Source organism: Mustela lutreola, chromosome 1, assembly GCF_030435805.1.
Source record: "Mustela lutreola isolate mMusLut2 chromosome 1, mMusLut2.pri, whole genome shotgun sequence".
In the NCBI taxonomy this organism is placed as follows: Eukaryota; Metazoa; Chordata; class Mammalia; order Carnivora; family Mustelidae; genus Mustela; species Mustela lutreola.
Window position 1 is genome coordinate 218,112,457 of NC_081290.1, and position 144,179 is coordinate 218,256,635.

Consider the following 144,179-nt stretch of genomic DNA (forward strand, 5'->3'; position numbering starts at 1 on the left):
TTGGCACTCATGGGAGAGACAGACAGACTTGCTGCCCACTACTCACTGTAGATGTCCTTGGTGATGGTAGAGATTCAGAGCGAGCCCCCAGCAAATGTTAGAGGATTTGTGTCCCCTTAGCACCTGTGATTTTTGGTTGTATTGCTTTGAAGAATGAAGAGATAGACCAGACGAAGAGTGGTGGGCAGCAGCAAAGCAAAATTTACTGAGCAAGAGTACAAGGCTCCCAGAGAGGGAGGAGGGCTCCAGTGGGTTGCCCCCAGAGTTTCTAAGTTTGGGGGGTTTTATGAGCTCTTGGCAGAACTTTCTTAAGCAATCAGGGAGTGCACAGTAGTGCCAATCAGGGCTTTGGTCATGTAACTGTCTATCCATTGGGTTAATGTCCATGTTCTGATGGTCTTTTCTTGTTGACATCTGGAGGCTTAGGTCTTGCCTGCCCCTTACCCGTGATAGTAACAAATGCTTTTGTGGTTAATTGTCTTATTTTAGGAGGTTTTTACAGAAGTCATTTCTGCAAAGGCTGCAAAGCAGAATGTCATTGCGGTCCTGTCTCAGTGGCAAAGCAGGATGTCAGTGCTGTTTTGGCTCAGTTGTCCTGACTCCGTATTTCCTTGTTGGAGTCCCTGACTCTCTACCTATCCAACCAACTCCTAACACTACTGTCTCCTGTCTTGCCTCCATTTCTCAGATCCCTGTGTTTGTTTGCCACGTCCCCTCTCTAGGACAGCTGCATGGCAGAATAGGGACCCTGGGAGAAGGGACTGGATAGAATTGAAGGGCTGGAGAAGCTGCCAGTGATAACTGTAAGGGCCTATTTAGCCAGAGCGGCCCCACCTCAGTTGAACAGCCATTTTGTTTTTTATGCAGTAAAACTTAAATTGACTCTGCCCCTGTTGTGCCCAAGTTTTTGCGTCCGAGAGACCACCAAGGAGCCAAGCACCGATGCGATCACAAGAGGGTTTATTCGACAAGCTTAAGCTTGGGCTCAAGTATACTTGATGCAGTGGAGTAGGGACTTGGACCCCGAGCTTAGTTAAGGCAGGGGTATTTATGGGTTCCTGTTACTAAAGCAGAGTGGGGATTCCTGGAACCAAAACAGGGTGGGGGTCACTAAAGCAGGGTGGGGGAAAGTTCAGCCCTTGGGCACAGGGATCTGAGATGGCTGCCGGAACTAAGATGGCTGTACTTACGCTAAGGCTAAACCTGAGGTGGGATGGCCTTGATTTTATCGGCCTCCACATTTCCGCCTGAACAATTTTGACTCTTAAATCTTTAAGGTTGTTGAAGGTGGAAGGTCTCATCTTCTGTAACTTCTTCCTGCTGAGCAGGGGCGTAGAGTTGTCCCCCTACTTGGGTCAACATTGATCCATTGGGGAATGTATAGGGGAGTTATGAAAGACAGAGGCAGCTGAGTCCAGGGGTTTAAATCAATCACTAAAGGAGAGAGGGACTGTTTAAAGTGCTAACCTGACTAGGTCAGAAGCCAAGAAATATTTTGTGATAATCTGGAACATCAAGATGGCTGCACTTGTGTCTGAGCTAGACTCGAGATGGGTACAGCCTTGTTTTTCTTGGCCTCCACGGCCCCCACCCAGGGGAACTTACTTAAAAGCAAGTCCAGGAAACCAGTCCCAGGTAACAAAGCCCAAATACAAGGGTGGGTCAGGTCAGGTGGAAACATTCAATCAGTGGAGGCGCATACTGTCTCCTAGCTACCAAGGAGTATGGGCCCCACCCTTGGGGTGACTTTTGGGTGCTCATTCTGATTAAGGTGATAGGCTAATTCAAATAGCTACTATGGAGTGAATTGTAGTTCAACTGGCCACCCGTGTGTGACCTAGCATGACTGTGCAGCTTCCTCTGTGTGTTGCGATCTCATTGGCCACCTGTGTGTGGCCAGGCCGAAACCACATGGCCTTTGCGCTATAAAAGTTAGTCTGTGAAGCAGGGAGGGGGGTCTCGCTTTCTGTAAGAGGCGCAGCCCGGGCCGGTCGGTTTGATTCTCGATGCTTGGAGCGAAGCATTGAACTTCGTTTTGTATCAGTCTTGCTCTTTTAATCACGGACCCGTTATTGGGGGACCCAACATTAACCTGTCTCCATCAGTTTTGTCCCGTAATCCTCTGATTCCAAAGTCCAGTAACTCCCTTGCTCCGACTGAGCCCCTTAGGCAAGGCAGACTGCACTGAGTTACCCCTTAGATACAGTGGGCAAGAAATTTGCCTCTGGGACTACACGGTTTGTCAGTGGAAAAACTAATGATAGTCCTTTCCACTCAGTCTGCACAACCCCTTCCTATAGTTGAAATAGACCCATAACATAAGGTCTCTGATTCTGCAGTAGGAAGTCTAGCTCCTTTCATTCTAATGTGCGGTTACAGACAGACCTGAAGCCCACTTCCTCTAGCTCAAGATGGTTAACACTGTAATGCAACTAGCGAGTTCTCTTCTTAATGAGTCACCAGGGAGAGAGACTACACCAGGTGGAGTTGTCCCACAAAGGAAACTCTATTTGCATCAGATAAAGAGGTCTTGGGGCATGACTTTCAAAGTCCAGACTCCTGGAGCAGGGGTGAGTGAGTTCCCTTTATTTAGGATTAGGATGCATATTCAGAAAGGGGAGCTTTAAGCATTGTATATAAAGGCAGGCAGGAGGTTGCACAGGCACTTAGAATACAAGCCTACACCTGAATCCCGTGTTATGTTAATGAAGCCTGTGCTTCTCCTCTGGTGGGGCCTTTAACATTATAAGGAAGCAGAGGTGACTGTCAGACTAGGAAAAGGGGTTCTGGGCATGCTCCCAGAGAGGGTGTAAACCGATGTGGCCCTGGGGTCCTGGGCTCCTGATATCAGATAAGGAAGGCAGGGTCTTACTTATTTTTTTGCCACTGATTTTTTTTTTTTTTTAAGATTTTATTTATTTATTTGACAGACTAAGATCACAAGTAGGCAGAGAGGCAGGCAGAGGCCCTGGGGTCCTGGGCTCCTGATATCAGGTAAGGAAGGCAGGGTCTTACTTATTTTTTTGCCACTGATTTTTTTTTTTTTTAAGATTTTATTTATTTATTTGATAGAGGCAGGCAGAGAGAAAGGAGGAAGCAGGCTCTCTGCGGAGCATAGAGCCCGATGTGGGGCTCGATCCCAGGACCCTGGGACCATGACCCGAGCTGAAGGCAGAGGCTTTAACCCACTGAGCCACCCAGGCGCCCCGCCACTGATTTATTGTCTCTGATCTAATGTGGCTGTTTCCAGGCCTGCTAGAGACCGTTTTTTGCATTCCCTTTGTTCCCTTAGAATCTGTAACTACTAAGGTTTTTGCATTTCTTTGTAATTCTAACATCTTCTAGGAGGTTCTACAAAAAGTGTGCTTGGGGGTCGCCTGGGTGGCTCAGTGGCCAGGCTCAGTACGTTAAGCCTCTGCCTTTGGCTTAGGTCATGATACAGGGTCCTGGAATTGAGCCCCGCATCAGGCTCTCTGCTCAGCGGGAGCCTGCCCCCGCCCGCCCCCCCCCCCCCCGCTTCTGCCTGCCCGCCTCTCTGCCTACTTGCGATCTCTATCTCTCTGTCCAAAAAAAAAAAAAAAAAAAAAAAAAAAAAAAAAAAAAAAAAAAATCGTATGCTTGGGCAAATAGGACTGGGAGATCAGCAAACGTAGCTGGGGCGTAAAATGACTTGTCCTCCATCCAGAAAGCTGTATGTATCCTGGCTTCCTTTTTCTGGAGATCCCAAACTGTTCCAGAACACAGCACAATGTTGTGCTAATACCGCTTTGTCTGGCCATAGAGAGATTGGTCAGCCCTGTTAGCTGGTTTTATTTAAGCTGTAGGCCTTTCCTCTTGGTAGCCCTGGGGCAAAATAATCACAGTGGCAAACCCAAAGACCTATAGCAATGCTGCTGACTTGGAGTCGACCACTACTAATTCAGCGGGTGGCCCAAGGCTCGTCCTTTCCTTGACTGGCCCTCACATTCCTTCTCTAAGAAAATGAAAGAATTGGTTTGTGGCTTTCCTTGGTCCTTTTCAGCCTCAGCATTCCAGGGGCTGAAGTGATTAATAACAGGCCAGAGGCAGACATAGATTTTATGAGGTTCCACCTAGTGGCCATGCCCTGTATTGCAGCTTTAAGTTCTATCAGGTTTTCCTAGGCCTTCTTTGAGGGGCGCCCTGGACGGGTTGTGGTCTGTGCATCACAAGGTACATTCATAATTCGTAAACAAGGGAGAATAGAGTGGGATGGGGAGAAGAAAGGTAACAGGACAAATATTTATTCTGAGCCTCACAGTTAGTGAAACCTTCAAATTTAGATCAAATTTAGACTTTGATGTCGCTCATTGAGATAATACAATTAATTCTGCGGGGAGGGGGGAGGGTGTGTTTAATTATTAATCACTTACAGGTAAGCATTTGAAAGATGCTTCAGTTTTTGTAGCTAGGTATCAGCATTTCTTCATTTAAAATAATTCTATTTGGAGTTTCGAATGATGAAAGTATTTGAGACCATTTTTACTTTGGAGAAAGTCCATAGGTAGGCAGCGCGCTTTGTATATGCCAAGCAGTGTTTTGTTCTAGTAGATTCCTTGAGGGAAAAGATCTGGGGGGTAGGTCAGAAGACTGTGTAAAAATAATTGGCCCTATAAAATAGCGAGCATGTTTTCACTGTGCACCTCCTTTATGGTTATGCTTAACACTGGGGATAGCAAAATGCAGGAGACGGTGTGCCTATTACCCCCCAGAAACGGGTAAGTCAGTGGGAGAGCAGGTGTTTATAAACATCGTCAAATGAAGTATATCAATATAGCAGCTATAAGAGAGGTTTGTAAAAGAATAACTAAAGTGGTAATGTAACAGATCTATTTTGTTGGGAGAGTTAAGGAATTCTTGGGATCGAAGACCCAGAATGGAAGAACAGAATAGAAGGAAGGCTTCACGGAACAGAAGCTGGTAGTTAAATGAGAATTTAAAGTTTTCTAACAGGATGAGGAGGCGCACTTCAGAGAAAGTGAGTAGCCTGTAAAGGCACATGTCAAATGGAAAATGAGTCAAACAGGACTGATGTCAAGTGTGTAAGTGTTTAGAGCCCAAGGAAAGTTCATTTATCTTTTTCCTAGTCTGTTTGTTCTTTTTCTTGGACAAAAGCCCTGCTCCCTTATGTTCCCCCAACGCCCAAAAGGACTAAAATCAGTGTATAGTCATGACTACCATGTATGGTTGAAGTAAGTAGGAGGTGGTTGTAAAAAATACAAGCTTTTGAGGCAACAGAACTTGCTTTGAGTCCTGGCTCTGTGCTGACTGACTATGTGAATTTGGACGGCTTCTTAACTCTTGGAGATAAATTACCTTCTCCATAAAAGTGAGAAAATTATAATACCTACTTCATAGGGTTGTTACGAAGAGTAAATGTGAGCACAAATAATATCAGGAATGAAAGTGAGGGGATTATTGTTAGGGTCTAAAGAAATTAAAATAGAGATAATGAAAAACATTAGCCATCAAATTACACAATTTTGACAAAACCAGTAAATTACTTTAAAATGCAATTTATTAAAAATATACGCAGGGCATATTATGAAAAGTGCATGGTCCTTTATCTAGTAAAGAAAGGTGACAAAAAGGGGGCGCTTGGGTGGCTTAGTCCTTAAGTCTCTGCCTTGGGCTCAGGTCAAGATTCCAGGGTCCTAGGGTCAGCAGCAAGTCGGCTTCTCCCTCTTCCACTCCCCCTGCTTGTGTTCCCTCTCTCACTGTGTCTCTCTGTCAAATAAATGAATAAAATTAAAAAAAATTTTTTCACAAGAAATGTGACAGAAAATAAAAACCTTCCCACAGAGGAAACTCCAAGCACAGAGAATTATTCCAAACATTAAAGGAAAAAAATAATACCAGTCTTATCTAAACTTGGTCAGAAAATAGAAAATGTGGGAGCACTTCTAATTTTGTTAAGCCAGTATAATGTTGATAACAAAACCTGATAGGGACACATTAAGAAAGAAATATTACAGGTTAATATTTGTCATAAACATAGACACAAAAATCCCAAATTACATTGGCTGATAATGGAATCAGGTGAGATCAGGGTGGGTTTATTTCAGATTGTTCCAGTATTCAAAATTAATATAATCTATATTAAGAAAATGAAGTATTAAATCATGTGATTATGTTAGTTGTTGCAGAAAAAGGCATTTGATAACAGCATGAATTCACATGATAAAAATCCTAGCATATTAGAAATTTCTTTAATCTTATGAAAAAATTTATAAACACCTCACTGGTTAATGGTAAAATCTTTGAAGTGTGCACCATGAGATCAGGAATGAAAGTAAGAAGCTCATTTACACCCCCCCCCCTTTTTTTTTTGAAGATTTTATTTGAGAGAGCGAGTGGGAGAGAGATCATGAGCAGGGGGCAAGAGTAGAAGGAGAAGCAGACTCCTGGACGCAGCACTGGATCCCAGGACCCTGGGGTCCTGACCTGAGCTGGAGGCGGGCACTTAATCACTCAGCCACCCAGGCAATCCGACCCCTCATACCTTTTTTGTGTAACGTTATACTCGAGCTCTTAGAAGAAAATGGCCCGAGTTTTGGAAAGGAAGAAAAAAATAAACTGCCATTATCTGTGGCTAACATGATTATAGATGTGGGAAATCCCAAAGAATCTCCAGATAAACTGTAAGAATTAGCAAATGAATTTAATAAGTTCAGCATACAAATGTCAATTTGCCTTTTACAGACCAGCAAAAAGTAATTAGAAAAAATTTAAAAACTACATAGCTAATGAATGATGTGGAAGGTCTCCCTCTGCACAGAACACTATACAATTTTATTGAGAGATTGGAAAACTTTCAGTCAGATAGGATCCAGACCAAAAGCAAAATTATTCAGAGATACCCCATAAACCCTTAGCATTAACTGCACACAAGCCCCTGTAAGAAAGGAGACACCCTATTAATTGCTCATCATAGAACAGCTGTCAAATAACTTCCATGAAATGTGTCATTGGCTTCAAAGCTTTGATCACGTCTGGCAGGAAAGGTTGTGGTAGGTCTTACGAATGTCTGAAACTAAAGAAGACAATGTTAATAGTGATCTTCAAACTACAGATGAAAAAAAGGCAGGGAAATGAATAGGGCTTCTAGAGTAAATTAATTTATGTGTATAAAGTTATCAGGATCTGAAGACAAAGAGTAAGTCATCTGACTTGAATTTTCAGCTATAACCAAGGCATTGGTATTAATAAGAGTCAACATTAGTGTGTACCCAAATGTAGCTTTCTGGGTACCAAAATTCATTTATAGTTACTCCTTTGCCTAATTGGATTTACTGGTGAGACACTAAGGCCATGTGGCCAGAAACACCAGGAGAATGTTATTAAAAGTGTGGGCAAATTTTTTGTGACTACCATTAGGCTTGTGAATATATTGAGTACCTATTGTATATCAAGTGCTATAGAAGAAGTTTTACATATATAATATTTGTTAGATATTGTTGTCCCTTTCTTATAGATAAGGGAATGAGATTCAAAAAGGATAGGCAGGGGCACCTGGGTGGCTCAGTGGGTTAAGCCATTGCCTTCGGCTCAGGGTCCTGGGATTGAGCCCTGCATGGGGCTCCCTGCTCAGCAGGGAGCCTGCTTCCCCCTCCCCTCTCTCTGCCTGCCTCTCTGCCTACTTCTGATTATCTGTCAAATAAATAAATAAAATCTTAAAAAAAAAAAAAGGATATGCAACTTGTTCAAGGTACCCAGATAGTTAAGGTTAGTTTTGAGCTCCAACCTATCTGACTCTCGAACATTGACTCTTTCATTATACCACGATGCCTACAGACTTGAGATTTGTAATAAACCATTTAGCTCAGTATCTGATAGATCACAAGTTCTGTTATTACTATTTAAATATGACTGAACTTCAAGGGGTGGTTACTTTTTTTTCAGTGATAGGAAGCCTGCCTCTCTTATCCAATAAATGATTGCTTCTTGTTCACAACACGTATTATGAAAATCTATAGGAATGATAATTCAAGACATGGTAGAGAGAAATTTCTATAAACTTTTCTCATAAGAAGTGACAGTTATGGTAGTGAGCTGATACTTTATGAAGGAAGTTGCAGCTAGAATTTAGCAAACTCTGGATGGCGGGCTATTTTCCCCTCTACTGCATGCCCTTCCCAATAAACTTAAAAATCCATGATGGTTTTCAAACAGAAGGATATTTTGCTCCAAAATTCTGAGGACTGTTCTGTCCTTGAATTGTATTGGTCATTTGATGAAACCTTGATTTATTTAATAGAGAGCAATTGGGAAAGTGCCATACATATATTACTAGGAACTAAGTTAGTTCTTCTATCTTAATTGGGTTAGATTAAGGTGGTCAACAGATTTGCAGTAAAGGGCTATTTTCCTGCCTTCTGAGTGGGTGGCAGATTGGGCAAATCAAAAGATAATTTCCTTCTCCTATTTGTGTGAACGTTAGAATTATACCTGAGTAGGTATATTCCAAACAGTAGGATGATTATGGAAAATTGCTAGTTTTTTAAAAAATTTTTATATAAGCTAGTGTGCTCAGTATGGCTAAATAAAAATTGTTTCAAATCAAAAGGAAGAGGAAATATATAAGTTTGATATTTGTTAATGGAACACATCAGTATGGCATGGTAGCTTTGTGTAAGCAAGAAAAATAAAAATTTGAAATTTAATTCTTTATAATTACTCAAATTTTCTGGAAGTGTTCCCTTTCCTCACATTTCACTTCCAACTACCCCGGTCCTGTATCTCTACAGGGCCTCTCCTGAACCCCTACGAAGTTTTTACCTCCCCATGGCATGAACATTAACCCCTGTTTTGTGGTGATTTTTACACACAGTTTCCCTATAAATATCTTTTTTTTTTCCTCTCTGAAATATACAATCCTTAAAGATAGTTGACTATTTTTACATTTTTTTTAATCCCCAGGAAGCCTAGCTCAGTGCATTGCATGTGGTAGGGACTCCCAAATGTTTAGTTGTGGAATAAAGAACAGAAAGATTACTTTGAAAAAAGTGCACTAGAGATTAGGAATTGAAGAGATTAGAAGGATTTAAACTCTCCGTGGGAAAGGACTATTTTCCTTTTTGTTATTTTGAAAAAGTCCAGTGGAAATGGAAGAAGCTGTTTAAGATGCAGTCATGATAGCATGTAAGAATGAATATGAACACTTCTAAATTATCAGTTATTTACAGGGAAATCGGCATTTTTTTAAATTTAAAAATGTAATTAAAAATGCTATCCATGGGCACCTGGGTGGCTCAGTGGGTTAAGGCCGCTGCCTTCGGCTCGGGTCATGGTCTCAGGGTCCTGGGATCGAGTCCCACATCGGGCTCTCTGCTCAACAGGGAGCCTGCTCCCCGCCACCTCGCTCTCTCTCTGCCTGCCTCTCCATCTACTTGTGATCTCTCTCTGTCAAATAAATAAATAAAATCTTTAAAAAAAAATGCTATCCATATGTGAATACACATGGTGACAAATACTTCATCTTCAGCAATCTTTTCATCCATGACACTTAGATATTCCAAGTAAGAGATAATTCTGTTATCCCCCTTTATCTTTAAGACGTGCGAGCTCTTTTCTAATTAAACTTAACTAAAGTTACAATTTCCCTCATCATTCCTTCCTGGATTCATTTCATCTCCCACCACGTAATAGCCACTGTTCCCACTTTACACTTCTTTCTCACAAATCTCATTCACTGCCAGGAACTCAATTAGCACATTATACACGTGGCTATTGTTTCAAAGCTCACATTTACCCCAAGCTCCAGTCCTGGGTCTGGCAATGTTGCCAGGCGGTGCCACTTGAGTGCCAACTATCTCCTGGGCATTTTCTAGCCAGGCCCACCTCTATCATCTAGATGCAAAATCAAAATATCTAAAATGTAAATGCATAATCTTCTCCCCACAGCATACTATGTTGCACTATTTTAAGAAGAACTAGGTACTGAGCCACTTCATTGTGGGCTGGGTACTGGGCAAGTTACCGCTTAACCCTGGAGAGTTCTTTAATTAAAAATGAAGGAATGGATGAATGAATGTAGGTAGGTGGTGTTACCTTCGTTAAAAAAAAAAAAAAGAATATATATTTAGACTCAGAAAGTTTCAAGTGCCCAGTATTTCATATGACAGAGAGAGAATTCAAGTCAAGTTAATTATGATTTCGAAGTTAGAGGTCGTTCCATTTCTCACTGCCTCCAACCTTCATCTTCTTATACAATATAGTGGTTAAGAGCATTTTACTAGAGTCAGACTCCTCGAGTCTGAATTCTGATGTTACACTTACTGTGCTACTGACCTGAGATAGGTTCTTTCTGTATGCTTCTGCATTCTCATCTATAAAATGGGATTGTAGAATACATATCTCTCCGGATTGTAAGAATTAAATGAGATATAAAGCACCTAGTACAATAACTGGCATATGGTAAGCTCTTAATACGTTATCCCTGGGAATCATCTAATAGTTATGCTATGTTACCAAACCATTATTTAAAATTCTCCTCTATCCCTTTTCATCTTTTCAGTCCTTAAAAAAAAAAAAAAAAAAAAAAATTATTTGTTTTTAGAGAGAAAGGACATGGAGAAGGGTAGAGGGGGAGGAGGAAAGAATTTCAAGCAGACTCTCCATTGAGCACAGAGCCCAATGTTAGGCTTGATCCACAACCCTGAGATCATGACCTGAGCTCTTATCAAGAGTCAGACGCCTGACTGACTGCCCCACCCAAGCGCCCCTGTACCCTTTGTTGTGCTTCCTTCCACAGACACCCTCTCTCTTCTTTTCTGTCTAATTATACCCCACCTACCTCTCCAGGCCAGGCTCAGATTTGTAACAAAATGTTTCTCTGGCTAATCCAACCAAAAGTCATAATTTCATCTTCCCACTAAGAAACCAGGAGTTGACCTTGGTTTAAATTTGAATAGGGTTTTGGGACGCCTGGGTGGCTCAGTTGGTTAAGCAGCTGCCTTCGGCTCAGGTCATGATCCCAGCGTCCTGGGATCGAGTCCCACATCGGGCTCCTTGCTCGGCAGGGAGCCTGCTTCTCCCTCTGCCTCTGCCTGCCATTCTGTCTGCCTGTGCTCGCTCTCTTTCCCTCTCTCTGACAAATAAATAAAATCTTTAAAAAAAAAAAAAAAATTTGAATAGGGTTTAAATACCCAACTGGGGCCTTCACCATTCCTGTGGACCTCAGATAGATATATCCTACTCATCTCTCCACACCACAGCTTTGTGATGCTGTCCTGGTAGCCTGTCCTCTAAAGGGCAGATTTCTGTGATTCTGTGTTCTCTTCAGGTTTTAGAAGCAGACCTCTGGTTCTCCAAGGAAATCACTCTCTACTTCATCTTACCACTCACTGATTAATCACCATCAGTTGTGGGTATGATGCATATAATTGCTAATATTGTCAGAAAGAGAGTTAGGCTGTGTGTTCATCAGGGTAATTAACTCTAGCTGCTGAGGAAAACAAATTACAGCAGATTAAAACAATAAAGGTTTATTTATTTTTTTAAAAAGATTTATTTATTTATTTATTTGACAGAGAGAGATCACAGTAGACAGAGAGGCAGGCAGAGAGAGAGAGAGGGAAGCAGGCTCCCTGCTGAGCAGAGAGCCTGATGCGGTACTCCATCCCAGAACCCTGAGATCATGACCTGAGCCGAAGGCAGCGGCCCAACCCACTGAGCCACCCAGGCGCCCTAAAGGTTTATTTTTTGCTCATGTAACAGTCCGCATAGGGTCAGGTGATTTGCTGGGGATTGGGGGGTAGTACTACCTTCCGAGTAGTGACTTGGGGATATTGACTTCCCATCATGCAGCATGATTTCCATCGTCTGTGGTCGTAAGGTCAGAGAAAATTAGGTAAGAATCTTTGGGGTGGTTGATAGCCAGAGCTATGTAATGGGAATCTCCAGTCCCTTTTTTATTGGGCAGTTACTGCCCGGATTTCAGTCACACGACCCCATCCCAGATACAGTAAAAGCTGGGAAATTACTTTTCCTGTGTTTCCCTGGAAGAGGAAATGGAATTGATCTGCATCTAGCAATTCTGTGACAGAAACAACCATCTCCTCACAACCAATACCAATTCATGTAACTACCTTGAAGCTGTTCCTTTGTTTGGTGTCTGTGAAAAACAGATCAGGTACTAAGACAATGCCAGGCACTCCCAGATATTTAAACATCACTTTAATTGCAAGAAAAATCTCAGTCTCATAATTAAAATGTTCAGTCTGAGAAACTAAAACTATGAAATCCCTTGGAAACTAAAGTTTTCCTTTTCTCCAACTTGCATGAATATCGTGCTGGGAAACCAGTTTTGGGGTAGGAAATGATGATAAGCTTCTTTTTACTAGATGAGATTCTGAATTCTCTAGGATTGGTATAAGGAAAGAACAGAGAGGTCAGATTCAGGAAATGTCATGCTTCACTTGTATGCTTGTGATCCGGAGCTAGTGGTCTCTGGGTGTGGTGGATGGTCAGTGATTTTCCTTTTTCCCCTGTCATGAGGCACATTTGTGGCTTCTTTGGAGATTCCTAGATGGAAACATCTGATTTTCATACCCTTGATTTTGGCAGTGTCTCCCTTTTGGCTGTCTACTCATGACTTCTACCCTTTTCTTTATGAATCTAATAAACACATTTATAATGAGGCTGATTTTTGGACACAGTCTATTTCAAAGCGCTCTCCAGGCTGGCTCCCTACTATGCAATCCTCCTTGAGCCCTTGACAAATACACATCTCCCCTGTCATCACTGGAAACTTGGCTGCTTCCTGCCCTGGATACCACTTTTCACTCTGACCCTAGGACAGTAGTCACTGGCCTGCCCAGTTCAGATTTCTTTGACATTAGTTCCCACATCCCAAGGGTTGTATATCAAGTTGCCTAAGTGGTCTTCTCGCAACCTTTCTCAATAGACCTGAAAGAGGGAGAACACACCTCTTTTGTCTGGGAGTAGTGGGTATCTTAACCACCTCGGCTGTTTTCCTTCCAAATTTCTGTCATCCTTTAATCTCACCTCAGGAGGTGACTTGTTAGTCACGTTCTTTGAAGAATCTGCCTAGATGGGCTAGCATCTCTGTGGAATTTTGGGAGAGTGGGGACTGGCCTACGTTTTTGGTCTTAGTGACAAGTGTGCCGTCAACCAATACCAAGAACATTACCAATTTGGCATGCATTTAGGTTAACAATAAGTAAAATTTCCAAGGACTGATGTACTTTAGAAAATAAATGAGAACGGATCGACTAAATGTCACATCACACTCAATTGCATTCTGACTGGGAAAGAAACAGAATTAGAACGTAGCACACTGAGAATTTCCAGGCATCCTCCTGAGTGTTCTTGAGATACTGCTGTGAGTGTGGGAAGCTCAGTGCTCGTATCGGTCTCTGCAAAGAGCATGTTGAGACCGTATGTGGAAGGCACAGGAGAGTCACACCTTACTTCATGCCTTTCATGGCGTGGCCGGCTCATATAGCTGTGCTGGATATTCAGCACACAATGTGAAGGCTTTTTGATCACTTCATAAACTGAAGGTACCCTACCATATTATCAAAATGTGAGAGGAACTGCTGTGGGAAAAGGAGATGTGTAATTTTGTGCCTAAAACTAATTAAAAGAACTCATGTGACTATAGTAATTCACACAAAGTGAACTTTAGAAGGTGGAATATTACCAATGGGAGAGAATGCCATCTTGTAGTAATAAAGAGGACAATTCACCAAGGACATGTAGCAATCCTAAATGCTAGGGTTTACACTGAGAGATTGGCAAGCATTTGTCTCTTTGGTACTGAAAAACCATGGGAGAACCAACTATGTTCTTCAGAGGTTTCTGCATAGCTTTGGGGCCTCCTACCTCATCCAGCTTCATAATCTGGTAAAATGTCTCTGAGGAGAGGTTGGCTGTGTGCTTGAGGCTGGTCTTATCTCACCAGTCTATATTCTTATCACCCTGAGACTAAGGGCATTTTAACATCCCCTTCTAGAGTCTTTTGATAACTCCCAGCCTCTGTGCAGCCCCAGTTTAGGAACTATTTTATGAGGGCTTTTGTGACATTGTGATTGATAATAAGAGATATATATTTGGTTTTTGTCCCAGTTTCAGGCATAAGGGCTCCTAGAATCCTTAGAATTTTCTAAATGCCTAGAGAGAGAAAGATATCTTTTGTTATGTTCAAAAAGTTACTTAGAAAGCACCTAAAGATGCAGATGGGAGAGGGGCTGGTTACGTGTGATTTGAGGGTTGAAACTTGCAGTTCTAACCCAACCTCTTGCTGAGGGGAGAGGGGTTGAAGATTGAGTTAAGTTACCAATGGCCAATGATGTAATCTTGCCTATGTATTGTAACCCCCATAAGAACCTGAAAGCATGGGGTTTGGAGAGGTTCCTCTGGGAGACATGTGGAGATGTGGGAGGGAGTGGTGTGCTTGGAGGGGGCATAGAAGCTGTGTCCTTTCCCTATACCTTGCCCTGTGTGTCTATACTATCTGGCTATTGCTGAGTTACATCCTTTTATAATAAACTAACAATCTGACAAATAAAATGTTTCTCTGAGTTCTGTGTGCCATTCTAGAAAATTAATTGAACCCATGGAGGGAATGGTGGGAACCTCTACTCTTTATATAGCCTGTTGGTCAAAGGCATAGGTGACAACTGGGGCTTTCAACTGGCATCTGAAGTAGGGTGGAGAATCTTGTAGAACTGTACCCTTATCCTGTGGAATCTAATGCTTTCTCCCAGTAAATAGTAGATAATGTCAGAATTGAGTTGAATTGTAGGACACCCAGCTAGGGCTAAAGAATTGGTGGTGGTGTGGAAATCCACTACCTATCTCCCACACCCTGCCCGTGCTGCCAGCACATTGGAGATTAGGAGCAGAATCATAGTAGACTTTGAGGTCCCTCAAGTTTCCATCTTGTTTTACACCAGCATGGCATGGTTGTTAACAGCTTTGGATTTCTCCTTCCCCAGAAGAGGTTGTAGACCTGGACCACTCCCAGCCCTAAGCCTGGGGTCAAGAATGGGCAATGCTGGGATGCCTGGGTGGCTCAGTTGGTTAAGTGTCTGCCTTTGGCTCAGGTCACGATCCCAGTGTGCTGGGATCCAGTCCCACATCGGGCTCCTTGCTCAGCAGGGAGCCTACTTCTCCCTCTGTCTCTGCCTGCCATTCTGTCTGCCTGTGCTCTCTCTCTCTAACAAATAAATAAATAAAATCTTTAAAAAAGAAAAAAAAAAAAAAAAAAAAAAAAAAAAAAGAATGGGCAATGCCCTTAGTGGGAAACAATGACTGGAGATCTTAAGCTCACTTACCTAGGACATATCCTTCTCCGAAATTTTAATCTAATCCATGGTCCCACAGCATTTTGATGTCTTCAAAATTAGGATTTGTATCATTTATCTGACTTTTTCTAGGCTTAATGGTTTAAACCCAGTGGGAATATAGGTGTGACCCAGCTTACTACATTTGAAAGTAGAGATCCTTTACTGTATTAATTTTTGGAAGTTAACTACCTTTTGTTTTATTAAATATTCCCCAGTTTTATGAATCATCTCTTGAATTTGGGAATTTCTTATATTTTGAGATAAAATCAGCAAACATAGTTTATCGAAACAGATCATTTTCATTGAGGAGCCATGTAGAAGGGTTTCTTTGAAATTCAGTCTCTATCTAGAAACATGAATTAATATTTGCAGAGTTTTGAATATAATATGTATGAAAAGTCTTTGGATAGGGGCACCTGGGTGGCTCAGTGGGTTAAGCCTCTGCCTTTGGCTCAGGTCATGATCTCAGGAATAAATAAATAAAATCTTTAAAAAAAAGAAGTCTTTCGATAATGAAAAAGAATATACAAATGTGAAGGGTTTTTTTTTGTTTGTTTGTTTTGTTTTGTTTTTTAAAGATTTTATTTATTTATTTGACAGACAGAGATCACAAGTAGGCAGAGAGGCAGGCAGAGAGAGAGGGGGAAGCAGGCTCCCCGCTGAGCAGAGAGCCCGATGTGGGGCTCGATTCCAGGATCCTGGGATCATGACCTGAGCCGAAGGCAGAGGCTTTAACCCACTGAGTCACCCAGGCGCCCCTGTGAAGGGTTTTTTAATTATAATGTGAAGAATCTGAAAATAGGATGATTTCCCTTTATATTACTTAGTTTTGTAAGAGCTATCGAGATATTATACCCTAAGTTGAAGTTATAGACATCCTTCTCCTAAACAAAGCCTTCTCAGACATAGAAGTCCAAAAGAGAACAAACGTCATTTTTGAGTGCATGTTTTTTTCATGTAAATGAAAAATGCAGTTATTTTTATGTAAATTTTCTCATTGAACTTTCATACTCTCAAAGATATTATCATCTACATTATAAAAATAAGACAATTCAGGCTGTAAAGGATTAAGAATCTTATACAGAGTCACATAAGTAAGAGACTGAAGGGCCACATAAGTCACATAAGTAGGAGACTGAAGTAAGTATAAACCTAGACTCCGGACCACACCAAAGATCCCCTTTCTTAATCACAGAGAATTATACAATGAGATTATAACTCAAAATATTCTCAGTAGTCTATTCTGCTACAGTTGCAGCATAAAATACATAGGAAAGTTAGATAGTGTCTCCTATGATAATTATAGGGTCACCAAAGCTCATTTATCTGGAGGTTGAAGGAAACCCTTCTGGAAGTCTCCCTGTGGACTGATCTTTTCTCTCAACTACTAACCATGTGTTAATATCTAAGATATGGTATGTTAGACACCTATGGGGAAGGCAGGATCCCTAGCAAAAGTCAGTTCCAGAAGTCAGTTTCTAGCAAAAGTCACTGTTGAGGGGCACCTGGGTGGCTCAGTGGGTTAAGCCTCTGTCTTCGGCTCAGGTCACGATCTCAGGGTCCTGGGATCGAGCCCCACATCGGGCTCTCTGCTCAGCGGGGAGCCTGCTTCTAGAACCCTGCATAGGGCTCTCTGTTAAGCAGGAAGCCTGCTTCCTCCTTTCTCTCTGCCTGCATCTCTGCCTACTTGTGATCTCTTTGTCTGTCAAATAAATAAATAAAATCTTAAAAAAAAAAAAAGTCACTGTTGAGAGATACTGGTGTGAGGTAGAGGACTTTGTGGACGTAATGGATGAGTTCCTGAGAACACGGTGGAAGGATTTCAAATGCTAAGGCCTAGATAACAAGCAGGATCACAGTAGGGGATCAGCTGGGAGTCCTGAACTTCAGGAGTTGACTGATGGAAACAGAAATAAAAATACAATGGTGTTCGCTTTAAAGGGCTTCAAGGCTGATGGCAGAAGTGGGGCTGTGAACGTTGGGTTGAGAGAAGATTGAGTAGTAGGTGAAAACTGGAATGGAGATGAACAGACTGGGTTTTCCTATGGGGAAGCCATCAGGGTGAGACACAAATGACACAAGGGTGGGAAGATGACCCCAGTGCGGGCAAGGAGCTCGTGCTGACTCATGGAAGAAGCTGAATGAGCCCTGCCCTGCTCTTCAGCCGCCATCTCTTTTGATTATCGCTTGCAAGTCTTTACACTTGCAAGTTCTCAGGCTCATATTTCCAGTTTTTAGAGCTAAAAGAATATTGCTGACTGTTATTATTAATGAAACCTTGTATTTTCCAGGTATTACTTCTTAGTGGGACTGTTTTTCCTTACTAGGTGTCTATTAAAATATATTCATCTCCATTTCAAAGCAGTCAGTTTAAAGTTTTGCTGAGTAATTTCAAGGACACTTCATCAACGAGTCAGTGATTGGAAGGTTAGTTTGGCTCCACTCTCTCATGGTATGTTTTACACCATCAGTGTCCCTGGTTCTCAGACCTCAGACTCAGACTGAATTATATAACCAGCTTTCCTGGGTCTCCAGCTTGCAGACGGCAGAACCTCCCTAATCACGTGAGCCAGTTCCTATAAGTATCTGTCTGTCTGTCTGCCTGCCTGCCTGCCTGTATGTCCTCTGTCTGTGCATCTCCTACTGGTTCTCTGGAGAACCCCGACTCACATGCCAGATGAAGTATAAAATCTTAATGTCCATAGTTTATAAACATTTTAAAATATAATTTTTCTCGTCTTTGGTTTCAGGAAGAAATCAAGTGTAGGATATTTGACCAAGTAAATTCAAATATGGTTTTCAGTCTGAGTAAACATAATGTATTATTTTTCTAGGAAGTTTATTCTGTCACAGAATTTACCATTTCATACGATTAAATTTTTTTTTTTCATACGATTAAATTTTTTAAAAATCTGCCGCTTGTGTTCCCAGGGCATGTACGCTCCTTCTGCCTAGAAGGAGCTTCATACTCTATACTATTTAAGAAAATCCTTTCAGCTTTTAAAACCGAGTCTAACCATCTCTTCTGTACTTGTTTCCCTGACCCTCCTCTTCCCTCCTGCTCCCTGACCCAGTGCGGCTACCGTTCTGAAGTGAATTATTCCATCTTCTGAACATTTTCTGGATGTATATACATAATTTAACATGTAATACATATTTTATAATAAAATAAATATATAAATTATAATATATGTCTTAATTTTTCCATACTGCTTTACAGTTTCTGTGTCTGTCTCTCAGTGCTTATTCACGAGGATATATTATTTTCATCCATCCACAGCACCTAGCTTAGTAACTGCTCTCAGCTCATAATCAATAAATTTTGTTGACTTGAAATAGGTGTGGTCATGGGCTGACTTGCCACTTTCCTAGTTTTGACCATTTTGGGAGTGTATTTATTTAAATAAACACGTATTAAATAAGTTAGAGTGTAAGATAATGGTGAATCAGGTTTGAAAACTTTCTTAGGCATTTAAAGTCTAGGGTAGAACAAAAGGTATAATGTTTTCACTCGTGGAGGGTTTTAAAAAATTAATTGTCTGGGGTACCTGGGTGGCTCAGTGGGTTAAGCCTCTGCCTTCGGCTCAGGTCATGATCTTGGGGCCCTGGGATGGAGCCCCGCATCAGGCTCTCTGCTCGGAAGGGAGCCTGGTTCCTCCTCTCTCTCTTCCTGCTTCTCTGCCCACTTGTGATCTCTGTCTTTCTCTGTCAAATAAATAAATACAATCTTTAAAAAAAAATTAATTGTCTGAGGTGTGAAGAATTTCTAGGAATTTCTTGTGCCATTTTCGTCTTGATCTCATTTCTTCTGGTACTTTACCTATCAAGCTTGAGAATTTCTGAAATTCAGAGCTTGCCCTCTACATGTTTAATTAAGAAAAAGTGTGATATAAGATTGTTTCTCAAACGAGTAAAATATAGACGTCACTTAAAATGAAAACATTTCCATGGATTTCTAGTGCGAATTTAACTTATTTTTATATGATGTTACTAAAATATGTGTAAGGATAAGAGTGAGTATAAACTTACTAGCTCTTTTAGAACTAAAATCTCAGTATATATACATATATATATATATATTAGATACATAAATCTAGGATTTATTTAATTAGAGTTGAGTATTAATCAAATGTGGTAGATGAGGGTCACCTTGGTGGCTCAGCCAATTAAGCATCTGACTCTTGATATTGGCTCAGGTCATGATCTCACTGTCGTGGGATCCAGTTCGCTTCAGATTCTCTCTCCCTTTCCCTGTGCCTACACTCTGCTCCTCTCCCAACTCTCTTGTGAGCTCACACTCCCTCTAAAAATAAATAAATAAAATCTTTAAAAAAATGTGGTAGATGATATCACTGAAATTTAAATACCATTTTGAATTTAATAGTACAAACATGCATTGGCTTGTTTTATGCTTTACTTTTGTGTGTACTTGATTTGTTCTTTTGAAATGCCCAGACTATTCTTTGGTTATTTTCATGATCACAATCATTTTAATTTCATTTTTAGTAAAAACACTTTTGTTGCTACCAAAATATTATTTTGGTAGGCCACTTTAGTTATTGGTTCATTATAAAATACAATATTGAAAAATTTAAAGGACCATTCATAAAAGTTCCTTCATTGTATATTTACTATCTTACATACTGCCAGTGAACTTGCACAAGTTCATAGGTGCGAACAAGTGACCCACCCAGTGTATTTGCTTGCAACCAGAGGAGTTGCTCAGTAGGAGTTCACCATGACCTACTAACATGACTTTATGATAACTTTCAACCATCACATAGCACCAAACTGACAGAAACACCAAAGTAAACCAGGGGACTTGAATTAGTGGCAGAATTGATGCTTAATTTAGTTCTCTAGGTGATTCATTTACTCCTGTGTTTGATTTTTCAGATGTCATGGGACTTCACTGTTAGATCTTGAAAATATCTGGGGAACTTTCCTCCTTGGAGGAATGTTCAGCAGAACATTTTCTCACTCTTTGTCATTGTTGGATATAACACACTGTATGCTCTAGAATTCATGTTATTTCTTCTCTTGAGAAAAGGAGAAGTGGCATAGTAACATTTGGTACCTAAGTACTTTCCACTCAAAACAGAGATATTCTTGGAACTCATTGTAATGAGACCAAATTTTCCTTTGTTGGCCAAAAAGTTCTATCTCCCTTCAGTCCTCTAGGAGTTTTGATTCACAATCTTCCAGTTCTTGGCTGTCTCTGTAGTTGTATTCTTAGCATATTACATGCATGTGATTGATTATAATTAAAGGTAGAAAGTTGTAATCCCTGTAAGAGATTTTTTAAAAGATGTTATTAATTTATTTAGAGAGAGAGTAAGCATGGGGGGGGCAGCAGGATGGGGAGAGAGAGAATCTTAGTTCTAAAAACTTCCCTCAGCAGTTCATAAATTATGAGGTTTTCCAGCTTAGCTGATAAGAAGACCTTTTTAGCCCTGTGTGATCTCTGGGTACTATTTCCTCTAGAACATTCTTTTTCCAGCCTTAGATAGTTTCCTCACACACATTTGCGATGAGTATTTTGCTGAACACTAAAGGGGGTACCTTCTGCATATCTCTTATGTTCTCTTTCTCTGGAAAGCTGTTTCCTTTATAGTACTCTATCCTGTGAACTCTGGCTGCCTGGGTGTCCTGACTCCCATCTCTGACTTCTCAGTTCAGACAAGTGTGCTGGGTCCTCTCTGGTTTCCCACTCCCTAAGCCATGTCCTGGAAACTCTTGAGGCCATTGTAAAGTTTACCTGTTGGCTGTCTCTCAGGGATCACTGTCCCTCATTGCCAGATATCCAATGCCTTGTAAACCATTGTTTTAAATATATTGTCCAGTTCATTGTTGTTTCAAGAAGGAAGGGAAATCTGATCCCTTTACTCCATTCCAGTTAGAAGCTGAAGTGCTATGGCTCCTCCATTTTCAACATACAGCTTGCAAGACCTCTGTGCTCTTTATCATCAAGCCATGGAAAGAGAAGGAACATGAAGGATTATGTGTAGGTAATTTTATGAGTCAAGTCTAAAAGTTGTTGTTCATGTCTGTGATATTACCTTGGTCAGACGTGGGTCACATGGTTATATCTGACTGAAAGTCCAGTAGAAAATAGTCAAGCTAGGGGCACCTGGGTGGCTCAGTGGGTTGAGCCTCTGCCTTTGGCTCAGGTCATGATCCCAGAGTCCTGGGATTGAGCCCCACATTGGGCTCTCTGCTCAGCGGGGAGCCTGCTTCCCCCTTTCTCTCTGCCTGCCTCTCTGCCTACTTGTGATCTCTCTCTGTGTCAAATAAATAAATCTTAAAAAAAAAAAAAAAAAGAAAATAGTCAAGCTATAATCTCAGAGAAAAACAGGAAATGGTTTTGGTGAATGGCTAGCCAATTTCTGCCACATTGTTCCTTTATGGGCACCAAATGCCTATATTACTTCCTCCTGCATAATAGAAGAGAGTTATCCCATGTCATTTTCTATTTTCTTTCCTACCTTCCAGGCTTCCTAATTTCAAAACTTCCTTTCCAGGTAAACATGCTAATTGTCATTCTCTAAGATTACATTGAAATTCTTACAGATACTCCTTAGCACAAATGCTCCAGATTATATATTCTTTGAACAATCTAATCAAGGGTATAAATAAAAATACTCTATGAGATCTGTATGTTTTTCCCTTCCTAGACCACGGCATAGTTTCTTTTTCCGACACCAGAAGTACCTGTCACTGTCCAACTGGGAGGCTAGCCAGTGCAATTTTTCAGGTGTATCTTACAGATGTTGCTGAGAAAGAGCAATTAGATATCCAAACTAGTAATGACAGAGGGCTGGGAAACTATTTAAAAAAAATGACAGGGGAAAAGATTTATGTATGTATGTATGTATGTATGTATGTATGTATTACTAGGCAAAGAACTTAATTACCTTTGTTTCAGACTTCATTCCCTTGGGGTGCCTGGTGGCTCAGTTGCCTAAGCATCCGCCTTTGGCTCAGGTCATGATCCCAGGGTCCTGGGATTGAGCCCCACGTCAGACTCCCTGCTCAGCAGGGAGCCTGCTTCTCCCTCTCCCACTGCCTGCTGCTCACTCTTCTTGTGCTCTCTGTCAAATAAATAAAACCTTTAAAGCAAAACAAAAAAATAAACCTTTACTCCCAGGCTTCTTCAGTTTAATTACCTGCAAAGAATTAAGTGCATATAAGCCCAAACTAGAAAGAGCTACAGTATTTTTAAATATTAGAGATCTATTATGGACATTGGGGAGGGTATGTGCTATGGTGAGGGCTATGAGATGTGTAAGCCTGAAGATTCACAGACCTGTACCCCTGGGGCAAATAATACATTATATGTTAATAAAGATAATTAATAAAAAATGAAAAATAAAAATTCCCCCCCAAAATATTAGAGATCTAGATTTTATCAGATCCATGAACAATATTTTTAAAAGCAATCATACTATAAAACAGCAGCTCCCGGTAACTTCAAGTTTTATCTTCTTGAGAAGTTGACTCAGTTCAGTTTGCTCCGTTCTTAGAAGCTTCATCAAAATTCTCCACAAGATCTGGAACTTCACCCTCCTCCCCTCTCTGGTAGCAAGTGGTGCTTTTGCAAACAATTCACAGATTGGGCAGAGCTTCCACCAGTCTTCTGAAACTGGCCAGACCGTCTACACCAACCATGGAGACACTGGGTAGCATTTGTTAGCTGCTCTGTTTCAGCATGGTCTGGAAAGCTGAAAGCCTTCCTCTGAGGGACGCCCAAACTTTAGGGTTGTGAAGGGGGATCCTGTCCCTTGGTTTGGGAACCTGTTCACTCCTTCAATACAAAGAAATATCATTTCCCCCTAACTTCTTTGGGAAGAACTGAAGTTTTTATCATCTGCATAGCTGGTCTGTGAACCAACTTCTTTGGGTGAGTGGTTCCCTTCCCACCATCTGTACTTGCAATTTGGCAAGTTTCCCCTGGTTCATGATAGCTCCTTTCATCTTGTTGGAGTGGAAATGGGACCCCACAGGGGAACTAGGGTTGGCACCCAGGGGACTCTGGAGGAGCAGCTGAGAATCGGTGTGTGCGTGCGGTGATGCAAGATTGGCAGTTCAACAGTGGAAAACATTTTCTTTGTATTTATTTATTTATTTATTTATTATTTTTGTATTTATTTTTGTGAAAAGAGACACTTTTAATATACATTTTGCAAAAGAAAAAATATATACCTTTTGTAATTCAAGGCAGATCAAAAGGACAAAAATAGCAAGGCTAAAAAGACCTAAAAGTATAAGCAATAAAGTAGATAATAAAAGTACATATCAAACTTTAAACCATAGTAATAAAAATTATATCTTCTTTCAAATGTACCTGAAATATTGCAAATATTTTTATATGCAAGATGGAAAAGCATGAGGATTTAGTAAAGTTTTTAAAAATCTATTTATTTACCTAATTGACTATACTTGACAAATAGTTACTATTTGAATCTTTTATTTTGGTAGTAATTATTATAGATAAAAAATGAAAATAAGGGGGTTTGATTCAATTTGCTATAGTATTTATTGTGAAATAGAGCCTTTATTTTAGTGCTCTAGAAATTGAATCTAACCATCTATTACATGTAGCATCATATAAAGGATATTTTTATAGATTTTCTTTGTTGCATATCACTCCAGATTAAATCTTTAATTAAAAAAAGCTTTGAGTCTTTATTAAGATGTGTGAAATGCTTTGATGCTCTTAAGATAAGAAGTGCTAAGTGCTAAGTATAATTAGATAGAGCAAATTTGCAAATGCTAAAAATTACGTTCAAAGACCACATTGATTTTTTTGTGAAATTTGCATTTTGGATGAACTCCCAAAATATCTGAAAGATAATTTATATAGCTCGAGAAGACTATTTTTATTACACCCTATTTCACTTTGAGGAAAAAAACCCCAAAACCCACAGATGTTTTATTATCTTTTGAAAACGGAAATGATATTTTCTTAACATTTCCTGTGATATATCACTTCATACATATGGAGTTAAAAATAGGAAAATCTCACTAACTGTAGTGATGTTATAACCAGAAAGCTTTATTTGGGTTCAAAACTGCTAATTTCCTGCTTGTTATCTTAAATACACTTTTAAGGGACAATGGATGATGACTGTTTGGAAAAAATACATTTCATAATGCTTGAAAAGGAAATCCCCATTGTGTAAACAATTAGAATTAAGAAATCAAGATACCTGGGGGCACCTGGGTGGCTCAGTGGGTTGGGCTGCTGCCTTCGGCTCAGGTCATGATCTCAGGGTCCTGGGATCGAGTCCCGCATCGGGCTCTCTGCTCAGCAGGGAGCCTGCTTCCCTCTCTCTCTCTCTCTCTCTCTCTCTCTGCCTGCCTCTCTGCCTGCTTGTGATCTCTGTCAAATAAATAAATAAATAAATAAATAAATAAAAGAAATCAAGATACCTGTATGATATTGTTATAACTGTATTTACATATCTACACATAAGTACATTCTAAAGAAACCAACACAGAAATAAGTAACAAAATTCAATGCAGTAAAATGTTGGCAGTGATTATTAGCTGAAAAAATTGTGAATGATTTTTTTTTACTTTCTGTATTTTCCACACTTCTTGAAAATGTACTTGTATGAATGTATAATTTTTTTTTTTTTAAGATTTTTATTTATTTATTTATTTGACAGGCAGAGATCACAAGTAGGCAGAGAGGCAGGCAGAGAGAGGAAGGGAAGAAGGCTCATCGCTGAGCAGAGGGCCCAACGTGGGACCCAATCCCAGGACCCTGGGATCATGACCTGAGTCAAAGGCAGAGGCTTTAACCCACTGAGCCACCCAGGTGCCCTATGAATGTATAATTTTAAAAAAATTAAAAAAAAAATCCCTATATGTCTCCATGTGGTGAATAAAAAGAAAGAATATAAATTTTTTTAAAAGATTTTATTTATTTATTTGACAGATAGAGATCACAAGTAAGCAGAGAGGAGGAAGCAGGCTCCTTGCTGAGCAGAGAGCCCAATGTAGGGCTCGATCCCAGGACCCTGGGATCATGACCTGAGCCGAAGGCAGAGGCTTGAACCCACTGAGCCACCCAGATGCCCCATAAATTTTCTTTTTAGTGACCACATTTTGCCCCTTCATAAAGTGGAGAATAATACATGTATAGTACAGATTGGTGAGAAGAAGTTCCAAAAATTACTATTAAACAATGATTATATAATTTTTAAAAGATTTATTTGAGAGAGAGTGTGTATGGGTAGAGGAAGGGAGATGGAGGGAGAGAATCCTCAAACAGACTTCCTGCTGAGTGCAGAGGGCCACACAGGGCTTGACACTGGGCTGGGGGTGGGGCTGGTTGGTCGTGGGGCTCAAGGCAGGTCCAGATACGGATCCCACCCAGGTTTGAACCCCAGGACTTGGGTTCATGACCTGAGCCAAGATCAAGAGTCAGAGGTTTAACTGACTGAGTTTTATATGCATTAACTCAGTACTCAGTCTGACGAAGTTATACTACTTTTTTCTTCATTTTACAGGAGAAGAAACTGAGGCAGAGAGATTAAGTATCCTGCTCTTGGTCACACAGCAGATGAATGGCAGGGCCAGAGTGAAGCCAGGCAATCTGGCTCCTGGGCCTACACCCGTAACCAGTACACCATGCCTGCACTTAGCAAATATCTACCATGTGCTCTTTTGATTATGCATCATTGCTTCACGGTAGGCATGAATATGTCAGACCTGGACTGTTCTGGGTTTAAATCCCAATGCAAGTATTAACACCTAATATGGCTTTGGAGGAGGAACTTAGCCTCTCAACCGGAGTTCCCTCAGAAACAAAAGGGGATAATTCAGCCATAAAAAAGAATAGGCTTGCCTTACATAGTGGATACAGACATGAAAGCTCCAAGACCCATTGCCAAGTGACTTCCCCAAGTTCATACAGATAATGAGTAGGAGAGCCACAGTTTGAACTCAGGTTTGCTCGAAGCAACAGCAACATGGGTCACAGACTTTTAGAGGGTCTAGAGGAGTTTTCTAGTTGGCCATGTTCAGGGATGCTTTCTGGAGGCTGAATTCTTTTGGTCTTTTAGTTTAATAGCCTGGGCAATAAAGTTTTCTTACCCTATAATAAATGTCTTAGAGTAGAATATTAATATTTGGTCTTATAGCAGAGTTCCTTCAGTTTTATAGTGTGGGCAACAGGAGTACTGAGAAATCATAACACCTTTTGTATAGTCATCTCTTTAATTTCCTAAATAATTGCTCAGCCATTTATCCAATTTGATTTTTACAACTAGGAAGGGCAGATAATATTCATCACATTTACTGTTAAAGAATCCCAGGCTTGTACTCCTGGGGATAAAAATACATTATATGTTTATAAAAAATAAAAATTAAAAAAGAAAAAAAAAGAATCCCAGGCTCAGAGAGATCCAAGGACAGCCCAAGGTCACACGGCAGGTGAGTTGTAGAGCTGAGAGGAGACCAAATAATTTGTCTTTTTCAGTGGCATCTGAAGAGCCACGAATGCAAAATTAAGAGTTCCCATTGGCCTCCCTGCTTGTGTGTCCCAGGGATTGGCTACATAAATACATTCCTTCTCTCAGCCAGGATGGCTGTCACTTCTCTTGCTGGGACCCATAATTACAGGCTTTTCAGTAATGCCCCTCAGCCCAGTGTCCCAAATCTTGTTTTTCCTAGTTCTGCTAACTTCACTGTATAATACATGCCAGGCAGCACTAGTTAATTAGCAAATAGCAGACAATGCACATTGATACATAACTTGCTCTTCCAAGGCCCCTATTTTGCCAGTGACTTGTGACCTCACCGTGAACCCCAGTGGCAATAAAGCTACCACTGTGATTAGGGTTAGAATACATGTAATCTTCTTAGCCTCAGTTGAAACTGTGAAAATCCCTTTCATCTTCAGTTATTATTTATTTGGCCCTTTTCTCTGGAGGGCAAGGGGCTGTCTAATCCCCCAGGCTGAGCCTCAGGAGTCTGTATCAGTAGGAAAGAATGCCAGCCTTGCATACCAGGAGCTGGAAGACCAGGCCATTCATTGGAGAGGCCGTGACCCTGATGGGGGTGGCCATGGGGCTGCATCAGGAGTTGCTTTCTGATAGTTGTTCTCCAAGGGGACTGCTTTAAAAGGGCTCAAGAAAAGTTCTTGCAATGCAAAGTTTTCCTAGGTGGAAGAGAATTAACAAACTGGAAAACCTTAAATAATAACAATAAATAACCTAGAGTAAACTGAGGTACTGTGGAGTGACTCAGGAGTCATTCAGCTGATCAAACTATTGCCCTCCAGAAAGATCTGTCAGCACAGCCAAGAGGTGCTCATTGGAGATGCACAGATTTTATCCCGGAACAGCTGAGAATATTGGTGGATGTGTTCATCAAGGTCACGTGCTTGGATGGGGTTACCAACTTTAATGAGTTGGTAGTAAAGGCTTGGTTGAAGAATTATTACACCGAATGAAGGAAGCAGCCGCAAAAAGCACTCAGCAGTGGCTCTCACCAGGATCTCTAAACTAAGTGGAGGAGGCCTTCTTCCCTCTGTACAGCTGTTGTAAACACTAGTCCCCTGAGCCCTGGAGTTGTGAATGTCTATAGCCCTGATCTTCCTGAGCCTTCTGGTACCCAACAGCCCAGGAAGCTGGTGCCTTTTTCTTCCCTTCCCTTTCTTTCCTTTCCTTAACCCTCCCCTTCCCTTTTCTCTCTCTTTCTCTCTCTTTTTTTTCTTATCATGGAATTACCAGCCTGAGAAGCCCAACGGACATGTCTTTGAGGCCTCTGGTCCTCCTTGTGGCTCAGTTCCCTGTAACATAGGCCAGTTTGTGGGGCCTAACCTGGGCGAGGTGATCCCCGCTGTCCAGCTAAGAATCTCTTCTCCAGTGGGAACTGGCTAAGGGAGGCTAGTTTCTGATGCAAGTACCCAGCTGCTGACAAAGATCTCAGATCCAAACGCTTGTCAACAGAAACACATTTCCAAACGCCTCTAATGGGTAGACTGGAGTCTGAAGGGACCAGAGCTAAAAGGCTTTTGCTTTTTTTTTTGTTTTAAAGAACAACAAAAGGCACACTTCCATCCTTCCTCTTTGCTCACATTTTCTCTTTCCTTTCAGTTCTTCTTAACCCAAACTTCTGAGATAAAGAGGGCTATTAGGTAACTGGGGGAAAAACAGCAAAAACTATTTGTTTTCCCTACCTCTTAGCTTGCCCCAAAGTGAGCTTAGTTCAAGGAAACGGCCCTCCAGTGTCGATCAAGGCAATTTAAGAATTCCCCCTCTCCAGGGGCCATCATTTACGTCTTTCACAAAACTCCTCGGTTACTGCTGAGGTTAAGGGTTGTTAGAGCTTGCAAATCTACAGGCATCATACATTTCCTGTGCTCAACACTTCCAGTGTGGTGGGGCCAGGGTAGGGAGGACTGGTGAATTTTCCAATAACATTTAGGAAGCTGCTATGAAATTTGTTCACAAAAATCAACAAAGAGAGCTTATTGATTAAGGTGTATATTTATGTTTTCAGAAGCTGTCATATTTTAAAAAAGTAGTGGCTAATGAAAAAAACTTTCAATGGAACACTTGGCAAAGCAAGTTGAGCAAGTCTTCTAGAAAGTAAGATAAACAAAAAGAATTAAACACTTAGGAAAGAAAGTTTTTTTTTTTTTTTTTTTTTAAGATTTTATTTACTTATTTGACAGAGGGAGACATAGCAAGAGAGGGAGCACAAGCAGGGGGAGCGGGAGAGGGAGAAATAGGCTTCCCACTGAGCAGAGAGCCCGATGTGGGGCTCGATCCCGGAATCCTGGGATCATGACCAGAGCCGAAGGCAGAGGCTTAAACAACTGAGCCACCCGGGCGCCCCCTACCCCCACAACGTCTTAATAATGAGTTTAGAATTAGATTAAAAGAAAATTCAAGATACTGCAAAAAGATTAAAAAAAAAATCAAATTATCAAAGAAATACTACAAAAATGCTGCTGCCAAAATGAAGGGCATGAGCTTACTTCGTGACATCAACAAAGGTGCATTACTGTGAAATTTCAAAATGCCAAGGGTAAATAAAAATAAGTATTTCGGTAAGGTTCCTGCCAGCTATACGTATAAGCATGCACATATGTTTGCAAGATTGGGATGATGTTGGGGGAATGTCACTGGCCACTTGGATCCCCCAACCCCCACCCCAGCTTGGGACCAAGTGTTCTGCTTGTTCTTCCTGCTCTCAGAGGCTGCTCCAGGGGCATAGCCTTGACATAGTTATGAGACACTGTTGACAATGACTGCACAGGGTACCTGACTGAACCCGGTTAGGACCTCTTCATATACTCCTAAGATTTGGGGGGCAGGTGTGGGGATCCATTCATCCATACCACCCAAGACCAGCCTTATACATAAGTTCCCTTTGCTTATTTGAATAGCCACCTAACCACCTGGGGTGGCCTGCCTCTGTTCCTCTCTTCCTGACCTCTAAGCATGGGGGCTGGTTTTAGAGTACACCTGGGAAGCTCCCAGGAGGGTTGTGAACAGACAGATGATAGCATCGATGTGTTCCGTGTATAATTTCATAGTTTGCTTCTTTCCATAAAATACCCAAAACATTACATGGCACTAAATATTTTTTACAAATGTATTTATATTTGTATAAATATAAATTTATGTTTATATTTGTATGTATATTTAATAGCTATCAAATATTAAATTTTATAGATATGCTGCTGTCTTTTTAGCCAATTTTCTATTGTTTGGTACTCATGTTACTACTAAAAATCTTGTGCTTAAATCTTTGAAAGCCTGATTATTTTTTAGGATGGAGTCTTAAAAGAGGAACAACAGCTTAAAAGGCATTTACTGTGTGTTGCATAATTATGCCCATGCCTGTTTTCAAGACTTAACATATATGCCTGGATTGTCTTTGAGAAGGTCATCAATTTAGAGAAGGTATTCAGAGAGGGTCTGATGGTGTGGGGTGAATTGACCAGGCTGGCCTGGGAACTAGGGGCAGAGTAAAATATGGAACACAGTTTAAAACTTCTAGTCTAGCAGTCATGGGACTCTCTCCCTTCCCTTGCTTACTGTGGATGCCAGTCGCAACGCTCGAGTAAGTTCCTTATAGAAAAAAAAACAAGCAGCTTATTGCATCCAGGGCTCAAAAGGGTTGGCAGTAAGACAGGATCTCACATGGTTCATATTTTCCATTGTCATGCAAACCCTTACTGTCCACATGAGCCGGACAGCAGCTGGGTCTGAAAGAAGACAGACCTTGCCTAGAGCCCACGGGTGTGACGTGGCAGGTACTGTGCCAAGGTGCTGGTAAGATACGTGATCAGTAGGCTAGATTGGGAAGAAATCTCCAAAAGTAATTCTGGTAGGACTCAGAGCCGGGAACGGTGTACATACATGCTGCTGTTAAATATATGTGCTAGGAAGGAAAGGACCTTGCTGGATGTCAAGAGGTGTGTCATTTGGGATTTGGTTTGGTGGCATGGAACAGAATACCACTCAGGAATGGTTAAATAAGACCGAATTTATTCCTCTCAAACATAAGATGATAAGATGAGTTCAGAGGTTGTGAGTAGAGGTGTGCCCTACTGGAAAAAATTATTTCTGAGGAAGACTGATCTCAGAGTGGTGACAGATGGGTCTAAGAAGGGGACACAGAGCCAGGGAGATTTCCTGAGGAAGCAGCCACTTGATGGGATGCCAAGACGGACTGAAGTGGAAAGCACAGGGTGAATGGGAGGGGTCTGGGGGGCAGAATCAGCAAACTGGTGTCGGAGTGGAAGAGCAGGACATAGGCAGGAAGGAGACAAGGAGGCTCTGAAGGTCTGGGAGGGCCATCTCTTTGGCGGAAAGACGATGCCTCCTTTCAGGCAGGTGGAGCTTGTGGGGACGGCTTCCATCAATGCCCTATGAGCTGAGCCTGGGTTGCTGGGACAGGGGTTCCAGGATAGTGCGGGGACCCCGTCTGACATTCTGGAGCGTGGGCCTGATTATGCCACCCATGAAACGGGGCCGTGGTTCCCTGGGGAGGGCAAACATCTCAGCACTGATAAGATCAGTGGAATCAGGATGAGAAAGGTTGGCTAGATAAAGACTGAAACCTAAAACACTGATGATTCTCAGCACCTGGGGGAGAGGCCTAGAAAACGCTGTTACACAATGACAGCTGAAGCCTGGAATGGGGCTGCTGGCCTAACTGCTCCAAGACCCATGCAGTGTACATGCATTTAAAAAATTGTTCTTCTTCCCTTGAAATCAATAATGTTCCCTGTAAAAACAATACATAGAAAAGTAGGAAAAAATGTGATACAGCAAAGCAGTTATCTCATCATCCAGAGATAATCTTTGATAACAAATAGATAATTTTCCGTACCTTTTTGGTGTGCATATTACATATATATATATATATATATATATATATATATGAAGGGGACACGTATATATATATGTATATACATATATATATATATAATGGAAATTAGATAGATATGCCAAATGGGGTATAATAATAAGTTACCATTTTTTTCCAGTTTTAAAATATTGTGAAAAACATGATGACTACCTTTCCAAATCAATCAGTATTTTTCTTTCACCTCCTTTTTATAAAGGTTATATGATGAGCCATTACATATTTATAGCATTATCATATTTAACCTGATGCGCATTCGAGAAGTTCTAATTTTGTTCCATGATAAGCAACACTATAATATGCATTTGTGAAGTGAAATATATACTATTAAAGATGTATGCTATACCATTAAGGATTCTAGTGAGATTTCTTCCTAGAAATAGAATAAAAAAATAAATAAATATGTACAAACCTCTAATGATTTTGCTATCATAAATTCATACAAATGGCATCATTCAGTCAAAGAGCACTGCATTTTTAAGGTTTTTGATACATATAACCACATTTCCCTCCAACAGCTTTTTCTCAAATTACAGCCCCACTACGATCAAATGATCATGTCTTTCTTTGCATTTGTGTCAGTATTGGGTATTTTTAGTATTAAAACATACTTGTCTGTTTAAAAAGTCGAAAATGGTATCTCATTGTTTAATTTTTCTGCTCCTGTTACCAGTGGCTGTTCATTTTCTTGTGTGGTGGTTGTTTATTTATATCCCATCCCTTTATCTATTTGGATGTTTTAAAATAATTTATAAGAGCTCTTTATATATAAAGTGGATTCCCTTTTTGCCTGTCTTAAAAGTTGCAAATTTTTCCTCCATTTGCACTTACCATTCATCTTGCCTCGGGGAATTTTTAATAGATATACATTTAAAACGTTTTTCCTTTTATGATTTTTGCCTTTTGCATAATGCTTAAAAATCCTTTGTCCTCAATAATTTTGAATAGATATTCACCTCTGTTTTCTGACAGAGTGGAGTGGAAGAAATGCACTCAGGAATTTGTCCAAGATGGAATCAGAGGACTCAGATGATGGGATGTGTGGGTAATGCAGAGGGAGGAGTCAAGCGTGACTGAGTTTTCAGGCTTGGTAGACTTTGGGGAGGGTGGAACCACTGACCAAAACCAGGAATACAGGAAAAGGAACAAGTCTGTTAGGGTAGATAATGTGTTCAGTTTTGCATATGCTGCACTTGAAATGTCCGCCAAAGAGCCTGGTAGAAATGCCCCCAAAGCTGTTGGAACAGGGTATGGAATGCAAGAGTGAGGTTGGAGTCTCAGACACAGATCTAGAAGTCATCAGCAAATTTGATAGTTTAACACTGTTTGCTTTTCAGTGTATATCCTGGGCCAAACACCAGGCAAGGCACTACACAGCCCAATTTCATGCAGGTGTCCTGAAAACTGCAGGAGGGGGAAATTATTATTCTCATTTTACACCTGAAGAGACAGGTTTACAAAGGCGCACAAGGCTACATTTCTTTATGGAAGTCCTACCGCTGCTTGGCGGTGAAGTTCACATGTGAAACCAAGGTAAGTGGGTCTGATTCCAGAGTTGAATCCATAGCCATGTTTGCTCCATTGTCACCAAAGTGGATGGGCTCAGGCGGGAAAAAGCAGAGCCCCACAGAAGGAGGCTAGCACAGTTGAGCAGTGGGCAGCAGAGAAAGGAAGCAGCCAGTGAAGGGATCTGGGAAGGGGGCAGAAAGGGAGGTAGAAGGCCATGTGTGTGCCTGCTGAGCGACACTAACCAGACTGCAAACATGTTGATGGCAGGAGCATTTTTATTTTTAATTCAATTAGCCAACATCTTGTACGTCATTAGTTTCAGATGTTTTGGTCAATAATTTATCAGTTGTGTTTAACACCTGAGGCTCATCACATCATGTGCCCTCCTTAATGCCCATCCCCCAGTTACCCCATCCCCCCACTCCTCACCCCCCAGAAGCCCTCAGTTTCTTTCCCATAGTTAAAAGTCTCTCATGGTTTGTCTCCCTCTCTGATTTCTTCCCATTCTGTTTTCCTCCCCTTCCCCTATGATCCTCTGCACTGTGTATTTTTTTTTTAAAGATTTTTTATTTAGTTAGTTGACAGAGAGAGATCACAAGTAGGCAGAGAGGCAGGCAGAGAGAGAGAGAGAGAGAGGAGGAAGCAGGCTCCCTGCTGGGCAGAGAGCCCGATGCGGGACTCGATCCCAGGACCCTGAGATCATGACCTGAGCCGAAGGCAGCGGCTTAGCCCACTGAGCCACCCAGGCGCCCTGCACTATCTTACAGTCCACATATGAGTGAAACCATATGATAATTGTCTTTCTCTGATTGACGTATTTCACTCAGCATAATTGCTTCCAGTTCCATCCACGTCAATGTAAATGGTGAAATTTTACGGTAGGGACATTCTTGTAGATAAATCTAAGATCCCATTCCTGCCCTTGCCCCTCAAAACAATTCTGTCATGGTATGTTGCACATAAATATTCTTGGATCAGTACTCTTGTCAGTAATTTTCTCGAGTTATCCTCTGAGTGAGACCATACCAGTCCCTATATCCCCACTTGTTATGGGCTGGGCGTTCCACTCCCAGGAGATCCTGAGTGTTATTAGACTACTGTCTTCTCTGAGAGCATCAGACGTAGGCTCCTTGTTTTACGCTCTCTATGTTTGCTAGATCAGGTCACGCCCACAGAGGGCTAGCACGGCATCCAAATGGAGTGCTGTCTATTCGTCTGGCTTGGTGAGAGATGGTGCCATGTATCCTTTCATGGTTAAAGTGTACATTTTTATTTTCCTCCTTTATTGGATGTTTCCCTCCATTCTTAGGACTTTGTAAAACATAAAGAGAATTACCCCTCCCCTTTTTTTTTATGGCTTCGATATCTGGTATAATAGCAGAAACAAAGCTGGAGAAGCCTGGATCTCGATTTTTACCGCATGCCATTGGAGTGTGTAGAGTAGGAAAAGCAGGGATTTAGGAATCATGAGTTACAAATTTCATTCCGTCACTTTGGGCAAATTATTTAAATTCTGGGATCCCCATTTCCCTCGTTACAAAGTGGGGATACCTACCAACAGTTTGGATGTGAAGGTTAAATAAGATAAAGGGCTTGGTGCGTGGTACAAGACAGTTGAAACTCTTGAGTCATATTGAATCATTTTGCTCCCTTTTCCCAGATGCTTGCCTTTTGGCCATTCCGTAGGCCATTTATACTCGTCCATATTGGGTGGGTTAGGAGGAAAATGAATCCCAGCTCAGCCCCCTTCTGTTGAAAGCTAGTCAAATGTGTGTAGCTTTAGCATATAGGTTTAGCTGGTAATAAATCTGCTGAAAATGGTTTAGCACATAATCTGCTTTTCTCGGTCCAAACTGAATGGTGGCTTCAAAAACTCACCTGCAATCAATTTCTGATGATAACCAGTAAATATCCCATTATAGTTTTTCTCTCTGGGTAAAAAGTCCAATTCTCATAGACTGACGTGTATTCATTTCAAGCACTTTCCATACAGAACCCATCTTGGCCTCTCTCCAAATAATGTGAACATGGTTGCCTACTTCCAGGGACCTGCTCAGTCCTGAGTCAATACTGAAATAACTCCCATTGCAAGTAAGTACACGTTTCTGACAAGCTAGTAGATAAAAGGGGGCCTCTTGGAAGAGAACGAGAAATTAGCTCAGCCTTACCTTGGCCCCAACTATTTATTAAAATGATGCTTTAAGAGATTTTTCAAATGTCATTCTTGGTTGTGGGTCTCACGTGAGAGCTCTAGCCCTCTGCTTCAGGAGTAAACATTCTTTTGGACAGCCCTGGCTTGTTTCTGTGGTTTGGTGTAATTATTAATAGGTCCCCCTTTCACTCTCAAGAGTACCTGTTTGGATGATAAATTCTAGGGTAGTCTCTTACAGGCCTTTTTCAGAAGATATATTGCTTGCATTAATCGAAGAAAAATTACCTTAACTTTCCTGCAACAGAGTCTTTGTTACCCTACCTTGAATTTATTTAGGTAATTTTTCAAGAGCAATCATGAAGAGCCATATGAGCTAATGAGTAACTCCCTACCGCTCTCTTACCGGTGAAGGCAGACAAGGTAACTTTTTAGGGACTCACCTCATGCAATAGCCTGGGAGGGAAACATGCAGCCTTCACGTTTATGTTTGCAAAGCAATTTCCAATCGTTTCAATTCGTTTTACCACTGAATATGTGCAAGAATATGCACCCTGTTGGATAGCAGGGGAACGGAGACCTAGAGAAATCTGACTCAGTGCTTTTGGGAAGGCCATTCCATGCCTGAATTCTGAGCACTGCATGGTCTCCTAGAGCTTTTACAGACTTGAGTCATCTCCCTTCCTGTTGTTCAGGAGAGGGCGTGCTGTGGTGTAGCAATTTGAGGGTAGTAAGATTATCAAAGCATCACTAGAGATGCTTTAAGAGCTTCTGTGGAAAATGGGTCTCCATGGTACCGGGTAGCTGCTGGGAGGAGCCACATGGCACAACCCCAGCCATTCACTCTGGAGGGAAGGAGAGCTGACTTGTTGGCATGAAGCCAGGCATCCTCCAGAGAGTCCCAAGATATCCAAGGCAGACGGATTCTTCGGTTGGGGCAGATGGGTTCTTATGGAGTCTCATAATCCGGGGGTAGAGGGAGGATAGAAGGCAAGGATGGTCGACCTGTTGGCTAATGTCCTTTTCACTTAAAGCTACTCTAGCCTGAATCTAGCTGATATTCTGCCTTCAAATTTCTGGCTCCTGGCTTGCAGCCTAGTTCTGAGGGAAGAAAAATTCAAAGCAAAGCAAGGGGGCACAGAAAGGTTTGCCGTCCCAAAAATGTGCTTGGAGAGCCCATACCTCGGGGGCAAATGCGGAGCAGCTGAGGAGAGAATGGAGCCATGAAGCCAGAAGAGAACCACAGTGTTTGTTTTAAAATGGCCCTTCCACAGCCTTGTCCCAAATGTCCTAGTTGGGTAGGGGGAGCAGATGGAGCACAGGAGAGACAACGCCACAGCTCGGGGAATGGTGCCATTGTGGGGGTGATTAGAATCATCTGGGGCGTCACTCCTGCAGGAAGGTGTCCAAAAGGCCCAGGGTCAGCCGTGCGCTCCAGAGATCTTGCAACCCAGTTCCCTCATTTTACTTGGGGTCTTTCGGGATTTCATGGGGCTGCTGGCCTGGCAAGCTCACTGAGCGGCTTTAGTCTAAAAGATTAAAAAAATATAAACCAAGAGTAATTTCTTCCCACTGTGAAGAACTGTCATGAGACCTAAATGAATGACTCTGGAAACAAATTGCCATACTTCCTGTCTAGCCAGGGAGCTTGCTGTCTCTGGCTGCCCACTGCCCCTGATGGAGGGATTGCCTGCCCCCTGGAGAGGCAGGGAGGCTGAAGCTTCAGGAACTGTTCCTTAATTTTTTTTTTTTTTTTTTTTGTCTTAAAGACCACTCTCCTCACCCAATTTTATAGGCTTCCATCTCAAAAAATCTGGGTCTTGGTCTGCTGCCCTACACAGTAAAAATCTCACCATTTGGTGCTCTGACATGCTCCTGATCAGCAGAGAGGAGCAGGTGGGGGGGTGATGACTCAGCGGGGACGAGGCTGGGAAGACAGGCCGGGGCCTGTGAAGCGGTTGGGTCAGGCCCAACAGCGAGGGCTGGGCTCACGTTATGTCTCAAACTTCTACCCCCTCCTTGTTTCCTCCACCAGCTCCGTGCCCGGACCAAACTTGTCTTGAGATCTACAGAGCCAGGATTTTAGATCTGGGGAGGGTCTTTGTAATTATCACTCGTTTTTCAAGCTCGAAGAAGGGCGGAGGCCCCTCAGGTCTGTGAACTCCCGTCCCTGCAAAATGAAGCCACAATGTTGGCCAATACTTGAAGCAGGTAGAACACTTGGCTTACTTGTTAGATATGATCTGCCTGGTGTGTCCCTGCGTGGGTGGAAACTGAAGAAGGATGGCTACCTGTCTGAGCATTCCATAAAACGCAAACCAGGGCAATTCTGCACACCTTTGCTGCATGTCGATTAGGAGCAAAGCTTCTGAGTTACCCCCGGAGGGGACAGAAAGCTGACAAGATAGGGTGCCAGTCCTAGTATTTATATCAGAGAACATGGTGTGAAAAGCTTGTCCCTCACTTGCTATTAATAACTGCCATCAGGGGCACCTGGGTGGCTCAGTGAGTTAAGCCTCTGCCTTCTGGTTTCAGGTCATGATCTCAGGGTCCTCCTCTCTCTCTGCCTGCTGCTCTGCTTATTTGTGATCTATCTCTCTCTGTGTGTCAAATAAATAAATAAAATCTTTAATAAATAAATATTTAAAAAAATAACTGCCATCAGCACATTGGCATTTTATTGACTTGTACCAGCAACTCTAGGAGGCAGATAGTCTTATTTTCATTTTGTGGTTGTGGAAACTGAGCTCCAGAGAGGCTATGTGATTTATCCAGGGCAGGCAGCTGGGGCGACCCTCTGCTTGTGAGGGGCCTGCGGACGCTGACAATAGTGTGCGCAGTGTTGTCGTCTGATGGCAGGCACACAGTAGGCCCGCCAAACTTCCTCTCCTCTTTCTCCCCCAAGCCTGTACTGGAATCCCCGTTTTAACACTTTGTGTGGGTTTGGGAAAGCTGTGCTCTGTCTTGCTTTCCTCATCTATCAACTGGACAAATACGACCCGATACAGTTGGAAAGTTGAAATGAGATAATGGGGTCGTTGCTCAGTTCCTGGCACATTCAGGTACAAAATGACTCACTTTGGTCCAGGATGCTTGTCCCTTAGATCTACATGCCACTTCCTCAGAAACTGATGTTTTTAACTGAATAGTTCCCTTCTCAGAGAGACCTCCTCTGGCCCCCCTCTCTAAAAGGCCAACCCCATTCCAACTCTTCGTGCCTGTTCCCCTACCTTATTTTATCAGTGACTAATACGTTACAAATCGTACTTAGTTATTATTGTCAGTCTCCCGCAAGAAGGTAAAGTTTTGGGGACCAGGAATCTTTGTGTTATTTCTGTATCATTCCAAGCACAAATACAGATTGGTTAAAAGAGTACGTTAAGGGGACGCCTGGGTGGCTCAGTTGGTTAAGCGGCTGCCTTCGGCTCAGGTCATGATCCCAGCGTCCTGGGATCGAGTCCCACATCAGGCTCCTTGCTTGGCGGGGAGCCTGCTTCTCCCTCTGCCTCTGCCTGCCACTCCGTCTGCCTGTGCTTGCTTTCGCTTCTCTCTCTATGACAAATAAATAAATAAAATCTTAAAAAAAAAAAAAAGAGTACGTTAAGAAACAAACAAAAAAGCCCTTTCTGGCTCAGGAAATTGGCTTTTAAGTTGGCTTTTTCCTTATTAGTGGTTGATACTGGGTACATTACTTAAAATGTCTAGGCCTCCTTTTCCTCCTTTGTAAAATGGGAAGAATAATGGTATCGATTTAAGACTGCTAGGGCAATAAAGTGGTAAGTATATAAAAATTGGCACACAGCAAGTGCTGGATAAATACTTGCTATTGTTAGCATTTAAACTAATCTGAATAGTTATTGAAATTGTATTTCAGTGTTGCCCAGAGCTTTTAGGATAGGAGAGAAGTCTAAAAACTAAGGATGCCCTCTGCGTTTTCAGCTCCATGGTCCCTCTTGTTGGGCCACTGACAGTTGAATAGGTGTGAAAGCGCTCAGTGTTTTCTCTCCAAGAGAGGTGACAGGTTCGGATTACCATTATCACGCCACCGCCACCAAGGAAGAAAGCAAACTGAGGCTTGCCCAAGGTCAAATGACTTGCCCAGGGCCACTGACCTCAAAAAACCAGTGCATAAGGAACCCAGACCCCGACCCTTCCTCCTGAAATTGTATTCTCAGCTGCCTCTCTTCCAAGCTCTCCCTACAGTGAGGGCTGGGGGCGGGTCTCTAAGCTCAGGAGCCCTGGGTTCCCCCGGGTTTGTCACTTCCATCTCCTGCAATGCGCTGAACTTTTCCACACGCAGTTTTCCTGCACGGAAAACGTGGAAAACAAAGCCCACACCTCAAAGCTTTGTGTTCAGGATCACAGGCGAGGAAAGTGCTTCGGAGACTGTAAAGTGCTGCACGAATAACCTTTGCAACAGGCATTAAGACGGGAGCCCCCTGGTTGCCAGTCCCCGGAGACGCTCCCTCTTCCACCCCCCTCCAGGGCGGCGCGCGGTCCCGGGAAAGGAAGGAGGATTAACCCCTGGGCGCCTGTCTGGGCGTTTCTCCAGGCGGCGGGGGAGGAGTTCCGCCCCTCGCCCCCGCCCCGCCGCTCCTCTCCCTGACGCCCGCACTCGTGCTCCCGGAGTCGGTCTCCCGCCCAGGCCCCGGCTGCGCTCCTCGGCCCGGCACGGCACGCGGGCGGCCCGCCAGGATGCAGGCCCCGCACAAGGAGCACCTGTACAAGCTGCTGGTGATCGGCGACCTGGGCGTGGGCAAGACCAGCATCATCAAGCGCTACGTGCACCAGAACTTCTCCTCGCACTACCGGGCCACTATCGGCGTGGACTTCGCGCTCAAGGTGCTGCACTGGGACCCGGAGACGGTGGTGCGCCTGCAGCTCTGGGACATCGCAGGTGAGCCCCCGGGGGAGGGGCGAGGGCACGGGGGTCTCGCCGCGGCCCTGCAGTTCCGGGGCGGGGGGCTGCGGGCCGGTCCCGGGCGCCCGCACGAGACTTTTCCTGGTGCGCTGGAAACTTGGTTTCCGAGGAAACAAAAGTTTTTCTGTCTCGCTCGCTGAAACTTCAAGTGCATTCCCTGGCGCTTTGGCGCTGTTGCTCGAACTCCCTCGCACACTCTCCCCTGGGATCTCTCGACCCCGTGCGGGCCTCCCCAGGGACCTAGGGAGAGACCGTCTGGGGAGAGACTGTCTGGAGTTCTCAGTCTCTGGCTCTTTTTCCGGGCGTGGACGACACTGCCGGTGACGCGGCCCCTAGTGTCATGCCAGCCACCAAGGGGGAAGCCCTGAGACCGGTTAACTGCGGGCAGGAGCGTTCAGGGCTAGAAGGGCTCTTACCCACCTGTTGTCCCCCAACTGCTGTTTTTCTTTTTCTTGTTTTCTTAAGATTTTATTTATTTGACACAGAGAGAGATCACAAGTAGGCAGAGAGGCAGGCAGAGAGAGAGGAGGAAGCAGGCTCCCCACTCAGCAGAGAGCCCGATGCGGGGCTTGATCCCAGGACCCCGAGATCATGACCTGAGCCGAAGGCAGAGGCTTTTTAACCCACTGAGCCACCCAGGCGCCCCCAACTGCTGTTTTTAACTACTTACTTAGTTCATTCCAACTCCTGCCCCCTCTCAGTCAAGCGAGTTTGAGGTCCTCAGCTTTGAGGAAGCCAAGGATCTTCGTGTATATGTTTTTGGAGCAAAGTATTATTTCCGTGTTTCTCTGTGGTCTATGAAAAGGAGGCTTGGGGGGGTGCCTGGGTGGCTTTGCTGGTTGAGCAGGACCCTGGTATTGGATCGAGCCCCGCATGGGGGTCCCTGCTTAGAGGGGAGCCTGCTTCTCCCTCTCCCTCCGTCTGCCACTCACCCTGCTTGTGCTCTCCCGGTCAAATAAATAAATAAAATCTTAAAGAAAAAAAGAAAAGGAGCCATGCACCTACCTTAGGGGCACTTTTGTCAAAGAGTCTATGACATTAGCCCTAAGATTTCTTGATTTGCCCATTAAGTTTTCACTGAGAGATCTGGGAAATGAGAAACTTCATTACAATGTTTGAGACCGGAGTTTACTTCTGAGGGTTTGTCCCCCAAGTTGGGTGGGGGAGTCAGGCAAACGTGAGGCAAAGGTGTGAGCCCTTGGACTGAAGCTGTTTGCAACCTGGCCATGTCCAACCCCTCATTACAGATCTTGGCTCTGTCACTCACCAACCTGCCCAGTGGCTCCAGACGCGTCCCTTCTGCTCAGTTGCATCCCTCCTAAGTGAAAAAGGATTGGCCATGGCAGTTCAGGAATCTTCCTGCTCCGACGTTTCAAGGTCCTCTGGGATTCTCTGTGAACAGTGCCACTTCACCTCTGGCTGTTCATTATGGTACCAGGAGCCTTTGCTTAAGTGCTGGACCCAAACCCGCCACTTCTCTTTCAGAAAACAGTTTCCTTTTTAGCTGGTGTATTTGTCTGGGAAATACTTAATCATGGCTGGAAGCAAGAGTAAATGTGGAAAATTTCTGAAAGGGTATTTCTGTTTCTGGGGACTCTGGTGCCTCTTTAATCATGAGCCGCTGAGTCTTATGATAAAACTTTTGGCATGTGAACAGATTCCTACATTTGGAGTCATCTTCAGCAGCTCTGGTGGCATAGGGGGTTATCAGCGACCAGACGATGCCATCAGCCACTGATTGGGCTTTTCATCTAGAAAAGCCACTGTGAGTCTCTGCACTTCGGTTGTTGGATGGTTTATTGTCTGAAAACTCTTCTGGCTGCGCTGATATATCTAGAACTCAAGTTTAGAAGGAACTTACTGTTTCAAAGGGGATGTAGCTGTCATTTAGACTTTTGTGTCAAACGCAAGTAGGGATGTGACCTTAGCATGTTAGAGAATGTCCGTGAATCTCAGTGTCCTGATCTAACAGGGAAGGTAGAAAGGCATAGTAATTAAGAGTCTAAATTCCAGAGGCGAACCACTTTTGACTGTATCCCTGTTTTACCCCACATGTCCTGAGCTGTTTTAGGCAAGTTTCTTAACCTCCTGATCTCAGTTGCCTTATCTATAAATTAGGCAGGATGCTTTCTCCCATTAAATAAGAAATGGGCAACCAACAAATGCCACCTAAAGGTGACAGTACCTACTATCCAGGAGAACCTCAGGGATTATTGTGACAATAACATGTATAATGGTAGGCAAGAAGGGCATGATACGAATGTGCTAAGTCATAATAAATGAGGAGTCCTATATTACATCTATAATCTGGTCCAGAATACCCGGCATCATTTTTCAGCTTTATCCGTGGTACAGCATGCTGTCATGAACAATTTAGGCACTAAATTTCGAAATGCCTCCTGAGGAGGCACCTGGGTGTCAACCTCATTTGAAGTCACCCTCTTTTGTCACCTGGACTATTGCATTAACCTCCTCACTAAGCTTCTTGCTTTCTCTCTAGTCTCATATGAAGTAATCGTTTGTCAATTTTTTTTTTTTTTTTTTTAAGAGACTGCATAGCAGGGCATATGGGTGGGTCAGTCAGTTAAGTGTCTGCCTTGGGCTCTGGTCATGAACCTGGGGTCCTGGGTTGGAGCCCCATGTCAGGCTCCCTGCTCAGCGGGATGCCTGCTTCCCCCTCTCCCTTTGTGCTTTCTCTCTCTCCCAAGTAAATAAATAAAATCTTTTTAAAAAAAGGAAAAAAGAAAGAAGAAATGTCTCTGAAGCTGTGGTTCTGGACTGAAGTTGCTGGGGAGGCTATAGCCACAGAATTCTGTGCAAATAAGAAATCTGAGGCATTTGGAAAGTCGGCTGTACAGCTGTAGTGGTGTGTAGTATCTCAGGAGAGGAACTACTTTTTCCCAGGGCTCTGATGTTCAGTGGTAATCTGCCTTTGGCAGCCTCCAGCCCAAAGGCCCTCATGAGCTGTGTTAGAAGCTGGGAATCAGGCCCTACTTGTTGTGGGGAAGTTGGGCCCTTGTGGAAAGGTTTAGTGGAACATCGTGGTGACATATTTCAAGCTACATAGGTAGCCCTGTGAGGAGTGAATTCATACGAAATCCAACCTCAAGTACCCACTCAGACTCTAGTCAGCTAAGCGTACCTTACAGCACCTTCAGATCAGCCTGTCTGTCCAGACCTAAGAATGCTTCTCTTTCTCCTTTGGGCTCAACTCTGCTGTGTGTGTGGAAAGAACAGGTGAGGCTAAAGTGTGAACAGGAGGGCCACACTTTGAGGTGGTTGAGAGGATGGATGACATAGAGAGGACAGGCTGTGTCATTGATAGAATGTCATATCCATCTGCAATGGAGGGAATCTTTGCTCATGAGATTTTTGATATTCATTTGATTCAGTGCCAACTCATGGCCTGTACGTGTCCAACTAAATTCTGTGATATGTCTCTTGTAGCCACTTTGACTGACCAGTCTATTCCTCAAAGACTCCAAAAAATACCTCTCAGGGGGTGCCTGGCTGGTTCAGCCTGTGGAGCATGTGACTCTTGATCTCCCCGGTCATGAGTTCCAGCCCCACACTGGGCATAGAGATTACTTAATAAAAACAAAAAACAGAAAACTTTTTTTTCTTTTTTTAAAATACCTCTCAGGGCTTGTGAAGTAGGCTGAAAACCAACATGGTAAATTCCACAAACCTCACAGGGAATGGCAATCATCCTGAGTCCCAAAGATTCTATCACGGAGGAGCAGCTGGGTCAGCTCTGGCTTCCAGAGCACTTGACAGTGTCAAGAGAAATTAAGTCCCTCCGCCCAAGGCCACCTACCTATTAAGTGGAAGAGCCCAATTAATACAGTTCTGTGTGACTTGAATCAAGCCATGCTCTTAGAGACCACAGGCCTGTGAGTGCCTGGGTCATAGTTGGTCCCCTGGGATTATACCCTCCTCCCACTGAAAGGTATTACTTCTTTCATTTTGTTTGTTTCTTTCTCTCTCTCTCTCTCTCTTTCTTTCTTTCTTTCTTTCTGTGTTGCTTCTTTAGATTTACCTAAGGTTTTTCTTGCCTTCTTCCTATTTCTAACGTGTTTCTGGATATTAATCAGAACGACTGTACAGGTAGTGGGATGAAATAGAATGAAAATCTATTTCTGAAAAATTGATTCTTGGTTGTAGAGTTTTTAAAATAGATTTATCAGGAAAAAAAGTAAGCAAAAGGTTCACATTTGAGATTCTCCTTTCTATTCCTCTCCAAATCTGATTACTGTAATTATTCCATCAGCATTTTCAAAGAGAATGGTACAGTTTTGTCTAGAACTCTTTGTGTGCTTTGGGAGCACAGCTGGAGGATTTGGGACGGTCGTAGTAATAGCAGCTAACATTTCTTAAGCATTTATTATTATGTGTATAATACACATACTTAATTTTTAATTCCCCGGTAACATAGTTGGTTAAGTGGTAGTGCTGGAATTTAAAATTTGGCCATGGAATCCAGTACCAAGGTTTCTAACAGCTTTGCTCTACTTCCCACAATTTAAAAATAAAATACTTCGGGGGCGCCTGGGTGGCTCTGTCAGTTATGCATCTGACTCTTGATTTTGGCTCAGGTCCTGATCTCAGGATTGTGAGATCGAGCCCCACATCAGGTTCCATGCTGGGCATGGAGCTGCTTAGGATTCCCTTTCTCCCTCCCCGACTCTTGCTCCCTGTCTCGCAAATAAATAAATAAATAAATCTTAAAAAAAAAAAAATAAAAATACTTTATTTATTTATTTTTTAAAGATTTTATTTATTAGAGAAAGCAGGAGTGAGGTGAGGGGTAGAGGGAGAAGTGGGTTCCCTGACCAGTCACCAGCAGGGAGGCCAGTGTGGGGCTCAGTCCGGGGAATCTGGGATCAGGACCTGAGCTGAAGGTAGACGCTTAACTGAGTCACTTAGGTGCCCTCAAAATAAAATACTTTAGACACATTCTTTCTTTAAAAGAAGATTTATCTATTTATTTCAGAGAGAGAGAGTGCATGAGAACGGAGAGGAGGGTCAGCAAGGGGTGGGGAGAGAGAGAATCTCAAGCAGACTCCCTGCTGAGCTCAAGCCTGGCGTGGAGCTTGATCTCATGACCCTGAGATGAGGACCTGAACTGAAATCAAGAGTTGGACACTTAACCGACTGAGCCATCCAAGCTTCCCTAGACATATTCTAAATATGTTTTAAAAATATAGTACTTGACGCTGGGAAAACTATGGGACCTCAGTTACTAGACCTTGCTCGACCTCAGATGCCTCATCTACAAAAAGGCTCTTGTTTCATTTTCCTGAGATATCACATATTTGTATTATGTAATCTCTTATAGTTTCTGCCAGTTCAAAAGTATTTTCAGTGTGCCCAGGTTATATGGGCCAGCTTCTTCCAACTTCTTCCCTTGCCAGCTTTGGGACGGGTGCGAGTCACTTACATGTCTGAGCTGTGGTTTCCTGTCTGTAAACCAAGGACAGTAGCAGAACCTGCTCCTTAGAGTTGTTAAAAAAATAAAACGAGGTAATTCCTGGGAAGTGGTGCCTGCTTGACGTATAACACCTGGTAAATAAATGTTAGCTCTTATTCTGTTCTTAACTGTTAGTACGAACTACCTTCACGTACATTTTCCTGCTTGATCTGCCCAGCATCGCTGAGGGTATACACAGATCAGGTAGTATTACACCTATTTTATATTAGAGAAAAACAAGAATCAGAGGTCAGGGACTTGCCCAGGGTTGCAAGAGTCAGCAAGTGGCCAAGGAAAAGTACTTCCATCAGGCACTTCTGTGGTAACTTCCCCTGCCTAAACTGTGTGACAGAGAAACATTGGAGGACATTATCTAACAGGCAGAGTGATGAGGAGGCAGCCTGGGCTTAGAGTCAGGAGCCCCGGGACATGGAGTCCCCATGCCAGTAGCCATGAGGTTCATCTGCATCACAGTGCTTTGTTGTTTCAGGTTTTATGAAATGCTTCTGCATTGTGAAATTCGATGCGGGGTGGTGGTGGTGGTGGGGTGGAGACGGCAGGTTTTAGACTTGACTCTCTTCAGTGTCTAATTCTTAAAGACTGTAATTCTCCAAGGAGTTTTAGAAGAAAGGTCTTAAATGTCAACATAATAGATCTAGAAATGTAGAATGAGCTAAATTTGGCAACCACATGTCAAACAAACAAACAAAAAAATGTGTGTCAAGTCTGGGCTACTCTCTGCTGGGCAGTTTATTGCCTTGTTTCTAGCCTAGCCTGGCTAATTATAGATTTTCTAAATACCATCCGGACTAACATGGTTTATGCTTAGAGGTAAGCAGTGTGTACACGCAGTAAGATGGGGAACTTTCTAAGTAGGGTGAACGGTGTGTGGGCAAAACACCCCGGGGCTTTCTGCAGGGCAGTAGAAACTCTGTCACAGACATGTGAGCATTAGGCATGTGGGACAACTGTGTTTTAGAGGACTAGTTCTGACAGGAGAGCGCATAGGAGTCTGACCAAAGCTAAGTCATTTGAGAGAAGGACGGGATGGGGAGGAATAGCTCTAAGGTGTGTGGCTGGTTTCTTCAGCACAAATGTATATGAAAGGGGCGGTATGTGTTAGAGACAGTTCTAGGTGAGGGGAAGACAAAGAAGGATAAAGAAGCGAACAAGGCATGGTTGCTGACCTCAAGAAGTTCACGGTTTGATGGGCGTGTGGCACCAAAGCAAATCACTGTAACAGTTAATGAACCGTATCAAGAAGGACACTCCAAAATATTCTGGTGGCACAGAGCTCCTGCCTGAACCACATCTGTCCATTCTCTGAGCTTAAAACTGAGCAGGTACGGGCGCCTGGGTGGCTCAGTGGGTTAAGCCTCTGCCTTTGGCTCGGGTCGTGATCCCAGGGTCCTGGGATTGAGCTCCGCATCGGGCTCTCTGCTCGGTGGGGAGCCTGCTTCCCTCTCTCTCTCCCTGCTTGTGATCTCTCTCTGTCAAGTAAATAAATAAATAAAATCTTTTAAAAACAACAAACAAACAAACAAACAAACAAAAACAACAACTGAGCAGGTAGGGTAAAGCCTCTGGCTCGTGGAATATATCCAGTCCTCTTACCTACAACCTGTTACTCCCTGTGATCAGTGATTTCAGGGCTCTACAGCTTGAGGCTGAAGTTCATCCTCTGGCTCTCTTCAGTTTTGTCTCCTTCTCTTGAGAGTCTTACATGTTCCCATGGCTTTAAACTCCATGCAGGTGTCTCCAAAAACGTGTATCTAATTTTGATTTCCATGACCTTCAGACCTACAGTTTGGTCTTCCTGCTGGCCATCTCCATCATGATCTCTCATATATCTGGCAAGATCAATATGTCATAGCAAAGTGGCATGAAAAAGCAGATTGTTGTTTTTTCTCTATTAGTGAAGTAAAATATACTGAATGTAGCAAAATCATAAAGTAGAAAATGACAGTAACAACAACAGAGAATACAGAGAACATCCGCAATCATCCTTCTTTTTTTAAAATTTTTTCTAAATTAACATATAATGTATTATTTGCCCCAGGGGTATAGGTCTGTGAATCGTCAGGCTTACATACTTCATAGCACTCACCATAGCACATACCCTCCCCAATGCACAATCATCCCTCTTAATGATAAGTAGTAAAGGATGATATTTTATATGTCTAAACTAGGCATCTTTCCCCATTCTCTGGACTTGGTATATACCTTTCCCATAGTCACTTGAACTTGAAACTTCTGCCATATTTTCTTCTTTGACCCTCCCAACTCAGATAGTGATTATGCTTCTCTTGCCACTGCTGTAGACCAAGGACAGTGCTATTATTACTTCCCTGTTTTTCTTCTGTAATAGCCATCTGACTAGTCTCTTCTTTCTTCAATTTTTATGTGACCCAAGGTCAAGTTCATCTTTCTGGAACATTGCTTTGGTGACTCCCTATTGCCTATAGATTATGCATGTCATGAAATGAGGAATTAAAACACTAGAGATGAGGTGATAGGAAGGCTGATGGCAAAAAAGAGGACAGATTTCAAGTCACAGAACCATTGAGGGAAGAGTGGGTGAGGTCCTAGCAGGGAGTCCTTGAGGCTTGACCAGGTCAAGAGGAAACATAGGATCCATGTCATTGTGGCTTGTCATGAATACAGCTATTGTCTTTGAGTGTTGAAGCAGTACTTAAAGATTTGTTTTTGTTTTATTATTCTGAATTTTATTTACAAAGTCATTTTAAAATTTGAGCATTTGAGAGGTGTAAGATTTTGCCTGGGAAAATTTATTCATTCTCTTGGTGAGAAGAGGAACTAAGGGATAAACAAAGTGGATCAATTTTTGCAGTTATGGAATATGATAGTCTGGTGGGACATAAAGCGGAGAGATAATTATTTGATCACTGTTTTGATGAGTGTTCTGAAGGGGAAGTGTTAAAAGAAAGTCAAAACAGGACACCTACCCTAGCTGTGGTGTGAAGGTGAGGAGACATGGTGTGGTCAGTGGTAATCTGGCATCGCTGCAGGTTACAATACAGGAGGAGGGCTTGGTGAGGGAGCAGCACACAAACCATGAAAGGACATATATGCTAAGCTAAAGGTCAAAGGTAATCTCTTACATTGATCAATTTTCCAAGGCAGTTTTTGCAATTTAAACACCACACTGCTTGTGACAAATAGGTCTTATCATTTCTAATTTTGGAGGTGAGGAAACTGGACCAAGCCTGAGTAGAACTTGGTGCCTGACCCACAGTGGCCGCTCACTGACAGTGGTTGGATACTGGAGTCATCACTCACCTGAAGAGTTTTTGAGAGTAGTTGCTTTGTAGAAAGGCTTAGAGCCCTTTCTCTCCATCTTCTTATGATTCACTCTGGGGAATCCTGCAAAGCTTTCAAGTCATTAAGAACCACCCTGCCCCTGCCTCTCTTTACTTTTCTTTCTTTCTCTTAACTCTGAGATGGAGACTCCCAGAGGTATATGCTGGCCCTGCTTCTCCTGGGAGTAGAAGTCATGTTTATTCCATCAAGGCAAGATCCTCATCTTCTAGGTTAGTGTGTTAGAATAGTGTCTGACTTGGCAAGGTCAAGACTCTGTAGCCTGGGTTTAACATTACTGAGTTTCACCATTTTTTTTTAACTGTTTGTAAATTTAATAGAGAATATGATCGTAAATTACTCTTTGAAAATAACTCAGGTTTTAACTTCCAGCATTCCCCACTCCTTTTAGTTTCTTACTTGTAGGTATTAATCAAATTCTATCTCTTCTGTCTTGAAAACTAACTCCGTGTTATCCCTTTGTGGTGGCTGGCCTGTGTCTTCATCACTCATCAGGACCACTGTAGCAGCTTCCTAACACCCGTCCCTTCCTCAAGCTCCGCCCCACCCCATCGGTTTGTAGTCCTCAGAGGTGAGAGTTTTGAGCATGACTTCATTCTCCAATCAGAAATGCTCCTGTTTGGCATTCTCTGGTGGATCACCATCTCTTTCAGAATTAGAGGCTAAACTTTTTTACCGTGAAGTTTGAGGTCACCCATTCCAGCCTTATCTCTCATACCTCAGACTCTTGACCATTCCAGATCTCTTTCAGTGGCTTCAATTCACCTCTCACCTCCTCTGTGCTATGGCTCATATGATAGTCGCTGGCTAAATATACTTTCCTCTTTTTCACTTAGATAACTGCTATGGATTCTTGGTCACTCAGCCCATCTCACCTCCTTTAAGAAATGTCTGTTGAGCTCATGTGCCCATGGAGGCGCTGTTTCTCTGTTCCTGTAATAGCCATGCTTGTCCCGGCTTAGAAGCCTTCTTAGAAGCCTTCTTAGAAGCTCTACTGGAATGTCTTTCCAGTCTATAACCCTAGCTCCCAGCGTTGTTCTTGGTAGTTAGCAGGCCTCAAGTGTTTGTTCATTCAAGTTTTCTAGTCAACTATTTCATCATGGCTTCAATTCTCAGGTATATCATTGACCTAAAAATTTCTTCATTAAAACAAAACAAAAAAATCCCTTAATTTGCTTATGCTTGAAAAATTTCATAATTTTATGAATATTAATGTATTAAAAATGTAGACACTATAAATCTGATAAATATGGTAGTCACTTTTCTGAAAGTAGCATTCTGTTTCATTTTTTCATCATAAAAACTGGGGAGTGACCTTAAAGACCATTCTTAAAAGCTGTACTTCATCATTTAATCATGTCTTTATAATTTGGAATGAAGTGTTATTCATTTGAAGGTCAAGTGGCAAAACTATTGTAATGATTTTTTGACACATTAGAAGAAGTAATAATTTTGGAGGGTAATTTTCACAAAGTTAAGATCTTGAGGGCTCATCAAACCCAACCTTTCCTTTTATAGAAGAGAAAGCAGTGCTCTGAAAGAGGGTTTGCCTTTGTTTCTCAGGCTTTTAGAACTAGTTAATAGTAGATCCGGAACCAGAATGCAGGCATCTCTGGATTATTAATGATGAAATTTGAAAAATTAAAAGCTGATTTTTTAACACTAGATGTGTTGGTGTAGTCTTAAGCACTGAGACACAAAAGTAATTGAATTTTATTCCAGAGGGCACCCAGCCCTCTGGAGATTTATGCAATGCAGAAGACAGGATGATGAGATTGGGAATACCCAGAGACTTCCAGGTCTGGGTCAAATAACATCCCTAATATTATTTCCTCTGCTCTCCATTATGAGGCTGAAAATTTGGCCATTTGAACCTCTTCCTTCCTTGCTCTCACCCCGTTTTCGTTGCCTTGCTCCTTCCCTTCTTGCTGGTTCACATACCCTTCCCTTTGTTTCCACATATCCAAATCTTATCTAATGTTTAAGACTTATCTAGAAGAAAAAAAAAAGATTCATCTAGAAGGGCAACTCCTCTGCAGACTTCCCTAATTCTCTCATTCTTCTCTTGAATCTCATGCAACCTTTTTTTTTTTTTTTTCCCTCCCTGTAGCACTTCTTCCTTTATCCTTGTATTAAGAGTTATTTTCCACCTTTCCCATATCCTTGGTGTGCTTTAGCAGACCTTGCCACGGTTGTGACATGATTTAATGAAATGACTGTGAAGTCAGCAGAGAGGTAGAGAAGAAGAAAGTACTACACTGTGGGGAGAACCAAGCAAGTGTGGGTTTTTTGGGAAGCAAAGGAGAATTTTAGGAGAGGATGGTCAATAATTTCAGAGAAATCAGAGTTCTTTCTTTTTGCTCCGTGGCCCTACTTATTGTAGCCTCTTTTAGCCTGATATATTATTATTATTGTTATTTTTTAAAGATTTTATTTATTTATTTGACAGAGAGAGAGAGATCACAAGTAAGCAGAGAGGCAGGCAGAGAGAGAGAGAGGGAAGCAGGCTCCCTGCTGAGCAGAGAGCCTGATGCGGGACTCGATCCCAGGACCCTGAGATCATGACCTGAGCCGAAGGCAGCGGCTTAACCCACTGAGCCATGCAGGAGCCCGTAGCCCGATATATTATTAACCTTTCTTCCTCATCAGCCTTGCACAAAACTGTTCTCTCAAGAAGAGTGATGAAAAACTTAGCTTCTTATGTAATCCGTCAGCCTAATGTGGACAAAGAGAATATCCGTAGAGAGAGGGATTCATGCAATTTGCAGTCTAATTTCACGCAAAATTTAAAGGAAATTGACAAATTATTTTTTGGGAAGACTATTTGTCCGTACAATGTAATGTGTTATTAAGAGCCAACATTTAGGGTGCCTGGGTGGCTCAGTGGGTTAAGCCTCTTTCAGCTCAGGTCATGATCTCAGGGTCCTGGGATGGAGTCCTGCATCCGGCTCTCTGCTCAGCAGGGAGCCTGCTTGCCCTCCCCTCCCTGCCTGCCTCTCTGCCTCCTTGTTATCTCTCTCTCTCTCTGTGTGTCAAATAAATAAATAAAATCTTAAAAAAAAAAAAAGAGCCAACATTTATGGAGTGTCGGGCATGGTACTGTATATGTGTTTTGTTTTGTTAAAATATTTATTTATTTATTTGACAGAGATTGAGAGAGAGAGAGAGAGAGAGACATAGCGAGAGAGAGAACACAAGCAGGAAAAGTGGTAAAGGGAAAAGCAGGCTTCCCACTGAGCAGGGAGCCTGAAGCGGGGCTGGATCCTGGGATGAAGTCAAAGGCAGATACTTAACGACTGAGCCACCCAGGCGCCCAGTACTAAGTGTTTTTATGTATCCTTTCATTTATTGCTCACAGTGAGTGGATCTAGTAGGTCCTGTCACTAGCCCCATCACAGAGCCAAGAGAACTTTGCTTAGATGAGCTAGAAAACAACATAGTCAAGGAAGAAAAAAAAAACACAAAAAAACTTTTCAAAAGTCATAGAGGTTGTGAGGGATGGTGCTGGGTAGGAACAGAGATGTTTTCTGTTTGCTGTCTTCTGACTACTCTGTTCTGCTGTTTCCTGACTGTGATACAACAGTGCAGTCCTTTTCCCATTCCAGAGATTAAGTGGCATTTAGAAGATACACATTATTTATTTTAAAAGAAAAATTATATTTTGAATCTTGATAGTTTTAGATAGAGCTAAGAATTAAATGAGCTGAATTCCTTGCACACATCATTGCTGAGACCATGGGGTTGGCTTGGCTTAATAAAAACCATCTTTTTTTTTTTTTAAATAAAGATTTTATGTATTTATTTGAGAGAAAGAGAGCGTGAGCCTGGGCAGGGGTGGTGGCTGGAGGAAAGGGAGCGAGAGAAACAGACTCCTTTCCCTACCCGTGCCCAGACTCCCACTCTCTCTCTGAAATAAATACATAAAATCTTTATTTAAAAAACTAACAATCGGTTTTTCAAGTATCCAGAAACAATAATATCATAGAAAGGAAGGGTGGAAGAATTGTAGTGACCTATTTTAAAAATAAATTTCAAAATATTCTATTTAAATCCTGTATTTATATTTAAATTTCAGACTGTGTATGGGGTGGGGGGGAGAAACAGAGACAGAGAGAGAGACAATTAATAACCCAGTATCCCAGGTTTTTTGGTCAGAATTTATTTTGACTGAGTTCTGACACTACTCAGCTTAGATGAGATAATTCACTTGAATGGAGATCATGACCTGAACCGAGGGCAGACTCTTAACTGACTGAGCCACCCAGGTTCAATTTATTAAGTTCCAATTTATTAAGTAGTTAGCACCAAATAATTGAATAAGTATTATGTTCTAACAACTTAGTAGCCATTTGAAAAAAAATTGGAACACAAATTTGAAAGATTTTGAATTTCGTTTTTAATAACTATAATTCTTTACTGTTGGTATACGCGTGCCTTTGGGCCATGGAATAGAATTTTGAGTCAGAGTAGATATCCCTCCCCTCGTTTCCTGTTTCACGTTGATTTTCACATGACTCTTGCTTTATATCACACAAACTATGAACACCTGTTTCAGAAAGATAGGATTTCATTAGAAGGAATGTAGCATGGTCTGATGTAAAAGTTGTGAACTATCTCAAGTTAGTAGTTCCTGAGGTGTTTGACTGAGCTTGAGTACCTCCATGTTTACCTTGAAATTTTAAGATATCCTGTTTATCCACTTGCACCCCTGTGAGTTCATTGACACACCCCAGAGCACCTTGGTACACATTTTGGGAACTACAGCTCTAAAGGAATCTGGAAATTCTTTAAGAGTGAAGTCTTTATTTATTTATTTATTTATTTGAGGGACAGAGATCACAAGCAGGCAGAGAGGCAGGCAGAGAGAGAGGGGGAAGCAGGCTCCCTGCCAAGCAGAGAGCCGGATGTGGGGCTCAATCCCAGGACCCTGAGACCATGACCTGAGCCGAAGGCAGAGGTTTTAACCCACTGAGCCACCCAGGGGCCCCAAGAGTGAAACCTTTAGAGTCTAGTTCTGAGTCCTAGACTTGTGAGTTATTTGTAAAAGTGTTAGAAATCCCGACTTTTTACTGTCTTGTGAGTTACTTATAAAAGAATCTTTAAAGGTTACTTAGAGATGATGTCTCAAATGCTAAGTAATTCAAACATACCTTTTTCTTAACACATTTGAGCTTATAGTTCAGTGGAGGTATTTTTAGGTTGTTTGTTAGGTATTTGTTTAAGTTGTAGTTAAATTAACAACATGGGATGCTGATTGTTTTATCTTGATTCATGCCAACCTCTCATCTGTGACTTGGTTTCATTCCCTCCCACTATCCAGTATTTGACATTACATTATTCTCTATTCAAGTGAATTATGTCATCTAAGCTGAGTAGTGTCAGACCTCAGTCAAAATAAATTCTGACAAAAAAATCTGGGATACTGGGGTATTAATTGTCTCTCTGTCTCTGTTTCTTTTCCCCCACCCCGTACACAGCCTAAAATTTAAATATAAATATAAATATAGAATTTAATTGGAATATTTTGAAATTTATTTTTAAAATAGGTCACTACAATTCACCTACCCTTATGGACACCTGAAAAACCAATTTTTTTTTTAAAGATTTTATTTATTTGACAGAGAGATCACAAGCAGGCAGAGAGGCAGAGAGAGAGAGAGAGAGAGAGATCCTGATGCGGGGCTCGATCCCAGGACCCTGAGATCATGACCTGATCAGAAGGCAGAGGCTTAACCCACTGAGCCACCCAGGCGCCCCCAGTTTTATGTCATCTCACTCTTGCACACTTTAGCTTAATTCAGTACAGTGCCTCTAGCTTTACCATCTTGTTGAACAGAGGTAAGATTTCCTATGAGATGACAACCACTAGTGAGGTGAAATGGGGAAACCGAAGAAGTTGCAGAAAGAGCTTGGGTGGTTTTGAATCGGGGACAGATTTTATTCAAAGTGAATCTTAAGAATGAGCAGGAGTTTAAGCAAGCATAGCAAATAAGTGGGTGCGATAAAGACCTTGCTTTATTTGGTTCACTCCTCTTCCTGGGGTGCCCCCTCCCCAGTAAGAAATCACTGGGGGCCCAGATGGTAAAGTAAATGAACTCTTTTCTCTGCCTGGCAAACTCTTGCTCCTATTTTGATGAGTTTCTCTCTGAAAAATCTTTTTCCAATTTAGGACCACCGAAGCTACTGGTCCTTACTTCCCTAGGAAATGGGAACACAGCTTCCCCACAATCCTGGCTCACATTTTTTTCTTTGTAAAACTCTACTGATAGTTAGGTGGATCTACTGGAACAGGCCCATGTGCTAAAGAGTATTTTGATGCAAAAATGAACAAACATGGGATCCTAAGTAACCATTTGTTAGAACCTACAAGAGCCATAAGAAAAACAGATCAGTAGCAACAATTTCTTTAAAATAAAGTCATATCAATTTCATTAAATTCTAAATATTTTGTTGGAGTTATTATTATAAAATGGATATAATTACACACATTTAAATTTAAGGCAGTGTTCTGTGATATGTGACAATGCAAAAGAAATGGCATGTGAACAAATTATTTTGCCTTTAAAAGTGGGTATTTGGTACCACTCAGCTCAAGTGAATTAACTCCCAAACATTACTCATATGATGTGGACATTGTAACTCTAAATGCTCTGAGTTTTCAAGACATTCCGATATCTGTCTTATTAGAGATCTTCCAATTTTTTTAAAAAAAGATTTTATTTGTTTATTTGACAGATAGAGATCACAAGTAGGCAGAGAGATAGGCAGATAGAGAGGGGGAGGCAGGCTTCCTGTTGAGCAGAGAGCCCAATGTGGGGCTTGATCCCAGGACCCCGAGATCATGACCCAAGCCGAAGGCAGAGGCTTTAACCCACTGAGCCACCCAGGTGCCCCAGAGATCTCCCAATTTTTAAAAAAGATTTATTTATTTATTTGAGAGAGAGCAAGAGGGCACGTGTGAGTGGGTTGAGTGGTGGAGGGAGAGAATCTCAAGCAGACACCGCACTGAACTCTGATCCCGACACAGGGTCTATCCCACCGCCCATGAGTTGGAGGCTTCACCGACTGAGCCACCCGGGCACCCCCTAGAGATCTTCCAATTTATAACTGTTGGCAAGTTGTTCAAATTGCCTTAAATCTTGCATGGGTCACAGAACATGTTAGCAGCCCAGCCAACCTCCAGTTTGTGGCATCTTCTGTAAACAGTAGTAGATCCCTGAAAGTGTTTAATTAGGGAAATGATCAGGTGAATTTGGCAGACGTGTATGGAAATTAAAGTACCAGTTCAATCTCCAGTCCTGACTGCCCCCTGGAACTTCAGCCTTGTGTGCACAGCTGCCTCCTCAACATCTCAGCCTAACAGACATCTCAGACTTAACATATCAGAATCCTGATCTATTTCCACAAAACCTGCACCTGCAAAAGTCTTCTCCATCTCAGCTAATAGCAACTTCGTACTTTTGATCTTTGAAGCCAAAAGTTCTGGAGTCCTGCTTGAATCATTTCATATACAACGTCTCCACGAGCATCTCGACCTCCAGATGTATTTAGGAAGAAACCCATCTTTACCAGCATTCACCATCACCACATCTGTCCACGTCATTCTCTCTTGCCGGGATGATTGTCTCCCCACTTCCAACCTTGACTCCTGTGGATCATTCCTTACTGTAGCACCCACGGTGTCCATTTCATTCATGTTTCTCATCTGCTCCTTCAGGACTCCTCCTGTCCTCAGTGCTTTCCTCTCTCCTGCAGAATACAAGGCAGCCTTCCTACGACGGCCTGAAATGGGCTCCGGTCTGGACCCCGAGATCTGCCTGCCTCACCGCATGTTCCTCTTCCCCTGCTCCGTCCTCTCCAGATAGACTCCTTGCTCTTCTCTAAACACTTGGCAGACACATTTGTGCTTCGGAGTCTTTCTCTCTTGGTGGTGTTCTTTCAAAAACGCACTTCTAAATATCCATACGACTTTCTCCTTTACCTCTTTCGGGTCTTTACTTAAGTGACCACTTCCCTGTGGACCTTTACTATCCATCCTGCATAACTTGGCCCTCACCCCCACATACCATTTTCTCCTTTCCAACTTTATTTTCCTCCCTACCACTTTACCAGCTAATGTAGTGTTACGTGTAGCTTACCAGCTTTTTATCTTTTCCACTAGAACATGAGATTCATTAGAACAAGGACCTCTAATTCTTTTTGCTCATTGCTCGAAGAGTGCCTAAAAATAACAAGCATTCAAAACTTAGTTGTTCAGTGAATGAATGAAGCGAGATGGGGCGATCCTCACTGGAGTGATGATGATGAAGGCAAGGGACATGGCAGAGGGTGGCTCTTACCGTCTTGTTAAGTCTGCATGTATCTGCTGGGAGCAGGGAGGGAATTAGGGACTATTCCTTCTCTCAGGAAGGAGACCTTTTTGCACACTCTGGTGCACACAATACGTGTCATGGGGACTGCTGAAAGGTGGTTCTGGCTAGGGGCACTTGTAATTTTGTGAGCGATGATTGCCCATGGTTAATGCCAGTTGCAGCCCAGGGGACTTGGAAAAAGAGTGATGGATTATGCGCTTCTGTCGCTGGCCTGGTGGGGGCAAAGTAGGGAAGAGGGAAGAGGAAAGAGTCTCAAAAATATGGCCGCAGGGTCAGATGGGCTCCTAAAACCTGGAGAAAACCTACTCACGAGCACGTTAACCAGACTCTGATCCTCGTCTGTGGGTTTCCCTGAGTCTTCAAAACTACCTTAACCTACTGTAAGTTCAGTGTCCTCTTGGCCATCACAGTAATCAGATGGATTTGTTTTCCTCTAGATCCTTGTCCAAGATCCATACATACTTTTGGTTTCATCCTCCTGCTTTTCATGCTATTATTCCCTGGAAACAAAGAGAGTATCTTGGTACTTTTAGCTTTATAGATTATGCATGACCCAAAACTTATATTATTTTGAGTAGAGTAAATTGATTCTAAGGGATTATTTCTTAAGAAGATGAGAATGATAACAAAAACATAACATTCCAGTGTGAAACTTGTTGCAACAGATATGTGCATAACCCTGTTAGCATAATGTTAATTTTCTCCACTATTGATTACTTACTGGAAGTGAGAGTATAATATAGAGTAAGTGCATTAGTACATAACACTAGTTACGTATGAACATGTTCATGTTCATGAACACTAGTTCATGAACACATGGTGACATATTTTAGAGAAAGAAATAACTTTAATTTCAGCTTATTTCTACAATAGTATCTTGAGTATTTACTATATCATACAAGTATAGAATAGGCCTCAGATTTGCAACGTTAAATTATAATCAGGGCATCTGGGTGCCTCAGTTAGTTAAGCATCTGACTCTTTTTTTTTTTTTTTTTTTTAATTTAAGATTTTATTTATTTATTTGAGAAAGAGAGCACACATGTGTGCCTGAGCAGAGGGGAGGGGCAGAGTGAGATGGAGAAGCAGACTCCCCGCTGAAGAGGGAGCCTGATGTGGGACTCAGTTCCAGGATCCTAGGATCATGATCTGAGCCAAGGCAAATGCTCAACTGACTGAACCACCAGGTGCTCCATCTGACTCTTGATTTTGGCTCAGGTCATGATCTCAGGGTCATGAAACCCTGTGTCAGGCTCTGCACTGAGTGGAACCAGCTTAAGATTTCTCTCTCCCTTTCCTTCTGCCTGTCCCCCAACCCCCCTGCTTATGGCTGTCTCTCAAAAAATTATATATATATATATATATATATATATATATATATATGTATAATATATTATATATATTATGTATTATGTATGTATGTATTATATATATTATGTATGTATGTATTATGTATTTTATTATTATATATAATAATATATATAAATGCATATATGACATTTCACTTCAGGGCACAATTGTAGGATGCATATGTTTTCACTGAACGGAGTAGGAGGAAAGGTGAGGAAGGAATTCAGGCTTTGGGAACAGAGGTATAAAAAGGCAAGAAAATCCGAGGCAGTAATGGAGAGTGTGTTTAGAGAGAATAAGTATTCCCTTGTGGCATGGCCATGGAGCTTGTTGAAGGAAGTGACAGGAGGAGTTTGGAAAGGTGGTTGGAGCCAAAGTCTCCTTGTGCATTGTTAATAATGAAGGTGTCTGTTTCTTTTTTTATCCTTTTATTTTTAAAAAAATTTTATTTATTTATTTGACAGAGATCACAAGTAGGCAGAGAGGCAGACAGAGAGAGGGGAGGAAGCAGGCTCCCCGCTGAGCAGAGAGCCCGATGTGGGGTTCGATCCCAGGACCCTGAGATCATGACCTGAGCCGAAGGCAGAGGCTTTGACCCACTGAGCCACCCACGTGCCCCGAAGGTGTCTGTTTCTAAGCATGTGTCACTGACGGGCTAAGGCAGTGGAGCATACGGGTATTGTTGACCTTTTGAACGTGGACTCTGAAAGAAATAGAGTTTAAAGACTTCACCTAGGGCGGCCTTCAAAACAGCTTCCTGGACCCCACACAAAACTAGCAGGGTAAGAATCTCTGAAGAGCAGGGCCCAGGAATGAGTATTCTCTAAATACCTAAGAGGATTTTTTTTTTGCTTTATTGAGATATAATTGGTATATAATATTGTGTAGATTAAAGCTGTACAGCATGATGGTTTAATATACTTATATATTTTCAAATGATTACATTAGGATGAACACCTTCATCACTTCACATAATTACCATTTTTTGGTACGTGGTGAGAATACTTAAGAGCTACTCTCTTAGCAGCTTGCAGTATATAATACAGTATTTTTAACTATAATCACCATACTGTACATTAGCTCTCCAGCACTTATTTATCTTATAACTGGAAGCTTATACCCTTTGGCCAACATCTCCCTATATCTTCTACTCCCTGTCTTAGCAACCACCTGTCTACTCTCTGTTCTATGAGTTTGGCTTTTTTTTTTTTTTAGAGAGAAAGAGACAGAGAAAGCACATGAGTGATGGGGGGTGGGCGAGGAGGGGCAGAAGGAGAGGGAGATCGAGAATCCCAAGCAGGCTCCATGCCCATCGTGGAGCCAATCTCCCAACCTGAACTGAAATCAAGAAAAAGATGCTTAAACAACGGAGCCACCCAGGTGCCCCTACCAGTCTGGCTTTTTTAGATTCCACATATAAGTGAGATCATTACAGTATTTTATTTCTCTGACTTATTTCCCCTAGTATAATGCTCTCATTGCTTTTGCCCATGTTGTTACAAAAGGCAGGATTTTCTTCCTTTCCATGCTGATAATATCCCGCTGCATGTACATACCACATTTCTTTCTTTTTTTATTCCTTCACTGATGGACACTTAAGAAGTTTCCATGTCTCAGTCCTTACGAACAATGCTGCAGTGAACATGGGGGTGCAGATAGCTCTTGAAGATAGTGTTTTCATTTCCTCCCAATGGATGCCCATCTGGTGATCTCTCATACTGCCAAAAGGTCTGAAGACCTGTGTTTGTATTAATTTTGAGGGAGAGTAGGAGTGATGAGAGCTGAGATGCTGGGAGCCTCCTTGGGGAGCTGTCAGGGCTCCAGGTGAGGGCTTAAATGGGAGCATTAACAGTGCTGATGGTGGGGGGTTGTTGACGATCCGGACCTGCTTCTAAAGCAGAAGCATTGGTAGAATGTTGGAGACCCTTTAGACAGAGGGGTGAGGAAAGAGTCAGAAGATGACTTGAAGGTAGCGCTCAGGGGAGCAGTGTAACTAGTGATGCTGAGCACTGGAGGGAACACTGGGACGTAGCAAGCGGAGAGCTGGATGCCTGCATCCGTGGAGGGTGATTGGAAGGGTTGCCAAGGCAGTAATGAATTTAGTTTCAGGTATCCAAACCACTATTTTAGCAATGAGGAAAACAGACTCAGAATGGTGGAGTCGCTAATCTGAGCTCACAGAGCCATAGGTTAGTGGTGGAGTGGCAAAAAGAATGTGCCCAGATTAACAGAACATCCAGGGTGCTTCCTCCCATTGTTTCTATGTCTATGTAGACGATTCCTGGCTTGGCTGTGCCCACTGAGAATATCTCTAGAGTATTAATTACCAAGAGAAAATACCATTAAATACACATTATGACTCTATTACCTGTGTGTATTTTTAGCTGAGTCTGTGACACAAAACAGACCACTGAAGGCTGTTGGGACAGAGGCCAAGCATTGACTTACCAGGAATATTTTACCTCTGGAAGCAGGAAAGTAGGAGGGGACCTTAGAGGTCAGCTAGAGGTCAGTTAGAACAAATTCATTTTGTAAGTGAGAAAACTGAGTCGCAAACAGAGAAATGCATTTGTCTAAGGCTGCGCTGGTAACCAGTAATTAAGACTAAGACCCATGTCTCTGGCCATTCAGTTTATTGCCTTCTGCAGTAAGATTGTCCAAATGATTGCTGCAGCTACCGTATTAACTCTTGTGATTCAGTTCATTGCTTTGTCATTGAACTTGTCTGGGAGCTGGACACTGAATCATGAGTCACATTGACATGGCCATGGATGTGTGTGTAGAGTCTAAGAGAAATGGCAGCCTACATGGTGAATTGGGTCATTTTCGGGTCAGGCATCCAATAAGACATGTCTTAGTTTAGAAGTTCCTCAAGGACAAAAAACTATATATTTGCAGCAGAAAACACAGAGCCTGTATTAGCTATTCAGTAAATGTGCATTGAACAAGTGCTCTAACCCCACTGGAAATTTTTGAACTGTGTGTTTTTGTTGTTTGTTTGTTTTAAGTAAATTACCTGTGATAAATTCACCAGGTCTCTATGTTGCCCATATGTAGACACTCATAAACAGTCACATGGTTCTCATTCTTTTCATAAGAAGCAGCAGAGAGAGAGCTATCAGCTGACAAAGGAAGGATAAAATGTGAGCACTGGAAATGCCTTTGTCTGAACATGACCTCTTGCCGGAACCCCGGAAATACAAACTTTTCAAGTCTGCGGGCTCAGTGACCTCAGTTTACAAAGATCACTTTTTCCCCCTTTGTTCCTGATCTGGCACACTTTCCCTCACAAACAAACACACACACACACACACACACACACACACACACACACACACACATACAGATTGTCCTTTTTGAATTCCTATGAAGGTGTTAAGCCTATATATACATTGCTTTTTTGCATGGTCTTCAAAATGACCTTTTGCCATGTATTGGAACTGTAAAAATTTTTCTTCTTGAGGACCTCCTTACTCTACTATGAAAACTCTGGACAAGTAGATTATTGAATAACTCATGACTTTGCCTTTCATCTGATTAGTTCCTGCAAGGGATCATAAGACAACTGCCCAAAGCCCAGAGGCTTTTGGATTCCTGAATGATCACAGAGGGCTTTTTTTCCCCCTCTCTTCTTGAAATGTCATGGTCATCCTGAGCAGTATTAAAGGGGATTACTGTTTGTGTTAGGAACTAAAAAAGGAAATGAAATAAAAGAAATCTAAAACTCATTTGGGAGAAATGAAAGTTCAACTGTGGGTTTTGTGTCATATGAAGAGTATTAAGCCACTTTCTTTCATTGGCTAGATTGTGGGGGACAAAGAAAGGCTTCTGTGGTAAAAAACCATGTAAGAAATGTTTTAGGGTTGTCATGTGCTGGCCCTTACAGAATGCTCTTCTTTCCACTGATACATGTGTAAACAAAAACACTTGTCCACTAGGACCACTAAGACGGAACCTTGACTTGCATCCATTTTCACTCAGTGCTCATGGATCATGTCCTCAGAATCTGCAGTGCTCTGCAATGTGCATGCTCATGTGATTATAACAACCTGCAGAGGGTTTTTGTTTGTTTTGTTTTGTTTTAAGATTTACTTATTTATTTGACAGAGAGAGAGAGAGCACAAGCAGGGGGGAGCTGCAGAGGGAGAGGGAGAAGCAGGCTTCCTGCTGAGCAAGGAGCCTGATGTAGGGCTGGATCCCAGGACCCTGGGATCATGAACTGGGCTGAAGGCAGACGCTTAACCAACTGAGCCACTCAAGTACCTGCAAAAGAGTTTGTTAACATGAATTAAAACTCACCACCACAACATCTTGTGTTCAAAGTTAAGTGTGAAGTGTTCTTCGAGATGTTGACCTGGATCTTCTGAGATACCCGCTAGTTTTGGCATTTTATTCTTTTGCTACACAATGGCTTATTAAATACACACCTTGCTTTGTTTTAATTTACATAACTTATTATTAGACTCTACCATAAATAAGTGACCAAATCAGAATAAAAGGCCTTTGTCTGGTCCTACACTTCTGGAGTTTAGGGTTCAAAAAATACAAACCCAGCCTTCATTAAGCACCTGTCTTCTGCTACTAGTAGTGGCTAGGGTTAAAAGCAATAGGATTCATTTCATTTTGTTAATCGATGGAAAGTCCAGTAATTTTTTGCTGTAAACCCTGCTCTGGATCTGATTTCACTACCTATGCCCTGTTGTCTTTCATAATTTTTAACATGCTGAAGAAAGGCATGAAAACCTCAAGGACCAGTTAGTTCTAAGGTCCCATAATGGGTGCTTTCTATATGTTCATTCATTTCATCCACTTGACAGCCCTGTGAGGTACACATTATTGCTGCCATTTTGCGGATGAGGAAGACTAACCTTAGAGTGTTAAACAAAATGGCCAACATTCATTTAAAAAATTAAGAATCAGAACAAAAGTGATTCTAGTTGATTGGACTGAATAAGACCAGTGCCTGCATGCCTGCCTTTCTCTCTTTCTCTTTCTCTGTCAAAGGGCTTTTCTCCCCCAATAGATTGTAGAGTACTTAAGGCCATCTGGTTTACTGTTGTATTTCAAGCATGTAGTCTGGAGACCAGCACTGATAGAAATATCTGTTATCTGTTCAGCAGAGTTGAGTGAGACACTCATGGCACAAAAGCCTGGAGGAGAGAGTCTAAGACTAATGGTTTGGTAGTTGAGAGGATTCAGTGTTGGCAAGTGACTATGGGCTCTCGATTCAGAAAGTTCAGATTTGAGTTCCAACTTCCGAAGCTCACTATCTGTATAATTTAACAAGTTACTTAGGCTCTTGAGGTCTCAACGTTCTCACTGTAAAATGGTGATAATAGTTGGACCTTTATGATTTTCTGTGTAAGCTGCATTTCTGACCGTTAGTAAATAGAACTAAATGCTAGCTCCTACTATCCTTAATTGGATTGACTGTGGGTGCCTTTAACATATTACATAGTTTAGTTATGTTTATTATGCTTATCATTTATAATCTGTCACCCCACTAAATTGTAAGCTCCACAATGATAGGGACTTTCATGTTTTAATTGTTATATCCCAAGTGCTTAGAGCAGTTTTGTCCAGTAGAACATACAGGAGTAATGGAGATATGATATATTGGTGTCATCTGATCCTGTTGCCACTGGCCATACGTGGTTACTACACACTTAAAAAAATTTTTTTTTTTATTTACTACACACTTGAAATATAGGTATCTAGTGTAACTGAAGAAATGAATTTTAAAGTCGATTTAATTTTAATTAATTTAAACCTAAGTAGCTGTGTGTGGCCAGTGGCATGCCCTGCTAGCACAGTTCTAGAACATTATATGGTATACAGAAGTTTTAGTAAATAAAATACTTGTTAAATGACTGAATCCTTTCTGGACTCAAAGATCAAAAACAAAGGTATGCGACTGTGTATTGAGCTGACTCTGTACAGTGAGGCACTGAAGCGCTTTCCTGAGCGGTCTCCTCATCCTGGAGGCCTCCTGAGGCTCCAGGATGTGCTTCTGTTTACAATTGTAATAAGGCTTTGATTTCTGTTTCTTTTTGGTGATAGGTCAAGAAAGATTTGGGAACATGACAAGGGTCTATTACCGAGAAGCGATGGGTGCGTTTATTGTCTTCGATGTCACCAGGCCAGCTACATTTGAAGCAGTGACAAAGTGGAAGAATGATTTAGACTCAAAGTTGAGTCTCCCTAATGGCAAACCAGTTTCAGTGGTTTTGTTGGCCAACAAGTGTGACCAGGGGAAGGACATGCTCATGAACAATGGCCTCAAGATGGACCAGTTCTGCAAGGAGCACGGTTTCGTAGGATGGTTTGAAACATCAGCAAAGGTAATGTGACCTTAAAGGAGAAAGGTATTAGGCAAGATGCAAAAAGAAAATAATCCTGTAATCATTGTCATCATCATCATCATGATATTAATATGTGTTTGTCTAGTGATTTGTGGTTCCCAAATGGCTTGAAGCTCTTTCTCATCTCAAGGGGATGAGTGGGCAGGGCAGAAATTACTATCCACAATTTAAGATGTATTTGCCCAAGAGAGTAAAAAGCGACTCATACATGGTCTCAGTGATAATGGTTAATAACTGTTTGTTTATCAAGCGCTTACTATATGTTAGGCGTGTTTTATATGCATTTTCTCCTTTAGTCCTCACATAATCCTATTAGGTAAGTACGATTTTAGAGTCAATGAAAGAAATAGGTCTCACATTCAATGTCACTGCCTTATCCATGTATTAATTAATTTACTCCATCAATATTTAATGTGTTCTTCTGCATGTGGGAATTGTGCTTTGTCCTAAAAATGAAAAGGTGGCAAGAATGTGGAACTATCCCATTGGAAATACTGGAACAGTAGAATTAGAGAGTAGGCAGCAAGTGTAACTGTGAAGAACACCATGTTGTTTGGCACTTTTCACTTTTCTGGTGGGCAGAGTAGCAGCAGGGCATGGGGCAGAATCAAGGCGGGAAGATGAAGAACCCAGTGTGGCATGATAAGGACATTATTCTTCCCATGCTGCCCCATGCTACTACCGGATTTGTCAGAGGCATGGTTTTTGTTCTGCTCCCTTTTGTTTTTGCCTATATTTTTATCTCAGAGAGAGAGAAAAAAGCTTATATGGTAAAATTTGAAAGTTAAAAAAAGCATAAATTAAAAAATAAATGTTCCACTGTATTTTTCTATTTCCTGTGTGCACATATTTTATGTTAATACATTTTTAATATATAACTATATGAAATAAAATATAAATATAAAATATGAAATAACTTATGTTTTATATTTATAAATGAATTGTATATTGAAATCTATATTGTATATTTATGTAATATGTATCTATTTGCATATAAATATATAAATTTTACATTATTAGGAATACATTCTGCATAGTTTTAGATCATAATTTTCCCATTTTTATTAATTTGTGGAAAACATATTAAAGACAGAGCAAAGACACTGTGCTAGTTGCTTGGGATTCAGCTGTGAAAAAGATAGGCATTGTCTCTACTTAGGGAAATCACACGAAGGCCTTATTGTAAACATTTAAGCAATCATTAGAGAATGGTCTGAAAATATAATAGGAATGGACGTCATTCAAATAGACTGAGGAGGAGTCTCTGACCCGTTCTATGCTGGAGAGCAGGTTGGTCAGATTTTCCCTAGGGACTAGGGAAAGGTAGGAGGCAGAGTTACATGGTAGTCATTACATTCCTATGGGAAAATGGCGAGGCTTTGAATGAGGGTAAATGGTAAGGATTGGAAAGAAAAACCTGATTTGAGACTCTCACTGAAGTTTATTTTTTTAAGGTAATTATTTATTTATTAGAGAGAGAGAGCAAGCATAAGCATGGGGAGGGGCAGAGGGAGAAGGAGAAGCAGGCTCTCTGCCACGTGGAGAGCCCAACATGGGGCTCGATCCCAGGACTCTGGGATTAGGACCTGAGCCAAAGGCAGACACTCAACTGACTGAGCCACCCAGGTGTCCCTCGCTGAAGTTTAAACACCAGTGGGGATTAAGCAACTGCGTGGTCTGCGGGATGATAGAGACGGAGAAGAGGGTAGTGACTTCTTGGTCATAGTTGGGAGACTTTTTTGTTCCAGCTGCATGACCTGGACGGTCTCAGTGTCTGCCTCCTGTCTCAGTGGTATCTGTGAGTTGGCCTGTGTATGGAAGTTGCTACTTCCAGAAGTTCCTGGGGTTTTTGCCTTCCTTCTTGGAGCCATGGAGCACTTTTAGTATGCTTTTCTCCTCTCTTCCAAAACCCTTCTTTCCCCCTATTTCTTAGGATTTTTCCTTTGATTCACGATGGGGGTATCCATCACTTACTGTTGTCTTTCGACTTTTCTTGTCAGTGAACCCTTTTGGTTTGTTTGTTTGAGGGATGATTCCTATAAAGAGAAAAATGTAGAGCAAAACTCAAAGGTCTGATGAGGCTTAGAAATTTAAGAAAGAGGACTTTTTTTTTTTTTTAATGCAGGGCTTGAACTCATGGCCCTGAGATCAAGACCTGAACAGCAATCAAAAGTTGGACGCTCAACCGACTGAGCCACCTGAGTGCCCCAGAAATATGACATTTTTTATAGTTTGATTTTGGATGTTAGTCTGGCTTTTTTCATTTTACATGGCAAAAAATGCATGTGAATTTACCTATTCTTTATTTCTTAGCTCCATGCTCAGTTTCCTTATAAGGCTTCTGCATATTCCTTCAAATTCCTTTCTTTCAAAAGAATTGCTCTCCTTCAAGAATTCCTACCCTCAATAGGTTAATTTCCATCTGAAGGGCAAACTGCAATGAATGATTCATATCTCTATGGTGAGGGAGTCTTCCGTCACTCACTCATTCATTCATTCATTCATTCATTCAACAAATGTTACTGAACAGCTGTTATGTACCAAGCTTTGGGAATATAGAAATGTATAAAACAGAATCCTGACCTTGTGGATAATGATAACAAACAATAAAGTATAAGTAAAATATATACGGTGTTGGGGGAAAATGTTAGGAAAAGAAAAAAAAAAGGAGAAGAAAAGAGAGAAAAAGACTTATGAATTTGCAGGGAGAGCTAGAATTGCTTGTGGACCAAAGAAACTCTTGGATGTTTTCTTTCACCTCACTCTGACAGTTCTTGCTTGACCATGGCAGTCAAACTCTTCTTAAGAGCATGAGGTTCATTAACTTAAGGCCTGACTGACCCACGGTACTTAGATATGGGATTTTTAATCCTCCAAATCCCTGCCAGTGTAAACTTTAAAGAGAAGCTTTGTACAGAGAGAGGGTGGAGGGATTTCATAAGCCTGAAGTGCGCTGAAATGCTAAAGAGGGCACAAGGCCTCATTGTACTGCGTTCAACATCTTCTTCCCTTCAAACGTACTGCTATAGAAATTGTCCTGAATGTCTTCATAACGAACGTGTCTCCCCGGTGCCAGGTTAGTATGCAAAGTCAGCATCTTGAATCTCTGGAACAGTACTGCAGCGTGGATGCTGGAGCGTCAAACTGCTCCAAAAGTCTTTTTTAAAAGATCTTTGGGAGCTCCTGGGTGGCTCAATCATTTAAGCATCTGCCTTTGACTCAGGTCATGATCCCAGGGTCCTGGGATCGAGCCCCACATTGGGCTCCCTGGCAGGGGAGCCTATTGGCAGGGGGCCTACTTCTCCCTCTCCCCTGCTTGTGGTCTCTCTCTCACTCTCTATCTCTCTCTCAAATAAATAAAATATTAAAATCAGACTGTCTACCTGAAGACAAGATGGCAGCATTTGGAGACTACAGTCCTTCTCTTCTTTGATTACAACATTTGGGATTGGGGATTTCCCATAGAGACCTTTCTCTTAGAAAGTGAATCTACTAATAATTAAAGTCCTTTTGAGTGATGTAGTAATCATTCTGTCTGGTGATAAACATCTGATTTCCTTTTTTTTTCACGTCTCTACAACTTAAATGCACCAAAGGCTATGACCTTTGGCTTTGTCTCCATGGCCATGTCTTGCAACAGCACTGGGGCTTGGCCATTTCTGAAGCTGAATTTTACTCACTAGGATTAGCCTCCATCTTGCTGCTGGCCCTACTGCTAAAGGAAATTTGCCCTCTTGCTCTTCAGTCTTCTGGAATGACTTTCCATGAGAGTTCTCCTGTCTCATTGCTGTTGCTGGAACATTCATGGTAGCCTCTGGCTGTGCATTAAGAGCAAAAAAATAAAAAGTATGCTAGCTGGCATCACTGACTTTTTACACCATCTCTTCAAATATTAAAACCAAAGGATTAAAAGGGAAAACTGTCTCTCCTAAGTCGAATTTCTTTTAGTGTTCAACCTTGGCATTCTCTCCCTTTCTCAGCCGTGTTTGCTTGAATTCCACCTGTGGATTCACTAGGACCAGATGATGGATACTTGTAGTGATCACATGTCCCATTTTCCAAGGACATTCTGGTTTATTCTGCTGTCCTAGGATAGTTATTGTAACACTCCCATTCCTGGGTTGTAATTTAGATTTACACAATCATCCTATAGATCAGGAGCTCCAGAACTTCTCCCTGTCTGCATCATACCTGAACTCTAATAATATCTCTTTTATGTATTTCTGTGGCCAAACCCAATCCTCAAAATACATTTTGGTAGATTTGTTTCTTTAGGATGAGAGCTGGTCTGTTCTTGTTGGACCATCCCCATTGTTGGGATTCCTATCTTCTGGGTCCTTCTTAGTGGCCGGTGGGTCTCTGCTACCTGCTGGCCCATTTACCTGGTATATAGTTGTGCCATGGCCTGAATATCCTCCAGTCGCTCCTTTAAGATTCGCTTTTATGGCCACACCCACCCACATTCTAGGGTTGTCGAGAGCATTGAGTGACATAATATATACATTATGCCTGATTACACATATACACCAAAGCTACCCCTCAAATATAACATCCCTGTCATCTGTTTCCTCCGCCCATCCACGGGGCTAGATGTCACTATCCATACTCAGCTCTGGTGCACACAGCAGTTACACTCAGTGGAAGAGTCTATTTCTGTATCTCTGTCCTTTCCAGACTGTGCCATCCTGCTTTTATGGTGCAGTGGTTTACATGTGGCTGTGTTGAGAAACAGGACACCAAAAAAATGCCTGGGTAGATGGGAAATAATGGAACAGTAATTATCTCTCCAGTGGTAGTGACAGCAACCAAGATCGCAGACCTGCAGTGCCTCTCCACCTCGTGGCCTACTCCTGGCAGATTCCTATCCTAGATATAGTGAACTTTTTAGGCCCTCCCTCTTTCTCAGAATGTTCTAAAATCAATAGGCACCCCAGGAAGAAACTTTCTTACATTAAACTGCACTCAGTTTTAGTGTCTTTCCTGCAGTTAAAGAGAAAAATGTTGACATGTGTCCTTCTGGGGGAAGGAGTATACTCAGCAGGGCTCTCTGTAAGAAGTTACTCATTTTTTTACAGGGAGGAGTGGTGGTCCTCAGCATAGTGGATATTTATCATGTTTTTGGATTGGAACTTCCAGCCACAGCCGGCTTACCTCCCCAGGAAGAACCCATAAAACTTTCTTCTTTGGTTCTCTTTGCAGCCAGAGCCCAGGCATATGACCTAGATTCTACCAGTCATACTGATTGAGCAACTAGAAGAAGAAGGTGCAATACCAAATCCATTTTTTGGTGGGGGGTGGGGAGTAGGTGGAAGAAGAGCAGCCTGCATCCTTGGGAGGCAGCAGAGTCTGCAAGGTCCCGTGCTTGACCCAGAAAGAGAAACACTGTTGGTCCCGGGTTCGTTGCATTCAAGCTGAGCTCCTTGAAGCTTTGTGGATTTATTGGACCCAGTGCTCCATGGTGGCTGGCAGCTATGTCCTCATCAGGCCTGTTCTCTGTGGGGTTTGAGTTTCTGGAAGCTTAGGCTTGAACCCATTTCTTTAGACTATTAAATCATCCTGCAAACTACACAAACAGTATTTCTTGAATAAACTGTTTCATACTTAGCTAGCTTCAGATTCCGTCTTGAAACCGAGAACATGGATTAATACACATGGTCAAATACATTTGAGAAAAGAACCTGAACTATAGCTTCCCTTGCTGTGGGACTTCTTGGGACTTTGCTATTCTAATGTGCATTCTGAATCTCCAGTAAGAACTGTGGCTGTATTTCTTGCTGGTTGCTATATGGGAGCTTCATGCAAAGATTTTGTGCCTTAGCCTGAGCCTATGGTGTAGGCTTTATTCTTACTCACCATTTTGCAAGAAATAAAAAGTTGAGATGTAGGTGACTTCTTTAAAGCTGTATAATCACTATCTTATTTTTTTTTATTCTAATATACTCATTTTGTTCTTTCATATGTTAACATTTCAAAATCAAAATATGCCCCAGTACCAGTGTAGATTTCTAAAGTGATGGTGTGCCATACAAATAATGGCTTTTTCTAGTGTGTTCTCCAAGAGAGACAACACCAGGCAGAAGTGCCTAAATACCTTTGATCATGTGCAATACTTAACACAGGAGTGGGGCATGCTTAGGAAATGCTGGCCTAGAATTCTCAGTTAAGGGAAAAGTTTTCTGTGTTCCTTGTTTACTGAGTTCTTTATTGTTATTATTATCATCATTATTATTACCCTGCAGGCTGAAATACGCAGCAGTTAAGAAGTGGCTAGTTTTTCTGGAAGCTGCTTGAAGAGTAGTATCACCTGTCATTTATTTTATAAGCTTCTGGAAAATAGTCACTTAGAAACATAATGTCCTTATACAAGTTGGAAATACATAGATAATTACCTGGGTATGAGTGGAGAGTCATTCTAATTCATTTTTTAGTGGGTTAAATATAGAACACCATTAAAAAAAACACAAAAAACCTTTTATTTTTAAATTGGGTAGTAGGCCATCTCTGATTATTCCCATTTTTCAAATGTCAAACCCATGAGAAAATTCTCGACAGTCACTGGTGCATTCACTGATTCAACACAATTTGTATTGAGTGACTGTCCAGGTCTGTGTGGGGAATGATGTATATTAAGGCCTTTCTGAGTTCAGGACATGCTATGAGGTGCCAGTTCTTATTCTTAAAATGTTGGAATTTCCTATAGGAAATAGATATTACAGATTTTAGGCATCTGTTGCCAAAGAATTTAGATGAGCTTGTAAGGTGCGCCTTCACTGACTTACTTGCTCCCAGCACACTTAACCTTGGAATTTTAGATGACTTGATGAGAGCTGTCTGTTCTTAGGACATTGAAGGAAGGGCCCAATATGAAATCAGAGCAAAGTTAGAAGACATCATTTAAAGGCATGATGGCGGGGCACCTAGGTGGCTGAGTTGGGTAAGCAGCCGACTCGATTTCAGCTCAGCTTATCATCTCGGGGTCCTGGGATTGAGCCCCGTGTTAAGCTCTGCACTCAGCAGGGACTCTGCTGGAGAATTTCTCTCCTCTCTCACAGTCTCTCCCCCCGCTCTCTCTCTCTCAAATAAATAAATAAATAAAATATTTAAAATCATTAAAAAAAAAAGGAAAGGAAATGATGGCCTTACATGGTAGTCTGTGCCATGGTAGTCTGTACTGTATGGTGCTAAAAACTTGCGCATGTACTGTATGGTTCTAAAAACTTGCCCGCAGTAGTCTATACTGTATGGTGCTAAAAACTCTACCTACCCAAGATAATCCAAGATCTTCTGTAGGCTCAACTTCTTGACTCAAGTTTAGACACCTTAGAACGGGGGTCAGTGAACGATAGCCTGCAGCCCAGATGTAGCCTGCCCCGTATTTTGTAAATGAAGTATTATCAGAAGCACAGCCATGCTCATTAATTTACATTTCCAGAGTCCTTTTTCCTCTCCCTTTTTCTCCTCCTTGGTTGATTTCCAACCAAGACTTCCTTCCCAAACTTCAGGCTTCATACCCTTCTGGATCTCTACCTGGATATCGCCTAGACAACTCTTCAAAACCCATACATCTAAAACTAAATTCATTAGCTTTTCTGCCCATCAGATCATCTGATGTGGAGACCACATATCCACCTGGACATCTAACTCATGGTCCCTTAGAACCCGGTTACTCATCCTTCAGAACCCCTCCATTCCTGAGCGTAGAAAACCCCACAGTGAGGTTCTTTCTTGCCTCTCCAGGCTCTGTCTCTCGTTACATTGTCCCTCCATTTGTCCCCTAATGACACGAAACCACATCACAACCCCTGTTCATATTTTGCTATTCCCCTTGTCTGGGACATGCTTCCTACAGTTATGCACCTGTCTCTCTCAAGTCTTCCCTCAGGACTCGGCTCAAGTGCTCTCCATTACCGACTCTCAGGTAGTTTCCCCCATCTCTTACCACAGTTATGTTAAGGTTCTTTCTTTAGGTGCCTGGTCCCTGTGCTGCACTGGGAAACCCTCCATCTTGTCCACCAGCTCAGTGGCTTGCACACGCAGAGTGGTCATGTGGTCAGTTGTTATTAGATAGGACAGAACATTTTGCTGCACTGCTTTTCAAGGACTCTTTCAGAAGATTCTTTTACTTATTATTCTTTTCCCTACCCTTGGTGGGGTATTTCTGTCCTTAGAGAGCTGTGCAGAAGCAGAAAAATTAATTTACTGCTGTATTTCCCAGGAGGACTCTCCATTATATAACTCCTTTCATCCAGAAAGCTCTATAGACACTTTGCACAGTGGGGAGGTTGTAGTGCCCTGCAGTGTGGAGGGGGAGCAGAGAAGGAAAATGAAGATGAGGGAAACACCTCCCCCCGCCGCTCATGCCTTAGGGCCTAGACTGGGAACTGCAGGATTGTTTGCTTGGTCATGCCACATAAGAACCCACAAGAATCTCCCTTTAGTCTCTGGATCTTATTATCCAGCATACTCCTCCTTCACACCCCAGGATCAAAATTTAGCAGTTTTCTCCTCATTGAAATTCCTGTCATCTTGTTTACAGTCATCTCTCATTTTCTTCAGTAATTGTCATTTGAGCCACGCGCAACGGCTATCATCCTGTTTTTTTCTTACTACTGGTAAAATAGAATTGCAGAGAAGCTTTTCAGTGATTTTGAGTGGAGAAACCAGGCTGAGACTTCAGATCTAGTCCAGAACTCAATCCAGTGATGATGACTTTTTAAAAAAGATTCATTTATTTATTTCAGAGAGACAGTGAGAGAGCACAAGTGTTGGGTTGGGGAAGGGAGAGGGAGAGAATCTCCAGCAGATTCCCCACTGACCATGGAGCCTGATGTGGGGTTCGATCTTACCACCCTGAGATCATGACCCAAGCTGAAATCAAGAGTTGGATGCTTAACCGATTGAGTCACCCAGGTGCTCCAGTGACAATGATTCTTAAAGAGGTGTAGATCAGGAACTTCTGAGGAACATGCCAAGATTGCACATGGCTCAGCCTTGCTCTGAGGTGTCTGGAGGGGCACAAAATATGTCTTTGGAAAATAGTCCTCTGGTGATTTTGATAAGCACCCTAGTTAAGATGACTTGTGTTATATTTTGTTAATTCATCCACTCATTTATTCATTCATTCATTCATTCCTCAAGCAGTCCTCGGATGGCTACTATGTATTTATGTAGACTGCTTCGCCAAGCAGTGGGGCCCTGATGCTTAAGGGCACAGATTCTTCCCATTAAGAAGTTTCCAGTGTCGGGGTGCCTGGCTCAGTTGGTTAGGCAACTGCCTTCGGTTCAGGTCATGAATCCCGGGGTTCTGATATCGAGTCCCACTTCGGGCTCCCCCTGCTCCGCGGGGAACCTGTTTGTCCCTCTCCTTCTACCTGTCACTCCCCCTGCTTGTGCGCATGCTCTCTCTCTCTCTCAAAAATAAATAAATAAAATCTTTAAAAAGTAAAAAAGAAGTTGTAAGTCTCCTAGAAGGAAACTCACAAAGACAAATAATTATAATACAGTATCAATATCCATAAAAAATTGGTGACTTTTACGCAAGTTGTGAGGACACTTGAGGGAAAGGCTGTTGCCTCTGTCTGAGAGTGAGACAGCTTCCTTGTCACCAAGGATGAGAAAGTCCCCAGTGGAAAGTCCAAGTAGGACTAGTGAGAGGAATTCCTTTTCAAGGGATGTTGTGCAGAGGGACATTAGAAGCCACTGTTAGGAGATCCTGGGTATTCTTAAAAGTGAAGATAAGCTTTTTGTCTTTATTCTAAGAATTCTTTTTGTTTTTTTAAAGATTTTATTATTTATTGGAGAGACAGAGAAGGAGAGAGAGAGAGTGAGCTTGAGTGAGGGGAGGTGTAGAGGGAGAGGGAGAAGCAGGCCACCCACTGAGCAGGGAGCCTGATGTGGGACTCGAACCCAGGACCCTGAAATTATGACCTGAGCCGAAGGTGGAGGCTCAACCAGCTAAGCTACCCAGGCGCCCCTCTGAGATATCTTAAGTAAGAACATGTCACTGCTGCAGAATTAATAGCTTTATCACTCACCAGAAAATTGTCAATACAGGACAACAAAATATCTTACTATTAAGAATAATAGTGAAACTTTATATTTATGTGGCCCACCCTTTCTCTTCTTACCAGGCCTTGTCCTGAATGCTTTATTTCATTTACTTCTCACAAACCCTTATGAATGAGATCCCATTATTATGCCTGTTTTACAAATTAAGGAGCTGAGGCATAGAGAGGTTGAATGATTTACCCATGATCATATGGGTAGCAAGGCGCAGAGTTGGAATTAGAACCCAGATCCCTCTATTCAAAGCCCTTGTTCTTGTAAATCCACTACATTATTCATTATGTTCAGATTCCTTAAAAAGTGCATTGAAATCTCTTGGATGCTGCTGCATATTTTCACATTCTTTTAATTCTTGAGATTCTAAGTGAAATATTTTGTTTCCTTGAAATCAATTTTTCAGCATTTTTGGCAAGTCTGTCACGTTTACCTAGAAGGTGCACGTACTCTTTGGCCTTTGGTTGCTGGTCTACTTCATTTCTGACACAATCTTAGTCATTATATAGTTTAACTCATTAGAGTTTCTTTGAACATTAGGGTGACTTTATCCGCATTTTGTAATGTGGAAATTAAAGCACGACAGGATTTGAGTAAGTTACGCAAGGTCGCACAACTGAGTCTCAGAACTAGGATTTACACCCAGGTCTGGTTGATTCTGGATCTGCCTGTTGTTTTCTGTACTAGCATTCCACCTTGAAGAGAAAAACGACAGGCACAAGCTGTGTCTCCTCTGTCGGAACCATTGCCAGAACCTTCTTCCTGGGAAGGGCTGCTTCCTGTGTCAGGAAGGGTTTTGTTACTAAGACATATCTGCCTTCTCCCCTCGCTGTGTTACTTCATTTTTTTTCAGTATTGATTTTGTTTGTCCCTGTTTTGTGGTCCTTTACCTTCTTTGATGTGTATTGTTTGCCATCTTTGAAGCAAATGGCCTTAGATTTGTAGGCGGCAGCCCTGCTCTCCCAAGGCTTCCTGTTTCATCTCTGTCTGCCTCACTGACTAGTGAGGTATTGATTTTTTGGGCTAGCCTGCTGGGATTGGAGGAAAAAGCAATATCCATTAGATATAAATGAGAAGCAGCAGCTGCTTCTCAGCAGCCTGTCCATTGACCTGACATGCTAGGACACTGTTCGAAGACTAGGTTAGCCTGATGTGTTCAGGGATATCCTGAAGTGATTAGATTGTCCTAGGTATAAGGTAGAAAAGCCAATGACAGAAAAATCAAGGGTTGTAAATCTATTTCTTTGAACCAAATGAGGTAGAATCATCTTTTGAGAATCACTTTCCTGTCAAAGGTTGCTCCAGGGGAAGGAATTTCTCTATGGATAACTTTTCTAATTCTTGATCCCTTTGAATTTTCTAGGGTGGGCACAATCTTTGTGAACCAAATGGCAAGTCCTCTGGTTTTCATGTTCCCCAGGGTTCCCAAGGTAAAAGAGGGGGTGTCAGCAATGGGGTGCCTAGCATTATGCATACAGTATGTTTCTGAAACACTGTGTGTAAAGTCCCATTTTTTAACAATACCTCAAAAAGCTCATTATGACCATTTTTCCTGGGTAAGTCCCTTTGAAGAGGAAGAGTTCTTTGGAAAGAGAATTATCACTCTGGTTCATCTGGTTATAAGTTTAGTTCTTGTGTTTCAGATTTTGTAAAGGATAGATGTGAACAATAATGTCAAATCATCAAGGTCTAAAGAGGTCTACTGTTACCACAGTAAGAGAAGCCCACACTTAACCCCCAGATTATCATGTCATTATGTCTTCCTCTACCATTGAGCAGAAACACAGGAAAATAGATCTAGAGAGGACTTGGGAATGATCTTGTGGTCTAACTACTTATTTTATAGTTTCATTCATTCATTCTTCAAATAGTCCCTGAGTACCTCTCCTCTATGTGACAGACACCGTTCTAGGCAGCAGAGTTATACCAGGGGACACGACAAATAAAATCCTTGCCTTCTTGGGGCTTGCATTGTCATGGTGGAGACAGGTAATAAAAAGATGAGTACGTGCAACCTATCATTTGTCTGTGGAACTAAATGTTGAGAAGAAAATTCAAGCAAGGTAGGTGTGTAGAGCTAGTGTGGTGCATTTGCACAGGATACAGGAACGAGTTCAAAGGAAGGGGAACCCTTTCAGGCAGGTGATGAGGGAAGGTTTCACTCTACTCAGAGGTGTTATTTTGTTTGTTTGTTTGTTTTTTGTCAGAGAGGTGACAGGGGTCATGCTGAGTGTTTGGAGCATTATAACTACTTTGGGTTTTGCTTCCAGTGAGATGGTTTTGCTTCCAGTGATATGATTTGATTTAAGCAATCATTTGGGTGGTCATGTTGAGCCTGGATTGTAGTGGGAAAAACTGGAAGCAGGACATTAGCTGGGACTCGACTGCAGCACCTACAAAAGAGAAATTGTGGGAAGTAGTCAAACTCTACACGTAGATTTGAACAGGTAGCAGATAGGATTTCCTGACCATCTGAGGGAAGATTCTGCAAGAAAGAGAGGATTTGGGCAGGGCTCTGTGGTGTTTCGCCTGAGCTGCTAGAAGAGAGTTGCTGTTTTCTGAGGTTGGAATCCTGAGGTGTGGAGGGGTCTGTGAGGAGATAGCTAGACTTAGTTTTGTGTATGTTAACATCTAGAAGACACCTAAGAGCAGATGTCCAGCAAAAGGTTGTGCATCATTCTGGAGTTGAGGAGGAAAGTCCAGGTGGCAGGTCAAAGGACCAAGTACTGATCTCTGGGCACTCCCACATTTGGATGGGACAAAGAGACCAGGGAGAGCGGAAGTAGTAGATGGCCCAGGTATTTTCTGGAAAAGCTAAGATTGGAACTCAGTGAACTCTTCTCAGTGTAGGACCCTAATAAGATTACATGTAAGTAGCCTGAAATTTCATCTTCTTTTCCTGTGCTATTCTCAGTAGTAAAGTGGGAAAAAGATGGACAAGAAAAGATGACCCAGCATAGGCTCTCTGTTAAAGGCATCAATTTGGGTTTACTTGCTGCCTTTCTGCTAGTTGAGGGGTCTAAAAGGCAAAGTAAGAAAGTGATAAAATCGTTTTCTCTTCAATGCTATCAACAGTGCACTTTCTTTCCAGTCCCTGGGTGGTCTCACGGAGACCAGTCTCCAGGAGATGATTGGAGCATGGCTTTCACTTGGTTTTACAGAGGTGGGAGATACTCAAATCGACCTCTAAGAGCAGTAATGCAAACTTAAGTTTCATTTACAAACTTTGTAAATTAAGTTCATCATGTAGACTGCAAATCAGCTTTTATTTGCCAACAATGTTCAAAATGATGATATTTAACATTTGAAGAGTACTTGCATTTTGGAAGTTTCTAATAATGAGTTTCTTAATGACTCACAAATCCTCTGATTCTTCACTCTTTTGTGAAATTCTTTGTTAAGAACTCCTGCTCGTTGTTCTTGTGAAGTGGCTTTGAGAACCCTCGTTATTCTGATTCCCTATCTGGGTGCTCTGTAATCCGCCCATCTGCCTTTTTTTAGTGTAGTGGCCAGGGCTGTTGATAATATATACCAGACAGACTAGACAGAGCATGGTATAATGAGGCTTTAACCTACCTTACCTTGATCACATTTTTAATTTTTTGTAGTATTATGCTGCTTTAATTTATTTTAACAGCCATAGCAAATTGTTGACACATGCTACACTCATGGTCATTGACAAGCCTCCTTATTTTTGCAATTGTAAGTTGTCAAATAAGATCTTAGACTACTGATTTAAGCTGCTGATCATTTAGGCCCAAGTGTTGGATTTTATACTACTTTCTATTAAATTCTCTTCTGAGATTTTAATCTATGATTTCAGTTTCATTTTAATCTATTACTTTTGCTAAAAGTAAAATGTCAAATTCAGTTAAGGTTATATCCATACACGTTTGGAAAAGACCCTAAAAACAAGGACAGATGGCTGTTGATTGCGGGTTGCTCTCAGGTACTAGAGGCTGACGTCAGTTTCTAGCCACATGGCCTTTCACAAGATGGCAATTTACCTCTTCAAGGTCAGAGGGAGAATCTCTCCCCAGTCATCTACGATGGAGTCTTTTTTTTTTTTTTTTTTTTAAGATTTTATTTATTTATTTGACAGGCAGAGATCACAAGTAGGCAGAGAGGCAGGCAGAGAGAGTGCAGGGGAAGAAGGCTCCCTGCTGAGCAGAGAGCCTGCTGCGGGGCTTGATCCCAGGACCCTGAGATCATGACCTGAGCCAAAGGCAGAGGTTTAACCCACTGAGCCACCCAGGCACCCAGGCACCCCATATAATGGAGTCTTATGTAAGGTAATCTAATTAGAGGAGTGAGTATCCTATCAGATTCGTAGGTCCTATCTCCACTCAGTGGTCATGGACCCTGGGAGGTGGAAATGTTGGGGCAGCTTACACTTATGCCTGTTATACTGGTTTCTAGACAGGAGCAAGTGTTCTGGATAGGGTAAGGGCAAAGACCTGTAAACAATGGAGTTTTCCCACCCCACCTCCTCTTTTTTTAAAGTTTAGGAAACAATAGTTTTACCTGAAGTGTACCAAATAGATTTCTGCTTATATTTTATTAATCATAACTACCCTTAGCACAGAGAAGCCAGGGAAATCCAGTTTTTGCTACCTATGACTAATCAGGTTTCTGTTAGAAAGGAAGAGGAGATACCGTATAATGTGTAGATAATCAGGGCATGAGTGGAAATGCCAATGTGGATAAAGTAAATCTTACCTAGTTTAGGAAAATGGGACTTGATAATGAAAAACAAAATCACACAGAAGCTCCCACTCAGGATTGATCACTGTTAGCATCGTATTTCCTAATTACGTCATATCATCTACAACTTTAAAATTCATCATGAACATTTTCCATGTCAAACTCTCTGTAGATGTCATTTTTAGTAGCTGAATTATATCGCACCATAAGGATGCGCCAAAGCATCCCCTCTATTTGACCCTCCTCTTCTTATTCTGCATTTTGACTGTTTTCAGTTGTCACTATTATAAATAATGTCATTTTGAATATCTTTATACATCAATTATTTTACGTATTTAAGATTTTTTAAATGGGGTCTTATTCTTAAAAGATTATTAGATCAAAGGGAATAGATGTTTGTACAGTTCTGATTACATTCATTCATATAGATTTTCAAAAATGATGAGCTAATTTATACTTGGCAGGTGTTTATATCTCTCTGAGAACCTTCTAAAATCCACCCTTCATCACATCACTTCTGTCTCTTACTTGTGGGGCTAACAAAAATTTGCTCATAATGCCTTTTACGACTTCATCCAAACTTCTGATAAAAATGCGGTTAGCTCCCAACGGGTTTGAGCTCTATGGCACTATCTACTCATTTTACTTTAGAACCAGTCCACAGCCCCCTGTTCACAGGACGTGATGAGAGGCATTTACTAAACAAAACATTTGAAAGGCTGGGTCCTGATTGCTCAATCTGAAATCATTATTATTAGAAGAGAAGGAAGTGAGTTTGTTATGTTAGCCTGGCCTTCTCTGTGTTACCTGTTAACCTCACGTCGCATTATTTCAGCATTAGGCTTTCCCTTTGTGATCAATTCTTTGGCTCTGGTTAAACCCCAGCGCTGTTTTCTTTTACTCTTCTCTTTTTCTCCAGGCATGTCCTTAGACTTGGTTTGTGCATCCTGACCCTATCTGGATGAGCTCAGGCCCCCTCGAATCTGTTCTGAGTGTACTTCCCTTCGCCTACCTGTTGTACATGTTACTTTTAAACCTAATCTTAACTGAGATGTTCCTGTAGTCAAACTGGTTTCTTTTTGATCTCCTTCCTCTTTTTTCTTCACTGGGTTACTCATGACTGTAGAGTTAGAATTTCTGTATCTGAGCTTTTCATCCTTAATTTTCTCTAGACTCAATCTTATGGATTGCTTTACATCTCAGAGTAAAACCTACACAAGTTTCCATTCACACTCCATAATTTTATTTTCCAGTTCATGAAATATTTATAGATGTACTGTTTCCTTCCTGTTTTCTGGGTTTTGAAAGTAAAATAAAGATATTAGGACCTACACTATTCATGATTCAAGATTAATCACTCCTCTGAATGTGAATGCTAACATGGTATGTACACGTTATAAATAACTTATAAAGTAACCAGAATTATGAAATAGATGGATAAAATTGTCTGTAATCAAACCACCAACTGATTTCACTGTTAACATTTTAATGTCTCTATTAGTCAGAAATAGGGGTCTATTAAAAAGTACTCTGTTCTCTCCATTTTAGGCTGTATTTACTCTTAAGTTGTCAACACACAGAATTGGCTTATATCTTATAGCTGTAGACCTAAAGCTACATGTACACAACACCAGCAAAAGAAGGAAGAGAGAAAAAGTAAAAGGAACCCAGGGTCTATAAGAAAAGCTAAGTTGTCTTCTGAATCATGGAGTGGAAGAAAGCATGTAGTACATCTTAAATGGTTCTCAGGAACACAGTTAAGATTTTGAAAGTTTGCATTTGAAACAGAAATCTGCTTTACCTGGCAAAGTTCTCGTTCTTTTGAATTGGCTTAATTCCATGGAAATCTATAAAAATAACCAGAAAATCAGGACTAAGTTTAAGTCTTAAGTTCCAAGAGCCTCTTTTATTCCTTTTCAAAAAAATTATTAAGTAACTACTGCCTACCTTTCTGAAGAGGTACTTCTTTTCAGATCATGTATGTTTCAACTCTACTTACTTCTTTGTGCATGGCCAATGTAAGAGCTTCAGTCATCCACTTATTCTGCATATGTGAAAGTTATCAGATGCCACTAGAGCTGTATCTGTTTAATAATGTGCAACTCTATGGAAAAAATATTTTTCTTTTTCTTTTAAAATCATACCTTACTTATGTCTGTCTACAATACAAACACACATTAGTGTAGGAGATTATAAATGTCCAAAAAGCTGTAAAGTAAATACAACAGAGAGTTTCCTGATTTTGCCTTGATTCCTCCGTGACCAGTTTTGGGCTTCTGCTCCCAAATGTTCCCTTTCAGGTCCCCCCATGGGTTATCCAAATGGAAGTTACCATTTCCTGCATACTGTCTATCTTCAAGCCATCATAATTGGCTAATCATGTCCACATGACCTGAGTGGGGCTGGTCCTGGGCCATTCTCTTCTGGCCTCAGAATTGTTTTAGTCTCGAAATATTGAGTCTGAACAGGTGGCCAGGCTCATTCGGGTTTTTCCCCAGTACTCCTATAGCTAAGTTTGGGGTTAAGAGGCCTTTTCCTTTTGGGGGGCAAAGCTGTGAGGATGTAAGCCCAGAAACTGCTGGAAGCTCTCTCCCACCTTCTACGCAAAAAGCTGTTGGGCAGATAGAGAAGAATGAAGCCGAGCTGATGGTGTTTGAAAGCCCTGTCTGGATCTTTCAGCAGTTCTGTCGCTCCTGGGAGCTACCCTTTAATGGGTTTCTGATTTTTTACAACCAAAAATGTATGGCTAATCATGTTGGTAGAGTGCACTTGCTCTAGTAAGTGATTGCTAAAGTAAGTGTCTTGTTCTTAAACTCTCAATTTGAGAAATAGTTCCCATTTAAGGAAACATTATTCTTAGAACTTCCACCAGTTTAACTGCATTAGTCAAGGGTTGAAGATAGTCTCGAGTCACCTTCATTCCTGTTTGAAAAGAAGGCAGAATATAAATTCTCTCCTTTCACAGCTGATCAGACTGATGCCAAAGAGAAGACGTGACCTGTTCAGAGTGACCCAGCTAGTTTGTCGTGATGTCAGGGCTAGGACCCAGCTCCCTTAATTATCTGTCTAAAGTTGTCCTGAGTTTAAAGGAAGTTCAGTGTAATAGACAACAACAGAAAAGAGATCACAATATTTTCTTGTGATTTTAATTGGTATTGGTCCATTTCTCTTTCCCTTTCATAGCTCAGTTCATTCATAAATTACTTGATGAGCATCTATGTGCCAACAGGCCCTATATAAGCTGCTGGTTACACTCCAAGTGCAAAAAAGGGCCATTTTCTGCTCTCAAGAAGTTTAATATGTAGTAATGGACTGGAAGTCATTGCAACCATGCATGATTAAAGCGACCACGGAGGTTGCAATGGAAGCACCAAAGAGCCCCACCCAACATCTGCCAGGGAAAGCTCCCAGAGGGGATAATGTCAGGAACTTATCATCACCAACCAGGCCCAATATCTCTTTCTTTATTATTAGCCTTATCTCTCTCAACTCTCTTAGTCACATTTTTAAAAAAACACACAAACTTCATTTGGGGCTAGGCTCAGGAAAACAAGAAAAGGTAAAAACACCTTGCGTCACCTAGGTAAAGGTAGAAAACCACAAGTAGAACAGAGAGTCCGTTACAGAGATGTCTCTATCCACTCCACCCCTTGGCCATCCACAACTGCTTCTAGATATGCTGCCACTACTCCCCATCAGTAATGCCAGATTGTGCGTAGGGCAACACCAGCTTTGTAAGAGCACGAGATGAGAGTTCTGTGATCAGATGCGTTGATGCAGTAATGCATACTTGTTCTCTACTCGGAGATGGAAGAGGAAAGGGGAACTGCTTGCTTCTTTCCAACCCTCCCATCCCCATGTGAATCCGCCTCTCCTGGATTCACATTATGGTTGTGGACCTTTACCCTCTGTTCCCCCGTCTGCTATGTTGCTTTTGTTCCCCTCACGTCCTCCCACTCAAGATGCCAAAACTGTTCTCCATTTAATGCAAGGAGTTGAATCCCACACCACGTTCTGTGAGCTACTAGGACTCTGAGGAAACCAGGGTTCACGAAACATCTTTGAATCATTTTTAACTTAACTTTTCTTAAACTTACTTAACCATAAGATGCCTTTTTTCCCCTGTACCATGTTATGAAACTTCAGAACCCACGTTGACATACCTGACTCTGATAAAGAAGTATGTTATGTCTGTCCTTCCAAACATTCTCATATCTAACTTAATCTTTAAGCAATGTTGTGCTATTCCTCAAGTGTTTGTTTTTTTTTATTTGCAGGGCTTTTATACACTGACACAATTGCTGAGTTCTTTCACATAGCTCACCAGGTTTTATTAACATCCTCAACAACCTTGTGAAAATGACATTATTTTTTACCACAATTATAGGTGTAGAAATGGAGGCTCCAGTCATGCACAATTGCATGCGTGGTGACTTTTGGTGACTTCCCTGAGGTTATGTAGCTAGCAACTAGGTTAGTTTGAGTCCTCTTACTGCATCTTTACTCTTAAGTAAATACACAAAAAATCAAAATTCAAGATACTGAGAAGATTCTGAAACTGGGAATTGTATCCAAATTTCACGTGAATGTTCAAAGCAGAGTAAAATGAAGCTCTTGTGAATCAGTTAGATGTCAGTAGCTAACTGCTTCCAAATGAGATATGTTCACTCTGTAGGCAGAGGGCCTACAGATAGAGAAGGAGTAAGAACAAGCCAAGCAAAGCATATTTAGGGAATGGACTTTGGCACAGTTCAGTTGAAGGCCAGCTAATATAAGGGGCGTCGGTAGGCATGAGCCAGGAGAATTAAGTTGGAGCCCTGTTGGTTGGCCATCAGTTTAGTGCTTTGGACTGATTCTGATTAGGCAATGTGAGCCAGCAAAGTTTTTAGTTGGGAATCAGGGTGAGGTCTGTCATACTCTTGAGTTAGAGTAGTCAGGAGACAGTCTGTAAGGAACATGGAAGACAATTGCCATGGGAAGAAAAATGGAGGCATGAGATCATAGAAGAGACTCTGTAGGGCCTGGCTACGTAAGTCACAGTGACCGTGAGATGGAGCACTTCACTATCATTTCTAAGCAGAGGCAGGAGAGGCCTGGACTAATAACATAATCACATAATGACTGGAGCCATAGTGTGTTAACACGAAGATGGTAGAAGAGACTCTGATGAAAGTACCTTGTCCATGAAAAGGGATCGATGATTATTTGTGGAATAATAAATGATTTCATTTGGTTATATAATGCTTCAGTATTACATGATAGGAACTGTGATGTATTTCCTCCTTCTTTGCTACTATAAGTTTATAGAATGAAGAAAAGGGTAGGGTTATTCCACATCAGAAAAAAGAAAATTATTTAGCACATGCTCAGTGCTACTGCAGGGAGGTTGCCCAGTCTAAGAATGACTTGTTAGCTGAGTGTGGAATTTAGGAGTCAGACATCAGAGATGTGGTAGGGAAGTGTAGACTTGGGTCCTAGGTTTGAGGCCAGAACTCTGATAGTTTGCTAATAGCATGACATTGAAACATAAAAAAAAGGTGCTAAAAGAAGGATTTGTTTAGTATTAACAACAGATCACCTTTTACACATAGTTTTTATCACTATATATTTTCACCCAAGCTAATGCTATTCTAACAATGGTGGTGGAAAGAGCTTCATTTATGCTATCTGGAAAAGCAAAAGGTTTCAAATTCTCTGCTAGATAGTTGAGGGCTAGACAAAAGGGCAGTATATTAAAAAAAGATAAAGGACAGACCTGGAAAGTAATTGTGAAGTTTGAATTGACCATTCATTCAGTTTCACAAAAGTTGTTAAGAAAAGATGATACTAAAATATTAATATATAACATATAGTCATAAATATGTATGATACTACCCCATTTCTACTTTTGCCCCATATATAATTATATCTAATCTTCTTAATTCTGTTGGGTGGGTACTATTATCTTTATATTATAGGTGACACCCAAGAAAAGTGACTATTTTGCCCAAGTTCATCATCTAGTTACTAACTCGTGGAAATCACCTGGAATAGGTTTTGAAACATTGGGATATAAAAACTTATTTTTCAAGGAGCAGAATCAGCATCCAATGTAGGTCTGCTCAACTGCAAAGCCTTTGGAAGTTCAGCCTGATTTTTATAAAATGGTTCAGTCAGTCTTTTTTCCATTTCACCCAAAAAGAATGGTGTCAAATTATCCCTGGAAAACAAGGTAAGAACAGGCAGTTTGACTTGAGAGATAAATTCTGTGGTAAACACATTTTCCTCTTCACTCCCTGCAGAAATCGCCCACACCTAAAATTGTTTTCAGGTTGAAACTGGTTTTGTTACTCTTTGCAGGGCTCTTGTTAATTTGTTTATGCATTCGTGTGTTAGAATTAACACCTTTACCCATTATCTTTACCAATATCTTCCAAAGATATCTACCCAAAGATGTTTACCTGGTATGGTCCAGGTGCCTACTGTCTGCGGGCACTGGGCTCACCACTGGGCTGCAACCAGGAAGCCTACAGAAGCCTCAGCACAGTGGAGGTTACAGACTGACGAGCTATTACATACTGACCCGTGGCAGGTGCTGGAGTAGAGGGGTGCTTGTCCCCAGCCTGGGGGAGTCAGAGGCAACTTCTTGTGAAAGGTGATCACAGAAGAATGACCTGAAGGGAGAAGATGAAAGAAGTAGACATTGTAGGGGGGCTTGTGTGTATCTGAGGATGTATATGTAATGTCTAAGTGCTTCTTCCGTGTGTAGCATTTAACTCTTAAATTCTAACAAGAGCCCTATGATGTGTGGTTATCTTAGCCTCAGTTTACAGATTAAGCAGGGGAGGCTCAGGATTTGGATCTGCCCCTGGCCGCACAGACAGGGACAATATCAGGTTTAAAGCTTGACTCCAAATCTTGCTTTTTCCATTATATCCTGCTGCTTTCTGGGATGACGATGTTCCAGTCTCAAGCCTCAGACTTGGTACATGGAGGTGTCAGAATGAAAGCATCTAATTATCACAAAAGCGAATTATTAAATAGATAATTTCTGCTCACAGCTAGCACTCGATAAATGAGACTTGAACTTCAATTGAGTAAGTCCAGCAAATCCTTTGGACACCCAGCTTATCCTTTATGTGTCCCAGGCTTCTAGTCTGTGGGATAGATTAATAATAAATCCACCTCCCAGCGTGCACTCAGAGTGAAATTAGGTCATTCCTGAAGCTTACATAGCATCGTACCTGACTAAGTGTTCCATCGTCCATGTGCTACATACATAACTTTTAGCATAATATTAATATTTTGTGTCTGGTGGGCCATTTATCCTCTCAACTGATGTACGGGCAAGTATTGTAACTGAAGGTTGCTGTGTCTTTATTAATGGGGTTTATAAAGTCTGGCTAAATGATAGTTTTTAGGCTTATGTTTATTCTTTGTTTTCTTTTCAAGACTGATTATTGGGTACTCTATCACTGTTTCAGTATGGGACTCACAGTGAGGGAAATTAAAAAACAAAACAAAACACTGTATTAAAGCCAAATGTTGATTGAGGCAAAATCTAGGAAGGTTTTGATTCTTTATTTTAATTTAATTTAATTTTATTTTTATTTACTTATTTGACAGACAGAAATCACAAGTAGACAGAGAGGCAGATAGAGAGAGAGAGGGGGAAGCAGGCTCCCTACTGAGCAGAGAGCCCGATGCGGGCCTCGATCCCAGGACCCTGGGATCATGACCTGAGCCGAAGGCAGAGGCTTTAAACCACTGAGCCACCCAGGTGCCCAAGGTTTTGATTCTTATACCCATTTAGCAGTAAGTCATACATTGCATATTGCATTTGCCCATGTGTCCAGGAATGGTAAACTCTACGAAAGATCTTGGGAACTGTGCCTGCCCAGTCCTAGGGTTGGTAGTCCACTATGGGAGAAGAGACCGGGATGGGGAAACTCACATTCCTCCAGAAGCCACGAAGTTAAGGAAATGAGTAAGGTAGGTGGCAAACTGGAGAGTGTGCCCTTGTGTCACTGAAGGACATTTACAGTTAAAAATAAATAAATAAATACCTGTGGGCCAGACGTACCACATGGCAAAGGCTCATTCACAGTTTCTGAAATGCAGGAAGAAAGCAGTGGCTCTTAAGCACGGAGATGTGTGTCATTTCCTCCGCAGATGTTTATGGAGAGGAGTGTGGTGCCCTCGGTTAGGAGCAAGGGCTCTGGGCTCCAGTCAGGCTTTGCCGTTTAATAAGATTGACCTTTCCGAGGTCAGAGGAGAAGGGTCCAAGCATTGGCTGGGGAACCAGGTGCGGAAAGTTTGACTTGCTGGCTATGTGACTCTGGGAAAAATTTTAAACCCTCCGTCTGTCAGTTTCCTCACCTGAGTTTTTCATGAGGGTTAGCTTAGTTCATAGGGTGAATGACATGACGGTCACTAAGTTTTCACAGGTGTCAGCTAACTTTGGTAATTTTGTTTAAGGACCTCTTATGCACCAGACACTGTGCTGGGAGCCGGGAACACAAATGTAATAAGGTAAAATCCATTTTTAAGGACACGGAGGATAGGCTCTGGTAAGTGCCAGATGGGTAGAAAGTGCAAGGAGCCCTGACGATACGTTTCATGGTGCTGAGAGAAGGCTGCTCAGAAGAGTTAAGGCTTCTGGAAACAAGCTTAAGTATGCAAACAGCAAGAGCTAAGAGGCAGTCTGTGTGATGCCAGGCAAGTCACTTTCCTTCTCTGTTGCCTAGATTTCTGGTTGTGTCAAAGAGAGCAGATTGAATTAGCAATATCTGATTTCCTTGGTAAGTGGCAAGCCTGGAGGTATTTCCCGGCTGGGGCAGCGTTCCTGAGCTGCTAGAAGGATGATGGAGAGATTAGGGAAGAGAGCTGTAAGGTACGAGGCCCTGGGGCTACAGAGGAGAGGGGAGAAACGGGGTAAGGAATGAAGTTGGACATCGAGTGCCTGGACAGGGCTGAGGCAAGCCTGGGGGGGGGGGGCGGCGGGGGGGAGCTTGTCAGTGGGACACAGTCTTTGGAATGGCTTTTGTCTGTGAACTTGGCTCTTTTTCACCAGTGTCTACATGCGGACCTGTGACTCTGCCCTGTCGTTGAAGTGAATGTCAGCATGGCTCCATCTGTCTTTCGCAACGCCTGTTAGGTAGACTAAAAGGGACTTTCTGACAACAGGACATCACGAGGACCTGGTTTATCTGAAGTGCACTCTCCAGTGTAAAACCTTGGGCTTTGGATTCAGGCAGACCTTTGCTTGGGCACTAACCAACTGTTGGTCGTAGCTGCTAAGAAGCCAGCAGGGAGAAGGAAAAGACAAGACAGAAGCTCAGAGGGTTGGAGCTGGAAGCCAGGTTCTGCCCCTTCCTGACCCGGACACCTTGCATGTGTCATTTAGCCTCTGTGCTCCTCCCACTCATCCGTATAAGGAGGGCAATGCCTCCTGCCTCAGCTTTTTTGTGAAAATTAAATGAAATGCCAACTTCTGAGAGCAACGTCTGAGAGAGAGGGCTCAGGTTAGAGGAGCCCCAGTAGAAGCTCAGGATTGGGAAGAAGCAGTTACCGGAAGGATGCGGGGAGCGATGTTAGGGGTGGGGGAGGAAAGAAGCGCAAAGCAGACAAAGATGCGGGTGTCTGCTGTGCCCGCCCCATACTAGATGTGAACTAAAGCAAATGAAAGCACACAAACTGTTTAGCACTTATGTGCTCAATAAACAAGCCCCGACTCTTAGAGAAAGGACTTGAAAACCCCCGTTCTGCTTGAGACTTCTTCCAGAGGTGGTGTTATCCCAGGGGCCATCTGCTCTAATTAAGACTTCACAGAGCTGAGGAATTTAGTGCCCTAACCTCAGAGCCTCTGGTACATTTGGTGTTTTGTTTGAGGTTGATGCATTTGGAAAGATTAGAGGAGGATGAATTCTTTGCCAGTTCCCAACTAGGCAGATGTGAAGCGTTTCCGCTAGAATATTTTTGCTCTCTGGCACCGGGGGTCAGAGATTAAATAATTTGCCACCAGACAGATGTTCTGAAGAGCTAATTAAAAAACTGACAAGTACCCAAGACCTCAGATAGTTAGATTAATATGCTATCCTCTACGGGAAGATTACAATCAGTGCAGCTTAAAACCACTTATTAAATAGTACTTCCAGAAAGTTCACTACTGAAATAAAAAGCAGTGTCATTAAAGACATTTTTAATTGTACAAGTGTGTCTCAAATGTGGACGCACATTTTAAAGAAATGGAGAATCTTTTTAAAAATATCCATGCTGGGCCCCATCCCAGACCAATTATTTCAATGCCCAGGAGGAGGGCCCTGGCAATAGATCTTTTTTTTTTTTTTTTTTAAACCCTTCAAATAATTTGAATATGCAGCCAGGATTGCGAACTACTGATTTAGAAATAAAATTATTTTAACATCTGTCTTATTTCTGGAAGACATTGCAGTGTAATGTATGGGAACAGGATAGGAAGTGGAGGTCGACCAATCTTGGCTGGAAAGACAGATTTGACTGAGATCACATAGTGTTCTGGGTAAGTTACCTAACCTTGTTGAAGGTTAAAGTTTCTTTACCTTTAAGATATGGCTTAATAGCCGCTGCCTTTGGCTTAGGTCATGATCCGAGGGTCCTTGGATCGAGCCCCACATCGGGGTCCCTACTTGGCAGGAAGTCTGCTTCTCCCTTTCCCTCTGCCGGCCTCTCTGCCTACTTGTGCTTTCTATCTCTCTATCAAATAAATAAATAAAATCTTAAAAAAAATAAAATATGGCAATTAGTTTTTTAATAGATTTTTTATGAGGATTGGATGTAAGCATTATTTCATAACTAATATTTCATAACACCCACTATATGCCCAGCATGGAGTAGACACTCAACACCAATAATAATAGTTACTACCATTTGTTTTCACTAAAATGCTTTGTTAGGAATTTTAAGCCTTTTTCTGAGGCATGCTTACTGATACGAATGAAAAGGTTCTGAACAGAGACACAAAGACGGGGACACATACACCTAACACAGTCCGCGCAATAGAACATCTTGTCACACTGCAGTCTGTAAATAAGTCAGTCAGATTCAGTCTAAGTGTACATATCCTGAAAGTCATTGAATATATAAATTTCCTCCTGGAGACTTTACTAGCGTCTAGAAAAAATGCAAATAAAACCCCCCAGGTCGTATTTTGCAATTAAGCCCGCAGCGGTGTGTCTTCACTGCACCTAGAAAACGTGGACTTGGCTGTGTCTGCTTGGATGCCAAGTAGCTCAGGCAATTACATTGCAATATAATCGCCCAAAGGGTCTGAGCCTGTAGTTGTGCCAGGCAGGTTTGATTATCCAGGCTAGCCACGGACAGAAGGAGAGGAAGTTTGCTCTGTCTTGCCATTCTTCTAAGCCCTTGACTGTGGACTTCAGTGGTGTGTAGAAAGACAGTAGGACCAGCAGTACAAATCAGCTTTGCTGGAGGCCCTGACCGAGGGCTCTTACTTTTTTTTTTTCTTATGCTGGAAACATGTTCTCCAGACATACTGTTCTTATTTATTTGGGGAATTATTTTGGAGGAGCTGAGATGAGGGTCTGGCTCCAAGCGTGTGCTCTCAACATTTTATACCTTGCTTTTTGTGAGCGTATGGTAAATACTGTGGTAGGTATTCTTATTGACTCTTCTCCCAGGACTCACTTGTGGCCCCATGACTGACTAGTGTGTGTCTTGAGGTCAGCCAATCACCCTGTCACCTCAAGTGCAAAATGAAGAAATAGAATACACACACTCTTGTGTTCTTCTGATGATTCAATGAGAATATTGTGATAACATTTATTGAATCTGTATGCTGTGCCCTTGTCTGAGTATTTGTCTAAGTAGTTCATGTGTTCTAAATATGAATGTGTATTAACTTACAATCACCTGTAAAGTAGATTTCTTAATTTCTTGATGACAGATGAGGACACTGAGGCACGGAGAGTGGTTAAAGTAATTCTTCCAAGGTCAAGTTTGGCTTCCTGCCTGTGCTCAAAACACTACATACCAGGCCTTTTCGTAGAATGCATGTGGATTGATTGCTCCTCTTTCAATTAATTTCTTTCTTTCTCTCAGATTTTATTTATTTGACACAGAGAGAGAGAGAGAGAGAGAGCAGAGAGCATAAGCAGGGGGAGTGGCAGACAGGGACAGAGGGAGAAGCAGACTCCCTGCTGAGCAAGGAGCCTGATGTGGGCCTCGATCCCAGGACCCTGAGACCGTGACCTCAGTCAAAGGCAGACCCTTAACCAACTGAGCCACCAGGTGCCCCATTAATTAATTAACTAATTAATTAATTAAGTTTTTAACTGTAAAATTATTAATTATCTTTGCAGGCAAATAGATGTTTCAAAGCTAACCTAAGATGGGTTCACCAGTGCACACTGTCACTGCAAAACAACACAGCCTGGGAGGCTTACACAACATAAATTAATTTTCTCACTGTTCTGGAGGCTGGAAGTCCGAAATCCGGGAGCCGTCGCAGCCAGGGTTGGGAGGGAATTCTCCACCCCATTTTTTAAAAAAAGATTTTATTTATTTATTTAAGAGAGAGAGAGAGTCCTCTTTCAATTTCTAATCTAAACTAGGTATGCCTTGGCGAAAACACCATGGTTCGTCCCATAGGTATTTTCTAAATACTTACTGATAGATTAATTGATCAAACGGAGTGCTAAGGGCCTCTCCAGTTCTGTGTAGTCACGGATGCGTATCATACTGTGTCTGTTGACACTTCACCTGAAGAAAACCCTCAGTGACTCTACCTGACCCCTTTAGCATTCAAGACTCCACAGTGGTCCAGTGCAGGATGCCTTTTCCCACCTCACCACATACCGCCGCCATTTACATGAACCTTGCTAGTGTTAAAGCTCAGTTAAGGATGGGACTTCTTTTATCACCTTTTTCTTGGTATGTCTACTACTTAGTGGGAATCTGAATAATATCAATTGGACGGGCAAATGAATGTCACTCAGCCGTCTTGAGCTGCCGTTGTTTATGTTTTTCGTATATATGCACCTGAAAGCAGGCACTGACAGTCCGTGGCTCTGTTGGTTTCCTTTGTCAATAGCCCTATCCCCCATGACCTCATGTCCTAGCCCTGACACCAGTTAGCCTCTACTAGGTGTGTTAAACTTCACAAACAACTTTAGCAGCATCGTCTTCTCTTTTACTAAAACATTCCTACGAGGCTGCCACTAATTGGGCTTAGGTTTTTGTTGTCTTCCTCTAATGCTGATGAATTTTCATACATTTGTCCACACTCGCATTTCACTCACCTCATTAGTAGAGTTTGCCAAGGTGCACACTGAGGAAAGAGCACCCTACTTAATTGGCATGCTAATATGAGTGGAGGTTTAAAGGATACTACTGACTAGTTTAACTTAACATTGTATGTGTAGGGGGGCCTTTTAATACTTAAAACGTGTTTTTCCTACCACATGTACATGTTTTTCTTCTAATATATGAAAGAGCAAGAAACTAAGATTTATTTAGCACCTACTGGGCCTAACACCATGGTAATAACTTTTATTTGTTATTGCACTTGATCTTCAAAACAATCTTGGAGAGGAGTATGGCATGGTAAGAGCCATGCTTTGATGTTAGCAAGATGTAGGTGTGAGTTCTGGCCCCAACCCAGGCACTTTGTGATCTTGGGAAGTTCCTTAATGGTGCTGGCAGGCCAGGTCCAGGGACCCAGAGAAGGTCCATCAGGACTAGCCCAGAGTGTCTTTGGCTGTGCATAGGATGGGAATCAAATGTGAGCCAACAGGAGATGAGAGCACTGTTTATTGAAGATACAGAGAGGAACAGATACAGACAGAGTATCCAGGAGACTCAGAAAGGAAAGGAGCATGAGTCTTGTCTTTGTTCAGTCTGGGGTTTTTTTACTGAGGTTAGTGATCTGGTGTACATGCCCTCCGAGGCATCCAGAACTTGGTTAGAACAGAGATAAGGGCCCAGGTGTCATTCCTTGGATCTAGGGTTCCTTCGTGTCAAGATGTCTGGAATACACATGTGGTAGCTTTGACTGGTCATCCTCACCTGGTCCTTCCTTAGGTGGGATCTGTTCTAGAGAAATCATTAAACTCCTTGTCCCTTACAAGGACATACACTCTTTGCATCCTGAGGCATGTGTAAAGTGGGGTGGGGTGCAGGTCTTATCAAGAATAGAAGCAGGAAAAGGAGCAGAAAGCAGATTTTTATGGAATCCTTTGGTTTCCCTGTCTCATTAATCTACCTAAACAGTAAGTTTTCTTATCTGTAAACAGATATATTGATATTCTATGTTTGGTATTTGAGGTGAAATTTTATTGTCTCCTTCCCTAACACAAGCAATAGCCAAATGGGAACCCAAGTGTTGGTTTACTAATGGTTGGGCAAGCACCTTAAAACCACTCAAATGTAGGGCTTCTTCGGTGAGATGAGCTGGCCCATGAGGCCAAGGCCTGGAAGGCTGAGTGAGGCTGCCCATTTGCACTTCCTAGAACTGGAAGCAGTAGAGAACCTGGGCCAGGCTTCTAGTTGGTCACATAAAGCAGACCATAAGTTGGTCAAGAGCAGCTGTTGAGTTGGGTCTCTCCCAAAGAGCCAGGCCTGTCTAGATCAGATTACTGCCTGAGAGCTGATAGTTCAAGTGTGACCCCCCAGGCATGACACCAGGAAGAGGAAGAGTTGCAGGAGGCTTGCCAAGCATGGGCAATGACTTGAAGGCCCAGTAACCCACCCAGGAGGAAATAGGACAGAAGGAGGCTGATCTCTGTGGACTGGCTTCCATGGAATGAGGCACATATTTGAGCCAAGGTAGCAAGGCCATCCCCAGGCCTAACCAAACAATAACAAAAGAATCAGTAAGAAAAAACAAACTCTTACCTTACAGGGCTTTAAATGGGATTAAGTAAGATTATGTGTATAAAGTACCCAGCATGTATACATTATACAAGCTCCAATGAGCACTGTCCCCAGTGAGGAGAGGCAGTTTTTCATTAAGTACATATTGTCATCAAGAGTGTTGCGTAGATGAGGAATGGAGGGCTTAGAGACATGAATTCTGGTCTGGTATAAAAACCACCACCAACCAGGATACAACGAACAAGCCAAAAAAGCAACTAGAATTTCACCTTGTTTTAGATTTAGAAAAAGCATTTTCTCTAAGGCTCTGTAAATGAGAGAAAATAATCAGTCTATTTCCTGGAACTCCAGAAATTACCTTAAGCTTTTGTAGCAGGTGAACTCAGGACTGGACTTGAAGGATGGGGAACATGCTCATGAATGTTTACATCTAGTGCCATTAGCCATAGATACCAATTGAAAACCATCACTACCTCTTACATTTTCCATGTAGTATGGCTTCATGCAGTGATCTCAACATACATACAGAATTCAGAGATAAGTAGTTATACTTCAGATTGGACAAGGTCTTGTAGTGAAATTATTTTATAAAGTCCTTATCTCTTTATATTGACTATGAGAAAACACTCAGAGACGTTCTTTACTGACTTTGACTTTACTGGAGATCAGCAATTTGACTTTACTGGAGATGAAGGTGTTTTTGTTTAGTATGCCAGTAGTGAATATTCTGTATTTAACAGTTTTCTGATTAGCAGGGGGAAAAAAAAATTAATCTAGAGTAACTGAATAAACAATATACTTTATTTTTTAAATAAAGGGGCAGAGGGAGAGAGAATCTCAAGCAGACTCCATGCTGAGCACAGAGCCCAACATGGGGCTTGATCTCACCATCCTGAGATCATGACCTGAGCCAAGACCAAGAGTTGGATTCTTAATTGATAATGCTATCCCAGCCCTTCAATAAACAATGTATTTTAGATTTAAATGTTTGCTCCATATTTTCCCCAAATTGAAGCTTATTTTATTCTTGAACAGCATATTCAAATTCTGATTTCATATTTTCCTTTAAAGAGTTACATCCATCTGGATTGTCTAGGGAATATAACAGTGATGGCCCTAAATTTCAGTGGCCTAAAACAACAGGGTCGTAACTTTCACTCGTGCTACATACATCCTCATGGAATACTTGGCTTCTCTTGATCCTCATTCATAGACCCAGGCCAAGAGAATTTCCATCTTGGTGCTTCTGTGATTGCAGAAGCAGGGAGAAAAGAGCATGGTGAATTAAGCATTGCCTTTTATTACTTCTATATGAAAGTGAGACACGTCATTTTTCCTCCCAGTTCATTGTCCGCTGAAAGTCATATGTCCATGACTCACTCCAAAGATGTGACGAGCAGTGCGCTCCTACCATTTGATCTAAAGGCAGCCAGCCACAAAGTGCCTGTGAAATCACTGCTGACCCCTAAAAGAGGTTTCTTATTATTCTTATTTCCTATCAAGGTCACAAAAGTAGTCTGTGGCAGAGGGCAGTTATGAACCTAAGTCAGCCTGGAGACTTATGTACCTCACGTAAAATTATGCTCCTGTGTAAGATTATGTAAAATTAGAAAATCTCCCTCTAACTTCCCTCTAAATTCAACCTACTAAAAGGAAGTGAGCCCACTAAATACGATTTCTCCTGAAGGACAAAACAATTTCGTTTGTTTTTGTGAAGGACTAAAAAGTAAGGCCTTGGAAGGAATGAGAGTGAGGGGATGAGATAGAGGATACATGGATAGGGTATAAAAGAGGTATTTAAAGGAATTGCCAAGAAAATATTACCCTTTGTCACTTATAGAGCCCTGCTCTGCCATTATTTTAGAATATTGATAAGAAAAGCTGTTTGTTTTTTTCCCATCTGTAGGAGAATATCAACATTGATGAAGCCTCCAGGTGCCTGGTGAAACATATACTTGCAAATGAATGTGACCTAATGGAGTCCATCGAGCCTGACATCGTGAAGCCCCATCTCACATCACCCAAGATTGTCAACTGCTCCAGCTGTGCCAAATCCTAGTAGGCTTCTTTGCTGGCATCTGATGGAAATAATCCCAGTATCTCATGTCTGAATTCTTACCAATTTGAGTAAATGTCAGGATGGGGATACACACGTGGCAAGCCAAAGATCTATGCTGGTACCTTTCCTAAAAGAGAGAAAAATAGCCAGTGTTCTTTTTTATGTTTCTGCCAGCATCAGCACAGTGTTTACAGGCTTGTTAAATATGTAGTCTGTCTTGTATCCAACTGCAATTCTGTAGGGCCAGCATTGGCCCTGTTACTTGTTTCTTGTTTCTTGAAATCAGCCAAGGCCTCAGGTCTTTAAGAGAAAGGGGAGAGGAGCAGACTAGCTGTCAAGTTGAGCACTGGTATTCACTTTGCTCTGGTGCCTTTGTCCAGATTTCAATGCATTCTCTGCTGGGCTGACAGGCCTATTAAGTAGAAACAGTTTTTTTCTCCAGAGATGACCTCCATTTTCAACAGACCGAAGAGTTGTCTCTGATGTAGCCCTTCAGAGTCATGGACATAGGTTTTCTGTGCTTTTGTGGCTTTTATTGTCACTCGCCTTGCCCTAAATGTTGGTTTAACTGAAAACTATATGAACAGACCTGTCTCCATATGTGCCTTTCTGCTAGCTTTCTCTGACTCAAGCTGTGGGACTCTTCTGTTCATGTAATATATATTATATATATTTTCACAAGTGGAAAAGAAAACATTAAAAGATGCTGTTTCCCTATTTCTGAAAAGGCTGTAAGTGTCTTAGTGTTGTGATTTTTTTCTTTGACTCTGTGTCCGTGGCTCTCAAGACCCATTTCTAAAATTTTGCTTCAGAAAGGGGATGAAAAACATACACTTGAAAGAACTTCTCTGGGCACTGTTACACTGAGATGAGTCTGTCTATTGTTCATATCAGCTTCTAGGCCAATCATTGTATCTGTACATTCTTGGTTAAGCAGAGGAATATATTCTCATATTCTCCGATCAAGAAAGGTACCACACTCATTGACATGCAAAGAAACAACTTAAATATGCATGGTACCATTTTGGTTTACACAAGGGCTATGGTGCTGATATGCTGTGGGTAGCTACTACTTTTTTTTTTTTTTAAGATTTTATTTATTTATTTGACAGAGAGATCACAAGTAGGCAGAGAGGCAAGCAGAGAGAGAGGAGGAAGCAGGCTCCCTGCTGAGCAGAGAGCCCGACTCGGGACTCGATCCCAGGACCCTGAGATCATGACCCGAGCTGAAGGCAGAGGCTTTAACCTACTGAGCCACCCAGGCGCCCTAGCTACTACTTTTTAATGGCATTGAATGGCACCTTTGAGGGCCGTGTGGGTGGCTCAGTGGAATTACTGTCTGACTCTTGGTTTCAGCTCATATCAGGATCTCAGAATCATGAGATGGAGCCCCACATTGGGCTCCGCACTGAGCATGGGGTCTGCTTGGGATTCTCTCTTTCCCTCTGCTTCTCCTCATTCATGTTCTCTCTCTCTTTCCAAAAAAAAGGCAGCACTGACATAATACACTCACAGGAACTTTATCTTTTGTAACAGATGTTTTTGAGTGTTCCGTCCAGATATTATCTTGGCATTCACTGTTTCTATAAGCACCAACCACTCAGATTCTTATTATAAGTATTTGTGACTCATTTGCTGAGGGCATTCTCTGGCCTCTGAAGCACTTGACACATGAGGCAGGTAGGTGAGAAATTCTAGGAGTGAATGTCGCAAGGAGCAGCTCTCAACCAGTGATAGTAGGAATTGGGGGTTGGGTAGCTTAGGTTCCTTGTCCCTCACGAACAACATTCTGAGTCATGCTTGATGAAGTCTCACAAAGTCCCCAGTGGGGTTACACTCCTGGTTCTCACAGGGGAAACCTTCTATCTGACTCATCTTGCATGGGCTTCCTTTTCTTTTTTTCCTCACTTCCTCTACTGGTCCTAACTGGGTTCACTTCCCAAATAAGCTACTCTCATTCAAGTCCTTGTATCAGGGTCTTAGGGGAGCCCAAACCTAGCCTAAGTTAGCTGAGACAAAGATGGCCTAAGAAGCAGATTCTCAGCACCAGCTTCTTGAACTGAATCATTCAGTACCTGAGTGGCAACAAGGACTCCATTGCTAGTAAACAATGAGGTGGAGCTAATCCCTAGTAAACAGTAACACCATAACTAGTAAGACTCATCAGGTGGATTGGGATAGAATATTGGAAGGAAAGAAAGTTTATTGCTCTTGTGTTTGAAAGACAAGAGATTGTAGAGTCGGTTAACTTCTAGAAACTCTGTAGGAGGAAACCTTATAGTCTTGAGTCAACCAACAGTCATCTCAGAATTTGGTGTAAAAGCTTTAAGACCTCCAAACAATAATCAAAATGATCTTCATTTCCTTCAGCTACAGGATAGAGAGGATATACTGAAAATCAGGCCCAAGATTTGATTCTAGGAGAAGCAGACTTTTAAAGAAGACTGACTTCACAGAGCTTGCAAGTCCCCTCCACTAAAATCAGAATTCTTGTAGGACAGGAAATAGACACTGAAATATAAAAGGAGATATTTGGGTAGATAGTCTTAGGAGTCTTGACCCGGAAGAGTCTTCTGAAACTGTGGCCCAGAAAAAAAGGTCCTTACGCTTCCCTAGGGGAGAACAACTACTTGCCACATCAACACTCCAATCTGAGGAGGATGTTTTATAAGGTGATGCTTTCCTTCTCAAGTTCTGCTCCCATCTGCCCTCATTGCTTCTAGACAAATAACTAAGATCAAGTCTCAGTTCGAGCAGAGTAGAAAAGTAGCAAAATTCTGTAATGCGGGATGAGATGGATTATTAATCAAATGAACCACAGAGCCTGGCTAATAAGTAAGTACTTGTCCCTCAAGAACAACATTCTGAGTCATGCTTGATGAAGTCTCACAAAGTCCCCAGTGGGGTTACACCCCTGGTTCTCACAGGGGAAACCTTCTATCTGACTCATCTGAGTAAGTACTGGTAGGAATCTGAAGAATGTTCCCGATTTGGTCTTGAGATGCAATCAGGGAGGACAGAATGTAGCACCAGATGATGGATAATCTATTTCTAGGAGAGCACTCTTTAATGAGTTAATTTTTAACACTCTGGCAAGTGAACTTGGAGCCGATCCCAATGTGCTACTAGAAATAGCTCTTTGAAGCTTGGAAACAATGTTGGACTAAAATGAATGATGTGGAGATGCCAGAACTACCCTGGCAAAGTATTAGAGGAGAATTCCAAGGTCTCAGAGAGGCGGGCATATGATAATGTATTTATTTTGTGATGTCAGAGAAACTATCTGTTCATTACGTTCCTCCGGAAAGCCCAAAGACACCCCCTTCATGAAGACAGTAAGAAGTGTCCCCACCAGAGGGATACCAGCATTGATGAGAAGGTCAGCGGTGGCTCTTCTCTGTAGCAGGTTTGAGACTGTAAGTATGTTCCTGTGTTTCACTGGGAATGACAGCGACATGGCTAAGACTCACCATGTGGTACTCCTCTGACCCGATGCTGGTATATTCAGAGAGGGGTCCCGGAGAGCATCCAAGGTCGAAGTGGGAGTGAAGCTTCCTACTCTCACTTTCAATAACCAACGTTAAGAAGGTGAGCTTCCTCTCATTACAAGCCCACGTTCTGCAGAGGTCTTGATAATCCCACCAAGGGACACGGGTCAAGGTTCGGCTGAATCTACAGCTTCAGCTGTTGCCTGATTACTTTTGGCTCCTCGAGCCCACAGGCCTGTTGTTGCAGAAGGTGGTTAGGTTGCTACACAGGCAGGGGTAATTTGTCCTGATTACCAAGAGGATAGAATTGCTGCCAAATAACAGAATGGGGAGGGGTGTGTCTGGAAATCAGGGGACTCCTGGTGGTGCCTCTTGATGCTTCCCTGCTTAGTGAGAACTGACAGGGCAAGTGACCTGATAACATCTTGATGAGGACATGTAACCAGGGCCTCACACTCTCAGGAATAAAACTATCAGTTCTTGCACCACGCAGGGACCCTAGCCTAGGAGCAGATAGGTCAGGGGAATGGAAGTGGTAAAGGAGGAAAAGGCTGGGTACTGAATATTGTCTCAGGATTAACTACAGCAGTGGAGATTATAGCTTGTCCTACCAAGCCTTTATTATAAGTTCTCTATTTCTTTCTTTCTTTCTTTTTTTTTTAAGATTTTTTTCTTTATTTATCTGACAGAGATCACAAGTAGGCAGAGAGGCAGGCAGAGAGAGAGGAGGAAGCAGGCTCCCTGCAGAGCAGAGAGCCTGATGTGGGGCTCGATCCCAGGACCCTGGGATCATGAACTGAGCCGAAGGCAGAGGCGTAACCCACTGAGCCACCCAGGTGCCCCATAAGTTCTCTATTTCTGTCTCTCTCTCGGAACTATGACAAATAATTTCCCTAAAAAAAAAAAAAAAAAAAAAAATCAGTGAAAGGGGAGACTGAACTTAACATGCAGTGTAAGTGAATCTGAGATATGCAAGACATAGCAAGGAAATGCCCACATCTCCTCAGCACTCGGCTTCTGATGGTAATCCCCTACAGCTCTGCCTGAGCATTCTCCAGAAGCATGGGCTGTATTTGCCATGCATGCTGGACAGACCCAGTGCCACAGAGTTAGCCTTGCCAGGAGCAGTCTCATCTGAGGCTGACAGAGAGGTAAGTAGTCCTCCCCTCCTCCGGTGGGATAAATCTGAAGCTTACTCTAGGAACTCTCAGAGCCCCTGCAACCCTGCCCCGGGACCGGGACCGAGGCAAAGTTTCACACAGTGCTGCTGACCTGCTCGTTATCACAACCTTCCTGCTTTCCTTTTCTGCCCTGCTTCTCTACTCCTCTGCCAGTACTTCTAAGGATCATCTCCCAATGAAGAGATTCTCATTTTTAAAAAGATTGTATTTATTTACTTATTTGAGAGAGAGAGAGTGCGAGCAAGCAGAGGGAGGGAGAAGGACAAGCAGACGCCATGCTGAGCACGGAGCCCAACACCGAGTTCCATCTCACCTCCCTAAGATCACGACCCCAGCTGAAATCAAGAGTTGGTCTCTTAACTGAGTGACCAAGGCACCCCAGGGAATTTGCATTTTTGATTGAGCTTCAACTGCTAATAGTTCTTAAAACATCAGGTCATTCAGGCATTAATTTTCATTACCATGGAGTCTCTAATTCACTGCTTTTCTTTCTTAAACCTCCACTGAAATGTGTTGTCTAAAATATGCATGGTAAGATTAGAACTGCCCTAATCTACCACAGAAAATTGTTATTTACACAGTCTTCAGAATGAGTATCTATTGATTTATTGACTCCCTTACTCCCTCAACAAATATTTATTGAACAATGACTATACTCCCAGCATTCAGCTAGACACTTCTCTGGATATACAAATAACCAAGTTGTGGTCTCAGATCTTTTCTTTTTATTTTTTCAGCAAGAGGATCCTATAACCTCTAAAATAGCGAAGGCTTCACAATTTTGCATGTCATGCCTCCACAGGTGCCATGCTAATCTTCTGTGTATCATTTAAATTTCAGTATATGTGCCGCTGAGGTGAGCACCATGGTCTCAGATCTTCAGGTAGGAATTCAAATATGTAAACAGTTTACCATGTATCAAGAGAGAAGTCAAATGTCCAAACCAAGATATCTCTTTCAAAAAATCGGCTGGTTTTTTTTTTTTTTTAATATTTTATTTATTTATTTGAGAGAGAGACAGTGAGAGAGCATGAGTGAGGAGAAGGTCAGAAGGAGAAGCAGACTCCCCATGGAGCTGGGAGCCCGATGCGGGACTCGATCCCGGGACTCCAAGACCATGACCCGAGCCGAAGGCAGCCGTCCAACGAACTGAGCCACCCAGGTGTCCCAATCGGCTGTTTTTAAATGTAGAGACTGCAGCTCCAATTGTGTTTGAGGAAACAGACTATATGCATCTACTCTTCTCTTCCTGAAACACCAGTTCTAGCCACACTAGACTATTTTGTTCAGCTAACACTTCCTTCTGTTGACAATATTCTTTGCCTATTCCAGCCTGGAAATCCTACCCTTTCTTCATGGATTGGCCCAATGGCACAGCCCTGCAGCCTTGTAGGTCTCTCTAACTCAAATCTCTTTCCACATTTGCTTAGCTCTTGTCACATGCTGTATGATAGTGATACAGTCACTGTTATTTATAGAATACACACCATGGGTAGTCACTGATATGTAAGCTTTCCTTTATTATGTCATTTAATCCCCACAACACTACAAAGAATTATGCATTGCCTCATTTTACAAATGTAGAAATTGAAGGACAGAGATACTGAGCAACTTGCCAAAACTCACACAGCTGCAGACTGGCAAGGCAAAGATTCCACCCCTGAGAGCCTAATCACAATGTCCCTGCTCTGAACTGTGACACAAAACCCTCTCCTCTTAGATTTCTGGAGGGGGCACTGTTGGAGCACAGAGCACAATAGTCAGCTCTGGAAATGCCAATAGACCTTACCATACACTGCACACTGCCAATCACTTCTCTTACCTACTGGGAGAGGTGGTGTCCTCTTGTGGTGATACATGAAGAACACTTTAGCATAGCTCTGAAACCATAGCAAGTAATTGATACGTGTAATATTGTTCTTTCTGCTTAGTTATTTATTAAATCCAAGTAGTGGAAATAAAACGGTCAGATAAAAATGGCAGATATTTTTGGAGGTACCAAAATTAGAACAACAAATCTATAAAGATAGAAAGGAGATTCATGGTTGCTCAGGCTTGGAGGGGATTAGGTGTGACTGCTAAAGGGTATAGGTTTTCTCTTTGGGGTGATGGAAGTGATTGAAAATTGATTATGGTGATGCTCGCACGACATTGTGAATTTATGAAAATCCATTGAATGTTATTCTTTAAATGGGTGAAATGTATGATATGCAAATAAATAATAAAGTTGTGATAAAAAACTAGGGCCATAGGAGAAATCGGTATGGGGTTATCATTTCCCCCAGTGCATTATCTTGCCCCCATATGGAGACTGATTCTGCTGTTAGTCCCCGGGAAGGAATCTCACAAGGTGTCCTTTACCACTGCTGGCATCTGTCCTGTTAGTCATCACTTCTGAATTCATGACTTGCTTTTAGATGTTGGAAGGAGTATTATACCTGGATTTGGATTCAGCTGCATCTGAGCTATTTGGGTCTGATAATATCCTTTGTTTTCTGGGCACTCCAGGCACAGAGAATTCTCCAACATTAGAAAGGAGCATAAGGAATCCCAGCAGAAATGTCAGAGGTGCTGATGGACTAAGCTGGGGGGGGGGGGGCAAAGTATGTCTGAGAAGTTTATACACACCATCCCACTTGATGAGTCTGAAAATTTCATTTCAACAAACCAACTTATTTTGTTCAATTGTATTGATTTTCAGAATATTAATCCCCAGGCGCAGGCCCTAGAATATTCTTAAGTGCAATGTACTCCTTGAAACTGTAATTAATGGTAGGCACAAGACTCTGGAATTCCAACTGCCAATTGGCCCAGATGATGCTTTTTATTAAAACAAAATGTTCTTACAAAAGGGCTTAAAGAAAGCTTATGAAAGTGTTTTTTTTTTAATGTGAAATATCAAAGCATTCTATTGCTTGTAATACAATACACTGTCTTCTGTTTTCTTCTTGGACTGCACTGTTAAGAAGTTACTTTATGCCAAGTGTATAACATCAGTCAATTTGCATTCCCTGAACTCCTTAAATCAAACAGCTATCAAGTGACTGCTCTGAACAAGTTGCTGCATTTGGTACGTTTAAGTGGATCCCATGTGAAGGTCTCTACTAAAATCCATAGTGCTTACTATATGTTAGTATCTTTCCTTTCTCTATGATGGTTGTTGTCATGGAAACATGAGAACTAAAAGTCATGGGTCCCTGCTTTTTAAGTTTTGCTATTTCCTCAGGGAGATGGGTAAGAGTTAACAAGACAGGCAAAAGATACAGTTACGGATCGAAAAAAAAGAAAGAAAGAAAGAAAAGAAAAAAGGTCATTTTCTGTCTCTACTACATGATATTCTTCATTTTTATCTTATTATTATAATAAATGTTAATATTTATTGCTCAAATCTTATATCTTTCCCAAACAAAATGCCATTTCATCATCATGATCTCCCTATGGGGTGGCAGGTGATTTCACGATTTATGGGTCAGAAAACAGGATGATAGAGAACAATGGTCACATATATTATATGATTCTAGATGGAACTTTTAGTCAGTGTATCTGCCCTTTTGGCCACAGTAGGCTAATCAGAGTACCTCATTCTTCCTGGCTAAAGTAACAGATCTATGGTTGCGCTGGTGATTCCACTAAACCAGTCGAAGCTCTCTTGTGCCTTCCCCTCCAGAGCTTTAAGATAGGGGGCCATGGGAAATAGTCACAATTTGCTCACACCACAGAATGTGACAGTTTGGTAAGCACATGCCAATATGGATGAAAAGTTAAGAAGGAGAGAAAGGAGAGCAGGAGCAAATGAAAACCTGATCAGAATCCCTTAGCCCAGCTGTGTCTGAAACCTGACTTAACCTTTAAGGTGTGTGATGCAATAAATTCCTCTTTGGTTTCTTTTTTTCCTCTGTTCAGGGCAGACTGAGTTGATTTTCTGCCACTTGTAACTCAGACACCCCAACTAATATGCCCACATGGTCATGAAAAGTGGAGCTAGTGATGTTGAGCATCTTTTATGTGTCTGTTGGCCATCTGTTTGCCTTTTTAGAAAAATGTCCCTTCAGGTTCTTTGCCATTTTAAAATTTGGATTATTTGTGTGGTTTTGTGTGTTCAGTTATATAAGTTCTTTATATGCTTTGGATATTAACCCTTTATTGGATATATCATTTGCAAGTATATTTTCCCATTCAGTAGGCTGCCTTTTTGTTTTGTTGATGGCTACCTTCATTGTGCAAAAGCTTTTTGTTTTGATATAGTCCCAATAGTTTAATTTTTCTCTTATTTCCCAGAGGAAACAAATTTAGAAAAATGTTTCTAGGGCTGAAGACAAAGAAATTACTACCTATATTTCCTTCTAGGAATTGTATGGTTTCAGGTCTCGCATTTAGGTCTTTAATCTATTTTGAGTTTATTTTTGTGTATTGTGTAAGAAAGTGGTCCAGTTTCTTTCCTTTGTCCAGTTTTCCCAATATCATTTGTTGAAGAGACTTTTTTCTATTGTATATTTTTTCTTCCTTTGTTGTAGATTCATTGACCATGTATTTATGGATTTATTTATGGACTCTTTATTCTGTTCCATTGATCTTTGTGTCTATTTTTGTAGCAATATTATATTGTTTTGATTACTATAGCTTTGTAGTATATCTTGAAAGCTGGGATTGTGGTACCTCCAGCTTTGTTTTTCTTTCTTAAGATGGGTGACTCAGTGGGTTGGGCTGCTGCCTTGGGCTCGGGTTGTGGTCTCAGGCCCTGGGATCAGGTCCTGCATTGGGCTCTCTGCTCAGCAGGGAGCCTGCTTCCCTCTCTCTCTCTCTGCCTGCTACTCTGCCTACTTGTGATCACTCTCTGTCAGGTAAATAAATAAAATCTTAAAAAAAAAAGATTGGTTTGGCTATTCATCACTAATTATCAGGGAAATGTGAATTAAAACCACAACAAGATGTCAGTTTACACCTCTCAGAGTGGATAAATTCAAAAACACAAGAAACAAGTGTTGCCAAGGTCGTACAGAACAAGGTATTCTTGAGCACTATTAATAGGAATGCAAACTAGTACAGCACTGTGGAGAACAATATTGAGTTTCCTCAAAAAATTAAAAAATGAATTAAAATTAAAATTAAAAATAAAAACACTAATATAAAAAGATACATGCACCTCTATGTTTATTGCAGCATTACTTATAATAGATGAATTGTGGAAGCAACTCAACTATCCATCAATAGATGTATGGGTGAAGAAGATGCAATATATGTACATATATATATATATGTATGTATACACACACACACACAAACACAATGGAATATATTCAGCCACAAAAAGAATGAAATCTTGCCATTTGCAATGACAGGGATAGAATTAGAGAGTATAATTCTAAGTGAAATAGGTCAGTCAGAGAAAGATACCATATGATCTCACTGGTATGTGGATTTAATGAACAAAATAAATGAACAAGGAGAGGAAAAAAGGAGACAACAAATAAATAAACCAGACTCTTAAACCCGGAGAACAAAGTAGTGGTTACCAGAGTGGAGGTGGGTGGGGGATGGGTAAAATAGAGGACATTAAGAGTTCACTTATCATGATGAGTACTGAGAAATGTACAGAATTGTTAAATCATACTGTGTACCTAAAACTAATATAACACTGTAAGTTAATTATATTTGAATAAGAAAAGGGGAGTTAAGACTTGTACCCAATGTGTCTGTGGACCAGTCCATGTTCTTGACCATAATGCTTATTTACAACAACAGCTAGCACTTAAATGGAAGACTTTCATAGGCATTGGAAGCTTTACTTCAAATATTCTTCTAGTAGGGAAATATGTAAAGACAGGTGCTTTATGCTAAAAATAACTAAACAGTCAGTATCCCCAAAATAAATAGATAAATAGTGACAAGTGGTTACAGAATAAAAATAAAGCACATAAATACTTTTGGGAACTAGATGACATTGTGAAATTACTGTAGAGGAAGTTCTAATAGATGCATCATACCACATGTTGTATTTAAATTAACATTTAAAAATTAATTTAAAAAATGCTTTAACCAGATGGTGTTTGCCTGTGAAAATCAGGACGTAGTTATTCTTAAAAGTCCATGAAGTATGATTTGGGAATCTCTTTTTCAGAGAGAGAGAGAATATTGAGTGGGATCAAAGAAGGATGGGAAATAAAAAACTTGTGAAAACGTTAATGTGGGGTCATAGAATCTCCCAAAAGTAGCTCTTATAAGAAAGAATTTGACAAACTCCTTAAATACTGATTAATTTTTTTTAAATATTTTATTTATTTATTTGACAGAGATCACAAGTAGGCAGAGAGGCAGGCAGCGGGGATGGGAAGCGGGGGTGGGGGTCTATCCCAGGACCCTGGGATCATGACCTGAGCCGAGGCTTTAACCCACTGAGCCACCCAGGCGCCTCAATACTGATTAATTTTAAGGGAAGTGATATTCAACTATAATTTTTGGCAAAAGAAATGAAGTGAGAGAACAAAACTTAAGCTACATTTAGAAATGCTTTATTTAGACATAAGTACACAAAGATCTACAGTGAGACTGTGGGGGACACAGTCACTTGAAAATAATAAGAGAAGGAAATAATGCTCAATCACAGGTACTGAAAAATCCTCATAGTGAATTATTATTTGAAATACCATTTATCTGGTACCTACTTTGTGCCAAGGATGTGCATACACTACTTAATCTCCATAGCAACAGAGATATTTAGAGACTCCAAATCAGAGAGATATTTAGAGACTCTCCAAAGATCACACAGCTAGCAAGTGACAAAGCCAGTCCTCAAACTCAAGACTAGCTTACTCAAAAGACTTTATTTTCAATATGCCTCCTTGGGACCATATTTTATGTGACAACGTTTAGCTGGCACCAATTCTTAAGAAGTAAATTTCATGTATGTAATCAGTTAAGTTTCAGTAGGGAAACAGACATTATACAGTGAGTAGGGAACATTTAACATAAGGAATTGTTAACTAGTAAAAGCAAATTAATTATGAAGAGAGTTAGAAGGAACTCTACAGGAATAGCAGGTGTAGGGAAAAACCACCACTTCTGTGGATGAAGGAGAGCATCCAAAGAAGGAAAATGCTTGGCAGAGCCTGCCCACTTCCCACCTCTTGCCCGAGGCTGACATTCAGATTTCATTATTGAAGGTATTGCTGAGGCCCATTGGATGGTGGAAGAGTTCACTTGGGTGCCTCCTACCTTGGCTGATGAGCAGAGAACCACTTTCTGGGAAGTTGCTTGATGGTGTGCTGCTGAAACTCATTGGATGGTGTGCACTGGTAGATCTTTGTCATTGTCAGGGCCTCTGGCAAGAAACCTGTCTGCTGGTAGGAGGGTGACCTCTGGCAGCATCGGTTCTAGGAAAACAGTCCCCTCCTTCCTACAGTATTCCTCTAGCACCCTGCACTGGCAAAGCCATTACACTCTGCCTGCTGGCAAAGGAGAAATGTTTGTAGTGTCCAGCTGTAGAATCAAAATGCCAGGAAAAGAGCATGGATTTGGAACACAGCGGCAATAAGCTGATAACTAGCCAAGTGTGTTAATTAGGAGACGTCATGATAACTGTGGAAACAAATAACTACAAACCATTAATGACAACTTAATGAAGGATCACTTCTATTTAAATGAAGTTGTGATCTGCTCCCTGGGTAACTCTACAATCCTCCCCTCTACAAGCAGAAATTCAACTATTTTGGCTTCTTCCCTTATGTCACTCCACCACTTTGGAGTCCCCTGTATCTGGATGTGCAGTAGGGGAGGGAGAGAACATAAAAGACTGAAAGCATTCTCTAAAGCCCACTCTATAACATTTGTCCACAATGAACTGACCAGAGCTTAGAACCTTCCACCGAGTTGTAAGAGTGCCTGGGAAATGTACTGTCAGAAAATGAAATGGATGGTGAATGGGTAGACTTGTCTCTGCCACACTAGATTTCAAACGCTTGGCCTGGCTCTTGTTACTGTTGAAGTGAGTTGTTGCACCTCTGAGTCTTAAATAACCCATCTTTAATAGAAAATTATAAATCTACCTTGAAGTAATGCTGTGGAATTAAAGCACAAACACAGGACCAATACATAGACATTGAGTAAATATGAGATTCCTTAAATCAAAAATTTTCAAGAGTGAAAGAGGGAATGGGCTATATATTAAAATCTCAAAGCAGTGGTGACAAGAGGGAAAATATTCAATCTTACAGTTTTATATTTAGAAAATGAAAATACCTCGGGGCGCCTGGGTGGCTCAGTGGGTTAAAGCCTCTGCCTTCGGCTCAGGTCATGATCTCAGGGTCCTGGGATCGAGTCCCGCATCGGGCTCTCTGCTCAGCAGAGAGCCTGCTTCCTTCTCTCTCTCTCTGCCTGCCTCTCAGTGTACTTGTAATTTCTCTCTGTCAAATAAATAAATAAAATCTTAAAAAAAAAAAAAAAGAAAATGAAAATACCTAATATTTTTGTGATACAAATCTCGGATGATTTAAAAATGTTCTGTGGATGGGATATGTAGAAGTTAATTTCATGGGCTGGATTTGCAACAGAGGGCCATGGCTGATGGGAGTAACATATAGAAGGCGGAAAGGTGCTAGGTGAAATGTCATGTCAGAACCAGTGTGTGTCTGAAAGTAAAAGAGGATGGGAAGAGAAGAGAGTGATGATTTGGCACTTACTAAAGGGGCTTGGTTGGGGCACCTGGGTAGCTCAGATGGTTAAGCCTCTGACTCTTGACCTCAGCACTGGTCTTGATCTCCGGGTCAAGAGTTCAAGCCCCACGTTGGGCTCCATGCTGGGCATGTAGCCTACTTAAGGGAAAGAGGGGAGGGAAGCATGGGTTAAGGGAAGTTGAGAACCACTACCAAATAAATGCTTGTTAAGCATCTACAGTAGTCCCTGCCTCATCCGCAGTTTCAGTTACTCCCAAGGCACCCTGGTCTGGAAATAGATGACCTTCCTTCAGGAGCCTAACCCTGGTCCTTCATATATGCCTGTGTCACGCGGTTCACTTCATGTCATTTCAAGGGCTTGATATCATCTCCCGTCCTCGCAGGGAGGGTGAGTCAGTAAAATAAGAAACTTTGAGAGAGTGAAACTGCATCCACATAACTTTATTACAGTATGCTCTTATAATGGTTTTATTTTATTATTAGTTACTGTTGCTCATCTCTTACTGTGCCCAATTTGTAAGTTAAACTTTGTCATAGAGAAGTATGTATAGAAAAAAACAGTAGATGTGGGTTTCTCATTTGAGGCATCCACTGTGGGTTTTGAAACCTGTTCTGCCAGATAAGGGAGAACTACTTTAATCTATTTGAAGCATTTAGAAGAGTCCCTAGAATCTTGAATTTGAGTAAATGCTGTTATTATTCTGATCAGATATTCTGATATCTGAACTATAACTCAGATTATCACAAGGCAAAACAAGTATCGCATAGACCTACGTACCATGGGTTTTACTGTAGCAACCATACATTTAGATTTAGAGAGATTAGATCCAACACTCTTGTCCTAAGAGAATGTCAATCACTACAAGTGTTGTGGCATTTTTTAACATACGCTCTCATTCGTTGAGCTCACTCTGTGTATGTGTAGGTATGCACATGTGAAACTTCTCCTGTTTTAATTCGACTACACTCATACTCTAGATTAGTTTACTCTCCTCAGGAGATTCTAATTGATAGCAATGGAATGTCAATATAATTTAAGCAGAATTCACACATGTGCCCATTTTAAGTTCTCTTTCTCCCTCCCTCCTTTTGATTTCAGAATGCCACACAGAGACTGAGAGACTCAAGAAGAGGTAATGGATTTTGTAAAAATTGAAAAACATAAGAATAGGACGAGGAAAGGGATTTCCTTGAGCTCTAGAGCATAAACATCACTGAATATTTAATAACAAACCAGGCTTGATTTTAATCCCAGGGTCTATATTTCATAATTTCATTGCATTAAAAATATATTACATATAATCACTTTGCATAAGAGTAAATTGCATAGACAAATTTCTTATTCTGTGGAGATTGTGTTTGATATTTTTATATCAGTTATAATTCTATTTGTGTTTTACTAATTACTAAAACAAATAGAAATTGTTGAAGAGTTTTATTTGAAATAAAACAAACACATAGAAAAACATTTCCAAAAAGACAGCCTCTTCAATAAATGGTGTTGGGAAAATTGGACAACTACACGTAGAAGAATGAAGCTGGACCATTTCCTTACACCACACATGAAAATAGACTCCAAATGGATGAAGGACCTCCATGTGAGAAAGGAATCCATAAAATCCTTGAGGAGAACACAGGCAGCAACCTCTTCAACCTCAACCACAGCAACTTCTTCCTAAGACCATAGCCAAAGGCAAGGGAAGAAAGGGCAAAAATGAATGCTTGGGACTTCATCAAGATCAAAGGCTTTTGCACAGCAAAGAAAACAGTCAACAAAACAAAAGACAACTGACATAATGGGAGAAGATATTTGCAAATGATATATCAGATAAAGGGCTAGTGTCCAAAATCTATAAAGAGCTTATCAAACTCAACACCCAAAGAACAAATAATCCAATCAAGAAATGGGCAGAGGACATAAACAGACGTTTCTGTAAAGAAGACATCCAGATGGCCAACAGACACATGAAAAAATGCTCCACATCACTCGGCATCAGGGAAATACAAATCAAAACCACAATGAGATACCACATCACACCAGTCAGAATGACTAAAATTAACAAGTCAGGAAATGACAGGTGCTGGTGAGGATGCAGAGAAAGGGGATCCCTCCTACACTGTTGGTGGGAATTCAGGCTGGTGCAACCACTCTGAAAAACAGCATGGATGTTCCTCAAAAAATTGAAAATAAAGCTATCCTATGACCCAGCAATAGCACTACTGGGTATTTACCCTAAAGATACAAACATAGTGATCCGAAGGGGCACATGTACCAGAAAGTTTATAGCAGCAATGTCCACAATAGCCAAACTATGGAAAGAACCTTGATGTCCATCAACAGATGAATGGATAAAGAAGAGGTGGTGTATATATATACAATGGAATACTATGCAGCCATCAAGAGAAATGAAATCTTGCTATTTGCAATGAGGTGGATGGAACTAGAGGGTATTATGCTTAGTGAAATAAGTCAATCAGCGAAAGACAATTATCATATGATCTCCCTGATATGAGGAAGTAGAGATGCAACATGGGGGGCTTGAGGGATAGGAAAAGAATAAATGAAACAAGATGGGATTGGGAGAGAGACAAACCATAAGTGACTCTTAATCTTACAAAACAAACTGAAGGTTGCTGGGGGGAGGGGGGTCGGGAGAGGGGGGTTATGGACATTGGGGATGGTATGTGCTATGGTGAGTGCTGTCAAGTATGTAAACCTGGCAATTCACAGACCTGTACCCATGGGGATAAAAATACATTATATGTTTATTAAAAAATTTAAAAATTAAAAAAAAAGCAGGAAAAAAAAGCATTTCCATTTTCATTGGTCCATCATATGCTTAATTCAGAATAAAAAGGATTTAGGATAGAATTAGCTTACCTAAAAATAATTTTTTAAAAGTTTTTATTTAAATTCCAGTTAGTTAATATAGTGTTATATTAGTTTCAGGTGTACAATATAGTGATTCAACACTTTCATACATCAGCCAGTGTTTATCACAAGTGTACTCCTTAATCTGCATCACTTATTTCACCCATCCCCTCACCCAACTTCCCTCTGGAAACCGACAATTTGTTTTCTATAGTTAAGAGTCTGTTTCTTGGCTTGTCTCTCTCTTTTTCCTTTGTTCCTTTGTTTTGTTTCTTAAATTCCACATACAAGTGAAATCATATGGTAGTTGTCTTTCTCTGCCTGACTTATTTTGCTTAGCATAATCTAGCTCCATCCCTGTTGTTGCAAATGGCAAGATTCCATTCTTTTTATGGCTGCTAATATTCTATTGTATACATACACCACGCCTTCTTTATTTATTCATCAATCAGTGGACACTTGGGCTTTTTCCATAAATGGTGATTGTAGGTATTGCTGTTATAAACGTTGGGGTGTGTGTATTCCTTTGAATTAGTATTGTTGTATTCTTTGGCGAAATCCCTAGTAGTGAGCTTGCTGGTAGTTTAAGTAGATTACCTAAGTCATTAGGTAGTCTTATTTTTAACTTTTTGAGGAACATCCGTACTAATTTTCCAAAGCATTTTGCTTTCCCACCAAGAGTTCACCACATCTCCACCAACACCTGTTGTTTCTTGTGTTGTTGATTTTAATCATAAAAGAATTTTCTTAAAAAATTTTTAGTATTATGCCTATTAAGAAGACACAAAATGAAGATAGACTATTTTAAAGAACTTTTAGTTCTTATATTTATGTCTATGATCCATTTTCACTTAACTTTTGAGTATTCTATAAGGATGAGGTCTAACTTCATTCTTTTGCATGTGGCTCTCCAGTGTCCAAGCAATAGTTGTTGAAAAGAATATGCCAGCACCTGATTTTGCCTGAGAGACTAAGCCTCAACTGAGGCCTGACTCCCAGGGCTGGGAACCATTGTGTAGACAGCCTCCATATTCTCAGAGGCCACTTCCCTCCCATGGCCCAAGGGGATTCTGCTGCTCCAGGGAAGTACTGGAAGAATTGAAAAAAAGGGAGGGGGTAAAATAGAAAAGGGACCACATTTAAGGTAACCCTCTCCATCTCTCCTCCTTTTGGGTTGGTGCAGAGGACACTAGCCCAGAAGATAGATAACTATGGAACAAAATGGATGCCATGATGACCATCCACCACTAGGATACATTAATGGAGCAAACCCAAGCTCCAGTGATCCTCCATCCTTTCAGAGATGGAGAAGTTGCCTCTATATAGGAAGAGATCGTTTTCAGTGCAGAGGGTAAAAGAGACTTCTAGATCAGGTCCTTGCTATAACTGGGTTCCTAGTTCCTGTTTCACATGCCCACCCTAATTTGGCCCAACTTTTTTGTTTGTTTTAATTTTATTTATTGGGGCACCTGGGTAGCTCAGTGGGTTAAGCATCTGGCTTTAGCTCAGGACATGATCCTGGGATTAGGTCTTATGTCAGGCTCTCAGCTCAGTGGGGACCCTGCTTCTCCCTCTACCTCTGCCTGTAACTCCCCTGGCTTAAGCTCTCTTTCTCTCTGTCAGGTAAATAAATAAAAGTCTTTAAAAAATATGTAATTTTTTGAGGGAAAGAGTGTGTGCATGTGTTGGGGGAGAGGGGCAGAGGGAGATAGAGAGGAATATCTCAGGCAGACTCTGTGGTTGAGAGCTCAATTTCACCACTGTGAGATGATGACCTGAGCCAAAACCAAGAGCTGGATGCTTCACTGGCTGAGCCACTCGGGTGCCCCTGGTCCAGTTTTTAATTGTGTTGTCTGTATTCAGACTTTGGACTTGTAAGAATTCTTTAAATATTATGAACACAAGTCCTTTAACACTTTTATAGATTGCAAGTACTCCCCCCTAATATGTGGTTTGCATTTTCACATTATTTTCAGTGTTCTTAGAAAAGCAAAAGTTTAGATTTAGTTGAAATTTATTACTGTTTTCTTTTGTTTCATGTATTTTGTGTTCTAAGAAATATTTACATAGCCAAGTTCATAAAGATTTTCTTTTATGTCTATTCAATCTTAGCTTTAATTTTTAGATCTATGATCTATTTCAGGATAATTTTCAGGTATGAGGCAAGAGTGGAGAGAAAGCAAAATGAATTTGTGATTAAAAAAAAAAAAAAAACCCTTTTGTGGGCACCTAGGTGGCTCAGTTGGTTAAGTATCTACCTTCAGGTCAGGACATGATCCCAGGTCCTGGTATCAAGTCTTGCATTGAGCTCCCTGCTCAGCAGGGAGACTGATTCTCCCTCTGACACTCGCCCTGCATATGCTCTTGCACATGCTCACTCTCTCACTCTCAAATGAATAAACAAAAAATCTTAAGAAAAACCCTTGCTACAAGAGACAATTAAAACCCTCTACAACATGTACTACTGTAGGTAGGTGATGGAAACCCTGCTGGTGCTGCCTGAGGAGAGGGAAGGGGACTCACCACACTGGGCCACCTGGTGGGGAAGGAGTGCTGTGGAATCCCTCTACCAGTGGGGCCCTTAGGTACAAGAATATTCATAGCAATCTTATTTGTAATAGCTGGAACCTGTATGTCCTTTGGATGAGTGTTAACCAATCTGTGGTATGGCCATACCATGAAATACTGTTCAGGAGGCCGCCATTTGTATTCCCATTCTCCAGAACTCTATGGAAAGCGCTCAGGGAACAAAAGCTCCTGAAAGCAAACCCGAGCAGATTACTCAGCTCGGCCCCTGGTAAGGGCGGTGCAATTCCGCCTGGGGCAAAGACAATTGAGAAACACTACAACAGGCCCCTCCCCCAGAAGGTCAACAAGAAATCCAGACAGGACCAAGTTCACCTACCAAGGAGTGCAGTTTTAATACCAAGGAGAGCAGCAGAATTCCAGAGGAGGAGAAAGCAAAGCACAGAACTCATGGTTTTCTCCCCATGATACTTTAGTCTTGCAGTTAATTTAATTTTTTTTCTTTTTCAATTTTTTTTCTCTTCTTCTGCTAATTTTTTTTTAAATTTTATGCTTTTCGTTTTTAACGTTTTTAAACTAGTTTAATATATATATATATATATATGTATATATACATATATATATATATATACATATATATATATATACTTTTTCGTTATTCATTTTCTTTTTTTAATTGTTTCCTTTCTTTGCTTTTTTCTTTTTTCTTTCTGAACCTCCTTTTATCCCCTTTCTCCCCCCTCACGATTTGGGATCTCTTCTGATTTGGTTAAAGCATATTTTCCTGGGGTTGTTGCCACCCTTTTAGTATTTTACTTGTTCCTTCATATACTCTTATCTGGACAAAATGACAAGGCGGAAAAATTCAACAAAAAAAAAAAAAAAAAAAAAAAAGAACAAGAGGCAGTACCGAAGGTTAGGGACCTAATAAACACAGACATTGGTAATATGTCAGATCTAGAGTTCAGAATGACAATTCTCAAGGTTCTAGCCGGGCTCGAAAAAGGCATGGAAGATATTAGAGAAACCCTACGAGAGATATAAAAGCCCTTTCTGGAGAAATAAAAGAACTAAAATCTAAGCAAGTTGAAATCAAAAAAGCTATTAATGAGGTGCAATCAAAAATGGAGGCTCTCATTGCTAGGATAAATGAGGCAGAAGAACGAATTAGTGATATAGAAGACCAAATGACAGAGAATAAAGAAGCTGAGCAAAAGAGGGACAAAGAGCTACTGGACCACGAGGGGAGAATTCGAGAGATAAGTGACACCATAAGACGAAACAACATTAGAATAATTGGGATTCCAGAAGAAGAAGAAAGAGAGGGGAGCAGAAGGTATACTGGAGAGAATTATTGGGGAGGATTTCCCCAATATGGCAAAGGGAACGAACATCAAAATTCAGGAGGTTCAGAGAACGCCCCTCAAAATCATTAAGAATAGGCCCGCACCCCGTCACCTAATAGTAAAATTTACAAGTCTCAGTGACAAAGAGAAAATCCTGAAAGCAGCCCAGGAAAAGAAGTCTGTAACATACAATGGTAAAAATATTAGATTGGCAGCTGACTTATCCACAGAGACCTGGCAGGCCAGAAAGAGCAGGCATGATATTTTCAGAGCACTAAACGAGAAAAACATGCAGCCAAGAATACTATATCCAGCTAGGCTATCATTGAAAATAGAAGGAGAGATTAAAAGCTTCCAGGACAAACAAAAACTGAAAGAATTTGCAAACACCAAACCAGCTCTACAGGAAATATTGAAAGGGGTCCTCTAAGCAAAGAGAGAGCCTACAAGTGGTAGATCAGAAAGGAACAGAGACCATATACAGTAACAGTCACCTTACAGGCAATACAATGGCACTAAACTCATATCTCTCAATAGTTATCCTGAATGTTAATGTGCTAAATGCCCCTGTCAAAAGACACAGGGTATCAGAATGGATAAAAAAACAAAACCCATCTCTATGTTGCCTCCAAGAAACTCATTTTAAGCCCGAAGACACCTCCAGATTTAAAGTGAGGGGGTGGAAAAGGATTTACCATGCTAATGGACATCAGAAGAAAGCAGGAGTGGCAATCCTTATATCAGATCAATTAGATTTTAAGCCAAAGACTATAATAAGAGATGAGGAAGGACACTATATCATACTCAAAGGGTCTGTCCAACAAGAAGATTTAACAATTTTAAATATCTATGCCCCCAACGTGGGAGCAGCCAACTATATAAACCAATTAATAACAAAATCAAACAAACACATCAACAATAATACAATAATAGTAGGGGACTTTAACACTCCCCTCACTGAAATGGACAGATCATCCAAGCAAAAGATCAGCAAGGAAATAAAGGCCTTAAACGACACGCTGGACCAGATGGACATCACAGATATATTCAGAACATTTCATCCCAATGCAACAGAATACACATTCTTCTCTAGTGCACATGGAACATTCTCCAGAATAGATCACATCCTCGATCCTAAATCAGGACTCAACCGGTATCAAAAGATTGCGATCATTCCCTGCATATTTTCAGACCACAATGCTCTAAAGCTAGAACTCAAACTTCCACAAAAGGAAGTTTGGAAAGAACCCAAATACATGGAGACTAAACAGCATCCTTCTAAAGAATGAATGGGTCAACCGGGAAATTAAAGAAGAATTGAAAAAAATCATGGAAACAAATGATAATGAAAATACAACGGTTCAAAATCTGTGGGACACAACAAAGGCAGTCCTGAGAGGAAAATATATAGCGGTACAAGCCTTTCTCAAGAAACAAGAAAGGTCTCAGGTACACAACCTAACCCTACACCTAAAGGAGCTGGAGAAAGAACAAGAAAGAAACCCTAAGCCAAGCAGGAGAAGAGAAATCATAAAGATCAGAGCAGAAATCAATGAAATAGAAACCAAAAAGACAATAGAGCAAATCAACGAAACTAGAAGTTGGTTCTTTGAAAGAATTAATAAAATTGATAAACCCCTGGCCAGACTTATCAAAAAGAAAAGAGAAAGGACCCAAATAAATAAAATCATGAATGAAAGAGGAGAGATCACAACTAACACCAAAGAAATACAAACTATTATAAGAACATACTATGAGCAACTCTACGCCAACAAATTTGACAATCTGGAAGAAATGGATGCATTCCTAGAAACATATAAACTACCACAACTGAACCAAGAAGAAATAGAAAGCCTGAACAGACCCATAACCAGTAAGGAAATTGAAACAGTCATTAAAAATCTCCAAACAAACAAAAGCCCAGGGCCAGACAGCTTCCCGGGGGAATTCTACCAAACATTTAAAGAAGAACTAATTCCTATTTTCCTGAAACTGTTCCAAAAAATAGAAATGGAAGGAAAACTTCCAAACTCATTTTATGAGGCCAGCATCACCTTGATCCCCAAACCAGACAAGGATCCCATCAAAAAAGAGAGCTATAGACCAATATCCTTGATGAACACAAATGCGAAAATACTCAACAAAATACTAGCCAATAGGATTCAACAGTACATTAAAAGGATTATACACCACGACCAAGTGGGATTTATTCCAGGGCTGCAAGGTTGGTTCAACATCTGCAAATCAGTCAGTGTGATACAACACATCAATAAAAGAAAGAACAAGAACCATATGATACTCTCAATAGATGCTGAAAAAGCATTTGACAAAGTACAGCATCCCTTCCTGATCAAAACTCATCAAAGTGTAGGGATAGAGGGCATATACCTCAATATCACCAAAGCCATCTATGAAAAACCCACCGCAAATATCATTCTCAATGGAGAAAAACTGAAAGCTTTTCCGCTAAGGTCAGGAACACGGCAGGGATGTCCATTATCACCACTGCTATTCAACATAGTACTAGAGGTCCTAGCCTCAGCAATCAGACAACAAAAGGAAATTAAAGGCAGCCAAATCGGCAAAGAAGAAGTCAAATTATCACTCTTCGCAGATGATATGATACTATATGTGGAAAACCCAAAAGACTCCACTCCAAAACTGCTACAACTTACACAGGCATTCAGTAAAGTGTCAGGATATAAAATCAATGCACAGAAATCAGTTGCATTTCTCTACACCAACAGGAAGACAGAAGAAAGAGAAATTAAGGAGTCAATCCCATTTACAATTGCATCCAAAACCATAAGATACCTAGGAATAAACCTAACCAAGGAGGCACAGAATCTATACTCAGAAAACTATAAAGTACTCATGAAAGAAATTGAGGAAGACACAAAGAAATGGAAAAATGTTCCATGCTCCTGGATTGGGAGAATAAATATTGTGAAAATGTCTATGCTACCTAAAGCAATCTACACATTTAATGCAATTCCTATCAAAGTACCATCCATCTTTTTCAAAGAAATGGAACAAATAATTCTAAAATTTATATGGAACCAGAAAAGACCTCAAATAGCAAAGGGATATTGAAAAAGAAAGCCAACGTTGGTGGCATCACAATTCCGGACTTCAAGCTCTATTACAAAGCTGTCATCATCAAGACAGCATGGTACTGGCACAAAAACAGACACATAGATCAATGGAACAGAATAGAGAGCCCAGAAATAGACCCTCAACTCTACAGTCAACTAATCTTCGACAAAGCAGGAAAGAATGTCCAATGGAAAAAAGACAGCCTCTTCAATAAATGGTGCTGGGAAAACTGGACAGCCACATGCAGAAAAATGAAATTGGACCATTTCCTTACGCCACACACAAAAATAGACTCAAAATGGATGAAGGACCTCAATGTGCGAAAGGAATCCATCAAAATCCTTGAGGAGAACACAGGCAGCAACCTCTTCGACCTCAGCCGCAGCAACATCTTCCTAGGAACAACGCCAAAGGCAAGGGAAGCAAGGGCAAAAATGAACTATTGGGATTTCATCAAGATCAAAAGCTTTTGCACAGCAAAGGAAACAGTTAACAAAATCAAAAGACAACTGACAGAATGGGAGAAGATATTTGCAAACGACATATCAGATAAAGGACTAGTGTCCAGAATCTATAAAGAACTTAGCAAACTCAACATCCAAAGAACAAATAATCCAATCAAGAAATGGGCAGAGAACATGAACAGACATTTCTGCAAAGAAGACATCCAGATGGCCAACAGATACATGAAAAAGTGCTCCATATCACTCGGCATCAGGGAAATACAAATCAAAACCACAATGAGATATCACCTCACACCAGTCAGAATGGCTAAAATCAACAAGTCAGGAAATGACAGATGCTGGCGAGGATGCGGAGAAAGGGGAACCCTCCTCCACTGTTGGTGGGAATGCAAGCTGGTGCAGCCACTCTGGAAAACAGCATGGAGGTTCCTCAAAATGTTGAAAATAGAACTGCCCTATGACCCAGCAATTTCACTATTGGGTATTTACCCTAAAGATACAAACGTAGTGATCCAAAGGGGCACGTGCACCCGAATGTTTATAGCAGCAATGTCCACAATAGCCAAACTGTGAAAAGAACCTAGATGTCCTTCAACAGATGAATGGATCAAGAAGATGTGGTATATATACACAATGGAATACTATGCAGCCATCAAAAGAAATGAAATCTTGCCATTTGCGACAACATGGATGGAACTAGAGCGTATCATGCTTAGCGAAATAAGTCAAGCGGAGAAAGACAACTATCATATGATCTCCCTGATATGGGGAAGTGGTGATGCAACATGGGGGCTTAAGTGGGTAGGAGAAGAATAAATGAAACAAGATGGGATTGGGAGGGAGACAAACCATAAGTGACTCTTAATCTCACAAAACAAATTGAGGGTTGCTGGGGGGAGGGGGTTTGGGTGAAGGGGGTGGGATTATGGACATTGGGGAGGGTATGTGCTTTGGTGAGTGTTGTGAAGTGTGTAAACCTGGTGATTCACAGACCTGTACCCCTGGGGATAAAAATATATGTTTATAAAAAATAAAATATTAAAAAAAAAGTAAGAACATTAAGCCAAGGATTTTAACATGCTTTTATTTAACCAAAAATACATGTCATATAAGAATACATGCAAAGATAGTTAACATCATTAGTTACTAGGAAAAGCTAATTAAAAGGAATAAATATATTACGATTTAGAGCAACTGAAGCTCTCTCTCATTTATTGCTGGCTGCAATGCAAAATGGTACAGATACTTTGGAAAATAGTTCAGTAGATTTTTTAAAATAAAAGTTAAACATAGACCTGTCATATGAGCCTGATATCTTACTGCTAAGTATTTATCCAAAATGAATGAAAACATGTCTAGACAAAAAAATGTACCAAATTAATCATAGTAAAGTAGCCCAAAATGCATTAAAAAACCCAATTAGCTATTTGCTGATGAACTGATAAACAAAATGTGCCATATATATATACATATATGATGGAATACTATTCAGCAATATACAAAATGAATTATTGATAAATGCATTAACTTGGATTAAAAAATCATCTTGTTAAATGTAAAAAAAAAGATCACAAAGGACTACAACAATTCTATTTATAAGACATTTTAGAAACTACAGAACTATATTGACCTAAATCAGATTAGTGGTTACCAAAATTATGGAAAGAGCCCAAATGTCCATTGATTCATGAATGGATTAAAATGTCATATAAATATATAATAAAATATTACTCAGCCATCAAAAATAATGGAAGCTTGTCATTTGAAATGATGTGGATAAACTAGAGGTTATTGTTATGCTAAGCAAAATAAGTTAGTCCAAGAAAGACAACCACCATACGATTTCATCATATGTGGAATTTAAGGAATAAAACAAAAGGACATAGGGGAAGGAGGGTAAAAGAGGGAAGCAAACTATTAACTATAGAGAACAGTGTTGCTGGAGGGGACGTGCATGGGGGGATGGGCTACATAGGTTATGGGTGTTATGAAGGGCACTTGTGATCAACACTGGGCTTTATATGTAAGTGATGAATCACTGCACTATCTGTTAACTAGAATTTAAATAAAAACTTATGTTGTACAAGTAAGTGAAACCATATGATAATTGACTTTCTCTGCTTGACTTATTTAACTTAGCATTATCTCCTCCAATCCCAACCATATTGTTGCAAAAGTTGGGTATTCATCCTTTCTGATGGTTGTGTAGTATTCCATTGTGTATATGGATCACATCATCTTTATCCATTTTTCTGTTGAAGGGCCTCTCAGCTCTTTCCACAGTTTGACTATTATGGACATTGTTGCGATGAATAGGGGTCCATATGACCGTTCTTTTCACTGAATTTGTATCTTTGGGGCAAATGCCTGGTAGTGCAATTGCAGGGTCATAGGGTAGCTCTGTTTTTAATTTTTTGAGGAACCCTCACACTGTTTTCCAAAGTGGCTGCATCAACTTGCATTCCCACCAATGGTGTAAGAGGTACCCCTTCTCCACAACCTCTTCAATGCTTTTTGTTTCTTGCCTTGCTAATTTTTGCCATTCTAACTGGTATAAGGTGGTATCTTGATGTGGTTTTGATTTGCATTTCCCTGATGGCTAATGATGATGAACATTTTTTCATATGTCTTTTAGCCATTTGTATGTCTTTTATTGGAGAAGTGTCTGTTCATGTCTTCTGCCTATTTTTTGACTTGATTATTTGGGTTTTTTGAGGTGTTCAGTTTGAGAAGTTCTTTATAGATCTTCGGTATCAGCCCTTTGGAGTGTCATTTGCAAATATCTTCTCCCATTCAGTGTGTTGCCCCTTTGTTCTGTTTACTGTTTCCTTTGCTGTGCAGTAGCTTTTTATCTTGATAGAATCCCAAAGGTTCATTTTCACTTTTGTTTCCTTGCCTTTGGAAATGTGTCTTGAAAGGAGTAGCTGTGGCTGATAATGAAGAGGTTATTGCCTATGTTCTCAAGGTTTTTGTTGGATTCCTGTCTCATATTGAGTTCTTTCATCCATTTTGAGTTTTTCTCTGTGTATTGTGTAAGGGAATGGTTGAGTTTCATTTTTCTGTTTATAGTGGTCCAATTTGCCCAGCATCATCATTTATTGAAGAGACTGTCTTTTTTCCATTGGATGTTTTTTCCTGCTTTGTTGATGATTATTTGACCATAGAGTTGAGGGTCCATATATGGGCTCTCTATTCTGTTCCATTGATCTATGTGTCTGCTTTTGTGCCAGTACCATGCTGTCTTGGTGATCACAGCTTTGCAATATAGCTTGAAATCAGGCAATGTGATGCTCCCAGCTTTTTTTTTTTTTTTTTCAACATTTCCTCGGCACTTCAGGGTCTTTTCTGGTTTCATATAAATTTTAGGATTGTTTCTTCCAGCACTTTGAAAATTGCTGTTGGTATTTTGATCTGGACAGCACTGAAAGTATAGATTGCTCTGGGCAGCCTAGCCATTTTAATAATGTTTTTTCCTCTGATCCATGAGCATGGAATGTTTTTCCATCTTTCTGTGTCTTCTTCAATTTCTTTCATGAGTGTTTTGTAGTTCCTAGAGTATAGATCCTTTACCTTTTTGGTTAGGTTTATTCCAAGGTATCTTGTGGGTTTTGGTGCTATTGTAAATGGAATCAATTCTGTAATTTCTCTTTCTACAGTTACATTGTTACTGTACAAGAAAGCAACTGATTTCTGTGCATTGATTTTTGTATCCTGCCACATTACTAAATTGCTGTATGAGTTCTAGTAATTTTGGGGTGGAATCTTTTGGGTTTTCCACATAAAGTATCATGTCATCTGTGAAGAGAGAGTTTGACTTCTTCTTTGCTAATTTGAATACATTTTATTTCTTTTTGTTGTCTGATTGCTGTTGCTAGGACTTCTAATACTATGTTGAACAACAGTGATGAGAGTGGGGATTCTTGCCATGTTTCTGATCTTAAGGGAAAGACAGCATTTCCTCATTGAGAATGATATTAATTGTGGGTTTTTCATAGATGGATTTTATGAAATTGAGAAATGAATTTTCCCTCTATCCCTATATTCTGAAGAGTTTTAATCTGAATGGTGTGCTGTATTTTGTCAAATGAGGGGGGCGGGAAATCAGGCATCAGAGGGAGAGACAAACCATGAGAGACTATGGACGGAGAATCAAACTGAGGGTTTTAGAAGGGGGCGGTGAAAGGATAGGTGAGCCCAACAATGGGTATTGAGGAGGGCATGTATTACATGGAGCACTGGAAGTTACACAAAAATGGTTAATCATGGAACAGTACATCAAAAACTAATGATGTACTGTATGGTGACTAACATAGCATAATAATAAAAATATACATAAGCCATAAATTAAAAAATAAAAACTTAAAAATGTTAACTCATTCTAAGAAAAAAACCTAATGTAATAATCCACCATTAGAATAAAATAATGGTAGATTTTAACATTATCATATTGTCAAAGACTGAGAAGGCAGTAGAGAAAAGACAAAATCCTGGTGAGAAGAACTTGTATAAATGAGTTGCTGCTTGACAGGATTAACTATGTATGCCTGAATGTATACATATATAAAAGAATGCTGAATAGCTACCTCTCTGACAGATATAAAAATGAATATGATTTTAAGTTGAAAGAAAAAATACCAGGCAAAGGAAATGAACATTAAAACAGAAAAATAAAAATAAAAAAGATTAGTGGTTATTGGGAGCTAGGATTTACTAAAAAGAGATATGGGGACTTTGGGGCCATTGGAGATGTTCTGTATCTTGATTATGGTGGTGGTTACATAACCATATGTGTATTTGTCAAAAAGTATTGGGCTGCACACCTAAAAGGAGTGAAGCATATTTTATGTAAATTATACCTCAACAACAAAAATATATACCTATACAAACAACAAACATTTAAACAAATGCTTAAAAATCTTCAGGAAATCCATGAACAGATTTTCCTATAATTAAAATGGGGATTTCTGACCTATGTCTTATTGTCTCAGTTTGCTTTAAACTCATAATTGGAAAGAATCTTAGACAAAGATACTGGGTTGCCCTCTTGTTTTCAACAGGATGAAATTGAGTTTTAGAGGAAAAAGTTTTTCCCAAAGTTTCACAGTCAATAAGAAGCTTGGACTAGAAGCTACTCTCCTGATTTTATTTATTTATTTATTTTTTAAATTTTACTTTTTCAGTGTTCCAAGATTCATTGTTTATGCACCATACCCAGTGATCCATGCAACATATTATTCAGTAACCTCCTCTGAAGATACTGACCATCCTTTATCAGTCATTTTTCTTGAATTCTTCAGCTGCCCTTTCTACTCACAGCTCCCCCTCTTGAGCCTTTTTATATGGCACTCAGTGCTGTATATATCGTTGATTTAATTTCAGAGCTTGAGAGAGAGAGGCTAGGAGAAGGAACACTACAAAAATGATAGAGCATCATCATTCATTATGAATCTAGTACCTCAATTTTACTGCTTATAGATGAATAAAAGAAGAGTATCTTACCAATTCCATTTTTTATTTTTATTTTTTAAATTGATTTATTTATTTTCAGAAAAACAATTCCATTTTTAAAATTTTAATTTAATTTAATTTAATTTAATACAGTAATTTAATACAGTAATCCCACCCCCTTCTCCCAAACCCCCTCCCCCCAGCAACGCTCAATTTGTTTTGTGAGATTAAGAGTCACTTATGGTTTGTCTCCCTCCCAATCCCATCTTGTTTCATTTATTCTTCTCCTACCCACTTAAGCCCCCATGTTGCATCACCACTTCCCCATATCAGGGAGATCATATGATAGTTGTCTTTCTCCGCTTGACTTATTTCGCTAAGCATGATACGCTCTAGTTCCATCCATGTTGTCGCAAATGGCAAGATTTCATTTCTTTTGATGGCTGCATAGTATTCCATTGTGTATATATACCACATCTTCTTGATCCATTCATCTGTTGAAGGACATCTAGGTTCTTTTCACAGTTTGGCTATTGTGGACATTGCTGCTATAAACATTCGGGTGCACGTGCCCCTTTGGATCACTACGTTTGTATCTTTAGGGTAAATACCCAATAGTGAAATTGCTGGGTCATAGGGCAGTTCTATTTTCAACATTTTGAGGAACCTCCATGCTGTTTTCCAGAGTGGCTGCACCAGCTTGCATTCCCACCAACAGTGGAGGAGGGTTCCCCTTTCTCCGCATCCTCGCCAGCATCTGTCATTTCCTGACTTGTTGATTTTAGCCATTCTGACTGGTGTGAGGTGATATCTCATTGTGGTTTTGATTTGTATTTCCCTGATGCCGAGTGATATGGAGCACTTTTTCATGTATCTGTTGGCCATCTGGATGTCTTCTTTGCAGAAATGTCTGTTCATGTTCTCTGCCCATTTCTTGATTGGATTATTTGTTCTTTGGATGTTGAGTTTGCTAAGTTCTTTATAGATTCTGGACACTAGTCCTTTATCTGATATGTCGTTTGCAAATATCTTCTCCCATTCTGTCAGTTGTCTTTTGATTTTGTTAACTGTTTCCTTTGCTGTGCAAAAGCTTTTGATCTTGATGAAATCCCAATAGTTCATTTTTGCCCTTGCTTCCCTTGCCTTTGGCGTTGTTCCTAGGAAGATGTTGCTGCGGCTGAGGTCGAAGAGGTTGCTGCCTGTGTTCTCCTCAAGGATTTTGATGGATTCCTTTCGCACATTGAGGTCCTTCATCCATTTTGAGTCTATTTTTGTGTGTGGCGTAAGGAAATGGTCCAATTTCATTTTTCTGCATGTGGCTGTCCAGTTTTCCCAGCACCATTTATTGAAGAGGCTGTCTTTTTTCCATTGGACATTCTTTCCTGCTTTGTCGAAGATTAGTTGACTGTAGAGTTGAGGGTCTATTTCTGGGCTCTCTATTCTGTTCCATTGATCTATGTGTCTGTTTTTGTGCCAGTACCATGCTGTCTTGATGATGACAGCTTTGTAATAGAGCTTGAAGTCCGGAATTGTGATGCCACCAACGTTGGCTTTCTTTTTCAATATCCCTTTGCTATTTGAGGTCTTTTCTGGTTCCATATAAATTTTAGAATTATTTGTTCCATTTCTTTGAAAAAGATGGATGGTACTTTGATAGGAATTGCATTAAATGTGTAGATTGCTTTAGGTAGCATAGACATTTTCACAATATTTATTCTCCCAATCCAGGAGCATGGAACATTTTTCCATTTCTTTGTGTCTTCCTCAATTTCTTTCATGAGTACTTTATAGTTTTCTGAGTATAGATTCTGTGCCTCCTTGGTTAGGTTTATTCCTAGGTATCTTATGGTTTTGGATGCAATTGTAAATGGGATTGACTCCTTAATTTCTCTTTCTTCTGTCTTCCTGTTGGTGTAGAGAAATGCAACTGATTTCTGTGCATTGATTTTATATCCTGACACTTTACTGAATGCCTGTGTAAGTTGTAGCAGTTTTGGAGTGGAGTCTTTTGGGTTTTCCACATATAGTATCATATCATCTGCGAAGAGTGATAATTTGACTTCTTCTTTGCCGATTTGGCTGCCTTTAATTTCCTTTTGTTGTCTGATTGCTGAGGCTAGGACCTCTAGTACTATGTTGAATAGCAGTGGTGATAATGGACATCCCTGCCGTGTTCCTGACCTTAGCGGAAAAGCTTTCAGTTTTTCTCCATTGAGAATGATATTTGCGGTGGGTTTTTCATAGATGGCTTTGGTGATATTGAGGTATATGCCCTCTATCCCTACACTTTGATGAGTTTTGATCAGGAAGGGATGCTGTACTTTGTCAAATGCTTTTTCAGCATCTATTGAGAGTATCATATGGTTCTTGTTCTTTCTTTTATTGATGTGTTGTATCACACTGACTGATTTGCAGATGTTGAACCAACCTTGCAGCCCTGGAATAAATCCCACTTGGTCGTGGTGTATAATCCTTTTAATGTACTGTTGAATCCTATTGGCTAGTATTTTGTTGAGTATTTTCGCATTTGTGTTCATCAAGGATATTGGTCTATAGCTCTCTTTTTTGATGGGATCCTTGTCTGGTTTGGGGATCAAGGTGATGCTGGCCTCATAAAATGAGTTTGGAAGTTTTCCTTCCATTTCTATTTTTTGGAACAGTTTCAGGAAAATAGGAATTAGTTCTTCTTTAAATGTTTGGTAGAATTCCCCCGGGAAGCTGTCTGGCCCTGGGCTTTTGTTTGTTTGGAGATTTTTAATGACTGTTTCAATTTCCTTACTGGTTATGGGTCTGTTCAGGCTTTCTATTTCTTCTTGGTTCAGTTGTGGTAGTTTATATGTTTCTAGGAATGCATCCATTTCTTCCAGATTGTCAAATTTGTTGGCGTAGAGTTGCTCATAGTATGTTCTTATAATAGTTTGTATTTCTTTGGTGTTAGTTGTGATCTCTCCTCTTTCATTCATGATTTTATTTATTTGGGTCCTTTCTCTTTTCTTTTTGATAAGTCTGGCCAGGGGTTTATCAATTTTATTAATTCTTTCAAAGAACCAACTTCTAGTTTCGTTGATTTGCTCTATTGTCTTTTTGGTTTCTATTTCATTGATTTCTGCTCTGATCTTTATGATTTCTCTTCTCCTGCTTGGCTTAGGGTTTCTTTCTTGTTCTTTCTCCAGCTCCTTTAGGTGTAGGGTTAGGTTGTGTACCTGAGACCTTTCTTGTTTCTTGAGAAAGGCTTGTACCGCTATATATTTTCCTCTCAGGACTGCCTTTGTTGTGTCCCACAGATTTTGAACCGTTGTATTTTCATTATCATTTGTTTCCATGATTTTTTTCAATTCTTCTTTAATTTCCCGGTTGACCCATTCATTCTTTAGAAGGATGCTGTTTAGTCTCCATGTATTTGGGTTCTTTCCAAACTTCCTTTTGTGGAAGTTTGAGTTCTAGCTTTAGAGCATTGTGGTCTGAAAATATGCAGGGAATGATCGCAATCTTTTGATACCGGTTGAGTCCTGATTTAGGATCGAGGATGTGATCTATTCTGGAGAATGTTCCATGTGCACTAGAGAAGAATGTGTATTCTGTTGCATTGGGATGAAATGTTCTGAATATATCTGTGATGTCCATCTGGTCCAGCGTGTCGTTTAAGGCCTTTATTTCCTTGCTGATCTTTTGCTTGGATGATCTGTCCATTTCAGTGAGGGGAGTGTTAAAGTCCCCTACTATTATTGTATTATTGTTGATGTGTTTGTTTGATTTTGTTATTAATTGGTTTATATAGTTAGCTGCTCCCACGTTGGGGGCATAGATATTTAAAATTGTTAAATCTTCTTGTTGGACAGACCCTTTGAGTATGATATAGTGTCCTTCCTCATCTCTTATTATAGTCTTTGGCTTAAAATCTAATTGATCTGATATAAGGATTGCCACTCCTGCTTTCTTCTGATGTCCATTAGCATGGTAAATCCTTTTCCACCCCCTCACTTTAAATCTGGAGGTGTCTTCGGGCTTAAAATGAGTTTCTTGGAGGCAACATAGAGATGGGTTTTGTTTTTTTATCCATTCTGATACCCTGTGTCTTTTGACAGGGGCATTTAGCACATTAACATTCAGGATAACTATTGAGAGATATGAGTTTAGTGCCATTGTATTGCCTGTAAGGTGACTGTTACTGTATATGGTCTCTGTTCCTTTCTGATCTACCACTTGTAGGCTCTCTCTTTGCTTAGAGGACCCCTTTCAATATTTCCTGTAGAGCTGGTTTGGTGTTTGCAAATTCTTTCAGTTTTTGTTTGTCCTGGAAGCTTTTAATCTCTCCTTCTATTTTCAATGATAGCCTAGCTGGATATAGTATTCTTGGCTGCATGTTTTTCTCGTTTAGTGCTCTGAAAATATCATGCCTGCTCTTTCTGGCCTGCCAGGTCTCTGTGGATAAGTCAGCTGCCAATCTAATATTTTTACCATTGTATGTTACAGACTTCTTTTCCTGGGCTGCTTTCAGGATTTTCTCTTTGTCACTGAGACTTGTAAATTTTACTATTAGGTGACGGGGTGCGGGCCTATTCTTAATGATTTTGAGGGGCGTTCTCTGAACCTCCTGAATTTTGATGTTCGTTCCCTTTGCCATATTGGGGAAATCCTCCCCAATAATTCTCTCCAGTATACCTTCTGCTCCCCTCTCTTTCTTCTTCTTCTGGAATCCCAATTATTCTAATGTTGTTTCGTCTTATGGTGTCACTTATCTCTCGAATTCTCCCCTCGTGGTCCAGTAGCTCTTTGTCCCTCTTTTGCTCAGCTTCTTTATTCTCTGTCATTTGGTCTTCTATATCACTAATTCGTTCTTCTGCCTCATTTATCCTAGCAATGAGAGCCTCCATTTTTGATTGCACCTCATTAATAGCTTTTTTGATTTCAACTTGCTTAGATTTTAGTTCTTTTATTTCTCCAGAAAGGGCTTTTATATCTCTCGTAGGGTTTCTCTAATATCTTCCATGCCTTTTTCGAGCCCGGCTAGAACCTTGAGAATTGTCATTCTGAACTCTAGATCTGACATATTACCAATGTCTGTGTTTATTAGGTCCCTAACCTTCGGTACTGCCTCTTGTTCTTTTTTTTTTTTTTTTTTTTGAATTTTTTCCGCCTTGTCATTTTGTCCAGATAAGAGTATATGAAGAAGCAAGTAAATTACTAAAAGGGTGGCAACAACACCAGGAAAATTTGCTTTCAGAAAGTGGTTGTTTTTCTGTTTCCAGAATTGCTGTTCTTCTTCTCTTCGATCTGCCGATGGATTTTCAGGTGTTTGCAATCTTTAGATAAGCTATCTAGCTGATCTCCGGCTAGCTGAAATAGTCTCAGCCTGCTACTTCTCCTCCATCTTGATTCCTCCTCCCAAATAAAATATTTTTAAAAAATAAACTTCAGATGATACCCTTCATCTTTGTAGGTCAGAAGAGTGGTGGCCTGAATCAAATCATGTGCAGTTCTGAGTCAAGGCTGAGGGGCAGCCCTATCAGGGGTGAGCTTATCTTGCTTCTACTTATCCCCCTTTTGACAAGGAGCCTAATATACTAACATATTCCTTACTCCTCCTCATTGATACAGAAATGTGTTCTTCAATTCCTGAGACTCTTGAACCTGCTCAGCCTTTAAAAAGCCTTCCCCTTGAGGGAACCTGGCGTCTCAGTGCGTTGAGCCTCTGCCTTTGGCTTGGGTCGTGATCTCAGGGTCCTGGATCCAGCCCCTCATTAGGCTCTCTGCTTGGTGGGGAGCCTGATTCCCCCTCTCTCTTGGCCTGCCTCTCTGCCTACTTGTGATTTCTGTCTGTCAAATAAATAAATAAAATCTTAAAAAAAAAAAAAAAAAAAAAGCTTTTCACTTGAGTTTAGCCACCTGCCCTATGTAGCCAAAGGATTCAGTGGAAGTCTCAAGGGTAAAGCTGGCAGTGGCCTTGAAGCCCTGTCAAGTTTCCTCCAAATACTCCACCAGGTTTTCTGTGCCCACCCCAGACACAAAGCCCAAGTTGTCAGACTCCTGTCCAAGAAAGAACCAACAAATACCCCTAGGGTAAAGAAGAGAATTGGAGAAGGTCAGGCCCCATGATGAGTCTCCTTTCTGGAATTTCACTCCCTTTGGTTCTGGCTGCATCTGAACCTTTCAGCTACTTTCTAACATATTTTCTCTTCTTTTCTTTTTTTTAAAGATTTTATTTATTTATTTGACAGAGATCACAAGTAGGCAGAGAGGCAGGCAGAGAGAGATAGGAAGGGAAGCAGGCTCCCTGCTGAGCAGAGAGCCCTATGTGGGGCTCCATCTCAGGACCCTAGGATCACAACCTGAGCTGAAGGCAGAGGCTTTAACCCACTGAGCCACCCAGGTGCCCTCTAACATATTTTCTGAGCTTTTTAGGTTGTTCCCTATTCCCCCCAGTTTCTCTTGTCAGGAGCATGGACTCCCCCATTAGCTAGTCTACCATACCTAAAATGCAAATCTAACCCAATGAAGTAAATGTCAGCAGGTAAAATGTTTACAATTTAAATACTTTAAATAAACTGGCAGAAAACTAAGGCTGGGGAATGCAGGATTTAGAAGATACATATAGTGACTTTTCATTCTGTCAAAAATTAATATTTTGTTTTCATCTATATTAACATTAATACTACCATTTTTATTGACATTTATTATATGCCAAATGGTGCTGCTAGAACTTTATTTAATACATCATCCCTTTTAATCCTTGCATCAATACCAAGATGTGAGCCCAGTATTCCCATTTAAAATGAGGTTATTGAGATGCAGGAAGGTGAGATGTGTCACCGGACACAGCTAGTGAGAAGGAAAGCAGAGATTTGAGACTGAATTTTTTCTTTCTCTCAACCATTAAACCAAACTACCTCACATGAAAACCATTTTACAATGCACTGCCTATTGCATGATACACAGTTTACTCTCCCAATGATGGAGTAAACTTCTTAAGTAAAATCAGCTCTTGAATTGGAAGAAAGGGAAAGAATTCCAGAGGTTTAGTCCTCAGGGCTTTTGTATTAATTGGTCACATTGACTAAAAGCTCTGTTATGAAATTCAACACTTATCCCTCTAGTGAGGAGCTGTTGATCCCATTTTCCTGGAATTCACTCATCAAAGCTTGGCAGTTGGAGGAAGAAGAGCTTTGCACATTGATTGCCCAGTGGAGGATTCTAGTTCACAGGGCCCTGTGTTTCCATTAGAAAGTACTGTGGGTGGATTCTTAGGGTTTCCTGAATCTCTTGTGTTGGGAGATCAATAGAGCAGAAACAGTTGTGGGACAGGATCTCAGAACTGAATGGGGCTAACTGTTTTAGTACCATGTCTGGGTGTCTGGGAATGATGTGTCTTGAACAGACTGACCATCAGATTTTGGAATAAAACATATTTATTTTTTGTGATGTTACAGTTTTTAAAAATTAATTATTTATTTTTTAAAGTTAACATATGTTGTATTATTTGTTTCAGGGGTACACATCTGTGATTCATCAGTCTTACACAGTTCGTAGCACTCACCATAGCACATACCCTCCTCAGTGTCCATTACCCAGCCACCCTATCCTTCCCACCCACCTGCCCTCCAGGAACCCTGTTTGTTTCCTGAGATTAAGAGTCCCTTATGGTTTGTGTCTTCCCTGGTTTCATCTTGTTTCATTTTTTCCTCCCTTCCCCTATGATCCTCTGTCTTGTTTCTCAAATTCCTCATGTCAGTGAGATCTTATGATAATTTTCTTTCTCTGATTGACTTATTACCTAATGGTTATATGCTTATATCAAGGTTTCAAACAAATCCTCTGCCCACCAAACACACACACAATGGTAGCATTAGATAAACCCGAGAAATGGGGGTGACAAATGCTGATTTTACTTAAAAGACTCTGAAGACTTTGAAATTAGGATTCTGTGAAAGATGGATTAAGACTTGGTAGACAAAGTATGTTCAATATAGAAAAATAAAAGTTAATTTTTTTTGAGACCTGGATTTACAGCCTATGACAATTACATTGCTCAGCTACTCACTAGATAGCAGTTTAGATAGTCTTATGAACAGGGCCCTGTTCTTAAGGGCCCTGTTCTTAAGATGCAGGAAAATCTACTCTGATGGGTAGCTTAAGCAAGGTTAGGAAAGAGAGAAGAACCAGTCCTCTGAAAAAGGACAGAATATTCCAGGGAAAGAGATGGGCATTTAATCCTATCAAAGTCTACAAGTATAGTCCCATTTTGTGAGAAACTAGAGTCTCAAATAAATTAGGCAATTTTCCCAAGGTCTCAGAGCTATTAACTGTTTGAACCAACTATCAATTCTGGGTATTTGTAAATTTAAAGATGTTGCCTTTCTATAACACCCTACTGCTTCTCTAGCCATGAATGCAAATGAGTACAACTCACTAAGCTAGAGTTATGGAAAAGGACATTAGTAAATGTCTTGTTTTATAAGATCATTATTAGATACGCTTTTTCTTTTTTCTTTTTTTTTTTAAAGATTTTTTTAAAATTTATTTTACAGAGAGAAATCACAAGTAGATGGAGAGGCAGGCAGAGAGAGAGAGGGAAGCAGGCTCCCTGCTGAGCAGAGAGCCTGATGCGGGGCTCTATCCCAGGACCCTGAGATCATGACCTGAGCTGAAGGCAGCGGCTTTAACCCACTGATCCACCCAGGCACCCCAGATGCTCTTTTTCTATAGCGCTTTCAAGTTTTGTAGGTGATACTCCCTTTTCCCAAACATAACTGTGAAAATCCAGTGAGGAGATAAATATGTCTAGGTCTCCTAACTCTCCATATTGGTATCTAAAGCCTTTCCTCCCCATCCCTTGCTGGCTCAAAGGATGACCTCTTTCAAGTTGTAACATATGGTCTCTGTTAATCAGCATAACATAACTTTTCTTTTCCACAAACGGACGCTTGAGAAAATCCAATCAATAAATTATATTGGCCCCATACTCTATTTTGAACAAATTTCATTAGTACTGCTTCCACCAAAATCAGTTTGCTTTGGTTAGAAAACAGCTCTACCATTGAAAATGATTGTCTCTTCCCCTTGTGAAACCTATAAACTTGGTTAAGGCTCACTTTTTTTCAAGTTTTTCTTTTAATTCCTGTTAATTAGCATAGAGTGTTATTTTAGTTTCATGTGTATGATACAATGATTTAACAATTCTCTGTGTTTATAATGACAAGTACACTCCTTCATCCGCATCATCAATTTCACCCATCTCCACCCACTCCCCCTCTCATAACCATCAGTTTGTTCTCTATAGTTAAGAGTCTGTTTCTTGGTTCTCTCTCTCTCCTCTTTTTCTTTACTTCCTTTGATTATTTTATTTCTTAAATTCCACATATGAGTGAAATCATATGGTATTTGTCTTTCTGTGCCTGATTTACTTGGGATTGTACTCACTGGCTCTATCCAGGTCATTGTAAATGTCAAGATTTCATTGTTTCTTATGGATGAACAATTTTCCATTATAGATATATACCACACCTTCCTTATCCATTTATAAATCAGTTAATACTTGGGCTGCTTCAATATCTTGGCTATTATAAATAATGGCTATACACATATGGGTGCATATATCCCTTTGAATTAATAACTTCGTATTCTTTGGGTAAATACCCAGTAAAGCAATTTCTGGATCATATAGTAGTTCCATTTTTAACTTTTTGAAGAACTGCTGTATTGTCTTTCACAGTAGCTGCACCAGTTTGCATTCCTACCAACAGTGCAGGAGGGTTCTCCTTTCTCCACATCCTCTCCAACACCTGTTGTTTCTTGTGTTGTTGATTTTAACCATTCTGACATGTATGAGGTGATATCACATCATCATTTTGATTTGCATTTCCCTGATGGTAAGCAATGATAAGCATCTTTTCATATGTCTGTTGGTCATCTAGAAGTCTGCTTTGGAGAAATGTTTGTTCATTTCTCTGCCCATTTTTAAACTGGATTATTTGTTTTTTGGGTTGAGTTGTATAAGTTTGTTATATTTTGGATTATTAACCCTTCAATGGGTATGTCATTTACAAATATCTTCTCTCATTCCATAGATTGCCTTTAGTTTTGCTGATTGATTCTTTTGTTGTGCAGAAGCTTTTTATTTTAATGTAGTCTCAATAGTTTATTCTTCTTTCCCTTGACTCAGGGGACCTATCTAGAAAATAGTTGCTACAATCAATGTCAGAGAAGTTACTACCTGTTATATTGTCTAGGATTTTTATAGTTAGCCATCTCACTTCTATATCTTTGATCCACTTTGAATTTATTTTTGTGTATGGTATAAGAGTGGTCCAGTTTCATTCTTTTGCATGTTGCCGTCCAGTTTTTTTCAACACCATTTGTTGAAGACGTGATCTTTTCCCCATTCTGTATTCATTCCTCCATTAGGAATATTAATTGACCATATAAATGTTTATTTATGGGTTTTCTGTTCTACTTACCTTTGCATCTATTTTTGTGCCAGTACCATACTGTTTTGATTACTATAGTTTGTAATATAACTTGAAGTCCAGAATTGTGGTATCTCCAGGTTTGGTTTTCTTTTTCAAGATTGTTTTGACTATTTGGGGTCTTTTGTGGTTCCATACAAATTTTAGGATTGTTGGTCTAGTTCTGTGAAAAATGCTGTTAATATTTAATAGGGATTGCATTAAATGTGTAAATTACTTTAGGTAGTATAAATTTCTTAACAGTGTTTGTTCTCCCAATCTATGAGCATGTAATATATTTCCACCTCTTTGTGTCATCCTCACTCTTGTTCATCAGTGTTTCATAGTTGTCAGAGTCCAGGTCTTTACCTCTTTGGTTAGGTTTGTTCCTTGATATCTTATGGTTTTTGGTGCAATTGTAAATGGGATTGGTTCCTTGATTTCTTTTTCTATTGGTTCATTATTGCTGTATAGAAATATAACAGATTTCTGTACATTGATCTTTGTATCCTGTAACTCTACTGAATTTGTTTTTCAGTTCTACCAGGGGTTTTGGGTTTGTTGTTGTTTGTTTTATTTTGTTTTGTTTTTGGCAGAGTCCTTATCATTTTGATAGAGTATCATGTTTTCTGTAAGTAGTGAAAGTTTTACTTTTTCCTTACCGATTTGGATGCCTTTTATTTCTTATTGTTGTTTGATTGCTATAGCTAGAACTTCCAGTACTATGTTGAATAAAAGTAGTGAGAGTGGACATCTTTGTCTTGTTCCTGATCTTAAGGAAAAACCTCTCAGTTTATCCACATTACACATGATGTTAGCTATGGGGTTTTCATATATGACCTTTATTATGTTGAGTTATGTTCCCTCTAGAACTACTTTATTGAGGGTTTTTATCATGAATAGATGTTGTACTTTGTCAAATGTCTTTTCTGCATCTATTGAAATGATCATATGATTTTTATCCTTTCTATTATTAATGTGATGTGTCACTTTGATTTGTGAGTATTGAACCACACTTGTAACTTAGGATAAATCCTACTTGATCATGGTGAATGATATTTTAAATGTATTGTTGGACTTGGTTTGCCTAGTATTTTATTGAGGCTTTTTGCATCAATGTTCATCAGAGATATCAGCCTTCTCTTTTTATATTTTTATCTTTTAAAATATTTTAATCTTTTTAATATTTTATGTATTTTAACTTTTTATATTGGTACTTCTCTTTTATTTGTGGTGTCTTTATCTGCTTTTGGAATCAGGGTAATGTTGGCCTCATAGAATGAAATTGGGGGGCACCTGAGTGGCTCAGTCAGTTAAGAACCTAACTCTTGATTTTGTCTTAGGTCATATATGCTCTCATGATCCTGGGATTGAGCCTGCATTGGGCTCTGTGCTCAGTGAAGAGTCTTGAGGATTCTCTCTCTTTCTTTTCTTCTGTCTCTTCCCTAAAATAATTCTCTCTCTCTCTAAAATAATAAATAAATCTCTAAAAAGAGTTAATATGGAAATTTCCTTCCCTTTCTATTTTTTTGAATAGTATAAGAATAATAGGTATTAACTCTTTTTTAAATATTTGGTAGAATTTGCCTGTAAGCCAACTACTCCTGGACCTTTATTTGATGGGAGTGTTTTGATTGCAGATTCGATTTCTTTGGTGGTAATTGGTATGTTCAAATTTTCTATTTCTTCTTGTTTCAGTTTTTGTAGGTCATATGTTTCCAGGAATTTATCCGTTTATTCTAGGTTGTCCAATTTCTTACTATACAGTTTTTCATAATGTTCTCTTGTAATTGTTTGTATTTCTATGATGTTGATTTTTATTTATTTATTTATTTATTTTTGCTTATTTGTGATTTTATTTATTTGGGTCCTTTATCTTTTATTTTTGATAAGTCTGGTGAAGAACTTATCAATTGTATTGAATGTTTTCAAAGAACCAAGTCATGGTTTCATATCTCTGTTCTATTTCTTTTTTTTAAGTTTTTATTAAAATCTTCCTGCTCCAGTCTTTACATTATTTATTTCCTTCTGCTGCTTTTAGGTTTTATTTTTGTTCTTTTTCTTTAGGTGTAAATTTAGGTTGTTCATTTGAAATTTTTGCTAAACATAATACCCCCTAGTTACACCCATGTCATTGCAAATGGAAAGATTTCATTTTTTGATGGCTGCATAGTATTCCATCATATATATATAATATATATATATACCACCTCTTTATCCATTCATCTGTTGATGGACATCTAGGTTCTTTCCATAGTTTGGCTATTGTGGACATTGCTATTATAAACATTCAGGTGCATGTGCCCCTTTGTATCACTACATTTGTGTTTTTAGGGTAAATACCCAGTAGTGCAATTGCTGGGTCATAGGGTAGCTCTATTTTCAACTTTTTTGAGGAACCTCCATGCTGTTTTTCAGAGTGGTTCACCAGCTTTCATTCCCACCAACAGTGTAGGAGGGTTCCCCTTTCTCTGCATCCTCGCCAGCATCTGTCATTTCCTGATTGTTAATTGTAGCCATTCTGACTGGTGTGAGGTGATATCTCATTGTGGTTTTGATTTGTATTTCCCTGATGCCCTAGTGATGTGGAGCGTTTTTTCATGTGTCTGTTGGCCATCTGGATGTCTTCTTTACAGAAATGTCTGTTCATGTCCTCTGCCCATTTCTTGATTGGATTATTTGTTCTTTGGGTGTTGAGTTTGATAAGCTCTTTATAGATTTTGAACACTAGCCCTTTATCTGATATGTAATTTTCAAATATCTTCTCCCATTCTGTCAATTGTCTTTTGGTTTTGTTGACTGTTTTCTTTGCTGTGCAAAAGCTTTTGATCTTGATGAAATCCCAAAAGTTCATTTTTGCCCTTTCTTCCCTTGCCTTTGGCTATGTTTCTAGGAGGAAGTTGCTGTGGCTGAGGTCGAAGAGGTTGCTGCCTGTGTTCTCCTCAAGGATTTTGATGGATTCCCATCCCATCCATTTTGAGTCTATTTGCATGTGTGGTATAAGGAAATGGTCCAGTTTCATTTTTCTGCATGTGGCTGTCCAATTTTCCCAACACCATTTGTTGAAGAGACTGACTTTTTTCCATTGGACATTCTTTCCTGCTTTGTCAAAGAATAGTTGACCATAGAGTTGAGGGTCCATTTCTGGGCTCTCTATTCTGTTCCTTTGATCTATGTGTCTGCTTATGTGCCAGTACCATGCTGTCTTGATGATGACAGCTTTGTAATAGAGCTTGAATCTGTAATTGTGATGCCACCAACTTTGGTTTTCTTTTTTCAATATTTCTCTGGCTATTCGAGGTCTTTTCTGGTTCCATACAAATTTTAGGATTATTTGTTCCATTTCTTTGAAAAAAATGGACGGTATTTTGATAGGGATTGCATTAAATGTGTAGATTGCTTTAGGTAACATAGACATTTTCACAATATTTTTTCATCCAATCCAGGAACATGGAACACTTTTCCATTTCTTTTTGTCTTCCTCAATTTCTTTCATGAGTACTTTATAGTTTTCTGAGTGTACATTCTTTGCCTCTTTGGTTAGGTTTATTCTTACGTATCTTATGGTTTTGGGTGCAATTGTAAATGGGATTGACTCCTTAATTTCTCTTTCTTCTGTCTTGTTGTTGGTGTAAAGAAATGTAACTGACTTCTGTGCATTGATTTTATATCCTGACACTTTACTGAATTCCTGTACAAGTTCTAGCAGATTTGGAGTGGAGCCTTTTGGGTTTTCCACATAGAGTATCATATCATCTGCAAAGAGTGAGAGTTTGAATTCCTCTTTGCCAATTTGGATGCCTTTACTTTATTTTTATTTTCTTATTGCTGAGGCTACGACTTCTAGTACTATGTTGAACAGCAGTGGTGATCAAGGACATCCCTGCCGTGTTCCTGACCTTAGTGGAAAAGCTCTCAGTTTTTCTCCATTGAGAATGATACTTTTGGTGGGTTTTTCATAGATGGCTTTGATGATATTGAGGTATGGACACTCTATACCTACACTTTGCAGAATTTTGATCAGGAAAGGATGCTGTACTTTGTCAAATGCTTTTTCAGCATCTATGGAGAGTATCATATGGTTCTTGTTCTTTCTTTTATAAATGTATTTTATCACATTGATTGATTTGTGGATGTTGAACCAACTTGCAGCCTGGAATAAATCCCACTTGGTTGTGGTGAATAATCTTTTTAATGTACTGTTGGATCCTATTGGCTAGTATTTTGGTAAGAATTTTTGCACCATTTTGAGAATTTTCCTTGTGTTCACCAAGGATATTGGTCTGTAATTCTCTTTTTTGATGGAATCCTTGTCTGGTTCTGAGATCAAGGTAATGCTGGCCTTATAAAATGAGTTTTGAAGTTTTTCTTCCATTTCTATTTTTTGGAACTCTTTCAGGAGAATAGGAATTAATTCTTATTTAAATGTTTTTTTTCTTTGTTTTTAATGTCTTGTTTCTTGGGAGATTTTTGATGACTGCTTCAATCTCCTTACTGGTTATGGGTCTGTTCAGTTTTTCTATTTCTTCCTCGTTCAGTTATGGTTGTTTATATGTATCTAGGAATGCATCCATTTCTTCCAGATTGTCAAATTTGCTGGCATATAGTTACTCATAATATGTTCTTATAATTGTTTGTATTTCTTTGGTATTGGTTGTTATTTCTCCTCTTTCATTTATGGTTTTATTTATTTGGGTCCTTTCTCTTTTCTTTTTGGTAAGTCTGGCCAGGGGTTTATCAATCTTATTAATTCTTTCAAAGGGCCAACTCTTAGTTTAATTTGTCCTATTGTTTTTTTGGTTTCTATTTCATTGATTTCTGCTCTGATCTTTATGATTTCTCTTTTCCTGTTGGGTTTAGGCTTCCTTTCTTGTTCTTTCTCCAGCTACTTTAAGTGTAGGGTTAGGTCATGTATTTGAGACCCTTCTTATTTCTTGAGAAAGGCTTATATTGTTATATATTTTTCTCTCAGGACTGCCTGTGCTGTGTCCCACAGATTTTGAACCTTTGTGTTTTCATTATCATTTGTTTCCATAAATTTTTCAATCCCTCTTTAATTCCCTGGTTAACCATTCACTCTTTAGAAGGATGCTCTTTAGTCTCCAGGTATTTGGATTATTTCCAAATTTCCTCTTGTGATTGAGTTCTAGCTTCAGAGCATTGTCGTCTGAAAATATGCAGGGAATGATCCCAATCTTTTGATACCAGCTGAGACCTGATTTAGGACCCAGGATGTGATCTATTCTGGAGGATGTTCCATGTGCACTAGAGAAGAATGTGTATTCTGTTGCTTTGGGATGGAATGTTCTGAATATATCTGTGAGGTTCCTCTGGTCCAGTGTGTCTAAGGCCTTTATTTCCTTGTTGATCTTTTGCTTGGATGATCTGTCCATTTCAGTGAGGGAAGTGTTAAAGTTCCCTACTATTATTGTATTATTGTCAATGTGTTTCTTTGATTTTGTTATTAATTGGTTTATGTAGTTGGCTGCTCCCATGTTAGGGAAATACATATTTAAAATTTTTAGATCTTGTTGGACAGACCCTTTGAGTATGATATAGTACCTTCCTCATTTCTTATTATAGTCTTTAGCTTAAAATGTAATTGATCTGATATAAGGATTGTTACCCCAGCTTTCTTTTGATGCCCATTAGCATGGTAAATACTTTTCCATCCCCCACTTTAAATCTGGAGGTGTCTTTGGGTCTAAAATGAGCTTGTTTTAGACAGCATATGGATGGGTTTTGTTTTTTTTATCCATTCTGATACCCTGTGTCTTTTGATTGTGGCATTTAGCCCATTTACATTCAGGATAACTATTGAGAGTTATGAATTTAGTGCCCCTGTATTGCCTGTAAGGTGACTGTTACTGTATATTTTCTCAGTTCCTTTCTGGCCTACTACTTTTAGGCTATCTTTTTGCATAGAGGACCCCTTTCAATATTTCCTGTAGAGGTGGTTTGGTGTTTACAAATTCTTTTAGTTTTTGTTTGCCCTGGAAGCTTTTAATATCTGCTTCTATTTTCAATGATAGTCTAGCTGGATATAGTATTCTTGGCTGCATGCTTTTCTCATTTAGTGCTCTAAATATATCATGCCAGTTCTTTCTGGCCTGCCAGGTCTCTGTGAATAAGTCTGTTGCCAGTCTAATATTTTTACCATTGTATGTTACAGACTTCTTGTCCTGAGCTGCTTTCAGGATTTTCTCTTTGTCTCTAAAACTTGTAAATATTACTATTGGATGATGGGGTGTGGACCTATTCTTATTGATTTTGAGGGAGGTTCTCTGCACCTTCTGGATTTTGATGCTTGTTCCCTTTGCGATATTAGGGAAATTCTCTACAATAATTCTCTCCAATATACCATACCGTCTGCTCCCCTCTTTCTTTCTTTTTCTTCTGGAATCCCAATTATTCTAATGTTGTTTTGTCTTATGGTATCACTTATCTTGAATTCTCCCCTTATTGTCCAGTAGTTGTTTGTTTCTCTTTTGCTCAGTTTCTTTATTCTCTGTCATTTGGTCTTCTATATCACTAATTCTCTCTTCTGCCTCATTTATCCTAGCAGTAAGATCCTCCATTTTTTATTGTACCTCATTAATAGCTTTTTAAAATTTCAACTTGGTTAGATTTTACTTCTTCTATTTTTCCAGAAAGAGCTTTTATTTCTCCATACAGGTTTTCTCTAATATCTTTCATGCCTTTTTTGAGCCCGGCTAGCACCTTGAGAATCGTCATTCTGAACTCTAGATCTGACATATTTCCAATGTCTGTATTGATTAGGTCCCTGGCCTTCAGTACTGCTTCTTGTTTGTTTGTTTGTTTGTTTGGGCGAGTTTTTCTGCCTTGTCATTTTATCCAGATAAGAGTATATGAAGGAGCGAATAAAATTCTAAAAGGGTGGAAAAGACCCCAGTAAAATGTGCTGTAACCATATCATAAGAGAACCCTAATTGTGTGTGGGGGGGCGATAGGGGATAGAAGAAGCTCAAAATTAATTAATTAATTAATTAATTAAAAAGAGAAAATAAAATGAAATAAAGAAAGAAAATTTTTAACAAAGATAAAATAGATATATTAGACTGGTGACTAGAACAGGGCCACCCACTTAATTTGGGAAGTATTTTGGTCTCCTGGAAGAAACTATCTCCCCAAATTTTAAAGAATGAAAAACATATATAAGGTAAACATGATGAAGGGATGGAATATGACTATAAAGATGAAAATTTAAAAAAAAAAATTCTGGGATGCCTGGGTGGCTCAGTTGGTTCAGCAGCTGCCTTTGGCTCAGGTCATGATCCCAGTCCTGGGATTGAGTCCCACATCAGGCTCCTTGCTCAGCAGGGAGCCTGCTTCTCCCTCTGCCTGCCACTTTGTCTGCCTATGTGCTCTCTCTCTCTGACAAATATATAAATAAATCTTAAAAAAAAATTTCTAAAAAAGGTGTTGATAAGTTGGTTGGGAGAATAAAGAAAGAGAATGTGGGAAAATTTGCTCAGGCTGGAGACTAGAACAAAGCCCTGTGCTAGACTTAGGGTATATTTTGATCTATTAGAAGAAGTTGTATCCCAAATTTTTTTAGAAGAAGAAACTCTATGTGTATACAAAAAATGAAGTTAGATACAATGAAGGATAAAATATGACTAGAATAATGAAGGTTCAAAAAAGTTTTTTTTTGAAAGGTATTGTTGAGATAAACTAGTTAAACAACATTAAAAGAAGAAAGGGTAAAAGTTAAAAAAAATTAGCAGAAGAAAAAAATAAAATTAAAAAAAT

The 144,179-nt window shown here is 40.7% G+C and overlaps 1 protein-coding gene and 1 non-coding gene across 2 annotated transcripts; one reads left to right on the top strand and one right to left on the bottom strand.

The window, feature by feature from the left end:
- Positions 1–39,891: 39,891 nt before the first annotated feature.
- RAB38 (RAB38, member RAS oncogene family) lies at positions 39,892–97,601 on the top strand. Its single transcript, XM_059187001.1, has 3 exons — positions 39,892–40,285; positions 64,901–65,181; positions 96,722–97,601. The coding sequence occupies exons 1-3, from the start codon at positions 40,084–40,086 to the stop codon at positions 96,872–96,874; spliced, it is 636 nt and encodes a 211-aa protein (XP_059042984.1). The 5' UTR covers positions 39,892–40,083; the 3' UTR covers positions 96,875–97,601.
- A 4,699-nt stretch (positions 97,602–102,300) lies between these two features.
- Positions 102,301–102,407, bottom strand: LOC131822917 (U6 spliceosomal RNA). The gene has a single exon (XR_009350393.1). It is a non-coding gene; the product is annotated as a U6 spliceosomal RNA (small nuclear RNA).
- Positions 102,408–144,179: the final 41,772 nt, after the last annotated feature.

Excerpts from the sequence above, each read along its gene's own strand:
- RAB38 (XM_059187001.1), top strand. The coding sequence starts at position 40,084 with ATGCAGGCCCCGCACAAGGAGCACCTGTACAAGCTGCTGGTGATCGGC. Across the intron at positions 40,286-64,900 it reads GCAGCTCTGGGACATCGCAG|GTCAAGAAAGATTTGGGAAC; the intron begins GTGAGCCCCCGG and ends TTTTGGTGATAG. Across the intron at positions 65,182-96,721 it reads GGTTTGAAACATCAGCAAAG|GAGAATATCAACATTGATGA; the intron begins GTAATGTGACCT and ends TCCCATCTGTAG.